General features: G+C 27.2%; 24 protein-coding genes and 2 long non-coding RNA genes across 36 annotated transcripts; 3 read left to right on the plus strand and 23 right to left on the minus strand.

Moving 5' to 3' along the window:
- Nucleotides 1–600: 600 nt before the first annotated feature.
- Nucleotides 601–1799, minus strand: LOC107067919 (uncharacterized). Its single transcript, XM_015323846.2, has 2 exons — nt 1535–1799; nt 601–1394 (listed from the first exon to the last, which is right to left on the minus strand). Exons 1-2 carry the CDS (start codon nt 1797–1799, stop codon nt 601–603), a joined length of 1059 nt encoding a protein of 352 aa, XP_015179332.2.
- Nucleotides 1800–19473: 17674 nt separating this feature from the next.
- On the minus strand, nt 19474–27209 carry SPG11 (spatacsin). The gene is given in 23 exon segments (XM_015324012.2): nt 19474–19890; nt 19968–20284; nt 20359–20652; nt 20727–20834; nt 20932–21080; nt 21165–21320; nt 21400–21759; nt 21859–22030; nt 22090–22408; nt 22478–22638; nt 22722–22945; nt 23045–23219; nt 23293–23412; nt 23491–23682; nt 23748–23978; nt 24067–24234; nt 24322–24596; nt 24673–24845; nt 24929–26086; nt 26160–26271; nt 26274–26325; nt 26422–26767; nt 26861–27209. Coding segments are annotated over 22 exon segments (5400 nt in total). The 5' UTR covers nt 26704–26767; nt 26861–27209; the 3' UTR covers nt 19474–19688.
- A 162-nt stretch (nt 27210–27371) lies between these two features.
- On the plus strand, nt 27372–35727 carry LOC149031561 (uncharacterized). 3 transcript variants are annotated; one of them, XR_016177602.1, is made up of 5 exons: nt 27372–27450; nt 30799–30866; nt 32798–33082; nt 34997–35165; nt 35287–35727. It is a non-coding gene; the product is annotated as an uncharacterized LOC149031561 (long non-coding RNA). The 3 variants fall into 3 exon arrangements; XR_016177601.1 differs by having other exon boundaries at nt 27386–27450; nt 30546–30866; XR_016177603.1 differs by lacking the exon at nt 30799–30866 and having other exon boundaries at nt 27386–27450.
- Nucleotides 27867–30324, minus strand: LOC107067918 (odorant receptor 13a). Its single transcript, XM_089175481.1, has 6 exons — nt 29521–30324; nt 28862–29307; nt 28686–28785; nt 28269–28379; nt 28044–28199; nt 27867–27961 (listed from the first exon to the last, which is right to left on the minus strand). Exons 1-6 carry the CDS (start codon nt 29887–29889, stop codon nt 27908–27910), a joined length of 1236 nt encoding a protein of 411 aa, XP_089031607.1. The 5' UTR covers nt 29890–30324; the 3' UTR covers nt 27867–27907.
- On the minus strand, nt 30860–32906 carry LOC107068018 (odorant receptor Or2-like). The gene is made up of 5 exons (XM_089175482.1): nt 32128–32906; nt 31850–31949; nt 31672–31782; nt 31136–31291; nt 30860–31053 (listed from the first exon to the last, which is right to left on the minus strand). Exons 1-5 carry the CDS (start codon nt 32904–32906, stop codon nt 31000–31002), a joined length of 1200 nt encoding a protein of 399 aa, XP_089031608.1. The 3' UTR covers nt 30860–30999.
- On the minus strand, nt 33464–35002 carry LOC107068019 (odorant receptor 10-like). The gene is made up of 4 exons (XM_089175473.1): nt 34500–35002; nt 34024–34123; nt 33849–33959; nt 33464–33777 (listed from the first exon to the last, which is right to left on the minus strand). The coding sequence occupies exons 1-4, from the start codon at nt 34931–34933 to the stop codon at nt 33553–33555; spliced, it is 870 nt and encodes a 289-aa protein (XP_089031599.1). The 5' UTR covers nt 34934–35002; the 3' UTR covers nt 33464–33552.
- Nucleotides 35728–35962: 235 nt separating the features above from the next.
- LOC107067916 (odorant receptor 10) lies at nt 35963–38675 on the minus strand. 2 transcript variants are annotated; one of them, XM_089175484.1, is made up of 4 exons: nt 37096–38675; nt 36762–36861; nt 36578–36688; nt 35963–36486 (listed from the first exon to the last, which is right to left on the minus strand). In XM_089175484.1, the coding sequence occupies exons 1-4, from the start codon at nt 37908–37910 to the stop codon at nt 36304–36306; spliced, it is 1209 nt and encodes a 402-aa protein (XP_089031610.1). In that variant the 5' UTR covers nt 37911–38675; the 3' UTR covers nt 35963–36303. The 2 variants fall into 2 exon arrangements, 1 of the variants encoding a protein (XP_089031610.1); XR_016177599.1 differs by lacking the exon at nt 37096–38675 and having other exon boundaries at nt 36310–36510; nt 36762–36931.
- Nucleotides 38676–38696: 21 nt separating this feature from the next.
- LOC107067915 (uncharacterized) lies at nt 38697–43480 on the minus strand. Its single transcript, XM_089175445.1, has 6 exons — nt 42300–43480; nt 42098–42227; nt 41970–42031; nt 39243–39342; nt 39032–39139; nt 38697–38869 (listed from the first exon to the last, which is right to left on the minus strand). The coding sequence occupies exons 1-6, from the start codon at nt 43112–43114 to the stop codon at nt 38705–38707; spliced, it is 1380 nt and encodes a 459-aa protein (XP_089031571.1). The 5' UTR covers nt 43115–43480; the 3' UTR covers nt 38697–38704.
- On the minus strand, nt 39458–40654 carry LOC149031562 (uncharacterized). The gene is given in 2 exon segments (XM_089175471.1): nt 39458–39985; nt 39988–40654. Coding segments are annotated over 2 exon segments (930 nt in total). The 5' UTR covers nt 40478–40654; the 3' UTR covers nt 39458–39545.
- Nucleotides 43481–43748: 268 nt separating the features above from the next.
- LOC107067913 (odorant receptor 10) lies at nt 43749–48757 on the minus strand. Of its 2 annotated transcripts, XM_089175470.1 has the most exons (5): nt 47967–48757; nt 47479–47578; nt 47239–47349; nt 46722–46877; nt 43749–43905 (listed from the first exon to the last, which is right to left on the minus strand). In XM_089175470.1, the coding sequence occupies exons 1-5, from the start codon at nt 48755–48757 to the stop codon at nt 43852–43854; spliced, it is 1212 nt and encodes a 403-aa protein (XP_089031596.1). In that variant the 3' UTR covers nt 43749–43851. The 2 variants fall into 2 exon arrangements, 1 of the variants encoding a protein (XP_089031596.1); XR_016177598.1 differs by lacking the exons at nt 46722–46877; nt 47239–47349; nt 47479–47578; nt 47967–48757 and adding an exon at nt 43986–44338 and having other exon boundaries at nt 43773–43905.
- Nucleotides 43816–45434, minus strand: LOC107067914 (odorant receptor 10-like). Its single transcript, XM_089175442.1, has 3 exons — nt 44645–45434; nt 44480–44579; nt 43816–44144 (listed from the first exon to the last, which is right to left on the minus strand). The coding sequence occupies exons 1-3, from the start codon at nt 45418–45420 to the stop codon at nt 43920–43922; spliced, it is 1101 nt and encodes a 366-aa protein (XP_089031568.1). The 5' UTR covers nt 45421–45434; the 3' UTR covers nt 43816–43919.
- LOC149031563 (odorant receptor 13a-like) lies at nt 48755–51355 on the minus strand. Its single transcript, XM_089175467.1, has 5 exons — nt 49988–51355; nt 49819–49918; nt 49624–49734; nt 49382–49537; nt 48755–49313 (listed from the first exon to the last, which is right to left on the minus strand). The coding sequence occupies exons 1-5, from the start codon at nt 50797–50799 to the stop codon at nt 49260–49262; spliced, it is 1233 nt and encodes a 410-aa protein (XP_089031593.1). The 5' UTR covers nt 50800–51355; the 3' UTR covers nt 48755–49259.
- Nucleotides 51356–51602: 247 nt separating this feature from the next.
- LOC149031564 (uncharacterized) lies at nt 51603–57227 on the plus strand. 3 transcript variants are annotated; one of them, XR_016177605.1, is made up of 4 exons: nt 51603–51730; nt 56477–56610; nt 56853–56922; nt 57012–57227. It is a non-coding gene; the product is annotated as an uncharacterized LOC149031564 (long non-coding RNA). The 3 variants fall into 3 exon arrangements; XR_016177604.1 differs by lacking the exon at nt 51603–51730 and adding an exon at nt 54488–54642; XR_016177606.1 differs by lacking the exon at nt 51603–51730 and adding an exon at nt 56133–56383.
- LOC107067912 (odorant receptor 13a) lies at nt 51926–54143 on the minus strand. The gene is made up of 5 exons (XM_015323837.2): nt 52980–54143; nt 52519–52618; nt 52318–52428; nt 52050–52205; nt 51926–51979 (listed from the first exon to the last, which is right to left on the minus strand). The coding sequence occupies exons 1-5, from the start codon at nt 53789–53791 to the stop codon at nt 51926–51928; spliced, it is 1233 nt and encodes a 410-aa protein (XP_015179323.2). The 5' UTR covers nt 53792–54143.
- LOC107067911 (odorant receptor 10) lies at nt 54208–56169 on the minus strand. The gene is made up of 5 exons (XM_015323836.2): nt 55313–56169; nt 55131–55230; nt 54887–54997; nt 54536–54691; nt 54208–54382 (listed from the first exon to the last, which is right to left on the minus strand). The coding sequence occupies exons 1-5, from the start codon at nt 56116–56118 to the stop codon at nt 54329–54331; spliced, it is 1227 nt and encodes a 408-aa protein (XP_015179322.1). The 5' UTR covers nt 56119–56169; the 3' UTR covers nt 54208–54328.
- A 196-nt stretch (nt 57228–57423) lies between the features above and the next one.
- On the minus strand, nt 57424–58739 carry LOC149031565 (uncharacterized). Its single transcript, XM_089175485.1, has 2 exons — nt 57904–58739; nt 57424–57823 (listed from the first exon to the last, which is right to left on the minus strand). The coding sequence occupies exons 1-2, from the start codon at nt 58737–58739 to the stop codon at nt 57604–57606; spliced, it is 1056 nt and encodes a 351-aa protein (XP_089031611.1). The 3' UTR covers nt 57424–57603.
- A 371-nt stretch (nt 58740–59110) lies between these two features.
- LOC107067910 (4-vinylanisole receptor) lies at nt 59111–61196 on the minus strand. Its single transcript, XM_015323835.2, has 5 exons — nt 60163–61196; nt 59990–60089; nt 59816–59926; nt 59511–59666; nt 59111–59213 (listed from the first exon to the last, which is right to left on the minus strand). Exons 1-5 carry the CDS (start codon nt 60984–60986, stop codon nt 59160–59162), a joined length of 1245 nt encoding a protein of 414 aa, XP_015179321.1. The 5' UTR covers nt 60987–61196; the 3' UTR covers nt 59111–59159.
- Nucleotides 61197–61389: 193 nt separating this feature from the next.
- On the minus strand, nt 61390–63621 carry LOC107067909 (odorant receptor 82a-like). Its single transcript, XM_015323834.2, has 5 exons — nt 62190–63621; nt 61998–62097; nt 61819–61929; nt 61593–61748; nt 61390–61511 (listed from the first exon to the last, which is right to left on the minus strand). Exons 1-5 carry the CDS (start codon nt 63002–63004, stop codon nt 61461–61463), a joined length of 1233 nt encoding a protein of 410 aa, XP_015179320.2. The 5' UTR covers nt 63005–63621; the 3' UTR covers nt 61390–61460.
- A 415-nt stretch (nt 63622–64036) lies between these two features.
- On the minus strand, nt 64037–68354 carry LOC107067957 (uncharacterized). Its single transcript, XM_089175446.1, has 7 exons — nt 67173–68354; nt 66944–67043; nt 66495–66635; nt 66203–66358; nt 66045–66095; nt 64460–65238; nt 64037–64382 (listed from the first exon to the last, which is right to left on the minus strand). Exons 1-7 carry the CDS (start codon nt 67967–67969, stop codon nt 64268–64270), a joined length of 2139 nt encoding a protein of 712 aa, XP_089031572.1. The 5' UTR covers nt 67970–68354; the 3' UTR covers nt 64037–64267.
- Nucleotides 68355–69195: 841 nt separating this feature from the next.
- On the minus strand, nt 69196–71498 carry LOC107067908 (odorant receptor 82a). Its single transcript, XM_089175480.1, has 5 exons — nt 70379–71498; nt 70022–70121; nt 69840–69950; nt 69615–69770; nt 69196–69536 (listed from the first exon to the last, which is right to left on the minus strand). Exons 1-5 carry the CDS (start codon nt 71197–71199, stop codon nt 69486–69488), a joined length of 1239 nt encoding a protein of 412 aa, XP_089031606.1. The 5' UTR covers nt 71200–71498; the 3' UTR covers nt 69196–69485.
- A 611-nt stretch (nt 71499–72109) lies between these two features.
- Nucleotides 72110–74078, minus strand: LOC107067907 (odorant receptor 4). Its single transcript, XM_089175479.1, has 5 exons — nt 73054–74078; nt 72668–72767; nt 72471–72581; nt 72250–72405; nt 72110–72173 (listed from the first exon to the last, which is right to left on the minus strand). The coding sequence occupies exons 1-5, from the start codon at nt 74076–74078 to the stop codon at nt 72123–72125; spliced, it is 1443 nt and encodes a 480-aa protein (XP_089031605.1). The 3' UTR covers nt 72110–72122.
- Nucleotides 74079–74385: 307 nt separating this feature from the next.
- Nucleotides 74386–76207, minus strand: LOC107067959 (4-vinylanisole receptor). Its single transcript, XM_015323910.2, has 5 exons — nt 75408–76207; nt 74993–75092; nt 74790–74900; nt 74549–74704; nt 74386–74461 (listed from the first exon to the last, which is right to left on the minus strand). The coding sequence occupies exons 1-5, from the start codon at nt 76205–76207 to the stop codon at nt 74408–74410; spliced, it is 1221 nt and encodes a 406-aa protein (XP_015179396.2). The 3' UTR covers nt 74386–74407.
- A 544-nt stretch (nt 76208–76751) lies between these two features.
- On the minus strand, nt 76752–81371 carry LOC107067906 (4-vinylanisole receptor). The gene is given in 8 exon segments (XM_089175447.1): nt 76752–76842; nt 77197–77352; nt 79727–79765; nt 79852–80007; nt 80083–80193; nt 80275–80374; nt 80470–80683; nt 80686–81371. Coding segments are annotated over 8 exon segments (1431 nt in total). The 5' UTR covers nt 81287–81371; the 3' UTR covers nt 76752–76788.
- Nucleotides 77538–78957, minus strand: LOC149031566 (uncharacterized). The gene is made up of 2 exons (XM_089175472.1): nt 78081–78957; nt 77538–77748 (listed from the first exon to the last, which is right to left on the minus strand). The coding sequence occupies exons 1-2, from the start codon at nt 78872–78874 to the stop codon at nt 77643–77645; spliced, it is 900 nt and encodes a 299-aa protein (XP_089031598.1). The 5' UTR covers nt 78875–78957; the 3' UTR covers nt 77538–77642.
- Nucleotides 81372–81867: 496 nt separating the features above from the next.
- LOC107068039 (aquaporin AQPAe.a) lies at nt 81868–88334 on the plus strand. Of its 3 annotated transcripts, none has more exons than XM_089175476.1 (7): nt 81868–81998; nt 82175–82341; nt 82623–82766; nt 82840–83073; nt 83152–83232; nt 83727–83887; nt 83962–88334. In XM_089175476.1, exons 1-6 carry the CDS (start codon nt 81974–81976, stop codon nt 83841–83843), a joined length of 768 nt encoding a protein of 255 aa, XP_089031602.1. In that variant the 5' UTR covers nt 81868–81973; the 3' UTR covers nt 83844–83887; nt 83962–88334. The 3 variants fall into 3 exon arrangements, with proteins under 3 accessions (XP_089031602.1, XP_089031601.1, XP_089031600.1); XM_089175475.1 differs by having other exon boundaries at nt 85562–88334; XM_089175474.1 differs by having other exon boundaries at nt 83727–88334.
- Nucleotides 88335–88811: 477 nt separating this feature from the next.
- On the minus strand, nt 88812–108864 carry LOC107067983 (protein lethal(2)essential for life). Of its 3 annotated transcripts, none has more exons than XM_015323959.2 (3): nt 98309–108864; nt 90782–91003; nt 88812–89055 (listed from the first exon to the last, which is right to left on the minus strand). In XM_015323959.2, the coding sequence occupies exons 1-3, from the start codon at nt 98651–98653 to the stop codon at nt 88924–88926; spliced, it is 699 nt and encodes a 232-aa protein (XP_015179445.1). In that variant the 5' UTR covers nt 98654–108864; the 3' UTR covers nt 88812–88923. The 3 variants fall into 3 exon arrangements, with proteins under 3 accessions (XP_015179445.1, XP_089031604.1, XP_089031603.1); XM_089175478.1 differs by lacking the exon at nt 88812–89055 and having other exon boundaries at nt 90282–91003; nt 98309–98573; nt 104274–108864; XM_089175477.1 differs by lacking the exon at nt 88812–89055 and having other exon boundaries at nt 90282–91003; nt 98309–108863.
- Between the last annotated feature and the right edge of the window lie 1115 nt (nt 108865–109979).

The following is a 109979-nucleotide window of genomic DNA, read 5'->3' on the forward strand; positions in this document are numbered from 1 at the left end:
GAGAAAGAGAAATTGAGTGAATTGTAAAATAGATGCGGGTTTTATTTCATCTAAAATTCGTTCATTTTCGACAAAATATGTGATTACTCTTATTTGTACAAAAATACAATATAAATATATATGTATATATATTTACAATTTGTACAAAGCATAATTTACGATGACGATATGTCTATTTGCTAGTTTCACATTTTTTTCTGTAGCAATTTTTTTTATACAAAAGAAAATTAATTCTTTATTTCTTAAATAATTTTCTTCCTATTTTTATTACCGAAAAATAAATATATAAATTATACATTAATCTATATACATATAAATATTTATCCGCTCTTATTATTAGAAATAAAAAATAATTTAATTTATTCATATGTTGTTAAAATTATTCGTACGAAAAATCTGATAGAAATCAATCTACGAATCTTCGATTTTACAGAACGTGACTGTGAATATAAAAAGACGCTTCTATACCGTTCAATATTTACAACAACAACAAATAACAAAATACGTTCTCTTTGTTTTCTTTTTTTACGAAAAATGTATTGTAAACATTTTGAAAGTTCAGAAAACACGTAGGAAACAGAAAAAGTGTAGATTTATTTTTTAAGAATTAACGATTCTGTCGACTGTATGTTTGTTTCGAGACAAGCTGTCAAAGACCGGTCTAGGAATGGAGTCCCTGTGTTCAGTAGTCTGATGCATGTTCAGTGGAAGGTCCATTTTTCTCCTCTTATCCGTCCTGTCATATTCATCCTCGGTATTTCTTTTGCAGCCAACGATAGCACGATGCTCGTTCATTTCCTCCATCATTTTGATTTTACGAAAATTCAATCTTTCATCGGGTTCACGAGAAAATATGGTATCTTCCGTTTGTCTCGAAGGCAAAGATATCTCAAAAGGTTCGATCTTACGAACAGGTGATTCATGTTCACTGGGAAGAACATGGATTTCATTCGAGCCACTAGAATCCTCACGTATTTGTGTATTTGTAGTAGTAGTTATAGCGTTTTCAAAGGACCTTCCATGTTCATCTTCTTGATCGCACCGTCGCGTTATCGAGTTATCCGTACAATCATCCTTCTTTCTACCACACGTACGTAAACAGCAACACTTTTGAGTTTGTCCCGACGGTAAATCTTCTTTCTTATATTTAACCCGACGATTTTGAAACCAAATTTTAACTTGTTTCTCAGATAATCTCAAATTCGTAGCAATTTCTATACGACGTAAACGTGATAGATACATATTAGATGCAAATTCACGTTCAAGTTCCAACAATTGTGTACTTGTGAATGCAGTTCGTATACGTTTCGAACTATTGCCAATGGAATTAGGTGATTTTGGTGGTGGTGTTGGTGTACTATTACGAGATGGTGACTCATTAGACGCCGAGACATCTGTAATGACATAGGTAACAGAGAAACGTGGATTAGTTTAGCTTTATTGTAACGCTTTGATCTTGGATTTACTATGATTACGTTTGTCTCCAGGTGTACAGGCGTTTAGCCTAGTTGATAAGCTTAGTGTAACAACCTACCTGAGAGTCTACTGGTTGAAACGTTTATAGGTGAAGGTGGGCTTTGTCCAGGAATTCCTAGAGTCACGTTTGCCGACGGACTGATAGGTACTGTTGGTACTGGTATTACTGGTGTTCTAGGAACTGGTCTGATTGGTTGATAACCTAATCCCAGGTTGAAGAAATTGAACATATAATTTGGCAACTGATTTCCGTAATATGGCAAAGGATAGGACGGTGGTGAATTGTTGCCAATTATAGAATCCATTAAAAAACTTCGAGACATTATTGTTGATAATTAATCTCACTGTTTAACGACACTTTTACACTGTGTTCTTATTTGTTTTCTATTTATTATATTACATAAGAATTAATTAAACAAAATACACAATTTATACTGTTTTAAGTTCGTAAGCACTTGAATTAGATTTACAAAACAAAAATTAGTCGACGTTGTTCACTGTGAGACGTTGCATTGAGTTCTGAACCCCCGGGCACCCCTGTTAGTGAATATATACCTATGGCTAACTCCTCCCAGGGGTTGGTTCTAACGAAGGGCCCGATAGAAAAAGGGCCCCGCCCCATTTTTTGAGAGGGTGCCCCTCTTTTAACTTTACCCTAACGAACTACGCCCGAACTATCATACCGAACAACGTTCCCCCCATGGGACGACAATGAGTAGGGTATTTTCTTCTTCTCTCTCTCTTTCTCCCCCCCTCTCTCTCAGTCTCTCTTCATTCTGTTACTTTCCCTTTCTCAAAAGCAGCACCAATTTGACGGGTGGTAGCTAATATTACTCGAAACTTTATACGACATAGGAGTGCATCGTTCTATTATTGTTAACCTCTGCCCATCTAATGCATTATTATTATTACTATTATTGTTATTATTATTACTTTAGTATTTAGTTGATCTTTTTATGGGTTTGAAATTATTCGAAAAATTCGATAATCCTTTCGTAGTTTTCAAAGAAAATTTCATATTCTACGTGGCTCATTTGTATTTTATTCTTCGTTTTCAAATATTCATCCATTTATACGTTCCCAATAATTTACCATCAATTTTACAGTTAAATTATTCCATTCGAATTTATTCAACCAATCTCGTATCTCGTAAAACGGAGTACGACGATCATCAAGGAATGTGGAAAGATTGTTTCTATATTTTTTGTTGTTGTTGTTGTTGTTGTGGTGAATGATAAATAAAAAGATTGAATAAATTTTCTTTGATTTGTTTATTTTGCTACAGCAATTTTCATTCTCGTCAACTGGGAGGACTGGAAGTTAAGTATCTAGGACACGAATGTTCAAGATATGCCCAATGAAAGGAGTACTCAAAGATTCTTTTTCAGTATTCCAATTATTATTTTTCCCTTCGTTAGTTTTAAATTAGGATCATTAGTAAAAACCACTATGATTTCATTTGTAAAAAAAACTCGAGAGGAAACAGGAAGATTCATTTATTATTATTATTAATATTAAATGAATTAAAAATGTGAAATATAATTTATATGAAGATTGAACAAATCACAAATCATTTTTTCTAATTGATCTGTTACATACTAAATGACACTTGCAACGATTGTATAATTTTGACATCAAAGTTTAATTCTTATTATTTTGTTTTTGAAAAAGAATTCAATTGAATGCAAAAAAATATCTTTATCTTAAATGGATCAAGAAAAGAATCGATATTCAAGAAAGATCCAAATCAACTCTGCCAAATCTTCAAGGAACTTCCGTACTCCTTTCGAAAGATTTCCATCTAACAGGAATATATATATATGGTTAGATAAGGTAAGATAAGGTAAGATAAGGTAAAGTAAGGTTAGGTAAGGTAAGGTAAAGTCATGAGAGCATGTACGTCATTTATGAGATTTCGTAGTTTGATTTAGCCGCAACGCCAGGACGGAAGGATCCGATAAGTCAATTTAACGTATACGGGATCAGTATAATAATACTCTTTCATTTCCCTTTTTAATACTAATCAAAATGTTCCCTTTTTCTTCATTATCTTTCCACTTTAATTCAATTAAAAAAAAAACAAAAAAACAAAAAAAAAACAAGAAAAAGTCATTCATCAATCGATTGTCCCATGAATTTTGTTTATTAAAATTGAAATGTATTTTCAACGAAGTATTAAATATAAATTTGATCACAAATTTTCTATGGGTTTAATTTATTAGTTTTAACAACTTATGAAGGTAATAATTCACACAGACACGTCTACACACGTATAACTTTATACAGAAATAAATATTATACTCGTTTGGGTTTCGTATCAAATGAAGTTTTCATCTAACTAAAAGTAACTCGATACACTTGTTTCAGGTAAACCAATTTAAGTGAGATCATGCATGGTATAACAATGCACGTGTGTGTATATGTATAGAACGAAAATGTAATTATGGATATCTTATGAGGGGACACGTGCGAATACCGAAACTGTCTTTGACAATTAGCAAGATAATTAACGCGTCAGATTAGTTGGTAACAAATTTGCGTGAAATACTACACGAACGCGTGAGTTCTAATACTAATTGTATATAAATATAGTTGATTATTTGTTTCATAATATTATCAATTAATTCATTTCTCTATTTTGATAATTTATCTACTCTATATTATTTTATATTAATAATAAACCGAAATATATTCTATTATCTCAGGTGTATTTGATTTCTACTATTAATTGCATATTTTTTAAGGAATATTTATATTTTAATTTATATTAAAATTTTTTTTTATAAATTTATATTCTTATTTTATAATAAAATATTACAAATTTTTTATAAATTATATATATATATATATATTTATAATATTTTAAATCTTACAAAAAAAAATTTCTATAAAAAATAAGATAAAATATTTATATCATAAAAATTTAAAATAAATATAATTAAATATTTATATATTAAAAAAAAAACCTAAAATATTTAAAAATTAAAAACTACTTTATGCAGAAGGAATTTTCCATTCGTACTGTAAAAAACCACCCACTACACATTAAAACTGTTGTGTTAATAACAAATTTCCTAATATCTTGCTTGTATTTGCTTGCAACCAATCAATCCAATAAATCAGTTTGATTTATTATCAAAAAAAAAAAAAAAATAGAAAAAAAGATGAACTAGTGCAATCTTTTCCTCTATTACTGTACGCGAATTTATGGGAAGTATAATAATAATAATAATAATAAAAAAAAAGGAGAATGAAATAAAAAGCGAGTAAAGAAAACACAACCGTGATTTGAAAGCCCTAATAACACGACTAATCCCATTACAATGTTACCAAAGCATACGGAAGGGCCGTACCAGTAGAGGAAGGCACCCTTCATCTTCCTTCGACTCATATTAAAAATCATGCTAGTGTTATCTTAGCAACGACTCGTGAATAATACAATCTCTCTCTTTTCTCCTTCCGTGCATATGTCCGGCATATTCAACCTAAAAGAGGGTTCATCATCGAACCCTTCGAAAGACGGATGAGACGGAACAAGGTGGGGGAAAGTTTCCGTAATAGGGGATGGAGGAGGGGGTTGTCGATATAGGACCACCCTGCTTTTTCTGACAAATACTAACTCACTATAATGTATCCTACTAAGCTTTACTCCTATCTCACGTCATTACTATAGAAGGATATTTTAATTTCAACCGGTACCCTTAGTTGTTTGTCTATTTTCTCATTGGTCAGATTTTTCCTAAGAGGCGTGGCTTTTTCATTACCATCGATATATACCTAACGATACTTCTACCATTTCCATTTTACTTATACCAATCATTATGTTAGTTATTTAACTAACTTATAAAGATTATTTGTATATTTTGTTAAATATAAATTCATTCGATTCTCCTAACTTCGTGTAATATCGTCGTTTATTCATTATTCATCTAATTCGCGAATAAAATAATCAAGGTAATAAATTAATTGTTCATCTTTATTTTTCATTTATTTCAATAATTTTCTTCTTTTTTTTTTGTAAACGTTAGTGTTTTTGTTAAATTATTTGATGTGTGTGTGTGTGTGTGTGTGTATGTGGTGTGTGTTGTTTATTTCTCTCGTATTAAATATGAAATTTATTTGTTAAAGGGTTGTTTCTTAAGTAAACGGAAATAAGAGAAACAATAAGGGAAACTGTTGGAATATATTCTCTGTTATATTTGCACATAACTTTTCGTTTGTGTGTGTGTGTGTGTGTACGAGAGTATGAGAAAACAGAGATGAAAAAGGGTTGAAATAAACGCGTATTGCAAAATGACACGAAAGTGTCAATGACTTTGAATAAGAAGGAAAGTAAAGAAGAAAGTTTGAAAAAGAAAGAGAATCAAGAAAAGAAATATGGAAAGGAAGGTGGACTTGCGGATTTGAAGAGACTTGTTTAAATATTTGTCGATAAATGGTAGTTCTATATTTATTTCACAATGCAAAAATAAAAAAAAAATGTTTCAACTACTAACTTTGTGCGAAGATATGACCCAGAGAAGAAAAAGTATAAGTGGAATGAAAAAAAAAGAAATAAAATAAAAGAAAACTTTTCAGCGTAGTTCTAAAGGTACACATACATATGTATTTATGTATATAACTCGCGCTCTCTCTCTCTCTCTCTCTCTCTCTCTGTCTCTCTTTTAAATATTTCACTTTGATTATTTATTTGAAAGAAACATTATGACGAAAAATCTTTTAAGAAAATTTTTGCAATGATATTCTTAACTATATGTCATTTATTTTGACGAATAATAAATTTAACTTTTTTCACGTTGGTGAAATAAAATAATAATTATATTATAAGATGTTAATAATTTTCAATAGTTAAATAAAATATTAAATGTTAAATAAAAAATATAAATATTAACTAAAATATTAAATTATACAACTATTAAATAAAATATTAAATTATATAAATACTAAATAAAATATGAAATTATACAAATATTAAATAAAATATTAAATAAAATATTAAATAAAATATTAAATAAAATATTAAATTATACAACTATTAAATAAAATATTAAATTATACAAATACTAAATAAAATATTAAATTATACAAATATTAAATAAAATATTAAATTATACAAATAATAAATTATTATTAACACATTTAAATATATTTATAAATAATTAATATTTTAATAAAGAAAATATTAATTATTTTCAAATGATTAATTTAAATAATTTTCTATTTTCCCATAAGATTTACAATTAATAATATTAACACAGATAGAAGATTTTCAACTATACACTGTATTCAAACTTTACCAATAATTTCTAATTAATATCTATAAATATATTTATTACAATAAAACTTCTCACAAATAAAACAATTTTTGGGATAATAACAATAATAACAAAATAATATATATAATTTTAATAATTGAAATTTAAAACAGAAAAAAAAATAAAAGTAATTAAATTCATTGCCTTGAACAAAACGTGTTCGATCGAAATAAAACGAAAAAGGATGAAAGGTAAAAGAATAAAACTAGATCGAAATAAAAAAAAAAAGAATAAAATAAAAGGATATAAAAAATATATATATATATAAAAAAAGGATGTATTGAATACAATAGTAGACATCTTTTATAATGTATCTCTCTTATTTTAGAAAGTATCGAAGGGTTCTATCAAGTACTTCAAAAGCAAAACCACTCTCTCAATACTTTAGGTTCAAGTAGTCCGTGGTAATACCAAGCATATATATATATATATATCGAACACTACATATATATATCATAGACGCGTAAAGTAAAAAAGGAAAACGCATCGTCCTTGATAAGTATACTACTCCTTCGACAGGGAATCGAATAAGATACCGAAGAGAGTACCTCAGGGGCTTGGTAAAAAGGATTCATGTGTACACTCTCACTTGATCGACGGTTCTTACGACAAACTTTTTACTTTTTCTTTTTTTTTTCTATTTTTTTCTTATTCCTACTATCTCTCTTTCTATCAAATCTCTATCCTCGCACAATTTTCTACTTTTTTTTCTTCTTTTTTTTTTTTTTTTTTATTTCTTTTCCTTTCTTCTCATTTTATCTTACAGTTCTCTATCCTCTTTTTTTTTTTTTTTTTTTTTAAATGTCGTTTAATCTAACTAGGCCGATTTTTTACTCCAGTTTGTCGTCGAAAGGTCGCATCTTCTCAAGGACTATTCCTTGTAGCCCTTTTCCTTTTTTTGTTTTTTTTTTTATTTATTTTACTAGAGCAAATAAAAAAAAAAAGTTACGGTTCATTTCACTGAACAACAGAAAAGGAAAAAGGGAAAATATATTTTTGGGTGTTTGTTGTTTGAATGCATTCTCTCACACGCACAAAAGGATTCCTCGCGACCCACGCTGCTAATAGTCAATTCATAAAAAGGGAAACTCTTAGGAAAAAAAAAAAAAAAAGAAAAAAATTTAAACTGGTGTATGTTGGTTACGGTGAAATAATAATCATGGGAATAGCAAATACGATTCGAAATCGAACCTTTTCGTGTTAGTTCGAGCAAATAATTTCGACGTTTTCTGAACAGAGATTATCGCGAAAATCCTTTATCCATGGTTATCCTTTTTAGTGCATGTATATATTACTATACCGATACACCATTTTATTATACATATACATATATATATATATATATATGATATTTCTATCTCAATCTCTCTACTATGTTCTTCTCTGTTTCTGTCTTTTTATTTAGATGGATATCATGTACAACGATCGATCACACAACTCTGTATTTCCTCACCCAGTATCCTTTCAAGTACACATGGTACCAATCCTTTCAATTTGAAACACGACGATCAAATCTTCGATTTTTCTTATTCCTTTTTACACACTCCTTCTTCTTTTTTTTTATTATTCCCCAACATCTATCTTTTTACAAGATCCCATCTCGTTTCATCCTTTAATTCCTTTTTCTCTTGAGGTAGATAAAAAAAAAAAAGAAAATAAGAAAAAAAAAAAGGAAGGCTTAACCTGATTTAAATTTATCGTTTTAATATTATTTATAAAGTAAACGTTCATTAAAACACGTTGATATGAATAATAATAATAATGAATTTGTAATGTTAGCTAAATTATATATATTTAAATAATATATTATAAAAAAAAATTAAATTATATAAGTCAAAGGACATACATATAATGTAATAAAATTTATTACGATGATAATTTATTTTTAATAAGCAATTTTTGTCCACATCCACCATACATTACAAAAAAATTTAATGAAATACATTTATTATATATAATATTATTAAATTAAATATATTAAATAATATACATATAAAGTAATAAAATTCATATTACAATATTAATTTATTTTTATTAAGCAATTTTTGTCTATTTACCATATATTAGAAGAAAATTGAATTAAATACATTTAACATATAATATTATTAAATAAAATACTTTAAATAATATGCATATAATGTAATAAATTTCATTACAATAATAATTTATTTTTAATAAGCAATTTTTGTCTATTCACCATATATTACAAAAAAAATTTAATTACATAGATTTATTATATTATTAAATTAAATATGTTAAATAATAAACATATAAAGTAATAACATTCATATTACAATATTAATTTATTTTTATTAAGCAATTTTTGTCTATTCACCATATATTACAAAAAAATTTAATTACATAGATTTATTATATTATTAAATTAAATATGTTAAATAATAAACATATAAAGTAATAACATTCATATTACAATATTAATTTATATTTAATAAGCAATTTTTATCTATCACCAATAAAATATTGCAAAAATGAAAAGGGTGATGCATCAAAGTGTTAAAAAAAAAATAATTATTATAACTATCATACTTATTCTAATTTCATATTATTGATTCAACTTAACGTTCTAACTATTTGAAATAATATTTAATAATAATTTAAACCCTGACTTTCAAGTTAGGGTTTTGCGTCAGAGTTATATCCAAATAAAAAGATACACTTATCTCAATATTATGAAATCAAAGCTAACAAACGTAGAAACAACTAAGGAAATAAAATCTGCCTAAGAAAAAAAAAACAATATTTATAACAAACATTTGGTTAATTCTAAACGAAACATTTCTGTAGGAAATTTCAGACGGTTAAAGCTCGGTTCGAATTAATTTCGCATCGATGATCTCCTATTGTTGTTAGAAGTATTGTTTCGCACAAGGTATTGTCAGGATCAACTTAGCGTAGATCATTCGATAATTTCATGTGCGAGTTACGCACACGTTGGCCCGTGGCAGTTTCAGCATACCAATTTTGGTTTTAGGTTCCTATGATCTCAACAATTTTCTCTATCTCTTTCATTCTAACTTATACTCACACTAGTAACACTACTCACAAACAAACAGAAAACCTTCATCATTCAGTTTTCCTTTTAGCGGTACGTTTCTCCTTTCATACATCACTCGTTTACTTTCATTCATACTTTTCTTGATTCTCAAGCTTAGTATTTCTGTTTTGACACGCGCTAAGGATACCGATATCTTTAGTAATGGTTTACAGTCATGGATACGAGAAGGAGGAGGAGGAGGATGAATAACTCACGGTTCGTTGATCACGATCAATTGAAACCGATCTTTTTTCTTCTAATCTTTTTCACTTTCTCTCTCCCTCTCTCTCTCTCTCTCTCTCTCCTTCTTTTCGTAGTCTCCTACGCGAGTATTGAACACTGCTGAAAGTATTATAAAAGCTATATGGCTACCGGTAAAAGGTAGAGGAGAAGAAAAAAAAAAGAAAATAAACGTAAGTACGAAGAGTCGGTCAATCGTGAATGAAAGATCGGTATAATCTTATTTACCATTTTACACAAATATAATAAGGTTGGATCATGGATTATTATTATTATTATTAAAATGAAAACCCTAAGTCGAATTTTTTCTCTTTCCTTTTTTTTTTTTCTTCAATTCCGCGTGGGAGTTCCTGCGAGATATATTTTACAAAAAAACATTATCATCATTGTCATGAATCATAATGATCCTTTTTATGGATCATTAATTTGCTTTCTGTTTTTTTTTTTTTTTTTTTTTTTTTTTATTAGATTGGTGCATTCTCTTTCACCTTTTCTGCTGGTTTTAGTTTCTTTTTTTTTTTTTCTTTTTTTTTTCTAGAATATTTTTCGTTGTAGAATCGAAGAAATGCAGGGGAATAAATATTTGATTCTTTTCTTTCGAGCGATAAACGTCAAGAAAATTAAATGAAAGATAGGAAGAGACATGAGTGGCGGAATGGACGATGATAATAGACAAAATAAAATGATCGTTGTTAAATAAAAGTAACATTTTTATTTTTGTTTTGCAAATTCACCGAGAAAGCCGATTATTTCTATTCGTAAGTTTTTATCATTGTTTCGTGTATTTATTTTTATTTTATTTGGCTAATTAAAAAAAAAAACATAATTAAAGAAAAAAAGAAAAAATTAACGAAAGGAATTTAATACAAAATTTGAAATAATAAAAAATATATAAGAATTAATTACATATATTTGCATAATTATAATAATAAATTAGGGTCAGAAAATTTTTAGTGTATCATTATATAATTAATTTATATATATATAGTTTTTATAATTGTATAATTATACTATATTATAAAATTTATATATTATATATATATATATATATATATATAGAATTATAAAAATTATATAAAATTATATTAAATATATATGTATATAGTTTTTATAATTGTATATATATAATTATATTATATTATAAAATTATATATATATATATATATATATATATATATATATATATAGAATTATAAAAATTATATAAAATTATATTAAATATATATGTATATAGTTTTTATAATTGTATATATATAATTATATTATATTATAAAATTTATATATATATATATATATAGAATTATAAAAATTATATAAAATTATATTAAATATATACGTATATAGTTTTTATAACTATATAATTATTTTTATATTAAATATTATATAATTAATTATATATTATATTATATATTATATATTATATATTTTATATATTATATTTTTTACTTATTTTATTTTACTTGTATACTTATATTATAAAATAAATAATAAAATAAATGATCTCTTCAACATTGTGACCCTATTTCATTGTCATAATATCCAATACAAATATATGTTATACATACAATAAAAAAGAAATTTATATATGTATATACATTTAGGAAAAAAATGTATAGTCATCGAAAAAGTAATCGATTAATCCTTAAATGATCCAATTTAACTGTCAAGATACCTACGTATCTATTTAATCCTCTCTAAAACTAGCCTAAACTTAGTCCAATTCATTCATGCATAAATTCGTGCGAATAAAAAAAAAAAAAAAAAAAAGAAAATGAATCCACAATGACGAAGCAATGGTTCTATTCTTTGGGTTAGAAATTTCAGTAGGCTTCCGGTATACGTTTGAAATTCATCATGGTCCATGGGAAAAGGGTGCTAAAAAGTATACCTTTATTATCCATCGTTATTCTTCGTTATTATTCGTTTCCTATCGATTTATGCTTTGTCAATGATATTGGAATGATGATCTTAACAAGTCATTCAAGTCTTGTAAATTTATTATTCAAATTTAATAATAATGTTTTTAATAAAATTCTTATTTCTATTGTACAATTAAATTTAAATAATATTCATAAAATAATTTTGATTTAAATAAATAATTTATAAATAAAATAAAATAAATTATTAGGGTAAAGATATTAATAAAATTTTAGAACTATCAATCATATTGAATAACCAAATGTGGTCAAATTAACACCCAACAAAACTATAATAAAAATAAAAACATGGTTTTGATTTTAATAATAAATAAAATAAAATAAAATAAAATAAAATAAAATAAAATAAATTATTAAGATAAAGCTGTTAATAAAATTTTAGAATATCAATCCTTTTGAACAACCAAATGTGGTGCAATTAAAGTCCAACAAAATGATAATAAAAATAAATAAAATATAAAAATCCTATCAAATGAAAATTAGTTTTAAAAATGTAGTATAAAATTCCGAACTTTGTACGTAAATTATTACAAAAAAGAAAGAAAAAAATAATAATAATAATCAAACGAAAGAAATAAAATACAAAAGAATTGTACGATTGAAATTCTGTTAAAACCATTCGAGGGTTTGAGAATAAAATTTGAGAATAAAATTTGAAAATAAAATTTGAGAATGAAGAGTTGCATTAGAAGTTAAAGTAATGACATTAGAGTACTGGATGCATCTTAACCAATAGATTTATATGACCATTGTCAAAAGCTTTTTAGCAACGACAACCAGAAGGAACGGATCTCCGACGGACAATGAAAGAAAATTATAAGGCAAGTTGTTAACATCCAGACTTCCCTTCAAACTTCCTGGACTCCCATAGACCACGTGCCAACGAACAATTCAATACACGCGTGCCACGATAATAACCAACCAAAGTGAGAAACACTTTTCTCTCGATTAAGAATACGTCGTCTGGTTTATCATTGTGTTTGATGAAAATCACATTATTTGAAACGTGAACAAAATTTCTAGTTAATTTTCTTTTCATACGAAATTTTATTATAAATCTATCCACGTGGACATATTTTTCTAGACTTGTGATGTGTGTAAACATTTGTGTTAATGAAAGTTAACAAACAAATAAATTCGAGTGTTTTATCCGAAAAAGATTTGTAATAACAATTAAATCTGGATGGTTCGTTCAATCAAAGATACTTAAATTGTTATGTCGTTTATATTTTGTATTTTGTTTTTGATTGCATAAAAATACGAAAGAAAAAGAAATAGAAAGAATTTATCATTTCTTCGAGAGATAATATTTTAAAAAATGATTGTTCATTTGAGCGTCCAGGTGTGGTTTTGGAGTGTCGTGTAAAGGATACTCTCTGAGTCTATAAAAGCTAAAATCTCGTAAACAGGAGGAAAAATGTGTAGCCGCGTGCAACCAAGAGGAATAAAATCAAGCTTTTTGTGGCAATTTTACGGTAATTTTCCGACTGACTGAAATCCAGGTGTCAGTTTGTATGACACTCGAGAAAGAAAAGGATACATGTATGTTTTTTTGTTCTCTTTCTATCCTTCTTTCTTGTTCGTGTTCTCCCCGTCGGCAAAATGTACAAGTATTAGTTAGGTAATAACCCAACAACAACGCCCAAAATTCAACGAGAATTTCTCTCACTTTCTCTCTCACTTCCTCTCTCTCTTTCTCTCTCTCTCTCTCTCCCTCTCGCGTGATTCTTAACAAAAAACAGGTACAACTAATACGACGGGCGACGAATGGTACGACTTTGAATCATTCTCTTTTGAATAGTCAATAGTTTGTAATCGTATTGATCGAATAATAGATAGAAAAAAAAAGAAAAAAAAATTAGAAGAATAACTTTGTGTCATACGATCGATCGATCGATCTTCAACTCATACATTTATTTCAATGACCGTAAATTTTCTTAAACGTTCAAATTTTCCGTATAACCATAATCGATTTATCGATGATGATATTCAATTCAAATGCACACCAACTATCTCTAATCTTTTTATTTATTATATATTATATATTTTAAATTATTATTATTATTATTATTATGATTATTATTATTATTATTATTAAATAATAAAACTTATTTAAAAAGAAAAGTATTTTTTTTAATATTTAATAATTTCATAATAAGAATTGGATAAAAATGGATGGAAATAATTACGTCAGAATTTTGACGAATTATAGTTCAATTATTTTTTTACGATTGAAAATAATTCGATAAATTAGTTCTATTTATAAACCAGTGCCATAATTTTCCCTTAGTTTCCCGTGGAATATTGAAAGGTGTATTATTACCTTCGCGATTCGGTTCAATACAAAGTTCAAATAACACTTGATTGGATTATTTGTTACAATACCGATATAGAAACCGTAAACTAACTTGGATAGAATTATTGACGGAGTTCACAAACAATTCGAACATTGTATTTCTTTCTTTTTTTTTTCTTTTTCTATTTTTTTTTTTTTTTTTTTTAACCCATCTCTCATAACTATTTGAAAAGTTAAAACCGATATTCTAAATGTTTCCAAAGCCTGAGGGCAAGTAATATATACGAAAATAAAGCGGTTTTCTCTTGACCAATGAGAAGAGAAGCAGATTTTAAATCGTTTTATCAATTTGCACAAGCTTCAAAGAACGACCTATGATAAAAAAAAAAAAAGAATTTTATTTCGTCTCAATCGTTTTCCAAATGGAAAAAACAAAATACAAAAATACGACTCTAATATGTCCATCATATGAAAATAAATCGACGAATTAAATAAAATAAAAACAATTGGACGATTAATTTATTAAAATGATATTTCTTAATCGATATAATATTTAATATCTAATAATAATTATTGTTATATTAATTGGTCAATGTTATTAAGAGTTTATTATTAAAGCTTAAACGCTAGGAAGGTGTTAAAAGATTTTCTTATCTATGACGCAACAAGGTGGCAAACCACTTATAACACGCGTATACACCGATCGTCAATATAATATCTCTTTTGCGTGGAAAGGTTAGATTATAAAAGGTCCGTCAATCCGTTTTTATTTATGGCAACCCTGACGTTTAAAACGTTTTCCCTTTTTTTCTTCCTTTTATAATAATATATGAGAATATGACGTCTTATTGTTGGATAAACTTTCAGACGATCTTATTAACTTTCTTCTATGTTCAATTATGAGAAGAAATATTTTCTTATAAATTTATCTATTAAAAAAAAAAAAAAAAAAAAAAAAAACAGATAAACGGATATACTGTTGAGAAAAATCAATTATCTTCATCCTTGTTATGTAATTCATGGGAACGAGAAACTTGGGAATTAGGATTAATCGATTTCAAAGTAGTTTAACTGATAATCGATTTATGGACAAGAAAAATGAATGAAAAAAAAAATGTAGATAAAAGTCCGATTATCGTAATTTTCATTGACAATACATAGAACTATTTTATGATTCTTAAAAACGATTCAACTTAGTCTAGGTTAGAAAGTGTCGGGCTTATTTTAGGTTAGAAAGTGTCGGATGGCTTTTAACGCGTCTCGAATCGTTTCGCACGTAACGTTGACAATATTCAAGCCCCTTTTATTAAACGCAAACTCGAATGACAGTAGAACATGGACCGACCATTCTACGGTGAAGAGCATCGTCGATATTGTGCTAGAGTGGAGTCGAGTATCACGCGAACCTCGTCTTTAGTCATGGTGTGTTAGTTACGCGATGCTTACTTCGCGATAAATTGTCATGCCTCGAAACCCCATAGGACGTGTTCACCTTTAGACCTCCCCCCGTCTCACCGTGCTGTCCCTATATTCTCTCTTATATTTTTCCCCATCATCTTTCACTTTATCCACGTCCACCAACGGGGAATAAAATGTCCGTTATTTGTTTGTTGTTTATCGTATCTGTATACACCGACCCTATATCTACCTTTTATATAATACATACTTAATTATATTTGCAATCAGTCGGGGAAAAAAAAACAAGAAACCACTTTCTTCATAATTTTTATGCAAGGGTAAAAAAACGTGATACTTGTTTATCAGTAACTAATGTTATAACAGTTAACTAACGAATTGAATAACATTTTACAATTCTTTGTCTGCAGATTTTATTAATTATTATGAGACACCAATTAAAAATGCATTAATCGATCCAAATAAAAAACATTTCCACGAGTTTTATAATATTTGTTTCTTCCTTTTTTTCTTTTTTTTCTTTCTTTTTTTTAAACTAGATTTCTTTCCTTTTTACGCATTCATTTGTTTTCGAGTTAAATGGCTGACTGTGAGATAAGAGATAATGCAGTTATTCGATCCATGAGAATAAACACATTATCGCGTTACACCCTCGATTATCTTGTTATACTTGAATACAAGTAGCTCAGGGACGACGAAACGGGATGCTGTGTATTTTTCCTATAATTTATTTTCTATCCTTTATTTTTATAACTTATTACAATTAAAATGATTATCAAGATATTGAAATATTAATGGAATAAAGCGTATAATAATGTTTATTGTCAAATTAAAATTTAACCCTCTTTGCACACTCGAGTGATATCGAATTATCGCTTGACAGATTTAAGTGACAACTCGAACGGCGCTGATACGGCGCCCGGCCGTATGATTTGAAGTCTTTTGTTACTTTATCAGCTTATTTAGGATGTGTGATAAGATATTTCTTTTAAAATATACTTAAAGATACACACATACAGTCACACACACACATACATGCTCATATATGCGCTTATATGGTTAGGAAAATGTATTATTACGATTATTAGTCTTTTACCGAAGGTTTTAGCTAACGGACGATCATCGTCATAAGGTATGTTGATATACCTTGTTTACTCAGGCCTCGTAGTTTTTCTTTCGATTGTATATGAACCGGGCTATAATCCTTGGATATATGAGTCTCATTTGTAAGCTAGTAGTAATCTCTTTCTTTGCTAATATATCTACGAACATAATTCAGAATTATATAATAAAGATATTTGCGACCATAGGATACTTTCATTTCGTACCTTTATTCCACGATTATACTTTTCATACTTCCGATCTAATATAAACTATATTTGTACATGCCTTACAAACGTTTCAAAACATCCGAAATTATACCGGGTGAAGCATTTAAAACAAACCATCTTAACAATTGAATTGCTGTTAACTATAAATAAACATATTTATGTTTCATGTCAAATGAAAAATTTTCAAATTCAAGTAAATTTGTTGATTGGTTTCTTTTTTTTCTATCATTAATACCAATCGAATATTATTCAGATGGCCTATTTGAAATAACTCACCCGGTATACTCATTGCTTAAACTTATTCGTTTTTGCTTTCATTTCCTATATAAATGTATCTATAGATATACATACATATATATATGTAGATAGTCGCTATTTACTATCAGTAATGGAATACTCGATCAGAATATGAAATATCTGTCACCAAGTATACGAAACTTTGATGTATTTTATCTATCACGTCTCAAATTTGTACGTCTTCTTATTTTAACTTAAGTTGGAAATTTTATCACAGTCTTTGAATATCTTTTTCAATTTATATATTTTGTTTTTTTTTGTCGACGAATATTAATAATCAAACAAATAATTTTTTTTTTTTTTTGTATATTTAAAGAATGGAAGTATAGACGAATGTAAAAAATAATTTTTCTACGATTAGAAAACATGATTTCAAATTTAATCGTGACAAATTTCATCGAGTATTTCGATGAGTAAAAAAAAAAAAAACAAAAGGGAAAAAACAAATCAGATTTGAAATTCTTATTTCATTTTTAGCTTATATATATATATATATATGTTAGGTTCTTGGGTGGTGTACTTTTGAAATCAATTATCACCCCATTTGCTGAGAAATTATTAACAATTTCTCTGTGCCTGCGTGCCTGTCGGATTAAACAGACAAGAGGATTTTCCAAAAAAGAGCAAAAATCTGTGTCCGTCATAGGTATCGTTATAAGCGGCTTAGAAACGCGTGCCTGTGTCTGTCAGCTGGCGTATCGATCTATCGAAAACCCATCTCACTGCATCGTATAAAGATTAATCCCATAAGTAGAGAAATTATCGAATAGGGGTTGGTTTTCTGAAAAGCGGTAAGGAAGGCGTAATGCGGTAAGCGGGTAGAAAATATAACCAGTGATACCTCCCTCCACCCCCTCCCCTCCCCTCCCCCTTTTTCTTTTTTTTCTACTTTTCCCTAAAAATACGAAACTTACGTTTACACGTCTAGGTGTGTGTATATTTATACGTGTATTTTACTATATATATATATATATATATTTTTTTTTTAGTAAATGTATTCAAATTTAGAGGATGACAAAAATATTCGTGATATTGATTTTGTTTCTTTTTTTTTTTTATTTTTATTTTTTTTATTTATTGAATCCTGTATATTAGTTCCTATATATTTTTCTTACGTTTCAAACTTTACTGTATTTATTGAAATACATTGGAAGCTGTATATTTTTCTTACGTATTTTATTTTCTAAGTATTCCTATCGCTTTTCAACTTTTGCTACGTTTATTTACGTATATCAACATTTAGAAATTGAGTAAAGTTATGATGCAGAAATAAAAACTACAGAAGTTAAAAAATCAATAAAAGATTATAAAAATATTTAATATACATAATTTATTTCTAATACTCGTAGCATAATTTAATTTGTTTTTATATTATAAATTTCAATTAAATTCATCGAATTGTTTAAACAGGTACACACTTTTAATTAGATTTGTTTTAAGACGATAATAATGTGGAAATAAATTAAAACACTTTAGGATCAATCTTTAAAAGTCTTTCGGTATTCAGATTATCCAATCTCTGAAATTCTACGTGTACGTTTTCTCGATTTATAGAATCTTGAAATTTAGAAATAGTTTTTTTCATGGTTTCATTCGATACTTTCAAAAATTCAAACGCTGCAATAAGAAACCAATATATCGAATTTTTTATTCCTATCCGATATTTCGTCTTCGTAAAAGAAATATGAAAAAAGAAAATGTATACTTACCTTCCTTTTTTTTAAATTCTTCCCTCTCTATAGCTTCGATTAAACGATCGATATATTTCAATAACCTGATTCGACATTTCAATAAATTGTTATTTTCAATTAATTGTTTGGTAGACGATTTTTCATTATCTTTAATATAATCATCCAAACTTTGCACATTCGAGTATAATTCCCTAACAAAGTAGAAACGTTTATTCAAATTATACTTGTGCATAAAAGGTTTGTAATTAAATCATGAAAAATTCTAAATAAATTTATTATTTGCAATATCGTACCAATATTCATTAATTACAAAACAATTGATTGAAAATTTCGATTATATCTGAAGTAGGTTTAATAAACTCATTTAGCAGGAATTGTAATCTTAATGGAATCCTAAAGAAAATATTCTAAAATGGTAATTATAATTTTATATAAAAAATACAGTTTATTAATTTCAATATTACATCAGGATCAGAGTGTAGTAAAATATATAGTTTTTACTGTATAAGGCTTGCACTTCTAATAACTTATCAGTGTTACTTTTTTATCTTACATACAATACAAATAACATATATAAAAAAAAAAAAATTAATTTCATTAAATACATTGTAAATGGAATGTAGAGTACTATCAATCACGACGACTTGTAACCCTTTTTCCATACTGTATCCTTGAGATAAGCAGCCGTTGCAGGACTATTTAGCATAACTTCAACGATTTCCTTAAATCCTAATTGACTCGCTAGCATATATTTACATTCAATATCCACCAATTCTGATATTAATGTTTTCATATTATTTTTCATCGAATTGGTAAGATTTTTTTCAGATCTATATCTATAAAATTAGATGAATTAAAAAATATGTTAATAGCAACAAATAGAAAACAATAATGCATTTATCATAGAACTTACCTACGTGCACAGTCTTCAGTTACATTGGAAGAAAGTTTGATTACCGTAATGAAATCTTTCAGGTACTTTATCTCTCCGTTAAGTATATAATGATTATAAATAATATTTGCCCAATCTGGATGATGATTATAAGCTCTGGCAACTATCAAAGCTTGTTGAAAATTTAACGTCTCGCTTAGGATTTTATCTATTTGATCAGTTTTTAAATTAAGAATGCATATAGTAGGTTGATTTGATGTAGCATTGAGTAATGCAATTTGCAAAGCAATTAGTTGCGCTTGTTGATAACATTTATTTGCTAGATGTAATTTATTGTCCTATAATAGAAACATTTACTTTAGAAAAGTGTCATACGATTTAAAATAATAGAAAAATATTTGTAATATATTACTTGTAAATAATATTGTGCAGCATGTGTAAAGTTCATAACTATTATTTGTAAATTTTGTTGAAGACTTTCGGTTTTAATTAATTTTAATTCAACACGAGAAGAACTCGCTTGTTTTCCTTGTTCTTTCATCAAATCGGACATAAGTTCTTTAGTTGTTTCCTTCGCTTCATTTTCCCACATTAAAGCTATTTCGTAATAAAGACGAAAATGTAACGCTACTAAAGTAAAGAGTTCTTTATTTTCAGGACAGTTACGTTTTAAAAATTCTAGTAATGCTGTTTTTAAACCTGGCACCTGTTAAAATCAAAATAATATAAAAAACAGTAAAAAAAAAAATTAGGAAATGTATACAAAGTATATTAGAATACCTTATCCAAACCTTTACCAAGTAAGAACTCGAATTGATCATTTTCTTTTAATATTTGAAAAATATAATTCATTTCCGTAAAACGACCAACACCGGTCACAAGACGAACCTGCAAAAAGATATGTAAAAATAATACTTATTAGATTTTATAATTTTTTTTGTTTTAAAGTAATGTTCAAGCACACAAATAAAATGAAAATATTTACCAATAACATCCAATTTTTACGAATTTGTAAAGTGTTAGCAATGTTTTGACATTTTCTTAATATAGATGCTATTCCTTCCATGTTACAACAGGCGGTGAAACAATCATGAGATCTTATCAACAATTCTACTATTGTTTTTAATGTTGAAACTGACAAATCAATGAAAAGTACATTAATTTAGGAAAAAAATAAATTATTGATAAGAAAATATACAACGTTACGATATGAATTACCATTTCTCTTTTCTCCTTGAGAATATCCCATTAACTTGTGCGCTGTTTCTAGAAGATTTAATCCCAAGATGGAAATATCACTGCACAATTCCATTATTAAATGAAAGCTTGCATCTAAAGGACATCCCCACATTATTATCGAGTCGTCTTGTTTATCTAAAAGAATTCATTTATCGTTATCGATGTAATGTAAAAAAATAGATCGAAGATCAAATATTTTCTTCATTTAACCTACCTTCGATCGCTTTGGTAATACTGTGTACTATATTTTTCGTTAAAAACGATGCTATCTCATTACTTTTTATTTTATATGCTATTATAATATCATTAGCGGTTTCAAATTTATTATCAATATTGCTATCCGTTACCTCTTGTAAAAGTTCAACTGGTTCGTCTAATTTGATTAAAGATTGATACGATTTTCCTAATCTTATTGCAAGTTTATAACATAAAAATATTCTAGAACCTGTATCGACACCATTACGAAGTGTTTTTATTAACTTTTCTAGAGTTGACATACATTCGATTTGATTTTGTCGAATTGGTGTACTTTTTACATCGATTGTTTTACCAGATTCCGTTCCAATCGTATTTACTGAAATAAGAAATAAAATATGCATTTACATTAGTTTATTTCAATTAGTGTACGTATATAAATTAAATCATATTAGAAAAAAAAAAATAGCATAATTACTTGACGAAGACGACGATGAAAACCTTTGAAGACCACGATTTTTGAGAATACTGTATTTTTGTGGTACACTTTTGTCACCTTCGATCAAAAAATCTTTTTGTTGCAATGTTAATTCTGTATACAATAATTCTCCCTCTGCTAAACTTAAACAGAGAAGTAACACTTGCAAATCCTGTAAAAATTACTCTTATGATTATTTTATAATTATAATTAATAATTAATAATACTTACTCTGTGTTTATAATTAAATATCGTACTAATTCTCAAAGCGACGTCAAGTTTTCCAGCATCGATTAATTTATTAATTAAATATTCAGCAGCACTCTCTTCATTAGCATCAGCTAAAGTACACGTAACTTGTAATTTATTTAATCCTGAGAGTAATTCAGTTTTTAATTTTTTTAAAATTTCGTCCTCATATTCTAATAATACATTATTAGGACCAATTAAAATACAAGATTTCCACATAGCCATTTCTAAGGTGTCAATCGTTTGCCGTTCTATTTGACTATCTTTTAATGTTTCAAAAGCAAACTTTAATATTTCGTATCTGTATTAAAATTAAATATTAATACAATATATTAAATTGTTTATATAAATAATTGTAATCGTAAAATACCTTTCTTTATGGGACAGAACTTTTTCAGCATGTTCGACTAAAAATTCTGCTGCTTTTTCAGATGGCACGTTGTATTTTTTAAAATCGTCCGTACATCGTTTCCAAAATGATTTTTTTAGTTTACTTTTGGTACTCGAGTCATGTTCAAATTCATTGCGATACTAGAAAGAATTGTTTTTTAATTCTAATTTTTATAAAAAAAATTAGAATTAAAATTGAAATTAATTTGTTAAACCTGATATACCTGAGCGATTATAATTTCTGACGTATCTAATGCAGCTATTTTGCATATTTGTAATGCATTAATGTAATCTTTACGTTCTACTAAACAATTAATACATCTTTTTATTTCTTCATTGTAATTATACACATTATCTGTAACAGTAAAAGCTGCAAAATTCAACATAATTTCAGTTTTTAACAAAACCTTCGTAATGTTTAAAAGGCTTTGAAAATCAGGTGTGTCGACTGGAAAAAACAAAACAAAACAAAACAAAACAGAAATTATTTTCAATCAGCAAATCTTATTTTATGTAGTATCAATAAAAATAATTATTATTTTATTACCTGGCAATCCGCAATGAAAATTGCACTTTACCAAAGCACTTAAAAAATGTATCTGTAATTGCGTACTTCGAAAATTATGAGCAAGTGCTACTACGATACATTTTATAACTAATATTGCAATCCAATAAAAATTTTTCAAATACGTGTTATCTACAGACTCCCAATTAACAATTTTCTAAAAATATCAAATATTATTAATCATTCAATCGTACTTTTAATATTAATAAAAATATAAAATATATGCGTACACTGCATATAAGCATCGATGATCGTGTTTGAAAGTCTTTCAAGTATTGTTGGCATTCTTTAAATTCGCCATAATTTGTACATCGTACAAGGAATTCGAAAAATGAATTTAATATGTTGTCCTAAAATATTTAATAATATTTTAATTATAATATTAAAAAAAAAATAATTATTATTATTAATAAAAAATGCGAGCTTACAGGCATGAAAATTTGGAATCCTCTGTTTAATGTACAAACATATCCAGATGATACTAATCTTGGTATCAATTCTAATACTTTGTTAGCTGGCCACATTACTTGATCTAAGCATTCTGCATAATCAAATAGAATACTTTTATTTGCCGTAGATATTACCATCCAGGAATAACAATAGGAAGTAGTTAACGATGGCTAAAATAAATTTCTTTAGCAAATTTATTTAATAAAGTAAAATATTCGAATGTTGTTTACTATACCTCATAGCAAGTTGCCAAAATAATTAATATAGGTCTTAAAGTTATACGAGATACATGTAATAATGCACTGGGTGGATCATGACTGTGATGACACTTTAAAATTGTCATCCACAAGTCATCGTCAGAAGAAAATATATTTTCAGGTAGAGACATTTTTTCTGAAGCCGACGAGTACGTGTCACTGCTGCTGCTTTCCGTTAACGAAGATGATGCACTGGAAGATGTTGATTCCTACACAAAAATATTGATTATATGTTATATTACAATATTATTTAATGATATATATTAAGTATTTTGAAATATTATTCAATTTGTTTACATTTTGTCTTAATCCAATCTTGCAATATAAAAATTGTCTTACATCCCTGGATTTCAATTTGATTTCATATTTGGGATGTGACAAAAGATTTGTAGATTCTGTATTAAAACAAGTTAACAAATGTTCACGTATATTAACATTTCGAAATTCTTTTGCAAGCATTAAAATCTGTAAAATTAAGAGGACAATTATTTATAGTAAATTCTTTGTTGATCACAAGGATAGGTTTAGTTTAAAGGTATTTGAAGTACATACTTGTGACGTAGGATAAGTAAAAATGTGTCCAACTAAAACAAACTCAAACCATAAATCTTTCTGAGCTAAGTACTTTAAAAGAGTATCTGGTAAAGATGAATCGTGAGTTCGTGCAAATTGTATTATAAATTCCCAGATTCTTAGTGCATCGAAGAAGAGAGTATCTTCGTTGATTGTATTGTCATTTAGATAGGATTGAAAACTTTTTTCTAAGTATACCATTATGGTTTCTAAGTTAACTTGATTTTTGAACATTATAGATTCTAATAAGGGACCTGCAACATTATAAAAATACTTTAGATTATAAAATTATTTATATAATTTTATTAAATAAAAGAAAAGTAGTATTACCAATAGATATATTAAGATGTTTCTGAACGTAATCAGCTGCAGTGATATGTAATCTTAAAATTTCTGAATTGATTCCTATCATTTCGAGGAAGGAAATACAACTACAGACTAGTTCAGAATTATGTAAATTTTTTAAAGCTAAACAATGAGCATAAAAAGCAGCTTTACACTTCCTGAAACAATTAAAACTCACTGTTAGATTAAATACAAATTTTGAAATATAATATTGAAATATTAAAGGACAAAAATAACTCACATTCTAGAAGAAATATTTTTAAAAGGTTTTCCTTGTGTATTTTGAAGTGTATAGAAAGCCATGTTAGGTCTTCCTTCTTTCAAATAATAAGCATATGTTAACGTTTCCTTGTATCCATATCTTTTAACTAAACTTTCATTTGAAAAATTTGGCATTGGTTCATTATTGTATCTCCATTTAAAAAATTGTTTAGCAGTAAATCTTTGATAACCATCTAACAGTTCATACACAGTTATATCATTTTTCTTTGATTCATTTAGAATAATGCGGTGTATTATTGGTATATTATTTAGCGTATTGCAAAGGATTTCATATGGCACGATATTAGCACCTATTTGTAATCCATGTTCATTATTAAACATATTTTTGAAATTGTCATTAAGTTCAACATTTTCATTTACAGAACATAATGCATTATCTATCTTGCAATATTGTAAAAATACTAATGCAAAAGTTATTAAATAATTGTCTTTTAAAAGGTCAGTAAAATTATCAGATATATAATGAATATTTTGAAATATTGCATCGGTCACTGTATCTAAAATATTACATTGCGGATCACGCATTTTAGTTAGAGTATTAAATAAATTCTTTCCTTTTGACATTATCTCTACGGAATGATTCTGTTGTGCGAGATAATAATTTATATTAATATTTTCCAAAAATTCATTTTTATTAATATTGCAACTTTCATAAGATAATATTTCTTCAAAATCTTTTAATGTCAATTGACTACTGAATATCCTTGCTAATGTTAACTTGAAATTATCTTGTTCAGTTTTAGTAAATATTCCATATTTGCACAAATGATTTTTTGTTAGTTCTTTTATAAGCTTATTAGCATCCGACAGATCAATTTGTTCGATCATTTCAGGAGTGATAGTCAAATTATCGACCAATTTTTGAAAATTTTCATTGATCTCATACGCTTCTGTAATTATTGCATTATTACTGTATCTTTTATCGATCCAATATTTAATAATATCAATTTTATTATATAACAACAAGCAATTCCAGACGACACTATTAATCGTATTTCTTATTAACTTTGGTTCGAATAATTGAATATACAATTCTGTACACAATGCTTGTTTAATATTGTCAGGTAAATTTATTATATCTTCTATGCATATCGTATTACTAAATACATTTTCAAGCCTATGAAAAATAAATATAATATTTCAATGAGCATAAATGTAATATGTTTCATTCAATAATTTGAAATACTTACATATTATTTTTTTCATACTGTAAAATACTTTGTATAATATCCCATGCTTCTTTCTGCGTCTCATTGAAACCATTAACATTAATCATATAATCACATAAATATTCTCTTAAAAGGGTTCCGCAGTTTTAATACAAACTTCAAATATATGTTGTGTAGGATCCTTTCCCTAAAAAATCATTGATGAACATTAAATTGTTTATCATTATGCGTTTGTTATCGGTGTTGCATATTTAAAAAGTATGTACAATAATTTAATACATACTATATTTTTTAAAATGTGAGAAGCTCGATGCACTTGACATTTGTTTATTAATTCTCTAATCCAGAGTTCTACTTCTTCGTTAAAATAAACTTTAGCTTTGTCGATGGTACAATTTTTCCTATACGCCAAATATTTGTAAGCTAAATTAATATAAGTCCCTTTAGCAGAAGCTTCTCTTACAACTTCTCGGTCACCCAGTATACGCCAACCAGACCATATAGCAGCAGATTCACCAGTCAAACATTGAACTGGTATTCCACCAACAGTTTGCTTTTCAGACATTATAGATTTGTTATATTTTTTACAAAGAACTTTAAATGTGATATTGTGACAAAATTTAAATCACCTGTAACAATGAAAATATAATCAATTAAATTAAGTTTTATAAATATATAATTTAACTTTAACAAAAATCTAGTTAAATAAAATAAATACTTACATGTTTAGAGGATGATAATAACCAAATTTGATGAGAATTGGTGGTGTCAAGGCACAACATGAAAGAAATGACAGCAAATGACCCATATGTTGGTGTAGAATAACAAATGAGATTAGGATAATAATCTCGACTTTGATTGTTTGTGTGTGGTTGTTTTATTAAACTAATATTTCACATACCTAAATAATGCGTAATAATGTTTCATAGTACAAACAGAGAACACGTATCTAACATAGAGAGAAATGCATACACTGTAATGGTGCGTTTTGTCATTATGAATGAGAAAAAAATTAACAGCTGATCTTTATATACAAAACTTTGACACATTCTTTACGTTTACTTGTTTTTCATTCATGATATATATCATATGATCATTTCATTCTTAGAATTAGTATAGTATTTTATAATTTCATAATTTTCTAACAGATGTCACATGTGTTCTTCGATAATCGAATCGAATATCTCGAAAGATTTCAACCACCAATCAGCGAAGAGTACCATTGGAATGTTACGTTATTCGTGTGTTTGTTGTTAAAGAAGAAAAATTAATTATTTATATTGTTTAATTATTGTTTTTAGTGTTTATTATTGTAAGTATTTGTTTATAATTGTCTTTTTATACAAATTTTGACGAGATTTTGTTTTATTATTTATTTGAAAATTTGGAAATAATTGTAAACAAATAAAATTAGTATTATACTTGTAATTATGTTAAACTAACCAACAAATTTAAGAAATTTCATAATTGTAATATATATCTTTAATTATATTTTAATAATTTGATTTATTCAATTATTATGTCAATTAATTTGCACAAAGAATATTATATTTCATAATTTGTTTATTTATATATAATGCAATTATTAATTTCATATTATTTATGAATTTATGAATATATATATATATATAGCTCATATATTTATATAAATTTATTTTCTAATTTTTAGTCTACATATAGTGTTTAATAATTTTTATAATATCTATAAATATGATCATACTAAAATAGTTTTTATTTTTTTAACAATTACTTTAATTGTTAACCCATATTTACATAATCAGCTTTCTTAAGAAATTTAGATATGCTATTGATGTTTTTAATATCTGAAAAAATAATTACATTTGATAAAAAGAATTTAATGAAATATATTTTTTTTAATTCTATTATTAATTATTAGATACTTACATTGCTGAAAGTAAGCAAAGATAAATCAGCCATTTTTCCTGCAGTTATCCTTACAGGATTATTAGATATAGCAATTATTAAAATTAATCCTGATGCTAGTTTTGGTGATAAACGATACCATTCAATTGTATAAAATCTTTCACCAACTTTACTTGTCTTTCATTAAATATAAAATACAAATATTAATGTATACAATGTATTTAATTACAATGATTAGTAATTTACCTTATTTGTTAAAGATTCTCCAATATAGCACAATATGAAAATATTAAAACTTAAGGAAATCAGTAATATGATATAAGTGAACAGACCAATCTTATTATTTTCTTCCCAATCCTGTATAAAAATAAAGAAAAATATCAATTTTAAATTTAAACATTTTAAAAGAATATTTGTATTTTATATTTTTGATGTACGTAAACTAAAAGGATTAAATTTATTAATTGTTAATGTGAATATAAAACTTGAACAGAAGACATGGATAAATTTTAGAACATTTTTCAATATAATCTAACATTTTCATTGCATAAATATAAACAGGGGAGAGGAAGAAAATCATTAAAATTTCTTCTTAAAAATATTATAAATTAAGTGAATGATTTAAAAAATTATGCAATCATAATTTTACATCAATTTGCTTACCATAATGCAGTAATATTCCAATAAGCATATTAAAAAAGTAGAACCAGCAAATTCGATCAGAAAAACTTCTTGCAAAAGTTTTTCCAAACTAGCAATAAATCTGTATTATACATATATTTCAATTTATTTTCTTTTCTAATTAAAATCTCAAGAGAAAATAATTTCTAAATAAATACCGTAATACATGTAAGTGTCGTTTGATAATATCAGTTAATCGTTGACCGATAGAAATCTTAGAAAAATTATATTTTTGTCCATCAACAAGATCGTCAATCAATGTTATTAAAATTTCAATTTGTCCGCAAATGTGCATTGCAAAAATTGCTGCTAAACCACAAGCACCAGTTGTTACTGAATAAATCATGTATCCACACATGCAATGAGCGAGATAAACAAATTCATAAATAGGACTTTTTTGTACATCGTAAAGTACACTGTAGCTTGGATAAACCAATGGTTTTAATGTACGATTAGATAAATCTATCATACGTGGACTTGCAAATGGTAAAATCGTATGATAAATGACACCTCCTGAATACATGAAAATGGCGCAGGTCATCGTAAGATTTCTTCCAATCTTTGCATATTTTAACATTAATTCACGATGTATCTGATGTTTTACCTATCGCAACGTCGTCCAATTTCCTAACTTGTCAAATATAATGCAATTGTTATCTTTAATATATTTTCATCAAATTTAAAATATTTTTTTTTTTTTTGTAGATAACGTGTCATTGTAATTGCAGATATATATTTCAGAACATTTACTATGTTATATTTAGATATTAAAAAAAAAAAAGTATTATATTAATAAATATAAAAATAATTGACTGACCTGATACCAATCAGTTTTTAAACATTCGATACATTGAACGATATCAGATCGGCGCATTGATAAAGCAAAATATTTGATCATCACACAAACGCAAAACATTAGAAGACCGAATAATTTTAATTTCGAATTAGTATCCTTTTCTTCGTAAATGATGTGCAAAGCGCAAGGTATTATTGCGAAACTTAATACAAGATTACCAGTAATTATACCAAAATTTAAAAGATAATTTTGAATTTTGTTTTCTCTATCAGGCCAAATTCCAATCGACGTGAGTACGAAACGACCATACTTTATCGCATATTCGATATCTTTGTCACGATTTTTTAACGATGTTATGCGTTTAGAAGATTTTTCCGAAGTATTTTTCATCCTTCTGATTGAAAGTTTAACGTTAGACTAATTTCAAATTGATTTGAAACTCTTACTTGTTGACGACGTACGATCGATTATTTTGATTCTCTTTTACTGCGCTTGCGTCTGCGTACGTTTGATATATAATTTTAAGTATGATTGCTTTTTCTTTTAGATTGAGTTATCTCTAATCACATGTCACATCGCTAATATATCTTATGGATTAGTTATGTGTGTGTGTTGTATATGTGAGAATTTATTTTGAATTGAATTCACACATTTATACTTGTTAATGATAATTATAGTAAGTAAATATAAATTAGATTAATAATAAATATTTAGTTAGATATATCGAGCAATAATTTTTTAATTTTTATTTCATAAAATTGATTATATTAATGAAATTATATTTTTCATAATAAATTCTTTTTGAATAATAATTATTAATATTACTTTTAATAATCATTTTCATGACGATATGGTATTTTTATAAATCTAATCATATTTATATGTTTAATGTTTTATAAATTATATAGAATTTTAATATTAACAATTTAGATTATTTATAATTTAAATATTTACAAAATAATTGCATTATAGATTAAATAAATTATTTCTTTATTCAATTTTCTTTCAGTTAAATATAATTATATATATAATATTATTCATTTTAGATATTATTATAAACAATATTTGTACAATTGAGATCAAGTATTATTGGGATCGCCATATTGTCGGAGTAGAGTAGTTGTATGTTACAGGTTACACATGCGCAACCATACGCGCATATAGGCGGAGTTTTAAAGAGTTCAACGAATGGATAGATTAGGTTTATCAAGCATAGTAGGATTATTTAAACAAATTTATATACATATATATACATTTGTTTAAACTTAATCATTTTAATCTATTTTTTTTTTTTTTTAGATAAAAACATCGAAATTCGGCTGACAATGTAATCAAGCAAACAATCTAATCACTCATCAGTTCTCGCAGTTAGTATTATTGTTAATTGATAAAAAAAAAAAATTTAATAAATTGCATATAAATTTGTTTATCTAGGAATATTTACATTTAAATATTTAAATACGAAATGCTACTTGTTTTTCCTATATATATATATATATTTTAATCTGTGATAGTCCGAATTAAGTTGAGATAAATTACGGACGTTTTAAGAACCTGAAGTATATAAAAAATTAATAAAATATTAACATTTTTGATAAAAAAAAAAAAAAAAAAAAAAAAAACTAAAAATACTTACTTTACCAAATGTAAAAAGAGATAATTCAAATAATTTTCCAGCGGTGATTTTTGGTGGATAATTTGAAATTGCTATTAATAAAATTAAACCAAGGCCAACGTTTTTAGGCAAACGATACCATTCCACATTGTATGTTGCTGCTCCAACTTTTTTGCACTGTTATTTTAAAATGTTCAATTTTTTTGATTGTTCGTCTCAAACAATTATTAATTATTAACTCCTTGGTATACAACAATATCTTGGATACACGTAATTATTTTTGTATACTTTTCAAAATTACTAAATTTTTATTTATAAAAATTCTACTTAATTAATTAATAATTTATTAATTTGTTAAATGATATTTACATATTTATATTATATTTAATAATTAAAATATTTCAATATTCTATTCTGTATTATAATTTTGAACAATTGTTTTTAGACAAATAAAATAATATTTGAAATATGTGTTACGAATTTCATTAAATTTGTATATCAAGGAGTTAAAAAAAAAAAAAAACCCTATAAAGGAATTTAAAATAAAAAAAACCAACCTGTTCGACGAGCAATTCACCGATATAACAAAATATAAATATATTAAAAGTAAAAGAAATTAACAGTATGAAATAAGTCAGTGTTGCAATAGGATCGTTATTTTCCCATTCCTAAAAGTATAAATTATTTTCAATATAATTTTTTTTTTATCATCCATACATCATTCATCATTTTTACCGTCATACAATAATATTCGAGCAAACATATGATCAATGTTGATGCTACTAATTCCAACAAGCATACTTCTCGAAGAACTTTTTCAACTTGTACGGAAAACCTGAAAAAAATTGTGAACCATTTTTTATAACAAAATGAAACAATTTATTTCACAAATTTGTTTAACGATGCATTAATAGTTGAATTCTTTTTACGTATCGTTCAAAAAGGTGCACAGATTTATTACAAATATTTTCGTGAATTTAAAATGACAAAATCATTTATACAAATCGATTTACCTTAAAGTTTTGACGTGATCCCGAACGATAATAACAAGTCGATCATTTAATTCAATACCACTGCTTTCCCTACCTTCGACAAGATCACTAAGCCTTGTCATAACGATTTGTATTTGTCCACAAGCATGAGTAACAAAAGTAGCAGCCAAACAACAAGCAGCTGTAGTGATACTGTACATGACCATTGCACAAACGCAATGTAGAAAGAAAACAATTTCGTAAGTTGGACTAGCCTGTACGTCAAAGTACCTGTCGTATCCAGGATAAGTGAGTGGTCTTATTGTAAATGTTTCATTAATTTTGGTACTAGATGATAAGGTCATAACAGTATGATAAGACATTCCACCACTGAAAAGAAAAAGTGCGCAAAGAACGGTAAGATTTCTACCGAGTGTAGCATATTCGATCATAATCGTTCGATGATTCCGATCGCGCACCATTTTCCAATCATTTTCAACATGTTCGATGCAACGTCCAATAGCTTGTCCTTTTAATCCAAGATAACAATATTTGATGGTTGACGTTAAACAAAAACCGACAGGTCCGAAAAGTTTTAATTTTGCATTTATATTGTGTTCGTATAAAATTGTATAAAGACCGGCTGGTAATAAGACGAAACAAACTGTCGAAAAACACGTGACAGCTAATACAACCGATAAAATTTTTTCAGCACGCGACACATGTCCATAAATCATCGACCAAAGTCCAATTGGCTTTAACACGAATCGACAAAGTCGTATCGCGTAACCTTTGTCATCCCTTTGCAAGCTTTTTTCCATTACCTTAGAAAACAAAAAACTATTCAACGATTACTCAGTCCTATTCAGATCGATAGGATTGAGTTTGAATGACAGCAAGGGTTCAACTGAACGCGAGAGGATGATAAGAAGGGTTGTTCGATTTTAATCAAATGCGCAAGCGCGTCCACCCTTCAATGTTTCGCATTATATCAAAGGTATGTTAGTTTCTATCGAACGTATTTCTATTGCATGTACATATGTGTGTGTGTGTGTGTGTGATCAAACCTGTCTTTTGTCAGTCATTTAAATCAAAACGAATGTGCGAGCAACATGAAGGATCGTGTTTGAAGAAGTTCGTTTAATTCGTGTTAGTTTCATTTTTTAGTTATTAAAATTATTTAAAAATATCACGTAAGTTATTTTATCTTTTTATATACCATAAAAATTTATCTTGTAACATTTTTATCATATAAATATATATATGTATATATATACATAAACAACTTTGAATTAATTTATAATTTATCATAGGATGAATACAAACTTGATGAATCGTATGTTAATTAAAAATGTGTATGATAAAAAATCGTATGTTGTCAAGTTGATTTTTTTCAGTTTTTTAATCTGTGATCGTTCGAATCAGGTTGAGATAAACGACGGAAGTTTTTAGTACCTGAAGATTCATTCATAAATAAAAAAAATAAGATATATTTTTGAATTGTTCGTACATTTTATGATTTGAATGTTTACTTACACTGCCAAATGTGAAAAGTGATAGTTCGAAGAATTTTCCAGCTGTTATCTTTGATGGACAATTCGAGATTGCTATTAATAGGATCAAATTTAGGCCAAGGTTTTTTGGTAAACGATACCATTCGATGTTGTACGATGCAACACCAACTTTTTTGCACTGTCGTTAAAATTTCAAGATTTCATTTTGTAAAATAATTTGTATAATTGAAAAATTATAAAAAGATATACCTGATCGACCAATAATTCACCAATATAACAAAATATAAATATGTTAAAAGTGAATGCAATTAACAGGATGACGTATGTTATAGTTGCAATCCGATCGTTGTTCTCCCATTCCTATAATAAGAAAATTGATGAAATATTGTTTATCTCTAATGTAAAATGTTTTATTATTGTTTACCGTTATACAATAATATTCCAGCAAGCAAATGATCAATGTGGATGCTACCACTTCTAACAAGCATACTTCACGAAGTACCTTTTCAACTTCTGCACAAAATCTGCAACAATTGTTTGTTTCCATGAACTAAACAATATAATAAATTTTTTTTTAATGTAAATATGAAGGAGAAAAAAAGAAAATAATAAATAGTATGTAAACACTTTCACGAATCTTGTAGAAATTGTTAATTGAGGACAATATTTTAATTTGAAAAACAATCACAAAGAATAATATAATTTCAAGTAGCAAATTGTGTAACAAAAATCATATATTAAATTAAAAAATTATTTTTAGATAGATAGATAGATAGATATGATAAAGTAATAATTTAAAAAATATTTGTAAACTTTAAATCCTCAGTTAAAAATTTCACTCATCAACATCGTCAGTAAGAAACAAGAACAATGTTAAAAAAAAATAAGATTGCAATTTACCTTAAAGTTCTGACATGATCTCTCACAAGTATAGCCATACGATCACTCAATCCGACATCACTTTCCTTTCCTTCAACAAGATCACTCAATCTAAACATGACAATTTGTATTTGACCACAAGCATGTGTAACAAAAGTAGCAGCAAGACTGCATCCAGCAGTTGTAATATTATGCATAACTATGGCACAAATGCAATGTAGAAAAAAAATAATCTCATAAGTTGGACTAGCTTGAACATCAAAGTAAATGTCGTATCCTGGATAAGTTAATGGTCTGATGGTGACAGTTTCATTGATTTTTTTAGTCATGGAAAGTGTCATGATCGTGTGATATGACATTCCACCACTGTGAAGAAATATCGCGCATAGTATAGTCAAATTTCTACCAATTGTAGCATACTTTTTCATGATAGTACGATTATTTTGATCAATCATTGTTTCCCAATCATTTTCAACATGAGCTATACAACGACTAATTGATTTTCTTTTAAATCCAAGGTAACAATATTTGATGGTTGACGTTAAACAAAAACCAAGTGGTCCGAATGATTTTAATTTGATGTTAATGTTGTTTTCATAATACAGTATGTAAATACTGAATGGTATTAAAACGAAACAAACAACTGATAAATTGATGACAGCTAAAATAGTTGATACAATTCTTTCAGTAAGTGATGCACGTCCATAAATCATTGGCCAAAGTCCGATTGGTTTTAATACATAACGACAAGTTGTTATAGCGTAATCCTTGTCGTCCACTTCTAACTTTTTCTCCATTCGTTTAATAGGGAACGAAAGGAAGGAAGAAAGAAAACAAAATTAAACAACACAAGAAGAAGAGAAGAAGTTATGTTACACACGATCGATATCAGACAGGAACGTTGTCAATACCGTTCGAGAGCTTAAGCTTGACTGACCGCTTACGTTGGAACTTTAGTTCGAGGAGATTGATTCAAAAAAAAGGAATTCATAGTTTTATATTCATGAGCTTAAGCGCAAGCGCGTGTTTTTTTTTACCACCCTTCCAGTATCAGATATATTTTGCTACGAGTTAGTTATTCGATCGGTAATGTTAACGCGTCACACAGTTGATTAATTTTATTTTCGATATTTTAACTAGTTACTGTGTGACGATTAATTTTGATTTTAATTTGTTCTCTCTTTAAGATTTTTGATTCGTGTATTTTAGATTGTAATGTAAGAAGAAAAAAGAAACGTTATTTTTGTAATTGTATTTTTCATTTCTTTTTTTTCACAAGTATATTCGGTGCGTGTTTAATTTGTGCATTTGATGTTGCAAGATATTAAAAAAATAATGTAAAAAAAAGAAATACAAAGTTGTTGCAATGGTTTCATTGTTTTTTTTTTTTTTGCTAATTAGAACCTTTGTGGTATTTCTTTTTTTTTTTTATATTCGGTGATCCTTTGAGGTATTTTTGTTAATATGTAAAAAAGGAGTTTAGAATTTGTAAAATGTTTGTATTATAATTGTTACAACAACCTTTTTTTTTACACATTTTATATCATACGCACGTTTTCGGATATTAAAAAAAAAACAAACAAAAAATTAAATACCAACATAATTTTTTTTTAATTATTATTTTTACAGATTAAAAACTACGACGTTTATTTTATATTTGGATGTTTGTAACATTCGTAATTTCATTCTGCTACCGCTTGAATCAAGTTCAGATAAACTACCGATGATTTTAAAACCTGCAACATTTTTATTCTTTTTTCTTTTATCCAATCAATAAACAAATTGTTTTAGAATAAACATGAGATATTTTTAATGGAAACATTTATTATTTATAATAAATTTGAGTACTCACACGACCGAATGTTGACAAAGATAACTCGAAAATCTTTCCAGCGGTAATTTTAGGTGGATAATTTGCAATAGCAATCAACAAAACAAGATCTAATCCTTTATTGTCAGATAAACGATACCATTCAACGTTGTAGGATGCTGCACCAATTTTTCTGCACTGTTAGCGTTCAACGCTTAGAACCTAAAGTTTTTATTACATAATAAAAAAAAAAAATATAAAGAAATGAATAAACTGCAGGTGAAAATACCTGATCAACTAGCAGCTCACCGATGTAACAGAATATAAAAATATTAAACGTGAAAGAAATTAAAAGTATAAGATACGTTAGAATTGCAACGGTGTCATTATTATTCCATTCCTAGAAAAAAAAAAAATCAATTTTTACAATTTTTAACAATATAATAAGTAAACAAAATTTTATTAATAATTACCGTCATGCAATAATATTGAAGAAGACAAATAATCAACGTCGATGCAACTAATTCCATCAGACAAACTTCTCGCAAAACTTTTTCAACTTGTTTAGAAAATCTATAAATATTATTTTGTTTCAATGAAAATTAATTTTCAAAAATTATTATTTTGTTCGTTGATAATTGCATTTATCAGAGTAGAAAAATATAAACATTAAATTTTTAGTATTCTAAGAAATAATAATTATTTAAAAATATATAATATTACTTTTTCTTTAACTTGCATTTATCAGATTAAGATATAATAAAAATTCAATATTTATTTGAAATATATAAATCACAAATATCTTACCTAAGTACTTTGACATGATCCCGAATAATAATAGCCATTCTATCAGCGACCAAAGTATTTTTACTTGTTTTACCATCAACGAGGTCATCCAATCTAGCTAAGATAATTTGTACTTGACCACAAATATGGCTAACAAAAGTGGCTGCCAAGCTACAGGTAGCTGTGGTAATATTGTAAGTGATCAAAGCATATACACAATGAGTAAAAAAAATGATCTCGTAAGTTGGACTAAGTTGGGATTCAACAAATTTATCGTATCCAGGATAAGTCAAAGGTCTTATCGTATGATTTTCATCAATCCTTTGACGCGAGAACAACGGCATTATTGTATGATAAGACATACCACCACTGTAGAGAAAAATGGCACATAGTATGGTAAGATTACGACCTACCGTAGCATGTTTCATCATAATCCTTCGATAATTTTGATCCTTAACGCATTTCCAATCTTTTTCCATATAATATATGCACCGACCAATGGCGATTCCTTTGATACCAAGATAACAATATTTGATAGTTGACGTTAGACAAAAACCAACCGGTCCGAATAATTTCAATTTAATATTAATATTTTGTTCGTAGATCAATGTATGCAATCCGGATGGTATCAGGACGAAACACAGACATGTAAAACATGTGATACCAAGAAAAATCGATACAATGATTTCTTTTTTCGTAGCACCTGGATATATCAATGGCCAAATACCGATTGGTTTAAGAGCCCAACGACAAAATTGTAACGCGTATTTAATATCCTTTTGATAATGAATATTTTCTATTTCTATTTCACGGTTGATGTTTAATCGATCGTGCATTATGACGGTTTGCGTGCACGAGACCGACTGAAAGTCACTTATGGGAAAAATGTCTCACATCTCTTTGCTACCACAACTTTGTTAAAAGACGCGCAAGCGCAATTATTGCATTTACCTTTTCACGTTCCTCACATTTTTTACTCGATCATGCGAATAGAGGAAGAACTATGTATGTATGTGTATGTGTATGTGGATAAGTTATTATCGTGTAAGTGGGTAAATGGGAGGATATAAAAGGGAAGAACTTTTCTATTGTGATGTGGGGGTTGAAAAGTGGAAATAACTTGTACCAGGGAATCATCCTGGATTACTTTCTAGAAATTTACTCGGTGAATGGAGTTTAAGTATTTGTATGCGTGTATGTAACTCTTCTATGGATTAAACTTTTTTTCTTTCTTTCCTTCTTTCAGATCTAAGTCATCGAATAGATGATGTCAGTTTGAAAGTTATGAATGAAAATACTTTCATATATATGTACCTTAGTAACGATTTATGTTTGTACTTTTTATGGAATAATGATTTATTGAAAATCATTTATTATTTTTCTTTTCTTTTTTTTTTTTTTGTATATGTGCAATCTATGAAATAATTAACAATTTTTAAATATAAGAATAATAATCTTATATTACAATAATAAAATATTCAGGATAACCGGGAAATGACTGTTCGTAGCATATTTAAATACGTGACCGATGCTTTGATCACCTGTAAGTAATTATAAAATTTTTTTTTATTTATAATATAATTAAATTTAATAGAATTGTATCGGGTTTATAATGATTTGGAATATTTGTTTAACTTACGTCACCAAAACTGGATAAAGATAATTCAATAAATTTTCCAGCAGAAAATCTTCCGGATGATGCGGCCATCGATATTATTAATTTCAAGGCCAAACCTTCCTTTCCAGGTAATCTGTACCAATTGATCATATAAGATGCCTCACCAACTTTTCTGCACTGTTATAAGATTACTTTTCATGATCATATAGATTATATTTACAATTTGTAAAACATATATTGCTCTCGGGATAGCTGCAAGAGTTTCGCAAGTGTTTTTTTTTTCGATTGCGACATTTTCTTTTTGCAAGATCGTGCAAAGAATTTGAATAATTTGATTACCTGTTCCGTAAGAAGTTCTCCTATATAACAAAATATAAAAATATTAAAGCCAAATGATATGAGCAGTGTAAACCATGCCATAGTTCGTAAAGGATCACTTATACCATCCTAAATAAATCATACAATTAACAATTAAATGATATTCAATCAAATGAAATAAATTAATTTCTTGATTTTTTTTTTTTAAATATAATAAATGATATATACATACGAGAAGAGTATAATAACCAAGAAGACACATATTTAAAGTACATCCAAATACTTCTACTATGGATATTTCATTTAACAAATTTTCTGTTAACGATATAAAACTGTAAAAAAAAAAAAGACCAAACATATAATTAACTAAATAAATATTTTCTGATTTATTTGTTTTAATAATTTAATAATGCAAGAGTATAATTGTGCCATACTAAAAATAATTGCAAGTTTCTAACAACACTTATGTGTATTAATTGTTTCAATATTTTTTTTGATTATACTTTGTTGAATACAAATTTAATTTCCATTGAAATTACCTTAACAATTGTACATGTTTCTTAACAATTTCAGCCAAACGTTCTTTCATATTTTCATTTTGATTGACACGTCCATCTATTAAATATTTTAACCAGGTAATCAACACCTCTAATTGACCACAGATATGCATAACGAAAACAGCAGCAATACCACAAGCACCAACAGTTATTGTATTAACAACCATTCCTAAGGAACCTTGAATAACGATCATAAGCTCGTTGATGGGACTTTGACGAGCGTCAAACATTATACTTGGTATAGGATAAACCAAACGTCTATACGTAATATTATCAGCAACTATTTTGGTTGAAATTGGTACGATAAAACGATACATTGATGAACCACCAAACATAAAAAGTGCACTAATTATAATCAATCTACGACCAAATGTAGCATAATCTAACATGATTTGACGATCCTCGTTATAACGAACTTTTTCCAATCCATTTTGATAAGATCTATACCACTTTTGGTATAAGTTTTTTTAATTAACAATGAAGTATATTTTATAAATCCCATAATGAAAAAACTTATTGAACCGGTCATTCTAATTCGCGATTTAAAATCGTGCAAATCTATGAACGTGTAAATACTGCATACGGTGATTAATAATAAAATGACACTGTAACAAAGTATATTTTTTAATATTGATAAATATTTATTGAATTTTTTCGTATCATTTGATTCGGGCCATACACCGAACGGTAATAATAACCAACGTATTAATTCGATACTGTAATTGTAATCTTGTTTGTAATATTTGTTTAAATGTTCGTTCGGATTTTGAAGGATGTCAGATGGATTTAGACTTGTCATCGCTAAGGATCGATTTGTACTGAAGGGCTTGGGAATATTTCTTCTTCTACTACTACTACTACTACTACTACTACTACTACTACTATTACTACTTTTAAAGTAGTGGAACATTTCTAAGCGCGTGCGCCACTCTGATTCTAAAAAAAATAGTTCAAAGGGGAGTTCAATGTAGGGTAAGGTTGATTACTTCGTATATGTTTTTGAAACTGAATGGTCAAGTTATGTGTACGTGTTTAGAATAATTGTTTACAATTGTGAGTAAAAAAATTTATTTTAAAGTATTTCCTATTGTTTTTTTTTTTTTTTTTTTTAATGTAATAAGTTAACAAATTTTGCTTGGATACTTTGCAGCCAAAGTTTTACAGTTCTAACGCAAAATTCCTTTTGCATAAAATAATTTTAATTTTTAAATATTATAGGTTTTGTTTTTATTAAATAAATATTTTATTATATTTATTGTAAATTTTTATAATATAAATATTTTATTTTATTTTTTAGATAAATTTTTTTTATATAAATTAAAAATATTTTTTATTTATATATATATATAAAAGTAATCCAATAAAAATGTCAAACACTTTAAATTAACACATTTTGCGTGGGTGGCTACTAAATTCGTTTTTTTATTTACTAAAAATATTATTTTATAATTTTATTAATATAAATATAAAAATAATATTTTTAGTAAATAAAAAAACGAATTTAGTAGCCACCCACGCAAAATGTGTTAATTTAAAGTGTTTGACATTTTTATTGGATTACTTTTATAGCAGAAAAGAAAAAAATAATGTAGTATATCAATAAAACAAAGTATTTTTGTTAACAGATATATTTATAATATAACTTTTATTTTTATATATTTTTAACTATGATAATATAAATGAATTTTCTTTCTAAATATTTTTTATGATGTAACAGCACGAAGCATGTTCAAGTAACCAACCGAAGTTTTTATAACCTGTGGCACACGTATTTGTTGTTTGTTTAGTAATAAAAATTATAATAATATAATTTGTAAAATACAAATTTTACAGGGTGGGAAATACTCACATCGCCAAAACTTCTCAAAGATAATTCGACGAATTTTCCTGCAGTGAGTCTGCTCGATGATATGGACATTGAAATGATTATAATTAAACTTAGAGCTTTTTTTCCTTTCAATTCGTACCAATTGATCATGTAAGCCGATTCTGCCATTCTCTTGCACTATTTTACATGATTAAGTTCGCACGTTACATTTCTTTTCTTCTTTTTTAATAATTTAAACAAACTTAGGTATCTTTTTCATTGCATCGTTCATACTCGTATTTTTTCTTTTTTTTTTCTTTGCTAACATTCAAATTTATTTTCTATCCATTTAATTCTCATATTTCACAATTTTATAATATAAATTAAATATTAAATTAACCAATAAATATATGTAATTATTTTGTTTAAAAAGATTCAACAAAAATTTGCACTAACTTATTGGTCAATTCGATAAAATAATAAGACAACAATTTGTAATTAATTGAAATGATTTAATCATTTTTATTTAGTATCATTTAATCGTACCTCTTCAGCAAGTAGTTCACCGATATAACAAATGATAAATATATTGAACATAAATGATGTCAGTAGTGTAACATAAGCGAATAAATTAATCGCATTAACATGATTCCATCCCTGAAATTAAATTGAAAATACCATAAATATCAAAAGCAACGTATTATAATTCAAATACAAAAAAAAAAAACACACAAACAAAAAAATACAATATACCATGATCATATAATATCCAACCATACAAATATTCAAAGTACATGCTAAGATTTCAACCAGAGATATTTCGTTCATCGAATCTTCCGTATAAGTGATAAAACTGCAAATAACAAAATCAGAAAGAGAGAGAAAAAAAAATAGAAAAAAAATATTAAATTAAACGATGTAATACTTTAACACTCGCACGTGTTTTTTAACAATATCGCTCAATCTGTTATCAACAGAATCATTTTCTTCGGGAAATCCATTGATCAAATGATTTAACCAACCCATTAAAATCTTCAATTGACCACAAGCGTGTAAAGAACAAATGGCAACGAAACTGCACGAACCAGCTGTTATTGCACTCGTGATAAAACCACAAATGCATTGAATTAAAAGCATTAACTCGTTGGCTGGACTTTGACGTGCATCGATGATAACTTTAGACACGGGATATGCCAATGGTCTGAACGTTAAGTTTCCTGATACCAATTTAGGTGAATTTAAAGGTACTACAACACGATACAAAAACAAAGCACCTAAACCAAATGATGCTGATATTACAACGATACGTCTACCAATTTGTGCACTTTCTAACATAATTTGACGATCCTCCTGACGTTTAACATCTTTCCAATCAACTTGAATATGATTCAAACAACGTTTGATTTCATTACCGTGTAATATCAATAACCAATATTTAATCAGGTTTCCTGTTGTAAACGTTACCGGTCCTATTTTGCTTAATTTAGCTTGTATATCTTTTACGTCCAATAATATATATAAAATTGTACTAATTAAAATGAAACCGATCAATGACGAATGAAATAAATTTAAAAATCTTGCCAATAGTATATCGAATAAACTAGCGTTTTCAGTTGTAGGCCAAATTCCTATTGCTTTTAACAACCAACGATTTAATTCCATGCTGTAATTTAAATCTTTTTTGTAATCCAAATTTTTAATTGATAAACAATTGCGATTCTTTGTGTTATCAGTTGCCATTATTCTCGATGATCGATATGTAAACTGATATAACAACAACCCTTCTTAGTCGTGAAGACATAACTGAACTCATCGAGCAATGTAACATCATGCACACACCCACAATGTTCAGGCGCGTGCGTGAGTTAGAGTTTCCTTTATTTTCTTTCTTTTACTTTTAAGAGAGGGGAGAAATTATAGGTAGAAAAGGTTTGTCCTTTCAGTATAACGCAGTTATACTTTATACGAGTGACTGTGTGTACGTACGTTGACGTGGTATTTATCGAGATCATGAAATAGTTCGATGACTTTTACCATAATCATTTAACTTTTGTTGTAACAGTGAATTTTTTCAACTCGTCGTCATTCGATAAACATTCTCGTACATTTTTTCAGATTTATTACGGTGGTAATAATTATATAAAATTATAAAATTTCATATTATTAAATTTATATCATATAAAATTATTTCATTTTATTATTTCATATTATTATAATTATATAATTTATATTATTATAATAATATAATTATTTTATATATATATTAAATTTTTATATTATACAATATACTATAAAATTATTAAATTTCAAATTATTAAATTGATATTAAAATTCAAATAGGACAAAAATCATTAATACCGTTGTTTCATGCAAATAGTAAAAAGAATTGTTTATTTAAACGATAGTTAATATTAATTAATTCATTTTGATATTTTTCTATGCATACTGAAGTTTAAATTTTATAATTGTGTATTTTTTTAGGAAGTCAACGTTCTAAGCATGTTCAAATATGCGAATGACGTCTTTACCAACTGTAAAAAAAATATTACGTGTTATCTTGTGTATTGAAAATTTCGATAAATGTTACAATGAAACAAAAAATACAACGTACTACACCAAAACTGCTTATAGATAATTCGATAAATTTTCCAGCTGTTAATCTGTGCGAAGATGAGGACGATACTGCGATGATTAATATTAAAATTAATCCTTTTCTTCCTTCAAATTGATACCAATCGATCATGTAAATTACTTCTGCTACTTTTCTACACTGGAATATATTTTCATTTGTTATTTTATTGTAAAGGTTTAAATCTCAGATTTTATATCTATTTGTAAAAAAAAAAAAGAAGAAAAATACAAATGATCAATCAAGTAAGTATTTATTGTAGCATCGTTATTGCTATTAATTTAAATCACTTTTAACATTACCTCATCGCTAAGTATTTCACCAACGTAACAAAATATAAAAACGTTGTATGCAAAAGATATAATTAATATCGTATAAGTAATCGTATGAAACAAACTATCATTTTTCAAACCCTTCAACACAAAAATAATTAATAATTAATAATAAAATAAAATAAAGAAATATCATTAACTCACCATGATCAAATAATATTCTAACATGCACATGTTTAACGTACATCCTAATACTTCGATGAGAGAAATGTTTTGTAAAAATTGTTGTATAAATGATACAAAACTGTAAACCACAAAATAATCATTTAAATCAATTAACATACACACACACTTACACATGAAACATACCTTAAAATTCGTACGTGTCGTTGTACCCAATAACTCAATCTTTCCTCAATATTATTATTTTCATCTGATCGTCCAGTAATCAAATAATTCAGATAAGACATTAAAATTTTCAGTTGACTACATGCATGCATAGTTGAAACAGTTAACATACTGCAACAACCAACCGTAATTGCACTCATGACCAAACCAACGAAACATTGCAAACAAATCATAATCTCATTGGTCGGACTTTGACGAGTATCCATGATTACCTTGGAAATTGGATAGGCTAATGGTTTGAATGATAAATTACCAACAACAATTTTTGGTGAGAACAATGGAATTGTTACACGATAAATGATAACACCACCGAATGCAAAAGCTGCAGAAACTAAGATCAAACGACGACTAAAATCAACGTATTCGATCATTATTTGTCTTTCCTCGATACGTTTAACATTTTTCCAATCATTTTCCATATAATTTAAACAATATTTAATATCTTTCTCGTGGATTATCAATAAAGTATATTTCGTTAACGTCATAACGCAAAATGTTAATGAACCAACTTTGCTCAATCTTACTTGTACGTCTTGCACGTCTACGATTAAATAAATAATCGCGGCAAAAAAGAAAAAACTGATAAATAAAATGCAAAATAAATTGATCATTCGTGATAATATTATTTCGATCAACGATGTTTCCACAGTTTTAGGCCAAATTCCAATTGGTTTTAATAACCAACGATTTAATTTAATCGCGTATTTCATATCTTCTTTGTAATTTTGATTATACATTTGTTTTATGCTAATTCTTTCTTTCTATATATATAACTTTGATAACAATGAACTACTCTCGTTATTGGTTGAGGTAGAACTGAAGACTTTATAGTTTTGCTTCCTTTTAATGATCTATTTAAAAGCCATTTATGGCGCGTGCGCGAATCAACATCGTTCGTTTTGTCTTCTCTCTATTTTTTTCTTTTTTCGAAAGAGTTTTACCCTCATTTCTATTCGTCTAAGCCGTATTATACTGATCGTAGATAAATCGTGAATTGTAATATTTATTTTTTAAATAATTCTTCAATGTTTGATTAAATTTTATTATTTTCTACTTTTGTTTAATTAACACATTGCATTATTTTTATTATTATATATTATTTGATTTAGTTTCGATTAAATGTGTGAACGTTTTTAATATTTTTATTCTCGATAAATTTATTTAATTAATCGTGTAATAAATATATTTTTTTTAAGTTTATGTTTAATTTAATTTATTGGAAAAATATTAAATTGTTTTCTTCTTCTTCAAATTGATTCATCAAGTAAGTTTATTTTTAATATATCGTTTTATATTTTTTATTAGTTAGTGAAAAAAGTTTATTATAGTTTGATTTTATTTTTCATAATTCAGTGATGTATTCTATCGCGTTTTTTTTTTAGAAATATTTTATTAAACAATTAAATTAATATTAGGTAATAATGGGAATAGAAATAAAAAAAATAAACGGATTAATATTGTAAATGTTTAATTTTATATTATGCTCATTTTATAACAATTTGATTGATTAATATCAACATGTTTTTAATTTATGATAAATAATCTTATAGAAATTATTAGATAAATTTTATTTAAAAACGTGTATGAAAATTTCTTTCATACAAGTGTTGTTCATAAATTTGTTTTTTTTTATAATATTTTATTTATCTTGTAATCACAGGTTTTTTTATATTTTATTTTTATCAAGAAAATGTAATTATGTCATTTAGATAAATTATCACATGAAAATAACTTGACTATGATTTTCTAGAAAAATTCTAATTTTCAATTACTAAGAAATTCCATACAACTATTTAATAATGTGTATGATCTCGATTACTCTTGTTTTATTCGTTTTCAAATATTTTCTGAAAATTTCTTTAAGTTGTCACAGTTCGTAGCATGTTTAAATAAGCAACCGATGCTTTGATCACCTACACGAATATAATAATAATAATAATTATTATTATTGTTGAAATATTTCTATGATTTTGAATACATTTCCAAAATTCGTAATAAAATTTATTTTATTTTATTATTTTGATTTTAAATTACTTACGTCACCGAAACTACTGATCGATAATTCGACAAACTTTCCAGCAGTTAATTTTATCGAGGACGACGACATTGCGATAATTAAAAGTAACGCAAGACTTTTTTTCCCTTGAATTCGATACCAATCGATCATATATGTTGCTTCTGCTACCCTTTTGCACTAATTGTATAATATTTTATCATTTAACCAGTTTTTTTTTCTTGCAATTTTTCTTTCATTTCAATTTATATTTAAGATAATTTTAAATAATTACGAATTGTTTTCTCAACAAAAATTATGCACAATAATTTTGAATGATTTTTTTTTATTATTAAACAAAAGTTAAAATAAATTACAATATTCCATTTATCAAAATTTAGACGAATTCCTTACTCCTCTTTCTTTAAAAAAATTTTTAATTAGAGTAAAAATTGAAAATTAGTTTTTGAGAAAACAATTTGTTATCTTTCGTTTCTTGTTTTTTTTTTCTTTTTTAATTACACTAACACGTAAAATTATATAAATTTGTATATAATTTTACCTCTTCAGCAAGAAGTTCACCAATATAACAAAATATAAATATATTATATGCAAAAGATATTATCAGTGCGATATATGTCAAATCAGAGACCATGTCTCCCTTATCCCAACCCTGTAAAAAATTGTTAAATAATTGTTACATTTTTGGTGGTTACTTTCAGAAATTGAAAGAAGAAAAATAATGAGAGAAAAAAAGGGGAATACAATTTAAAATAAATATAATAATAATCTACAAGCATACCGCAATAAGATTATAACCAAGCAAACATATGTTCAATGTGCATCCTAAAACTTCAACGAGGGAAATCTCTTGCAAAAGTTCTTCGGTAAATGCAACAAAACTGCAAGAAAAAAAAACAAAAAAATACGAAACGATCTACAGAATTTAAAATCACTGATAATTATTTTTTTTTCTCAAATTAAATTACAGGTGAAATATTGAATAAAATATTCGCATAATCGTAGAAGAAATTATTGTGGTACTTTAACATCAACTAATTCAATAATTTGTGGTCACTTTTTCTTCAATTTTTATGGTATAAAAAAAGATTTTCCTATTAGTTTATTCAATTTTAAACAACAATTTAACATAGTTGATATAATCAAATTTATTTTAATTTAACATCATTGAAATAGTCAAATATAAAAAAAATTGTTAACCCAAATTACCACAATATTTTCTTGTCCTTTTTTTTAATTAACAAATAAATATTTAAAAAAATATTTTACCTGAGAACACGTACGTGTTGTTGAATAATATCGGTTAATCTATCATTAATAGTATCATTTTCATCCGGTCTACCATCGACAAGATTATCCAAACAAGACATCATGATTTTCAATTGACCACATGCGTGTAATGCAAATACAGCAGCCAAACTGCAAGCCCCTACGGTTACTGCATTCATAACAAAACCACATAAACATTCTAATGGTATCATCAATTCATTTGCTGGACTTTGACGAGCATCAACAAAAATCTTTGACATGGGATAAGCTAACGGTTTGAAAGTATAATTTCCAATGACAACTTTGGCCGATGTTAGGGGTAACACAACTTGATAAAAAAAAACACCGCTGTAAGTGAATGCAGCTGATACAATGACGATACGTCGACCAAAAAGTGCACTTTCTATCATAATTTGTCGATCACTTTCTCGTTTGACATTTTTCCAATCGGTTTCCATATGATTTACGCAACGATTAATATTTTTCTCACGTATTACAAATAACCAATACTTTGCTAATACCATTAAACAAAAACTTATCGGTCCGATTGTTTTCAATTTCATTTCTATATTTTTTTCGTCCACCAAAATGTAAAGAGACGCGGATATTAATAAAAAACCAATCAAGGATGTACATATTATATTTATTATACGATACAATATTATTTCCATCCAAGATACGTTTATGGGTGCTGGCCAAACACCTATTTGTTTCAACAACAAACGATTCAATTCTATACTGTAATTCAAATCCTTTTTGTAATTTTGATTTTGAATTGATGCCCATTTCATGCTGACTATTCTCTATGATCAAAACGTTACATACTGAAACTTTATACAATTGAATTCTTATTATTATTTTTTTTTCCTTATAGTAACAGGTTGTTGTATTCGAATGGGGAATGAATGCGCAAACGCAATATAAAGGGGGCGGTGCTTTATGACAGGTGGTGATTGACTACAACTACGAGTAGGTGGATTTCTTGCTTTCTATCTCACATGACTTTCGTTAGTATAACTCGTAACTGTGCTCAATTACTTGCTACTGCATTGTACAGTCTTCCGGTAATTTGTAAGTTTTACTTGTCAATATTATTTCAAGTAAAGTCAAACCTATTATTTTTAAATATTTGTATTTTTTTTTATTTTATTACGTTACACAATAGAATATAATAAAAATGTTGAGTGGTCGTAAACAAAATATTTTGTTAATTGCAATGTTTGTATTTTTGTTTTTCTTTCTTTTTCTTTTTTTAAGTGATCAATAAATCACAGGTAATCCACGTCAAGTTGATTAATTAGTGAAAGTACGTAACATGTTTAAATAAGCTGCCGATGTTTTCATTACCTAAACATTGAACATAATAATTAATAGAAAATCATGTGGAAAAATATTTAATGGAAAATGTTACTTACGCTGCAAAAACAGACCAATGACAATTCGAAAAATTTACCAGCTGTCAATTTTAATGGGGCGTTTGAAACAGCTATGAGAAGTGTCAAATCGAGTGCTTTCTTTTTTGGCAAACGATACCACTTTATCATGTAAGAAGTAACACCAACATTTTTACACTGTACGAAATATTCAATGTATATGAAAAAGAAAATATTCACAAAATTTTATGTAACATAATAATCAAAAAAAAAAAAATGCATACCTGTTCGGCAAGAAGTTCACCTATGTAACAAAGTATAAAAATGTTAAATGTTAATGAGATCAAAAATGTACAATAAGTGACTGTTCCAATTGCTTCGCTGTGTTCCCATTCCTGAAAAAAAATTGCAAAACAATACGATTGTTTTTAAACAAATTCAGAGTATTTCAACTAACATTAAATTTGTCATTTTCGTACCGTCATCAAATAATATGACAAGAAGCAAATATTCATCGTACATCCAACCAATTCAACGAAACAAATTTCATTGAACAATTCTTCAATTCGAGCTATAAAACTAATTAAAATCGATTAACAAAATAATTCTAATTTCAGTTAATTCACGATATCCAAAAATTCAACTCACTGAAGTATTCTCAAATGATATTCAACGATATCTTTCAATCGTTCGTCAGAAGAATTACCATCAGTTTGTTTCTCACCGAAAACGAGATCATCCAATTTCATCTTGAGAATTTGAAATTGTCCACAAGCATGCATGACGAATATGCATAACAAACTGCAACCATTAATGGTAACGGAATAAATAACGTAACCAGCTAAGGATTGTAAAAATTGTACGATCTCAAAATAAGGACTGCTTCGTGGATCGATGAGTTTACGATAAATCGGAAATGATGGTACTCTTATCGTTTGATTATCAATAATTTCAGTTCTTTTAGAAAATAGTGGCATCACTGTACAATAAAATATTCCACCACCGTACATGAAAACAGCACAAATGATGACCAATGATCTACCAAATTCAGCATTTTCAATAACAATTTTACGATCGTCTTGAAAATTGGCAGCACGTTCCCAATCGGTACGAATATGATTGATACATTTGGCAATAGCAATTCCACGTGATGTCAAAATGTAATATTTGATTGCAGCCATTGAACAGAAACTAAGTGGTCCTATCATTTTGATTTTTGCATCTAAACTACCCAGGTGACCAAAAAACATTACCAGTGCACATGGTATCAATAAAAATCCTATCAAACAACTACTGATAGTTGTCAAACCAATTGAAATCATTTTTTCTTGGAAAGTAACGCTCAATGAAAGTGGCCAAGCACCGATTGATTTCAAAAACAAACGATTCAATTCGATACTGTAATTCCAATCTTTCGTAGTTAATTTGGTTTCAGGTAACGTGGTGGGTTCGTTCAACATGATGCGAATCGTACGGAAACAACGTACTCACTGACAAACCTTTTTCATGCTTAGTAAGATTGATTGATTCTTTAAGATTATACTCGCGCATGTGCAACCATACGATGAAAAGGATTGGGGAAGTTATTGTGTAGTTTTATAGAAATGTTTTGTCCTTCCGTTGGTTAGTTTACTCTTTTACTTCGGTAGGCGTATATATGCGTGACGAGGAAAGGTAACATTACAAATACTAATAGCACTTCTTTTTCGAAGGGCGTGTTACATGCGTGTTGATATAATTGTCTTTAAAAAACTTTGAATGTTCGTTGAAAATTTGGTACTAAGTTTTCTGACAAAAATATTCATTCGTGTGTAACATACTTCATTCATAGTACATTCGTACATTTTTTTTTAATACACTGAAGAAGAAAGGGTTCATTCGTGATGGGGTTAATTTAATTATACCTGTCGAATATTCGTTCCAATTTTTATTTAAAATTAATGGTGATAGATACTTGTATAATATTTTCTTAAATAAAGTACACACGCGTTTATTTATTCACTATCATTGCAATTTCATAATTATAATAATGTTCTGGTTTTGATTTTTTTTTACTTCAAATTTTACTTGTATTTTTAATTTTATGTCCGATTGTAGATTTTATTTGTATAATTTTTAGAGAACATTTTTACGTAACAAATTTAAATATGTGATTGATGTTTAGATGACTTAAAACAATAATCTTTTAAATATAATTTTATTATATTACTTATACTAATTTTTAAATTAACCATTATTTATGTTTGTAAATGTTGATATCTTAAAAATATATTTAGTATAAATTTAATTATATTTTACAGATGTTGTTGTACAAATTTTTTACATTGCTGAATGTTGCAATATCAAAGGAAATCATTTTTCCAGCAGTGAGTTCAGTGTCGTCTGACAATCGTAAGTTTTTTTTTTTAAATAATTAGACTTAAAAACAAACATAATTATTTTAATATTGCAGAACATTAATAAAAATAATTATTTATCGATTATTACAAATATCTTATGGGTAAAATTATGTTGCAAATAACTGTTTGTTTTTTGTTTGTTTAAATATGTAGATGACAAATTACAAATTGTTCATAATCAAATTATTTAATTAGTTAAAGTACGTAACAAATTTAAATAAGCTGTTGCTGACTTGATAACCTAAACATTAAATATTAACAATTAATAGAAAATTAGAAAATAACACGTTTAAAACAATTGTATTACTCACGCTGCAAAAACTGGCCAATGACAATTCGAATAATTTTCCAGCTGTCAGTTTTAACGGGGAATTTGACACAGCAATTAAAAGTGTCAAGTCCAGTGCTTTTCTTTTTGGCAAACAATACCATTTTATCATGTAAGAAGTCATACCAACATTTTCACACTGTCAAATGAAATGAACAGCTCAGCTGTGCATTATGTTCGTAAAAGATTACTCAAGTAACGAAATGCACGTCATAATTAAATATAAAAATTTATAAAAAAAATATGCATACCTGTTCAGCAAGAAGTTCACCGATGTAACAAAGTATGAAAATGTTGAAAGTAAATGATATTAACAATGTACAATAAGTCAAAGTTCCAATTGTTTCGTTATGTTCCCATTCCTGAAAGAAATTGAACGTTGCAAAGTTTGACGATTGTTTTTAAACAAATTTAAAGTATTTTAACAAACATTAAATTTGTCATTTTCGTACCGTTATCAAATAATATCCCAAAAAGCAAATATTCATCGTACATCCAACCAATTCAACGAAACAAATTTCATTGAACAATTCTTCGATCCGAGATATAAAACTAATATAAATTATGACTGAAATTATATTCATAAATAATTTTTATCAAGACTATGCAATCGTCATTAACACTTCAATGGCCACGCAACTACGCAGTCAAATGTTGGCAATATTTTTGAAGAATTAATTGAAATAAATTTGTTCAAAATTCACGAAATAATACAACATATGCGAACTTACACATAAAACAAACAAAAAATAATACCAATTTAATAACAAATTTAATATTTTTCTTTTGTGTGGTAATTATTAAAATATTCAACAACGTGTAATGGTACTTAACAATTGTTACAAATTAATTAATTCATCATACAAATGTTGTGTGAGCGATCATTAAAGTGTTCAAACAAAGTTTAACTCACTTGAGTATTCGTAAATGATATTCAACGATGTTTCCCAATAATTTATTGGACGAATGAAAATTATTTAGTTTCTCGCAAGCAACGAGATCGTCCAATTTCGTTTTGAGTATTTTGAATTGTCCACAAGCATGCATGACGAATATGCATAACAAACTGCAAGCACTTATGGTAACGGAATAAATAACGTAACCAGCTAAACATTGTAGAAATTGTACGATCTCAAAATAAGGACTGCTTCGTGGATCGATGAGTTTACGATAAATCGGAAATGATGGTACTCTTATCGTTTGATTATCAATAATTTCAGTTCTCTTAGCACAAAGTGGCATAACTGTACAATAAAATATTCCACCACCGTACATGAAAACTGCACAAGAGATGACCAATGATCTACCAAATTCTGCATTCTTAATAACAATTTTACGATCGTCTTGAAAATTTGCAGCACGTTCCCAATCAGAACGAATATGTTTGATACAGTTTGCTATAGTTATTCCACGTGACGTTAAAATGTAATATTTGATAGCTGCCATAACGCAGAAACTAAGTGGACCTATCATCTTAATTTTAGCATCTAAGCTACTCTCACGACCAAGAAACGTGACCAGTGCACATGGTATCAATAAAAATCCTATCAAACAACTACTAATAGTTGTCAAACCAATTGAAATCATTTTTTCTATGAAAGTAACGCTTAACGAAAGTGGCCAAGCACCGATTGATTTTAAAAACAAACGATTCAATTGAATACTATAATTCCAATCTTTCGTAGTTATTTTGTTTTCAGATAATTTTATGGGTTTGTTCATCATGATGTTAATCGTACGGAAACAACGTACTTACTGACAAACCTTTTTTATGTTTAGATTGATTGATTCCCTTAGGATTCTACTCGCGCATGTGCAATTATTACGATGAAAGGATTGTGGGGAAGTTATTGTGTAGTTTTGTCCTTCCGTTGATTAGTTTACTTTTTCCCTTCGAAGGGCTTGTATATATGCGTGTTAAAGTAATTTTCTTCAAGAAAGTAAAAATATTGAAAAGAAATTTCCTTTTAAAACGTATCACGTACTTTTTATGGTGTTTACATTTTATTACAAATATACTGAAGATTAAAGGGATAATTTTAATTGTACCTGTAAAAAATTTGTTTGTAATTTTTGTTTGCAATTTAAAGGTAATAAGTGTATTTGTATAATATTGTTTTAATTAGTGTACACATTTTTATTCGAACACACTATTGATTTTATTTTATAATTTAAATATGTATTAACATTTACATCTAATTTTGTTTTTTATGTTTTTATTTGTTAATAATTATACGTGAGTATCTTTTCTATTTTTTTTTTTTAGACCACAACCTTACGTAAAATATTTAAATATGCAAATGATGTTTGGACGACCTGAAACAATAATTGTTTTTAATACAATTTTCATGACATTTTGTTATATTATTTTATAATAATTTTTTGTCACAATTTAACATTTTTAAAAAATGTTTTTTAGGATAAATTTGATTGAGTTATACATAATATTTTATTATACAAATTACTTACGTTGCTAAATGTTTCCATACACAAGGGAATAATTTTTCCAGCAGTGAGATTTGTTACTCGAGATGATCTTAATATGATCAGTGCTATACCTAATGGTGATTTTCCAGGTAAACTGTACCAATTAATTAAATAAGCTTTTATACCAATCAGTCTGCACTGTTAAATTCAATAGAAATTAAATTAAACATTTTAATAGAAAAATTATGTCAGAAGTGTGCAGAATAAATTTTATGTTTTTAAAAACGTGCGTTGTACTTTTAAGTAGTTTGCATAATCCTTATTGAAATAATGTTCAAAAAAATTTTAATAATAATAATAATAATAATAATAATAATAAAATGATATTTTTACCTGTTCCGACAGAATATCACCGATGTAACAAAATATAAAAATATTGTAAGCTACGGATACAAATATTGTACCATAAATAGCAGTCGTTCCAAATTCGTTTTCATTAAATTGCTGTTAAAGAATTAAAAAAAACTATTCTAACGAAAGAAAGTCAAACAATTTGCTAAAATTACATTTAAAATATTACATGGAAGAATTATTTATTTGACAAAAAATAAAAAACAATTAATAATTATTTACCTACTTTTATGCAATAATATCCTAAAAAACACATATTGAACACCGAGCCAAATATTTCAACGAGACATATAAAACTTAATGTTTTTTCTATCCATGTGACAAAACTGTAATTAAAAAAACAAAAAAAAATTAATAATTATTTTTCAAATTTCCATTTTACAGCAAACATATTTTTTAAATAAATACTTGAGTACGCGTAAATGATGAACAACGATGACACCAATTTTCCTTTGAGTTGACTCATATTTGTAATCAATGTCATCTACCAATGATTCCAACCATAATTTCATGATATTTAATTGACCACAAGCGTGCATGACAAACATAGCTGCAATAGCAACAGCTCCAACACTGACAGAATTAACAATAAACGTAACAATAAATTGTAACAAAAGTATAACTCGATGTGCCATTGTATAACTGGTATCCCAAATTTCATTATAAAATGGATAAGGTAATCGATAAATGGATACACTGACGTTACCAACTAATTCGATTACAGGTGTAATACCTTTGAAAATGTTAAATGCAAATATACCACCGTGCATAAAAACTGCACTGAAGCATACGATGAAACGTCCAGTTTTGACGCAATTTAACATCGTTTCACGTTCCTCGATTTTATTGATCATTTGCCAATCTATTTCTATGCGATCAACGCATCTACGAATATCATTGGATCTTATCAAAAGTGTGCAATATCTGATTAACGATAATGACCAATAACTTAAAGGTGCAATTGTTTTTAATTTGACTTCTGGATCTTCTTCCTCGAATAAAATATTCAATACGCACGATATTATTGAAAATATTAAAATTCCAATACACGTTAGGAATAAAATTAATGAAAATAGTTTAATTCTGATTGATGCTGTCCTAGGATATGGCCAAATACCAATTGGTTTTAATAACCAACGATTAACTTGCAAACTATAATTAATGTCAGCTTTATAATTATGATTTAGGTGAATTTTATCGATAGTAGTCGTCATGATCGAGTTATGAAAACCTTCGTAATACTGAAACTTAAGTTTTATCAGCAGGACTTACTTATAGGTATCTCTTACTTCGATTATTATTATTATTATTATTATTATCATTGTCTATGGTTATAGCGCTTGCGCAAGTTTTAATGTATGTTGTAGTGGTATTAGTAATCGGTTATTTTCTTATGGACAACCATACGTGCTTTGACCATACAAAGAGAACAATAATCTTTCAATTGACTGATTTGTTTTTATTTCAAATGATATGTCTGTGAGTGTAATCTTTTTAGTGTTTAACTAAACTGAAAATTTGATTTATTTTTTTTTTTTTTTTAATAAAATATTTTTGTTATATTTGTTACAGATTGCAAAATTTGTTGGTGGTAATTTAATAAAATAAAATTGATGGGATTTAATTAGGTATTAATTTTAAATCGAGTGTATTCAAAGTATTGCAAATTTGTTAAAAACAAAGTTTCAATATAATACACCGTATGTGTGAGTATAATTTTATTGTATATAAGTTTTTTAATTTTTAATTGATATAAAAAAAAAAGAAAAACATGAAAATAACTTTATTAAAACTTTATTACATAAAAAAAATATGTTTAAATTGCGTTTATGATTTATAGAAATTTTTGTCATAACGTCAATACCTAATTTATTCTAATAATTTTGTTTTTGGTGTGTATAAAGTTAATATGAAATTACGTTAACAATTTTTACGTCATTTTTTGTAGCATATTGAAGTAAACAGCAGATGATTTAATTACCTAAAACATTTAAGGAACATATATTATCAGATTAATTGTAAGCCACATATTATTTATTTATTATTGTTTAATTATTACTCACATCGCCAAAAGTGATAATGGATAATTTCATAAATTTTCCTGCAGTTAATCGTACCACGGAATTGGATCTAAGTATAATTAAAATAAATCCCCGTGCAGTATTGACAGGAAGTAGTTGCCAATCGCAATCATAAGCGACTTCACCTACTCGAAGGCACTATCAACAAATCTAATTTTGATATATTCAATCAAAAATAATCAAATTTATCCTAAATTAGGACAACTCAATGAAAAAAAAAAAAAATTAAAAGGAATTTAATTACATAATGAAAAAAAAATGGAAAGAAAATAAAAAACAAAAATAATCAAACTCTATTACTACCTGTTCCGAAAGTTTTTCACTAAGAAAACAAAACACGAAAATATTGAAAACCATGGAAACAAATACAAGAAAATATCCTATGGTATTTTTTGTATCGTTATTCTCCCATTCCTGCAAAAAAAAAAATTGACGAAACATATTCTTAAAAACGTAAAGTGATAAAATTTTTTTTTTTATAAAATCCGTGCTTATAGTTTTTTCTTATTGTGAAATATCATTGACAAAATTGACATATATATATATACATATATTATATTTAAAAGTGTTTTTTAATGTTACAACACGTAGTTGTAAATTAATATTCTTTACTATGAATCATATAAAAAAAAAATAACGATGATAATTACGTGACGAAATTTTTTTCAGTGAAACAACATGGAATAAAGTTGACATAAGAATCGTGTAAAGAATTATTACATCAAATTGATGGCATACCGTGATACAAAAATATCCCAACAAGCACATATTCAAAGTGCAACCCAAAAGTTCGACCAAACATATACGATTAATCACATTTTCGATATAATCGATAAAACTGTAACGAACAAATGAATTTCCTCGTGTATCACGTTTAATTCTAATATAAATGTTAATAATTAAAGTGTACTTTGGTACCTCAATGTTCTAACATGTAGTCTAACGATATCCGTTAATTGATAATTACTTGAACGAATGGTATCAACGAAAGAATCTTTGATCCATGCCATGATTATGGTTAATTGACCGCAAGCGTGCATTACGAAAACGGCAGCTAAACTGCAAGCGCATACGACGATTGAACTGGTAATAATAGCGGAAAACAATTGTAATGTATAAACAATTTCATATGTAGGATGAAATCTGGTGTCGGCTAATTTACTGTAACATGGACAGGGCAAGGGATGTAAAAATATCGTACGATTTTCAATAACAACGGGAATAAGTGTCATTCCTCGTACGAGTGAATACATCATGACACCACCATATGTGAAACTCGTACAAATAAGAATAAAGTAACGTGCTTTGTTAGCATGTGTTAACATAATATCACGATCTTTAGATCTTGTAATAATACGCCAATCATTTTCAATATGATCCAAACATCTTTGCACGTTATCACGATGATACAAAATATAACTGTATTTTATTGTACTCATTAGCCAATAGCTCACTTGTCCAAGTGCTTTCATTTTAGTTTGCAAATTATCTTCCTCTATGATTGCATACAACGTACATGGTATCAATGTAAAGCATATTAAAAAATATGAAGTTATGATTATAATCATAGAACGTAATTTTTGTAAGAAATTTTGTTTTTTCAACGATTGCCAAGCACCCATTGACGTTAATAACCAACGTATCAATTGAACACTATACTCGTTGTCATTGATGTAACTAACATTCATTTTGTTAACTGCTTCATGAGAATCTGTTGTCAATTCATTCATGATTCTTCTTCTACGGAAGCACATAGGCTACTGACTGACAATTATCTTTTATGTTTCTACCCTCTCTTCTATGTTCACCACCACCCTCCTTCTACAACCACCCTTAATGCCTAATCTATACGCTTGCGCTTTACGATACTTTTTTTTCGTAGCTGGACAGAATTAATAAGAATAAAAAGTAGTTTTAGTCACGCTGATCGATATTCGCGATTTCGTTGCTTACGGATTTAAGACAATCAAGTTTTTTTTTCTATTACTTTTAGATTTACTATGGTTATAGTAGTATATCAGGATGAACATTGTTTTTTAATTTGTGTCGAATGAGATACTTCAATGATTTTTCTAGTTTTTTTTTTCTAATATTATTTTACATTTTTATTTTACCATTAAGAAAATTTGTCTTTAAATCTGATCTTGAAATAATTATCTTTTAATTTCATTTTATTATTCGGTCAACGTTCTCAACATGTTCAAGTATGCGAGTGACGACTTGATAACCTGTAAAACAAAAATATATAAAATATATATTTGATAAGGTGCAAAATATGAATTGTTGAATCAGTGATAAAGTTTTCTTCGTATTTTAATGTAAAAGTGTAAAATTTTTTAGATTGTATTGTTATGTGAAATTAAAAATTATTTATCGTTGAAATACGAAGAAACTTTTTCCCCATAGATATGATGTATTACATTGTTCAATAAATTTGTGAAATTTGTTGTTTTTTTGGGAGGGGGGGTGAGGGGGAACATAGATTTATTAAACAAAATAATATTGATTTATAATTTTATACTTACATCACCAAAACTAGTTAAAGATAATTCAATGAGATATCCTGCGGTTAGATTTTTCGATGAATTGGAGGTTGCAATGATCAAAACAAGGCTACGAATATTTTTCCATGGTAATCGGTACCAGTCAATCATGTAGGAACATTCTCCTACTTTTTGGCACTGTTACAGGATTTCTTTTGACTATTCTGTGATATAGATCGATTACTATCTTAATTTTATAAATAAAAAGAAAAAGTAAAAAAAAAAAAAAAACTAATCTTGAACTGAAGTATTTTAATATAATTCAAAGGATAAGATTGTAATTTTACCTGTTCGGCAAGTAGTTCACCTATGTAACAGAATATAAAAATATTAAAAGTAACTGATATGAATAGTATGATGTACGTTACACGACCCATAGTTTCGTTGTATTGCCAACCCTGTAAAAAATTATTTTTAATACGCTTACAAATAATAAATTAATTTATTATTAAATTATTTACAGTGATGCAGTAATATCCAAGTAGACAAATATTCAAAGTACAACCAACAACTTCGACCAGTGATATTTCATTCAACACTTCTTCTGTAAGCGAAATAAAACTGAAAAAAAAAATAAATCAAAATTATTTAAATAAGTTTTGTTAAATAAATTTTTCATTTTAGTTTGACTTACTTCAATGCACGAACATGACGTTGAATAATATCAGCAAGCCTTTGTTCAACGGTATCAAAAGAATCCTGACGACCGTCAATCAAATTTTTCAAACAAATCGTAATGACTTGCAATTGTCCGCAAGCGTGCATGGCAAATGTTGCAGCAAGTCCGCAAGCACCTGCCGTAATCGAATGAGCGATAAATCCTGAAACACATTGTATGCCAAAGAATATTTGATTGATTGGTGTACGACGTGCGTCAACGATGATCCTTGCAACTGGATAAACGAGTGGCCTGTAAGTTAGATTGGTGTCATCTTCAATAACTAAACCTTTTGCAAAAGGTACAGCTATGTAATAAAATGCAGCACTGCTGTACATAAAAATTGCACAAATGATTACAATACGACGACCGATATTTGCATTATTTTTCATAATTTTAATATCTTCCAGATGTCGAACTTGTTTCCAATCCAATTCTATGTAATCCAAGCAACGACGAATATCATTTTCTCTTAACGTCAATGCACAATATTTGATTATTGCCATTAAACAAAAGCTCAATGGTCCGGTTAAACGTATTTTGTCGTAAGTATCTTTAACTTCAAACGATAAATATAATCCACATGGTATCATCAAAAATATAATCAGACCATAACAAATAACGTTACTTAATCTGTGCAAAAAAATTTGTTTATACGAAATGTTGAATGATTTAGGCCATGCACCGATCGATTTTAATATCCAACGATTCAATTGAACGTTCAAATTCATCTCTTCTCGATTATTATTATCTTCTTTCACGATAACGTTGTTGTTCATGGACGTTGTTACATTAGACATGATCGATTATATCTAAACGACCACTCGATCGCAACTAACTTACCATTCACCACATTCAATCGTACAAAGCTTACCTGTCTCTTCTTACCTTACATGAATTCAACTCACTGCGCAAGCGTTTTTCAGTCGGGTTGTTTCCCTCGTCCAGGACTCAAAGGGTTGTAAGCTTGTCGTCAGTGTAAATAATAACCTTCTAGGGTATACTTTACGTTCTAGGATTTATCAGATTTCTCTCCGTATGTATTATAAAATTATTTAAATAATTTTTACAATAATAATACATTAATAATAAAATGTTAGGTAGTTTTTTATTATTTTGGTCATGTTATTAGATTGGTTTAAAGGTAAAACACGAAAAAAAAAGAAATTTATTGCATTTAATCAATTGTTTCTTTTTTGTTTATATTAATATAAAATAATATTGTTATTTAATTATTTTCATTTGGGTATTTTGAGTTTGTTGGGTACATTTTATTACGTCATTGCACGTAACATATTCAAATATGCGACCGATGATTTGATAATCTGTTTTGAACGAATTAATGTTAATGTTTTATATGATTGTTTGTTTTGTTTATTTAATATATATTTTATATTCATATTTACGTCACTGAAACTGCTCAAAGAGAGGTCCATAAAATTTCCTGCGGTTAATTTTGTCGTTGTTCTTGACATTGCAATTAAAAGGATCAATGATCGTGCTGTTTTACCTGGCAAACGATACCAATCAATCCCGTAGGATCGTTCACTTAATTCGTTCACCTAATAAATAAAAAATATTAAATAAAATTGATAAGTCAATTAATGGTTCGTTCTTAAATTATTGGATTACCTGTTCCATTAGAAGTTCGCCAATGTAACAAAATATAAAAATATTAAAAGTTATAGACGTTAGTATAATAGTGTAAGTTAGGCATCCCAATATTTCAGTGATGTCCCATTCCTGTAATAAAATATTTCATTTTTATTCTTTTATTCATTATCAATACAACAATATTATTGTCTATTCACCATAATGCAATAATAGCCAAGTAAACATATGTTCAATGTACACCCAACAACTTCAATCAAAGAAACTTCGTGTAACAAATTTTCAGTTATCGATATAAATCTGTAAAACAATAAATATTTTTGCAGGTAAAACACTGCACACTTTTTCAGGTAAAACAACTATTTTGAACGAAACAAGTAAGGATGATTTACTTTAAAATTTGAACATGTTGTCGAATGATACTCGCCATTCTGCCGTCCACATTACAACACAAATCTTCCCTGCCATCCAACAAATGTTCCAACCAATTGATGAGAACTCTCAATTGACCGCAAACATGCATCGTAAAAATTGCAACTAAACTGCAAGTACCGGCTGCTATCGAATGTGCGGCAAATCCGTAAAGACATTGAATGAGTATAACTATTTCATTTGCAGGACTGTAACGAATGTCTACGAGAAATTTAGTAACCGGAAATGGTGCTGGTCTGTAAGTGACATTAACGTCAGGTAGAAAAATTTTGTTACTCATGACAGGTAAAATGATATAATAAAATCCAGCAGCACCGAATGTGAATACATTGCAAATGTTAACTAAACGACGACCCGAGTAAACTTTGTCGATCATTATTTGTTCGTCCTTGAAATTTTTAACACTTTTCCAATCCATTTCGATAAACCCGATACACGATTGAATTTCTTTTTCATGTAATGTCAAAAAGACATATTTAAGAATTGCCATAATGCAAAAACTCAATGGTCCAGTAAGTCTCAATTTGTCATAGGTACTTTCAACTTCAAAAATCATGTAAGGACAGCAGCATGCAAAGACAAAGATCATGAGGAAATAAAAAATGATACTTTTCAAACGACGTAAACACTTGTCTTTCCAAGATACTTCAATGGAACCTTTGTCCAGTGGCCAGATACCCAGTGGCTCTAAAATCCAACGATTTACTTCAGTGGTCAAATTCACGTATTTTTGGTAATCCTCGTAATCGTGCACGTAAGTTTTTTTATCAATCATAGTTAATGTGACCTTATCATTCGGCTGTTACTAATCTTACTAAACATCTTTTCTTACATGAATCGTTTATACAAATGTTCTGCGCTTGCGTCAAGCTTTATGCTAATCTTTTTCCTTATATTCTCTTACCCTTCTTCAAGAAGGGGAAATAATATAGTAATCACGACTATCAAACTTTCCGATAGTTTACGAGAATTTTATTCGATGACTATACGATTTCCGGGATGGGGAATGAATGATCACTTTTTTTATTCTTTACGATAACGCAGGATATTGTTTTCCCCTCGGTTATGCGTTTACATTTATATTCATAGACAGACGTATTTTTTATACACGCACGCATTTATCGATTACCAATCATCCTATCTAAACGATAACCACTAAGTATAACGATACTCACGATAACGATTAATCAAAATGCAATTGCGTGCATATGTGGAAATTCTTAAATGCAAAGAAAAAAAAATGATTTAGGTGTAAAGTGCACAAACGGTAAGGTTATTTTTTAAGATGAATTTGTTTTATTCACATGTAATTGTAAAGTGAATGAAGTGTAAATGAATGTTGCTACAATATAAAAGTTATGTTAATTGAAAATTTCGTAATACTTTGCTAAATTTTTTTATTCACCCACTACTTTTTTCTCCTTCTTTATTTTTTATTCGTTTAAATCAATATAAAATAATATTGTTAATTAATTATTTTCATTTATGTATTTTTCATTTTGTTAGATGCCTTATTTTACGTTACTGTTCGTAACATATTTAAATAGACGACAGATGATTTGATAATCTGATATGAAAAATGAAATAATGTTAATGTTACAAATGTTTTTTTTGTTTGATTTATTTAATATAATTTTTAGATTCATACTTACGTCACTGAAACTACTCAAAGAAAGGTCCATAAAATTTCCTGCTGTTAATTTTGTCGTTGTTCTTGACATTGCAATTAAAAGGATCAATGAACGTGCAGTTTTACATGGCAAACGATACCAGTCAATCCCATAGCAACGTTCACTTAATTCGTTCACCTAATAATTAAACAATTCTAAATAAAATTAACAATTAAATGGATTATAATAAATAATTGAAGATACCTGTTCCATCAGAAGTTCACCTATATAACAAAATATAAAAATATTGAAAGCTATAGAAGTTAATACAATGGCACAAGTTAGGCTTGCTAATATTTCAGTGATGTCCCATTCCTGTAATCAAATATTTCATTTAAATCATAATCTTCATTATAATTAGAACAATATTAATTTCTATTCACCATAATGCAATAATATCCAAGCAAACACATGTTCAATGTACACCCGACAACTTCGATCAAAGAAATTTCGTTCAACAAATCTTCAGTTATCGATATAAAACTGTAAAAACAATGAACATATATTTTACCAGGTAAAAACAATTTTGATTTTCACTTAAATAAACAAATATAACTAACTTTAAAATTTGTACGTGTTGTTGAATGATATTAGCCATTCTACCGTCAACGTTGGAACACAAATCTTCCCTGCCGTCCAACAAATGTTCCAACCAATTGATGAGAACTCTAATTTGACCGCAAACGTGCATCGTAAAAATTGCAACTAAACTGCATGTACCGGCTGCTATCGAATGTGCAGCAAATCCGGAGAGACATAAAATGAGACTAACTATTTCGTTGGCAGGACTATAACGAATGTCTATGAAATATTTAGTAACGGGATATGGTGTTGGTCTGTAAGTAATATTAACGTCAGGTAGAACAATTTTTTTACTCATAAGTGGTAAAATGATGTAATAAAATCCAGCAGCACCGAATGTGAATACATTGCAAATGTTAACTAAACGACGACCCGAGTAAACTTTGTTGATCATTATTTGTTCGTCCTTGAAATTTTTAACACTTTTCCAATCCATTTCGATATACTCGATGCATGAACGAATTTTTTCTTCGTGTAACGTCAAAAATATATATTTAAGAATTGCCATAACGCAGAAACTCAATGGTCCAGTAAGTCTTAATCTGTCATAGGTACCATCAACCTCAAAAATGATGTAAGGACCACAACATGTGAATACGAAGAACATGAGGAAATAAAAAATGCTACTTTTGAATCGACGAAAACATTTTTCTTTCCAAGTTACTTCAATGGAATCCTTGTTGAATGGCCAAATACCCAATGTATCTAAAATCCAACGATTTATCTCTGTGGTCAAATTAACGTACTTTTCATAATCCTGGTAATAGTTCACGTAAGTATTTTTATCAATCATAGTTAATGTGACCTTATCATCCGGCTGTTACTAATCTTACTAAACAACATCTTCCTTGCATCGAATCGTATATGCAATTGTACTGCGCCTGCGCCAGATTCTATGCTGATATTTTTTCTTACGATCTCTTCCCCTTCTTCAAAAAGGGGAAATAATATAGTAATCACGACTATTCAACTTTCTGATAGTTTACTAGAATGTTATTCGATTCATAATACCATTTCCGGGATAGGGATTGACCCTTTTTCTTATTCTATACAATAACGCAGGATATTATTTTCCTGTTTGTTCGTTCACATTTATATTCATAAACTGTTTATCGGTTTCTTTTTATACACGCACGCATTTATCGATTACCAATCATCCATTCGAAACGATAACTATCTTACAATTTGCTTTTATTATTCATAATGCAGTTGCGTGTAATGTGTGGAAATTGTTAATGGTAATAAAAAATATGATTTATGTGTAGATTTATGGTTACGCTTATATTTTTAATTTTTAATAAATTAAATAATTAATAATAATTTAATAAAGTAATAAAGTTAATATTTTTTAGATGGAACTTATTTTATTCACATGCAATTTCAAAGTGAGTTGGTGGAAATGAATGTTGGTATAAAAATGGTATTAATTAAAAGTCTGGTAATATAGTTTTGTTTTAATTATTTCATTGTCTTTTTTTTTTTGTTAGTGAGTTTTCTTTTGAAAGATAAACAATCTAGCTATAATTAAAATCTAATTTGTACTATGATCGGTAATTTATTTTAAATTGTAAAAGTGCGAAGCATATTCAAGTAGGCACCAGCTGACTTGATCACCTGTATTTTAACGATACAATATTGTTTGTAAGAAAACAATTTTCCAAATTCGTGTTAATTAACAAATTTGTATTTTTTATTTGTTCGTTTTTTGTTTATATACTTACGTCGCAAAAACTGCTTATTGATAAATCGATCAAATTTCCAGCAGTTAATTTGGTTGTTGAATTGGACATCATAATTATTAACACAATTGCAAGATTTTTTCTGTCTGGTATACGATACCAATCAATCATGTAAGATCTTTCGCCAACTTTCAAGGTCTGTTACAACATCTTTTACATTAGAATTCAAGATTATATTTATTTTTGTTTTACGTTGAAACATTTTATACTCAAACAAACAAAATTCGTGCATCTCTCACTTATCATAAAACAGTGTATAATCTTTTTATAATTTAGAAAAAATGATTGGGAAAAAAAAATTTACCCTCTCGGCAAGAACTTCCCCAATGTAACAAAAAATGAAGATATTGAAGGTCACCGAAGTGAGTAATATCAAATAAGTAACACTACCGAGTGGTTTTTTAATATCCCATTCCTGAAATATTTAAACAACAAAACAGAAATTTCTATCGAACAAATTATATTAGAAAAATTCGTGCAGTTTGTTTCTATTTTTATCAACAAATGAACATTAAAAACCGCGTGAACTTATTGACCACAAAACTCGAAAATCAGCAAAAAGAAAAATAATCAGATGTTAAAGGAAACCAAAGGAAAAGTAATAGAAGAAATTAGAAATAAATAGAAAAATAAGAAAAAAAAAATAATAAAAAAGATACACAATTGTTCAAAGTGCAAGAACAATTTATTATTTATAAAATATATATATATATATATGCGTACCATCATACAATGATATCCAAGACAACAAATGTTCAATGTGCATCCGACGATTTCAACCAAAGATATTTCACTTATAACTTCTTCTGTACGTTTAATAAAACTAAAATGTAAAAATTGTTTATAACCAATGATAGAAACGATTTATAATAATAAGTATATTGTTAAACTACAAAATTTTCTATTACAAAAAATTTATTTAAAAAATAAAAACCATAGAAAATAAACTGACCTAAATGCACGTACGTGTTGTTCAACAATATCAGCCAATCGTTCGTCAAGCGTATCGGAAACATTTTCCCTTCCGTCTACCAAATATTCGAGCCAGGAAACGAGAATTTCTAATTGACCGCATGCGTGCATTGCAAGAAGGGCAACCAAACCGCAAGCTGCAACTGTTATGTTGTGTGCAACCAAACCGGAACACAATTGTATCAAATAAAATATTTCATTTGTCGGACTTATTTGTGCATCGGCTATTATCTTTGGTACAGGATAAACCAATGGTCTATATGTTATATTTCTATCCTCGTCTAATGCACGTCCATGTGTCATTGGTAATGCAATGTAATAAAAAACAACACCACCGTACATAAAAAAACCACAAATTATGATCAACTTTCTACCAAAGTTAGCATTATCTATCATTATCTTTTTATCTTCCAAATATTTAACATCCTTCCAATCCATTTCAATGGAATCTATGCAACTTTTAATATCATTTTCGCGAATTATTAAAAAGAAATATTTCATGGCTGCCATTAAGAAAAAACTCAATGCGCTTCCTATTTTTAATGAATTGTAAAAATCTTCCAATTCGAGAATGATAAACATACTTCCGAGTATTAAAACAAAACACAATAATATGTAACAGATTAGGATTGCTAATTTTTTCAAAAAATAATCTAATCGTTTTGTTTTAGATACTTTCAACGAAGGCCACGTTCCTATTGGTTTTAATATCCATCGATTTAATGATATACTCAGATCAACGTCCCCTTCCAAATTATCCTTTTTTATATTTTCCATTTAATATATCGATATTATTTTAACAATTATGTTATCGATGCTTCAAACGTCACACTGAATCATTTGAACTATTCAAATGTAGTCTGAAGTATAATCGAACGAATATATTCTGCGCTTGCGCTAATTTATTCCTCCCCCTATCATCTCATTTTTTTTTTTCTAATAAACTTTACTAAACTCTCTGATTTGTTATTCGCTAGCTATTTTTTCTTCTTCTTCTTCTTTTTTTTTTTTTTTATTAATTCTTTCCAGGATCAAAACCAACCAACAGTTTTCTATGCAACAATGTTAATCGTGTTTTACGTAAAAATGTGTTAGTTCGTTGTTAAATTACAAAATTTTATAAATACGAATGCAATTCTATTGTTCAACGTCATTTTGACAAATCTCAGCAAAATACAATCATAATTGTTTTGTTTACAAAAAAATGGTGAGTAATAAAAATACTTTGTTGGTAAATTATTTTCTTTATAGCATTACAGTGAATGGTCTGTTTTTAATGAATGTTTTTTTGGTTTCAGAAAACACGAAACAATTAAATTAAAAATATAATTGTTAGTTACTTATTTAAAATTGTTTACTACAGTGACTACAATCAATTCAAAAGTGAAATAAGATGTGTAATATTTGTATTATTAAAAATGATTACAATTTTAACTTATATTTGTTAACTCTTTGTATTTTTTAATCGTTTCTTGTTAATTAATTCTTTTTTGGTTTTAGAAAACACGGAATAATTAAATTAAAAATATAATTGTTCGTTACTCATTTAAAATTCTTCTCAACGACTATAATTTTCATATAACTTTCTACTCACCTACTGAAATAAGATGAGTAATATTTGTATTATTAAAAATTATTCTTCACAATTTTATCTTATATTTGTTAACTCTTTTTATTTTTTCTTTGCAGTCAAAAAAAGAAAACAACGAGTAATAAAACCTTCAGGTAATTACCCGAGCGAAACTTTAGTTTTGCGTGCGATTAAAAGTAAATTGTTACTTTATTAGAAGGGTAACAAAGGTTACCCTTTCCTTTTCTCAGGTATACTCAGTAAAAAAAAAAAAAATGATAATTTCACTCTTGCGCAGTGGAAGTTATTAAACTGTACGATCGAAGGAAGAAGAATTTAAAGTTGAAACATTATAGTCGTACTTCGTACGTCAATATAGTCAGACTATTCGTCGTTCAGTATAGTCGAACAGACGTTCAGGACAGGATACGATATCTAAGGTGAACTTTTTTTATACTTCTTTTTTTTTTCAAAGTTGACTATACCAATAGAATTTTTTACTTGAAAGTTGATGGTACACATGGTACGAGGTTTACTCCTTTTCTTTTTTCTTTACTTTATTTGAAAATCAATTATTGTTTCTATTACTTTTTATTTGATTTGATTTGATTTTTCTTTTTATTTCAAACTATCGTCAGATTTTAACTAATATTTTACAAAACTCGAATAAACTCGTATTAATACATAAACATTGCTAATTATGATTTGTTTAATTTATTTTTATTAGACGCTACTTCGTAATATGTTGAAATATCCAACTGCAGTTTTAATTATCTATAAAAATATTCACCTTTTTACTTTTGTCAAACTTAGTGTTTATTTTTTTTTAAATATCATTGTGTAATTACTTACATTGTTAAAATTACTCAACGACATGTCCATCAATTTACCGGCAACGATTTTAATTGGATGATTAGATGCGAGTATTATCAATACCAAACTTCGTGCACTTTTCGTTGGAAGACGATTCCAATTAAGTGTACATGAAGTTACTCCAACTTTCATACCCTGAAAAAAGAAAAATAATATATAATACATATTTTGAATTATTTAATAAAAAGATCATTTGTGTGTCACCTGTTCTGATAGAAGTTCACCGATGTAACAAAAAATGAACATGTTAAAGGCAAACGATAAAAGAAAAATAAAATAGGTGACCAATCCGGTCGTGTCACTGTTTTCCCATTCCTATAAATTTATTAATTACATTTTATATTATATTTAATATAATAATTTCAAATAAATAAATATTATATTACCATGATTAGATAATACAAAACTAGACAAACGAGACTAGTACAACCCAATATTTCAACCATGCACATATATTGCAAGATTTCTTCCACATCCTTTACAAAACTGAAAAGAAAATTTTATTTAAACATACATACATTCAAATATATTTTATAAAAAAAAAAAAAAAAAAAACATACAGTCCCCACAGAACTCTTTCAATTTATTTTAATTTTAATATTACAAGCGTATAAAAAAAAAAACAGAAACAATTAAATCAAAAATTATTTCTACCTTCTATCATTGCACAACAAAAAAGAAATATAAAATAGTATAAGATAAAAATAAAAAATAAAATAAAAATAAAATTAAACAATACTTACTTCCTTGCACGAATTTGGTGTCGAATTACTTCGGCAATACGTTTATCAGGATCAGAATCATTGTCATTCTTTTCATCAACAATATCTCTCATCATTCTCATGAGAATTTCAAGTTGACCGCATACGTGCATGATCAAAAATGTTGCCAAACCACAGACCCCACATGCAACCGAATAAACGGCAAAACCGGCAAGAAATTGTCCAAAAAATACCAACTCGTAAGCAGGTGTTTCTTGTTCGTTGAATATTACGAAATAACTTGGACAAGCTAAAGGTCTTATAGTTAAATTTCCAATAATCATTTTACCTTTTGATAATGGTAAAATCGTACGATAAGACATTCCAGCACCATAAATAAACGAAGCTGACATTACTGCCAATGTTCTACCAACTTTAGCATGTGACATCATAGATTCATAATCTTTTTCCAATACAACCTTTTTCCAATCATCTTTGACATGTTTCATACACTCTTTGATCTTTTTACCACGAGTCATTAAAATACTATACTTTGTTGCATTAATTGAACACGTGCATAATGGTCCAAATATTTTCAATCTAATTCTAACATTTTGTTCGATTACAAATATTCTTAACAAACCGGGTAATAAAATAAATGTAAATAAAAAATAACAAAATGCGTTCGCGAAATAACTGTAAATCTTTTCTACGATTGATGTTTCATCGTCAAGTGGCCAACCACCGATTATTCGTAAAATTCCACGACCAATTTTAACCGAATAATTTAATGCTAATTCATTTCTATTTTTATTCATGACGATGGGAATTTTTGGATCTTCTAATTCAATAGTTTCTGACATAGTTTACAGGGACTGTTCTTTTCTAAATCTCAGGGATAACTGAACGGGATAAAGGGATGTTATGCTGATACAAATCAAAAGGGGGTTTCTACGCTTGCGTAGAAACACAATCATGTAAGGTATAGAAATTATTTCGATTAGATAATTGCATTCTATGTAAGTAAACAATTGATATTTGAAACTTGAAAATCTTTGACGATAAAGTTGAAATATAATACGAATTTATTCTTACGCCTTTTGCAAATGAACTTTTTCATTTTTTTTTATTCCCTTTGACACTCGTTTACTTTGATTAATTTTTTTTTTTTTAGTATTTAAAATTGTCCTCATAAATTTCAATTAACAATTGTTATATTGAATAATACAATTTTATTTTATTTTGTTTTTATTTTTTTAGTTTCAGTCAACTACGAGTAACACAACGACAGGCAACTCAAATGCAACTTTGTTGCGACGATTATAAAAATAAATAATTATTATATGAAATAATTAGAATTAAGGTTGCTTTTAAAGGGAATTGTAAGTAAACGAGAAAAATGTTATTTTTACGCTTGCGTAGTGGTAAAAGTTAGTAAATTGTACGATCGAAGGAAGAAGATAAGTTGAAACACAACAGTCGTACTTCGTGCGTGAATACAGTCGGACTGTTCAGGATACGATATCTAAAGTGAACTTTGTTATACTTACTTTTTTTTTTATTTTCAAAGTGCACTGTACTAATAGAATATTTTATTTCAAAGTTGGTGATACTGCACGAGGTTTTAAAAACAATTATTGTTTTTTTCATTTCTTTGTATTTTATTTCATTTTTTGTTCAAACTATCGTCAGATTTTTAGCTAATATTTTTCAAAAACTTGAATTTAGAATAAATACATACATAAAAATTACTAATTATGGTTTTTTTTTTTTTTTTTTAATTTTATTAGACGCTACTTCGTAAAATGTTGAAATAACCAACGGCAGTTTTAATTATCTAAAAATATTCACCTTCTTACTTTTATTAAAACGTAAGTATTGTATATTTTAAATATTATTGTAATATAGCTTACGTTGTTAAAATTACTCAATGACATGTCCATCAATTTACCAGCTACGATTTTTAATGGATAGTTTGACATAAGTATGACTGGTATCAAACATTTTGTATCCTTTACCGATAAACAATTCCAATTTAAGGTACAAGAGGTTACGCTTACTTTTGAACCCTGTTTTAATTAATTTCAATTTTTAAAATTTGTGCCAATTTTTCTAAATGTAATTATTATTTTACCTGTTCCGATAGAAGTTCTCCGATGTAACAAAATATGAACATGTTGAAGGTGAAAGATACGAGAAGTAAAATAAAAGTTACGAGACCGGTTGCATCGCTATTTTCCCATTCCTTTAAATAAACACAAAAATTATGATTATTGTTGAAAAAAGATATAATGAAACTTATTATAGATTTTTTCATAGAAATTTACTTACCATTACTAAATAATATAAAACTAGACAAACGAGACTAGTGCAGCCCATAATTTCTGCTAAACAAGGATACTGCAAAATTTCTTCTACATCTTTAACAAAACTATTAAAAAAAAAAATAATAATTAAACATATTCACAAAAGTCAAAAAGTTATAATTAGTAAGCTTTACTTTTAAACATTTTTTTTGTTTATAATTGTAATACCGAAACTTAATTTTCATGGATTAAAAACTTATATTATTTGATTTTATTTTAATTAATTTATCAAATACTGTACTGTTAATACCATGAAATTGTCTTTACTTATAATTAAAATTATAATTACAATCAGATAATTAAATATTAAATAAAACAAAAATGTTTATAATTTCAGATAATAACAATTACTTTCTTGCTCTGATTTGATGTCGGATGACTTCGTCGATACGTTTTTTGGGATTAATTTCATCAGAATAATGTCCATCAACGATGTCATTCATTTTTCTCATCAGTATACGTAATTGACCACAAACGTGCATAATCAAAAAAGCAGCCAATCCACAAACTCCACTACCAACGGTATAAACGGTAAAACCACCAAGAAATTGACCGATAAATACGAGTTCGTATGCTGGTGTTATTTGCTCATCGAATATTACAAAGTAACTTGGACAAGCAAGGGGTCTTATAGTAATATTACCAACAACTACAGAACCTTTGGAAAGTGGTAAGAAAGTACGATAAAATATTCCAGCACCGTATATAAAAGAAATCGACATTGTTGCAAGTATTCTTCCTATTCTAGCCTGAGACATCATAAATTCGTGATCCTCAGGAAGAATAATATTTTCCCAGTCTTCTTTAATATGTTTCAAACATTTATTAATTTTTTCCCTATGTATCAATAATATACTATATTTCATAGCATTTGTTGAACACGTACAAAGTGGTCCGAATATTTTCAATTTTTGTTTCGTACTTTTTTCAATTAAAAATATACGCAAAAATCCTGGTATCAATATGAATGCAAAGAAAAAATAACAAATGCACTTCATTATGAAACTAATGAATTTTTCAATGAACGATGCGTCATTTAAAATTGGCCAAACACCGATAGCTCGTAAAATACTGTATGGTATTTTCATGGAATAATTTAAGCTTTTTTCGTTTCTAACGATGATACTTTCTTCTTCTTTTTCTGCTTCTTTTTTCTTCAAGTTAGTTTTGTTGAATTCGATCGACGACATGATCGTTGTCAAGAGAACAACGATAGTAATTGCAAAGTTGAAACTTAACTTAGGAAACAATGAAGACTGTAGAAAAAAAAAGCAAGCAATGTAGAAAATAAAAAACCTAATCGTTCGAGTATTATTGTGGTGGGGTAATATAATTGCATTTATGAAGTAGGGTTCTACGCTTGCGTACGATATCATCGTAAGGGTTGAGTTCGACCTTTCAAACTGTTACTTTATCTCTCTCTCTCTCTCTCTCTCTCTGTTTTCTTTTTCTTTTTTATTGTAACTTTGTTTTTAAATCCTATTTTAATATCATTAATAGTTTTCACGAATCAAATCATTCATTTTACTTGTTAATATCTTTCAACGAATTTATTTGTACCAATAAAAAAAAAAAAAATAACAAAAGACAAAGTGTGATATAACAAATGTTTGTTATATTCTTTGGGTTCGAATTGTGAATGAAGTTTAAGGATTTTGATGCATTTTACAATAAGTGAATAATGTGCTAATAAAAAAAAAATATATTAAATGCTGGTAGTACGAAGCATGTTCAAATACGCCACCGATGTTCTAACGATCTAAAAATGAAACAAACAAATTATTGTACTTTATTACATTGTATTTTTTGTGATGGGGTTGAAGTGAAAGGGTAATCTTTGACTTACCGCACCAAAACTGTTCAGTGATAAATCTAAAAATTTGCCTGCAGTTATTTTGATTGGTCTATTAGACATTGCCATAATCAAAATCAAACATCGTGATGTTTTTTCTGGCAAATGGAACCATTCCAATGTGCAGGACGTTCTTGCAACTTTCATAGCCTAATTCAAAAATATAAAATAAAATAGTTAAGTATCATAGAGGATGAATAGAGAATTGTATTTTCTAAAATAGAAATTATTTTACCTGATCGGTCAAAAGTTCACCAATGAAACAATATATAAAAATGTTGAACGTAAAAGTTACAAGTAATATCGCATAAGTTAACATTGCTACAGCATCGTTGTTTTCCCATTCCTGTAAACAAAAAATGAAAATAGATTAAAAAAAAAAAAAAAGATAATTATAAAATGTAAGGGTGAAATATAATTATTTGAAAATTATTTTACCATGATGATATAATATCCCAAAAGACATAAAATCAATGTACAACCAACCACTTCCACTAAACATATATGTTGCATAGCTTCTTCGATATTTTTTAAAAATCTAAACAATATTGTACAAAAATTAGTAATAATTATTAAAAAATATTTTTAAAGTAAGTACAATTGATTTAACCCAGTGTAATGGTTTAAAAAAAAAAAAAACCAAAATTATGGTAATAATAGTATCAATAAATTTGTGTGATTGAATATTACACAAGTTATTTTGTAAATAATTATAATTGATATTATTTATATTATTTTATTATTATTATTATTTTTATTATATTTATATTATTATCTATAATAATTCTTATTGATTAACATTTTTATTGTATTTAACAAAGTTCAGATCATTCGTAAAAAGAATATTTCTTACCCACTGACATTAATATGATGTCTCACCAAAGCAGCTAATTTTTCATCCAACGAAATGATACTCGTTTTAGTATCGTCAACCAATTCTTCCAATCTTCTGATTAAAATTTCTAATTGTCCGCATGCGTGTAAAACGTAAAGTGCTGCCAAACTGCAAGCCCCGCTTGTCACGGAATACGTCACAAATCCGGCAATAGTTTGCAATGTAAAAACAATCTCGTAAGCTGGACTTTTTTGTGGATCGAAAAATATAAAATAACAAGCGAATGCCAATGGTCTTATGGTAATGTTTTTAGCATTAACTATGGTTCCTCTTGACAAGGGTACAATTATGCGATAGGAAAAACCACTGATGTAAACGAATGCAACGCAAAGTATGGCAATGCTACGACCTATTCTAGCCTTTTCTAACATAGTTCGACGATCTTTCAAATTGACAACATATTTCCAATCATTTTCCAGACGTAACACGCAATCTTCCAACTTTTTACTACGACATAAAAATATGGTGTATTTCAATACGGCCATTGAACAATTGCACATTGGACCAACTGCTTTTAATCTACGTCGTGGATCCTTTTCTTTCAAAAATGTATTCAACAATCCAGGTATCAATATGAAACATAACAACGAATGACATATTATTTTTAACAATTTCATACTAATTTCTTTGATTATGTTATCACGTGTTTTTTCACGATGGGGCCAAATGCCGATCAATTTCAATACACCACGACTAACGTGTACAGTAAGTTCAACGTCATTTTCATAATTATCGTTTTCCCATTTTGATGTTTCCATTGAGAATCAAAATACAATGGGGATTTTCTTCTTTTCGATTTCAACTAGTTTCTTACTAAACAACTTTACTAGAAATGTTGCCTTACTGACGTATAAGAAAAATCTAACTCGCTGGGACGGGAAAGGGTGTTCATAAATTATGCGCATTGAAATTACACGATTACTCTTTAAAAAAAAAAAAAAAAAAAACTTTGCCAGGTAATCCATAACTTTTTCTATTCTCTTAGATTTGCGTAATCGGTGAAAATACGAAAAACTTTATTTCTACTTTGTTTTCTTCTTTTATTTTCTTGTTCTTTTTCTTCTTATAGAAATTAGAAGGGTTTAAAGTTAACGTTTGCTTTACCATAGACCGTATTACATTAAATAAAATAAAAATAATAAAACTAAGTTTAATTACAATTATAATTTCAATTAGAAAGGTTTAATGTTAACGTTGTTGATTTTACCATAGACCGTAATAAAAACGTAAGTTTAAAGACAATTATTTTCAATTAGTTAATAACAATTTAATATTGAATTTTAACATCGTATTTAGTATCATCTTCTTTCCTACGAATGGTTGAGAGTGTATCCAAAATTTACGTTGTAACTGCACGTAACATGTTGCAATATGTTGCAGCAGTTTTGATAACCTGCAATCCAAATATTTTTCATTCTGTAAACTTTGATAAAAAAAAAAAAAAAAAAAATACAAACTGTCGATTGTGAAATGAACGAAAGAAAAAAAGACTTGTCTCTTATTTTTTTCTCTCTATTGGAATAATAAATGATCCTGCAGGAGAAACAGGGTAAGTGCGTTCCAATCAACTTTTATATAAACTTTTGATTATCCTTGCGTGAGTAAGAATAAATCGATTATACCAACAACGAAGTTAGTATAATTGTCTTTAAAAAAAAAAATAAATAAATAAATAAAGAAGAAAGAAAAAAATAAAAAATAAAAGAAAAAACAATAACAATAACAACAATAACAAAGTTATACTCACGTTACCAAAAGTTTGCAGGGAAAGTCCGACTATGTTACCAGCTGTGATTCTCATTGGACGATTCGATATTGCTGTCATCAATATAACACCTGCTGATTTATTTTTAGGTAAATTATACCAATCCAACGTACGACACGTTTTTGCTACATTTTCCGCCTATCTTCCGTCAATGAACATTTCGATCTGTAAGTATTTTACTTTATCTTCTTATCAATGTTAATAACAAAATTTTATCATCAAATTAATAATACCTGAAACGTCAGTTGTTCACCGATATAACAAAACATAAATATGTTACATATGATCGATGATAATGCAATACTGTACATGAAAACTATTACAAGATTATGGCTCGTCCATTCCTTGAAAATAAATATTCTAATTGTTTTGTATTATTTTATTTTATTAATACTGCATTTAAATATCTCGTTAGACATTTCAAAAAATTATACCATCATAATGTTATAGGATAAACAACATAAGATCAATGTACATCCTGTTAATTCGATCAAACATAATTTTTGTAGCATATGTTCCACCATACGTAAAAAACTGTAAATTATTTTTATGGTTATTATAAACTTTCAAAAATAATAATCATTTTGTAACTAACACATTTAGAAAATAATAAATTAAATTAATATAATATAATTATATATATATAAAAGTAAAGTAAATTATTTTAAATATAATATTAATTTAATTATATTTAATAAAAAATATAATATATATTATTTTAAAATAATATTATATTAAATTTATAATATTATTAAAAATAAATCATTTCAAATATAATAAATATAATATTAATATAATATAATGAATTTATAGGATTCGTATAAGAATTCAAATATTTACAATAAAATTAAATTTTCTATACAAACTTTCGAACTCTAATTTGATGTTCAACAGTTGTAGCAATCTTTGCATCGATGTTAACACCTGGTACATCAGTTTTTTCTACCATTCTCTTCATCAACATTGTCAAAATCTCAAGTTGTCCACAAATATGAAGTACGAAGAGTGCTGCTAATCCACAAACAGCAGTCGTGATGGAATACGTTATGATACCGGACAAACATTGAAGAAAATAAACAATCTCGTAAACTGGACTAATTTGTGGATCGAAAAATAAATAATAACAGGGACAAGGTAATGGTCTTATCGTTATATTTTCATTAATTATTATTTTTCCTCTTGTCAATGGTATAATACCACGAAAAAGTATTCCACTACCGTACATCAATGCGCCACAGATAAAAAAAAATCTTCTTCCAACGATTGCTTTTTTTTTCATCATTTCACGTGTACAATTTTCCATGGTATTTTTCCAATCGTCTTTGACGTGTTTCAAACACAAATTAATTTCGTCTATGCAGAAAAATAATACAATGTATTTGGCTAAACTCATAGATGAATACATGATCGGTACGATTACGCGAATTTTTCCATAAGTACTCGTTTCTATCAAACAAATGTGCAAAATACCAGGTATCACTACGTAAAGTATTACTACGAAATTAAACAATATCAATATTAATCTTAAACTTTTGTGAAAACGTGATTCACTCATTTTCGATTGCAAATATATTATGCGAATTCCTAAAGATAATAATACATTTCGATTAGGTTCTATCACGTAACGTAAATCATCTTTGTAATTTTTGTTTATTAACATTTTTTTTTTTTTAATTTTCGTTTTGTTTCTATCACTTCTTATATCTTTGTCTAAGATCCACTATTGTAAATTTGCTTGTAGCAAATGTTACTGAACGTTAATACAATATGACTGATGATGAAGATGATGATGATTCGTCTGAGCAAGTTGTTGTAAATTGCGCTTGCGTGTTTGAATCTTTAACTTACTGTTATCAACCTTGGGTAGGGTTAGATAAGTACAGGTTTTACCTCTTTTAAAACTTCGACTTTTACATTTATTACGATAACTTTCTTTCTTATTCTAAGAATATATAAGTTTCTTCTATCCTGGTAAAACAATCGTGAACCCTTTAGAAAACAAAACAAAACAAAAAAAAACATAAAAAAAAGTACGTATTGTACAAATTGAAAAAGTAAACGTAGAAATGATATTAAAAATTATAACATTCACAAGGGGGTAAGTTTAAATTGTGTACGATTCATCCCTCGTTCTTGTTTTATTATTATTATTTTGTTAAAAAGTATTATCGTGTTTTAAAACAAACGTAAAGATTGTTCGTAAAGAAAGTATTCCGTTCAAGTGAATTATTTTATTTTATTTTCTTATCGAAATTGTCAAATAAGTGGCTTATTTGTTGAAACGTTGACTTTTTTTTTGTTTCTTTATCAAATTAATTTGAAACTTTAAAGTGTGCGTGAAAAAAGTGACTAACAATTATTCGAAGATATTTTTAATAACTAATTTTTATTAATTTAACATGACCAATAATTATACTGCAATGTATCAGAAATCGCGAGTAAAATGAAATCTTACTAAAAAATACTATACTCACAAATAGATTATGGTAATTAAAAATAATTAAATCATCGTTCGCATAATATTACAATAAGCTACGGTCGTTTTAATTACCTAAAATATGAAAATAAATTTTTTAATAATTAATCATTCGAATGACAACCACAAAATTGGTTAATATTACTAAAAAATGTACTTACTTGTCCGAAAGTTTGTAAAGAAAGTTCGATTACGGTTCCAGCAGTGATTTTCATTCGACGATTTGATAACATAACGATCAGTATAATATTTTTAGCTTTTTTATATGGAATCCGATTCCATTCCAATATGCAAGATTTTACGCTTACTTTTTCGTCCTAGCATTTTTTGTTATAAAAAAAAAATAAAATAAAATAAAATAAAATAGAAAAACAAAGATAATAAAATTGTACCTGTAGCATAAGTTGTTCACCAACCAAACAAAATACAAACATTTGAACTGTAACAGACAATAACGCAATAATAATCGATATTAGAGTTTTCGTATCTTGTTTACCCCAATCCTGTAAGGAAAAAAAATGTATCAAATTTAAAAAGAATATTAATTAAAAAAAAAATTAAATAAATAAATAAATAAATCATACCATCGTTAAAGAATAACCCAAAAAACATTGGGTCATGCTGCAACCAAAAATATCCATAAAATATAATGGATTCATGGTATTCTCGATCATTTGTATAAAACTAAAACAACAAACACAATTTTATCGAAATACAATTGTGAAGAAAAATAAAATGTAATTAAATAAAAAACAAAAAAAACAAAAACAAAGTCATACTTTCGTACTCTTATGTGATGTTTAATTGCAATAGTTAATTTCTTATCGATGTTGAATTTTTCGTTAGAATCAACATTGCTGACAATATCGTCGAGAAGATTGATAAATATTTCAAGTTGGCTGCATGCATGAACGACGAAGATAACAGCTAGTGTGCATATAGTAATATTGGTATAAATCGTAACACAACCTTGAGCACATTGTAGAAAAAAACTATTTCGTAAAAAGGACTGATCTGATCGTCGAAAAGATTAAAATAATAACCAGCACTGGGTAATGGTCTTATGGTAATATTTTCCGAAATTTTCATATTTCCTTTCATTAATGGTAAAATCAAACGCATGTAAATTACGGTTGAATGTAAAAATACGCAGATTATGGTGAAAAAACGTTTACCATATTTCATTCTATTCAAAATAATTTCTCGATGATACGAATTTGAAATATTGTTCAAATCTTCTTCCACATATTTCATACAACGTATTATATCCTTTTGTCTTATTATCAAACAATTATATTTTGTTAATAATAATACGTTGTAAAGTAATATTGGCATTTTTCTTAATTTAACTTGTATCCTTTTTTCTATCAATATTACGTGTAATATCGTTGTCGTTAGAAAAAATATGGTCAATCCGTAACAAATTAAATTGGATAAGAATTTTTTGATTTTACCGATGATTGTTGAAGATGTTGAAGTAAAAGTATCTTCAAAATGATCGAGCACACCTAATATTCTAAGCAATTTATCACAGACACGATTTAAATATTTCACTTCTATCTCATATTCTTTCTTATTTCTTATCGTTCTTGTCATTTCTCTGACAAACCTTTTTATCCTATATCGATTCTTCTTTTACCCCTTTTGAATAGAAATAATAAAGAAAATAATCCCCCCCAAGTTTTACCTCGCTTTATTGAACTTGCTTTAAAATTCTTCATTTGTTCAACAAACTTGTGTCTCAGAATAAATTATTATTATGGTTTCGTGATACGCATGCGTTGATAATAAATTATTTATTTATTTTTTTTCTTTTCCTATCTAGTGATCAGTAAGTTATACAGAGAAAATTGTTTCTTTCCTTTATTTTACTTTTTATGGGAAGAATCATTGTTTTATCGTTTTACGCATATGTTGGAAGTTTAAATGAATATATTTCTTTTTATTAATAAAAATAAAAATAAAAATAAAAATAAAAATAAAAATAAAAATAAAAATGAAAAGACAAGTTGTTTAGGAAAATAACTACGTTTAACACACACTTATAAAGTGGATTAAAAGTATAAGATTTAAAAAATACAATTGAAGTATGCGAAGCATTGATTTACAAGATAAAGATTCGATAAGGCAATACACATATTTTTATTTTATGATAATATTTATCAATTACACGATAACGGTTGTGTGCAGTCGTATGATTAAAGTAATTCCATAAACTATTAAATGATCAAACCGAACGATAGAATCAATCCCACTTACAAAGTATTCTAATCGATCATTGTGATGTCTAATCAAGAAGAATCTAAAGGTTAGCAGAGTATTAAACAAATTCCAAATTTTATATTTTTAATTAACATAAACATTTGAAATATAATTTCAATCTTTATAACTTAATATATAATGTTTCAAGTAATGATTTTGATTGTCATTTAAGTGTGCGTCTGATTTATATAAAGTATATTTTGTTTTTATTGTTTTATACAGTTGCATTATGGAAATTGCAAGAGGGAACGTGGACTATGTTTATTGCAGAAATAGTTGGTACAGCAATATTAATTTTTATTGGTTGTATGGCATGTATCGGTTCCTTGTTACCTACACCACTGCAATCGTCTATTGCATTTGGTATGACAGTAAATCTTATAATTATGGTAAGTTTTAATATATAAACAAATAATTATAAAATTAATCAGTGAATGCTAAATTAAATGTGTATAAAATTACATTCTTGTTAAACTGTAAAAAAAAAAAAAAGAAAAAAAGTAAGAAAATTAGAATTTATTGTCTTACGATTGCGGAAGTAACAATTACAGTATTAAACATTTTTTAATTGATTCAGTAATATAATGTATAAATATTTGAAAATAATTTCAAATATATGATTGAATGAAATTTAATTTTAAATAAAATAAATTCTATTTCATTTGATTAGATGTTGGGTCACGTTAGTGGAGCTCATTTAAATCCAGCAGTTACAATTGGTGCAGTAATCGTAGGTTTAAAAAGTATTCCAACAGGTATCTTATACGTAATTGCACAATTTATAGGTGCAACTCTTGGATACGGTGCATTACAGGTTATTTGATTTTAATTTTTATAATACTAATGTATATTAATTAAATTAAATATATTTGTTAAATATTAAACAGGTAGTAATACCAGGTGATTTATTTAACAATGGTAATTCAAATTCGATGGTTGGCGTTTGCATGACTGTTATTCATCCTAGTGTCAGCATTTCTCAAGCTATTCTTATCGAAGCATTATGCACTGCTTGCATACTTCTCGGTGCATGTGCAACATGGGATTCCAGATGTGCTCATACCACAGATTCAACTGCTATCAGATTTGGTTTTTCCGTTGTTGCTATCTCACTTGCTGCGGTAACATTTTTTAAATTATATTTTTTCTTATTTGTATTTAATTTATGTTGATGATAAGAATGAAAGGGTTGTTTTCAGGGACCATACACGGGTTGTAGTATGAATCCTGCTCGTTCTTTTGGTCCTGCATTATGGAACAGTGATTGGACTAATCAATGGGTAAATTTTTAATTAAATTATTTATTGTATAGTATATAATTATATATTACAATATATATTTATTTATTTATTATTATTGGGTTAGTAATTAAATCATTGTTGAGTTTGAAAAGCCACCTGTCGACAAAATCTGCAACCATTCACTTGTCCCCCAAAACCCAATGTATATATTACGTATTTAATATTTATTTGTTATAATATATTACAATATATAAATAATATACAATATATAATTATATTATATATTAAATTACTATAGTAAGATATTTTTATTAATTTATTACAATGCTCTTTTAGGGGTTACGATTTTTTTTTTGTCTAAAACATAAATTATCTCTTTTCCCAGATAATAATATTGTTAACAAATTAACTTAAATTAGTCTTCCCTTTTCTTCTGAAAGTTCGATTTATGGTTTCCCATAAATAAACAATTTTAAAATTTAGTTATTGGTTAATCAAATACTTGATATTAGCTAATCGAATTTTATTTTTAGGTTTATTGGTTCGGACCAACAATTGGTGCATTATTAGGATCATACGTTTATCAATTATTCTTTTTAAACAAACCACGAATAAAATATTATAATGAATCAACGATCGTCAAAATGTAGGATGGAAATAATTGAACATAATTTTTGATCGTGTCAAAATAAAGGTAAATATTTTTCTATATTATCTACGATTAGTACAATTTCTATGCATTAAATACACGAAACAATTTTATCTCAGATAATTATTGTACGTTGGTATAGTCATTTTCAAGATGAAATTTCAACGTAGTATTGGTTTCTTATACTAGATGGCATTGTTACACACAAGGCTTCAAATCATTGATTATTTTTTTTTATATAAATAATAATAATAAATAATATATAAATTAATATATATTTTTTTGTATATTTATATAAATTATTATTGATGATTATTAAAAGTATATTAAATATTTTTTATTTGTTATAAGTTTAAAGACTACGTCGCATTTACATTTCAAATTGGTCAACTTCATCGAACACCCTTTCATATAGAAAATAAACCCATTTGGAAAAAATCATAAGTTATAGGAGAAAAAAAGTTTACAGTTGTGAAAACTCAAAGAACGATTAGTATACCTGTCATTATTCATAGAAATGAAGGGTTGTAGTTAGAATGAAAAAGAGTCAGTAGTTTACGTTTGTTTTATCATAAGTTTTAACCCCTTTCGTATGAAACTTTATCGTGGGATACATAATTATTGTTGTTTTTAAATTTATACAGAAACAAAGATAATAATAATCGAAAGAATTATTATTATTATTATTATATCATACTCGAATGATAATTATTATATTTGAAGTTAATATTCATATCAATGAAATTTGATGAAAATTTTCTGTACATGTCTTATAATAATTTATATGGGGATAAATTTATTAGACATAATTGCGCATTTTCAATAAATGTATATATAGAAATAGAAATATATAGACAATTTCTTCTCACGTTGTATTTATCGATTAGTCGTAGAACGTTCTGGAACATCGAGAAGCGCCCAAACGGCTGCGACCCGAAGATCATAAACTTTTTTTTTCCTCTTTTTTTTATTTACGATACGTTATGTAAGAGATTTATTTCGTTTTTTTTTTTTTTTTTTTTTTTATTATTTATCATTAATCATTTCGGTCTACTCAATTTATAATTTTCGTATAATATTTTATCAGATAATTTCTTTGAAAATTTTATTACATTTATCTAATAGATTATTAATATTATTATATTTTAAAAATTTATTTATCTTTAATAAAAAATTCCTTTAATTTGTCTTCAACCATTATAATTTTTTAATTGAAAAATATACTTCGATAATAAACGAAGTGAAAAATGAAAAGAGGGTTTATTTTACACGAAATACTTGAACATTGTATTTTAAATACAATGCTAGTTTATAATTGCATATAATTGCAAGACTTAAACGTGGCTTATTAAAAATAATAATTATATTGTTAATAATAATATTATTCTATATAATATTTTTTATTTTAAATTTATTACTATATTGACAATATAGACAATATTTGTTTGACTAATCTTTTTACTTCAAATTAAAATTGTTACATCCACCTTTGCAAATTTTATTTTACAATAATTCTTATTAAACATTAGCCTTTATTTTATTATCGAATTGTTGTACAATTATTTGCAATTGATATTAAAAAAAAAATAAATAAATAAATAAATAAATTTTCAAAGACAGTTAGTTCGATCAATAACGAAACAAACATTCGTGAACTAACCGTGTGTGTTCTTGAATGTAATATAAATGAAAAATAATAAATTAAATCATTTTTTCTAGGTTACCTTTTGAATAAGATGATTGAAAATAATTCGACCGGTTCTTTCAATTATGTTTCTATGAAGTTGATTCTTCATGCATAAACCGTTGAAACTCACATGCAGTTAAAACATGTAAGACACACGCAACGATACTTCTCTCTATCCTAGATTCTATATTTAGGCAAACTTTGCGGTGTTCTACAAACGTGTCTGCTTCTTTACGTGTTATCGTAATCTACTACAAAAATATATTATTTTTCTTTCAATTTTTGTATGCTCATAATCTTAATCTTCAAAGATTTATAATCTCTGTTTGCATAACTTATCGTCAACAGTTTAAATCATTTGATTGAAACAGAAAATAAATGGTAAATGTATGATCCACAAAACGTGAAAATAAAAATACTCTGATAAATAATATTTTATCATCCTTTCAGTTAAAATTGTGTATACACTTAACCCGACATTATACATTCCCTTTTCGTGAGAATATTTTGTTGTTGTTAAATCTTTAGAATCTTTTCATATACAAACGAGTACTATGAACTCTTACATCTTATTATGCATAACAATAAGAATATGAGAATAATATTACACTTGGTTACTCTTTTATTCCCACACCAACAAAATTGCAATTCATTTATTCACCATACATCAATTTAATCATAAACTTATATATTACTATATTATTTTTTGTAAATAAATTTCGCAAATATGTACAAGGCAAAATTATTGATCAACCTGTGACGAATTATTATATATCTACCATGCTAAATAAAAATAATATATTCAAAAAAAAAAAATAAAATAAAAAATAGAATGTAGATACACTTCAAAAGGAAAAGATAAAAAAAATAATATGATTAGAACGTAGTAAACATGGTGGGCCTTGAACAAGGCGCCTATGTTATTCGAGATACCTAAAAATAACGTTTGCATTACTGATTCTGTTTAAAAAACAACGTGCGATAAAAAGGTCGCGTGTGGTATGGCAAGAGGAAAATTTTTTGTTTTTTTCTACGCATCCATCGAAGGTCATTTTAGGATGCTACGCAGTTTTGAATTCAGTGTTACGGTTTAACATTCGTTGTGAAGGGAAAGGGTATACGAATTCCCTCCCTTCTTTCTCTTCTCTCATCCTGTTTATCCTCTCAGGTCATTCTTTACGGTTTTGAAAGTATGTGTGTGTAGATATATCGATGTAAAAGCAGCTGTGCGTAGCTGTGTGTGTTTGTTTGTATGTGTTGTTTGTTGCGTTGTATTATGCTGTTGTGTGAACTCAACCTTCTTTCTTTCTTATATCAAATAGAACTCGTTTTTTTTTTTTTTCTATTCTAACGTATCGTACGGTATTTCTATTTTCTATATTTGTTCGTATTATATTTTAAACAAATTTTAACGTTTTAAAATGTCGTACATACAAACGGGTCATTTAGAAATAAAATAAAAATATAGGAAACAAAAATTGAACATTATCGTGATGCAATACTTATTGTTTAATTATTTCTTATTAGAATATTCGTACATTATGAAAGATTTTTTACATGAAATCTCGAATTTTCTAGAAACTTTTCTAGAAAAACATCAATTTTATTTATTTACCATTAGAACAATTTATACCATTTAATGTTATACAATGTATTCAATGTGGAAAATTTTAAATCGCGTTTTAGTGAAAGTGAATTTTGGAATGTTTATTTTCGAAATTTCGATAAATGTTTATCATTTTTAACTTATCTATTAGAAGATACATTAAATAACAATAAAAGGAAACATTAGTTTTGTATTTATCGATCAAACGGTATATTACGAAAAAAGGAAAAGAGAAATTAATAAATCGAAGACTATTCTAGAAACGTCGTAGTAAAACGTCCTTCGAGAAAGGGAATTGCGTCGTAGTACTGGGTTTCGCCCTTTTTTAGGCTACGTGGAAACTACGCATCGGTTTCTGGCCCTGGTCACGTGAACAACCGAAAGAAAAGTATGAGAAAGAAAATGAATAAGAGAGAGAGAGAGAGAGAAACAGATAAAGAGAAAGAGAAAGAAACAGATAAAGAGAAAGAGAGAGAGAGAGAGAGGAAGGTTACAGAAAGCAAGACGCAAAATATTATCTCACGAACCAAGTTGGTTATATATATATATGTTTGATTGTGTTTCATATATATATATGTATCTATCTTTCTCTCTCAGTTCTCACTCAACCAGTTTTATACTACACGGTCAAACCATATTTGTCGGTGTGAGTTCACATATAAACCGGTTTCAATAATGTATTAGTAACGTATATATATACATTCCATCGAACAAAGTGTGAGATACGGTTTATGGTGGGGTTCACAAGTAGAGAACGTGCCAGAAATTCTGTCTACGTTCGACCGATCAATACTACATATTTCCTTGTTTTTTATTAAACCAAGATAATATGAACAATTTTGATAACCCAAATCGTTTAGTTTTGAATTAATCTTGGTCTGGGTTAACATTTAATGTCATAATTTATTGATTATATGCAAGATATTTGTAATAATATGATATTGCGCGTTAGGAATAAAACCGGACAAACAAAGTGTTCGGTGTACAGCGCCATGCAGCGGTTGAATTTTCTCGAATGTTCGATGCCCGGGACACGTCAGCTATATAAACCCGATGGGTTCCACCGACCAGGCGCATTCGTTAACAGACCTTCGTTCAGTTAGGATACTGAATACTTCAGGAAACCTTCCCAAACCTCCCTCCGGACCTCACCCATCGAGGGACGAGTAGGGAACCTTCACCGGCTAATCAACCTTTTCGCTTTTTATTTTTTTTTTCGTGATCGTCCAAGGGCCTACGGGACAACACCAATCGTTACAATGTAGACGAGCCGGGCATCGCTGCGGAGCGCGACAGTAAACCGTAAGTTTTTAGATTTTTTTATTATTTTAATTATTATTTAATTTTACATTTTCTTAGGTTTATTTTATTTAAATATTCTATAAGTTATATATGGAATAATTATATTTCTGGTCATTGGAAGAAAATATTTTTACTTTGAGTGTATCTGTGTGTTTCTATTGTGAAATATTTTTATGTGAGAATGGGTGAATGATCTTTAATAGTGTAAGAATGTTTTTATAATTAAACAATAATAATGTGATTATAATTAAACATGTTGAGAATGAGGATACATTCATTGGTTGATTGTTAATCGTATCATTTGATTTTATTCTTGTACGCATATAACAATCTGTGTCATCGTTTTCACAGTGATCTTATGGATTGAACTCTAGTAACAATTTGAAATATTTTTATTACATACACACATACATATATATATAAATTTAATATATAAAATTATTATACATAAATCAAATGTATTGATTGATAATTATCGTTTACGTTTTATTCCGTTTCGTTTTTCTTTTCGGTTTCAATTTGAGTTTCGATTTTGGTTTCAACCGGCAACGTTTTTTCAGCAGGCAAACCGGTTTTAACGATGTTTATAATCCTTTCGGTTCCAGTGGGTTCGGGCTTCTGTAAAACAAAAAAAAAACAGATGGAAAAGGGGAAAAAAGAATAATAAATAATTAAAATGTGCAATATTAGTTTTGATTTCATCTTCTTATTTGTATGAGTTATCACAAATGTTTCTTTTTTTAGTGAACCCTACGGGGTCTCGGTGCTTGAACAATCCGTACGCAACGAAAACTGGTCCGATTAAGCTATGAAATACTCAAATTTCATGAAGAATAATACCTCCGAATAATAATAGGTAAGCGGTTGATTGTACCGAGAATTTACAGATAAATATTTTTATATATATATATTTTTTTTTAATGAAACATATAATAAACTCATATTACCAATCGGTGTCGCTACTAACTAATTCGGAGGTGCGCAAATTTTTTCGAGATTAAAACAAATCAATTTTGTCATAAAATCCATCGATTCGTTCGATTCGAGCACGTAAACAAAGTGTTTCGAAACAATCGAATAGTAGGATAATTTATAAATTATGTTAATGTATAAAAAAAAAAGAACAATTGAAAAAAACAAGCAAGAAAAGTAAAAAAATATATTTGAGCTCTTTCAACGTTTGTTACGTAGCGTCACTTCAAATAAAAAAAAAATTCGTATTAACAATATTATTTATAATTAGTGTTTACCGGTCGTATATATTATTTATTAAACAAAATTAAAGTCACAAATTAATAATGATACGAGAAGAGACACTCGCGAATCGGTTGCTCTTCGTTTATAAAATTAATTCAATCAATTTGTGGTAAAAACAAAATCCCACTGTAACTATGATAATATTCTGTATAAAATAATTTCGATTAAATAAAAATAAAATTAAAAAAAAAAGAGAAATAAAAAAAAAAGAAACGAAGCGCTAAGATTTAACGAGCGTTTCACTCAAAATCTCGAGAAAATTCATTAAATTTGAATAGACCGATAGCAAAACACGAATAACAAAATTAAACTTAAAATTCTTTCAAACCTGTATAAAACATACACACACACGCACACACGCACAATTCATTCGTTTGATCGAAGTTCAAAAACTACGTAGTTATTATAATAAGTTGTATATTCTTTTTTATCGTGTTTAGCTGTGTCGGTAAAATTAGAGATCCGCGTGGGCATCACATACAACACCATCAGTAAGAGTGTAACTTCACAATAGCCTAGCAGGAAAGAGCAGAAAGAAAAGAGAAGCCCACGGGAGAGACACGGTTGGAAAAACGCGGGGGTGTTGGATTTACAATAAAAAAAAAACAAAACAAAACAATAAATATACAGAAACAAAGAAAGTAAGTTGAAGCACAAAAAAAGAAACAAACAGAAAAAGGAAACAACAAACCGAAAAAAGAAAGAATAAATAAAAATCGAGAGGGACAGAGAAAAGGTGGTGGAGGTGGTGTGGTGGTAGGTGGTAGATTTGGGTGGGTGGGTGGAGAATATGGTGGTGCGTTGTCCCTCTCGTTGCGTTCCATCATAATTTTACTAGTAGAACAACGGTGTGGAAAAATAATCATTCCACACATACACACACACACACACACATGGTATTATTTATACTGATCAACGAGTTCGAGCATATTTAAAAACAAAGCAAACACAATTTTTCATTCGAATTCGTTTTAAACGATAGGAAGGAAGGGAAATACGGTAGAAAGGGAGGGGGAAGAACCGAATAATAGGAAAGGATAAAAAATAAAAAAAGAAAAGGAGAAACAGCAGGTGTGGTTTTTCTTACCTTTCTTGGTGCCGTTATAGTTAAAACACCATCAGAGGAAAGCGTCGAGGTTACGTTGATCGCATCGTAATCATTTGGCAGGATATATCTTCGTACAAATTGTCTGCTGATAAATCCATGCTCGTCTTGTCTTTCCTCGTGTTTGGCTTCTACAACCACGTTTTTATCAACCGTCTTCACCGTAATCTCGTCAGGTGAAAATTGCTGAACGTCCAGTATTACCTGCAAAACATCTCTTGTTTATTTTTTAAACGATCCACAATCAATCGTTTAAACATACTAAAAGGTCCAGAATTAATTCTGATATATATATATATATGATTTTTTTCAAGTTATTTCCGATATAAATAACACCATAGAGAAAGGAGAGGAACGTACGTAAACACCATATGGTGGTGTTTGATTTGTAAACACCTTTTTAATGGTGTTTTACTCAGAGTAAGAGAAGACACGACACACATGAATTTCTACGTCCGCAAAAGTTTTATTTTTTTTATTTCTATCTTCGATATATTGTTTGAAATAGAAACGAGAAAATATATATGAAACAATAAAAAACAAAAAAAAAACAAAAAAAAAACAAAAGAAAAGAATAAGATATAAAGGGGGAGTACATTTCTCTTGAATTTTTTTTCTTTTTCCTTTCTTTCTTTATCCAAGGATATTCGTGAACGGTGTAGTTCCGTTTTTTTTTTTTTTTTTTTTTTTTTAAATGAAATCGATCAAAGTGTTCCTAAATGTTTTAAAATCTTGTTGGAGTTAATAATTTTTAACTCAAAGATTTATCTTCGTTTGATAATATCAAATCTTGATCATGTAGAAAAGTTATTCAAATTGTCTGTAATAAAAACACAGAAACAAAGAAGTAAAAAATAAAATAAATAAAATAAAGCCCATTACGGAGATTTAAGAATCGGACGGAATTTTCATGTAAAGAAAATAAAAAACAACTTCTTTTTTTTTTACCCTCTTACTTTTTTTTTTTCTCTCTGACATAAAATCCTGGATAGTTTCGTATAAAATCGTACAACAAAAGATAACCGGGAAGATGTAGTTACCAGGTTCACCTACTTGTTTTGTGGAATTGTTCTTTTCTCATAATATTAACAAATGCCCACGTAAAGAGAGAGCACACATACAAGTAGGTGGTGATTCATTCGAATAAGTGAAAAGAGTAATATAAAAAAAACAATACGCGTACAGTGCGATCCGAGCTTTCTTTTTTCTTACATTTAGAGCTTTAGAAAAAGAAAAGAAAAAAAAAAGAACAAAAGTATGCATTCTTATAATTAATGAATTAAATTGAAATTAAATGTATCATTAAAAATAGCACAGAATAAAATTGTGATTGAAAACAAAGAATACGAGACACACAAAAATAACCATAAGTGCAGTTTTTTTTTTTTTTTTTTAATCGGCCCGCTCTAAGAGCGTGGACCGAAAAGAGCAACAACAACAACAACCCTAATTAACATCAAACGTATCGTCATAATTAATAATAATAATTATCCTTAACGCGATCGTACTTTTCGTGAAAACTCTTTTTTCGCAAACGGTAAGAGAATAAACAAAATAAAATAAAACGGAAAAACGAAATATTATTTATGAGAGAGGATTCGGTATTTTGTGGTACGATTCCCCCGTATAACTCGTTGATTCATTCAAAGTCTTTATTTTTGTAAAAAAAAAAAAAAAAAAAAAACAAATGAAACTTTATAAGCAGAATAAACCGTGAACTTAGGAAAACAAAAGAGAAGAAGAAGAAGAAGAAATAGAAAAGAGGATAACAGATCGTTTATATTAAAAAAAAAAAAAAAAGAACACATTTTAACGAAAATCCAAGTCTCACCCCCCGTTTTAGGGTGGTGAGTGGTGCCCCTTTTAGGGGGGGTGACACGTTTCTTCGTCTCCGTAATTAAATCCAGAATTGCATTTCCAGTTTCGGTTTTATTCTCCAACAAGACTGATACCTGAATTTATATACATATATAAATATATATAAACGTTTTCTTTCTTTTTTCTTTTTTTTTCTTCTCTTTTTCTTTTTCATAACATCGTTGTATTTGTTTAATCGCATTAAACGCAAACGTAATAAACTGATAAAAATTAAAAATACAAACAGGATTATTGCGTTCTACGTTAGAACATTTTGAAATTTTTAACAACAAATCGTAATGCGATAAAAAAATCATTTCAAATACGTCGAATTGTGGTGGAAAATTCATACGCGAGAATAAAATAGTTTTAAAAAGAAAGAAAGAAAGAAAGAAAGAAAGAAAGAAAAAAAGAAAAAAAAAATAGAAGAGAGATCATTGCGACTCTTTTAATATCTGTGATGATTACGCGATTAAATACAAACAAACAAACAAAGAGAATTAAATAAATAAATAAATAAAAAAGGAATCGTAAGAGTTGAGAACCGCTGTGGTGTATATCCAACGATTATTTGTCGCATATTATTGTCTTCTTGATAAATACATAAACATTTTCCCCATTTTATCCAGCCCAAGTACACCCCCATACAAACATATTTAAATATATGTATTATACATAACAAAAATACATACACACACTCATATATATAAATATATATATATATATACATATAAATATCGTTTCGTCTCAGGAACACTTTAGATACCTGTCTCGTTTTTATCTAAAATCGAGTTACCTTTCACCCCTCCCCCCTCCCCAACTCATTAATGGGAGGGGGTTGGTCTCGATAGTTTAAGGGTGAGAAATTTGAAACCACCAATTATTGATCGAACTATGAATTCTTCGGATAAATCATAAAGGATAAAGATTGTACGTGTGATGATAATGATGATAATGATAATGATGATAATGATAATGATGATGATGATGATACAGATTTGATTATTCACATCTTGTTGAGGAAAAAAAAAAGGAAAAATAAACGCTGCTTTTTTTTCTTTTTTCTCTCATTCTTTTGGTTTCTATTACCAACCTAATTTCTTTATTCGCTATTGAACATCAGATTTCAGCGTAGTATTCTTTTTATAACTCGCTGTAAAAATGTTAACGATTGAGATTTAACAGATCGTGTCGTTGATTAATTTGCGAATATAAGAATAATGGAAGTTTCATATTATTGAAAGAAAAAGAAATAACAACGATTATGATGATGATGATGATGATGATGAGAAAGGGTAGTAAAAGAAACGTGAAAGATTACGTTAGTAGTTGTAGTAATGGTGGTTTTAGTTGTAGCAGCAGCAGCAACAACATAAGCAGATGTTTTAACGATGGTAGAAAAGAAAGAATTAATAGTTTCGGTTGTAATAATAACAGAAAAGAACAATTTTCGGGTGTTCTGATGTTCCAACAGATATTTCCTACCTTTCGTTAACCCATCATCCATATCAATCAATCAATCCATCCATCAATCATCCAATTATTATTTTCCCCATATCGTCATATTTCACTTTATAATATTTTACATGATTAATTCTAATTATTCAGTTTTTTTTTTGTAAAACATTATATATATATATATATATATATATATAATATCATATTTCTTAAAATAAGAGTCAAATATTTTTTCCTCGTGTGTGATTATTTAAATAATTATTAAATATTTATCATATATAAATCATATTTCTTTGCAAATCGTAGATTTGAAGTTTGATAACAATTTTCATCACCCGGTGAAGGTTTTCGTCTCCTCTCCTATTTTTTTTTTTTATTCTTTTCTTTTTACCCCATCCCCCTTCCTTTTCCTTCCTCTTCTTCCTTTCCTTCCTTTCTATAAATTTTCCTATCCTAACTTTTCTATTCTTAAAATCTATCTATTCAATTATATTTAATTTTTCATTTAGTGTTTAAGAAAAAACCCTTACGAATGCGACAACTTTGAACCCTTCCTCCCGTTTCCCTTTGAACCCTTTTTAAAACGCGATTCCGATTTTGCAAAAAAAAAAAACAAAAACAAAAACTAATCTGATTCCTAGAAATATTTATAAAAGTCTCTACATATTCTATGTATATTTAAATACGATTTATATCAATAATAATATATACACCGTTGTTCTTTCTTTTTTCAGAATATTAAATATTAATTGTATAAAAAAAAAAAAAAGAAAAAAACAAACACGATAAAAAAAAAAAGAAAGAAAAAGAAAAAGAAAAAGATAATATAAAACCTGAGGATATTATTATATACTCCATAGTTTCTATACCTTTTTTTATACTTCAGATAACAAAACGAGAAAGAATAAATTCACTTTAATCTGTAAATCTCAGTCCAGAAATTTTTTGATAGAAAAAGAAGAAGAAGAAGAAAAAAGTTAAACAAAACAAAACAAAATAAAACAACGAACGCACAAAAGAAAAGAAAAGAAAAGAAAAGAAAGAAAAAAAGCAGCTACAATATTAATTGATCTTTTTTTTAATTTTTTTTTGTTTTGTTTTAATTTTCTATAATTAATCTTCGCATATTGTAATCTACTTTCGTTTAATTTTCTATAATAATAATAATTATTATTATTATTGTATTATTATAATTGACACACACACATTATAGAATAATTAAGGGGGCGTATATATATATATTTAATATATAGATAATAATTTGCGTTTATAATCGATTATAATAAAAAAAAATTAAAATTAAAGTATAACCAATACATATATACAAGATAAAACAAAAATAATAACGAAATACTAATATCTGGGAACATTGAAAATAATAATCATTTAATTTGAATATTTTAATTGTAGTGTATACTCTACGCAATTTATATGCTATCTGTAGGATGATGTATATCTCCCAAGCCATTTGATATTTTTCAATATTATTTTAAACAAATGTGCGTCGTCGTATGTACGTGTGGGTAACATTATGTGGTATAAGAGCTTCGAGTAGTAGCAACAAACATAATCTTCTCTACTATCTTTGCTTCTTAGAATTAACGATATTTATTAATTAAATGTCGATAAGATAGTGGTTACAACAATCAATTCCAACTCGATTTAACAACATTAACAACAACAACAACAACAACAACAACAACAACAACAACATCTTACGAGAGTAATAATATATAATTAAATTATTATATAAAAATAATATAGCATACTAAACAAAGTTGCAATTTTTAACAAGAACCGAATACGTGAACCGCGTTTAGTTAAGCGGTTAATAATTTCATTTTAATTAACAGAACGGGGTGAGAGGGGGAGTGGGTTGGTGGGTGATTTCGATCACTGATAAAACCTTCTTTCTTATCAGCTTATTTCAAAATAATAAAACTACGAGTACGTTTATTCTGCTTGCAGTAAAAATACATAAACAAATATAGAACTTTCCAATTCTGTGCAGAATTAATCGACTCGTTTTAGATAAAGAACATCGTTTCATAACGGGTGTGTTAAAAAAAAAAAAAACAACACAGGGACATCATTTAAATAAAAAGAACAAAAAAAAAATAACGTTTTATCCAGTGTCAATAACATCGACATATTAAATCAACGAGACAGACGATATTTTGAATATAAATTGAATAACAATTATCGAGAATAATTTGTTGTTTAAACTTTGAGCATAGTTTTCGTAAAATACGATATTATTTCGAGTAGAAAATAAAACAGATAATTGAGTTAGATCAAATATAAATTTCAAATAGAAAAGTAAGAAGTTTGAGGAACGCGGGTTCTTTTTTTTTTGTTGAAATATCGATTTTCTTTTTTTTTTTTTGTTTAATTGATTATTCATTCTAATCAGAAAGAGAGTGTAAATTAAGAAATTAGTTGTCCCGGCTGTCCCACGACTTTCAAATTATTATGAAAGTCGTGGGATAGTCGTCGACGTATTTATACGATTGCCTTCCATTACTAAAATTTATTAATAAACTTAGTTTCAATCTAAAATTAAAACTATGAATAAAATCAAAAAATAGCCAAAAACATAATATTGGAAATGAGTCAAAAATAAAAATAAAACATCGAAAATTTGATTCGACGTTTTCAATAAGACTTCTTTTTGCATAAACGCGAACTGCGGTAATTAATTATAATAATAATAATTAAAAAAAAAGGAGAGGATATTAAAAATAAAAAAAAAATAAAAATCAACATAGGTCCAACGTGCATCTTACACTAATGAAAGTGTCGTAGAATATATGTGGTGATAGAAAGATCCAAAATTGATTAAGTGCTTTCCGATGCTACTCAAATTTTTGTAACATATATTCATATATATATATATATATAGTGTTTGTAAATTTTTTTTTTCCTTTTTCTTTTTTTTTTCTATTTTCATCTTTACGAACTAATTTTCTCATAGATTAGTTCGTAAGATTGACCAATGTCAGCATAAAGCCACATTTATTAAGATAGAACTTTACGATACGTGTGTATCATTTATGAAAATTATATTATAAAAGGGTTGGAAAAAAATAAAAAAAAAAAAGCAGAAGACTTATTTGTGTGTTATTTTTGTCTGTAATTTAAAAATTAAATAAGACAATTTAAAAGATCTATATTATTGATAGGGTTTAATTTAAATCATTTTTCTTCGTTTAAATCCTCATCCTTTACAGAATCCTATATACATCTAAAAGAACAAAAATTAGATGTAAATAGGGTTTTGTAAAGGAAGAGGATAGATAATAAAACGGTTGTGATCAGAGTACTCCCATTTTAATTGAATTATTAGCTTTTACGAAAGTGCTACATGGAGATGAAAACAAAGTTTAAAAAATGTTCATTAAAAAAGGGATTGTGTTAAGGGAGAAATTAAAATGAAGAAAGAAGAAGAACATCGTTTCGTAGGAGTTTACAGAATGATTCGAATACAAATAATTAATAATAATAATAATAATAATAATGAGACACAATGAATAACAATGAATCGAATTTTCGCAATTCAAATCTTGCATTGCTTTAAGAAAACCATGTGATTATCTTTTCTAATTTTATTTAATTTTTTTTCTTTATGTGTCTTCGTGTTAAATTATTTTCCACAAACTTTTTTCAACAGTCGTGTAATTTAAAATGAATTTAAAATATAATATCATGTGATAGAAGAAGAAGAAGAAGAAAAATAAGAAAGAAAAATAGTAACATCGTGAAATAGTAAGATCTGTGAGAAATTATTATTAAAAAAATTAAAAGCAAACAGAGAGAAATGTGTTGTAATGAAATTGACTATAACAAATGGATAAGAATTGAATTAAAAATTCATATGACTGAATATTCGTATTAATTAAAAATAAATAAAAAATAACCTAACATTAACTAATAAAATCAATGAACAACGTAATTTTCAATTATGAGAAATGGAATAGTAGAATGAATCTCAAACATCATTAAAATCTACGAAATTATTGATAACAACACCGTATAGATAACAACTGTGCTTAAGATTTGAAACACAAGATTTAAACAAAAGCAAAAATGAATTGCGAATATATAAAACAAAAAAAAAAACAAAAACCGAAAATACGTGCGACAACATGTGTCAGAATAAAATAATCACATTGAAATATCACATAAACGTCATACCTGAAAGTTATCTTTCTCCATTTTGATAGTACTCGAGCCACCAGAATTTTGTCGTGTCACTGTCCTCCATGGTCGGTAGTAGGTACTGTTGTTTCCCAGTAATGATCTTAATGGTCTATTTATACCGAAATCGGAAAATCCTGTGACCAAATCGTTTCTATGCAATCCTCTACCAAAATATTGATCCCAAATCCTTGAAACGGGACGATCCATATCTTCCCACCAATCATGAAACACGAGTGGTACTATAGACATTTTCTTTTTTCTGTAAACATAAACGATTTGATATATTAATAATATATATATAAATAGAAAAATTAATATTCCAATTCTGTAATCAACCATCAATTTTAATGTAAAAACACCCTTTAATTAAATAACATTTAACTATAGTACATTTAAGGATTAATGCATACGAATAGGTTTGGTTTCAGAATACTTCAAAAATTATTAAAGGTATGCTCTTAATGGTATATAGGTATGGATTTATGGCCAAATAATAAGTAAAAAAAAACAAAAAAATAAAAAAAAATAAAAAAAAAATAAAAAAATAAAAAAGATAGAGCGATAAAAATATAATTAGAAAATGAGGCAAAAAATCAGTCAATGAATGTGAAGGAATACAATGCGAAGTACTGTAAAGTCGAAAAAAAATGAGAAACAAAAAAAAACAAAAAAAAAACAAAAAAGAATAAAAAATCTATAAAAAAAAAATTGAAACTTAGCCAGTTATTATATTATGGTAATCATTATTATTATTATTACTATTATTGAAAATACGAAGAAAAGAGATAAAATAAAATAAAAAAGAAGCATGACCCACAGAATTTAGATCGTAATGAATTCAATGTTATATTCACTCAAGTTTATACAAACAATTGCTTGCAAAAGACACGTATATATATATATTAAATTACTCTCACACGTGCATCGATATTCAAAAGAATTTTTTGAAAGAAAATTGACATGATAGGAAAATGAAAAAGAAAAAAAAAACAGGTTCAAGAAATAGAATAATTGAAAGAGATTTTTTGAAATAGTCGAAAGGATAATAAGGACACACTTTTATTTCATACTATGAAACAGAAATAAAAAATCAAGTCACAGATCAAATTAGAAATGTTTCGATAAACAACTGAAGCCAGGAACAAATATTTATTAAAAAAAAAAAATAACAAGATAAAGGCTGAGTATTGAAAAACCCTTATATGGGGGGTGATGTGAATTAAACATTCGTGTTGTTGAAAACGTTGCCATATGCAATTTGTGCCCCTTTATCAAAATTTGTTGTATTATATATAACCAGAAAAAATTAAATGAAAAGAAAAAAATTTATATATATATATATATAAACAGCAACTAATTAAATTTTAGAAAACACGACTCTTCTACTTCATGAATTTTAATATAAATCTCTGAGCATGAAACTGAACATGAATTTTTATATATCTAAATTAGATTTATTTAATTAGAATTTGTCACAGTGCGTAACATTAGTATTAAGAAAATTTTGCGTACAATTATTGTAATAAGAAAAAGCAGTGTCCTAATTAGGCTAGTACTTGTACACAAAAAATGATAAACTACAGAAACAAACAAAGCCAACCCAACAAGAAATGTCAAATGCGAGGGCAAATATATATTATGTTTTTTTTTTTTTTTTTTTTCAAATTCTAATAAGGACGTATTTGACATCGTAAAAAAAAAAAAAACATAATTTATTGAATAACGTGAATGTTCAATGAGAATCTTATTGTTTTAAATAATTATGGCTTAATTGATAATCTATGCTGTGACTGTGAAGTTACTGAAAAATCAGAGTCAAATATGGGAAAGTAAGAAAAAAAAATTAGAAAGTCATTAAAAGGCGAAAAAAAGAAAAAAAAAAAAAGAAAAAAAAGAAAAAAAGAAAAAAAAGAAAAAAAAAAGATACTCTTGCAAAGACAGGTCAACTATTAGTGTAGGAATCAAACAGCTGGAAAAAGAGCCATGAAAAATATAAATAATAATTCGATTATTGGTCAAATTATTATTATATTACATTGCATAATATTATATGGTACTACTATGGGAAATGAGAGGCTCATAGAATTTGGGATCGCAGGAATGCTAACTTCGTTAAACGTTAAAAAAAAAAAAAAAAAAAAAGAATGCATCAAAACTATCCAAAACTATATTATTATGATTAATTATAATATAAAGCATGATATAGTTTTAACAAAATTAGAAAACATAATTAGGTTATTTATTGAGCATGAAAGAAATGAAATGATGTGCCCTAAATCTTAGTATAAATGGACGTGAGAGATATTTCTAAAATACACGAGTCTACAGCCTATTCGCAAAATAAAAAAGAAATTAACAAATTTACCTAAGGAACGCCCTACACTTAAATTTAATTTTTAATCGATGGAAATTTATTAATCGGCGACTGATGTAAGCTGTATCATATTATTAAATTTAAAAGAGCAAAACATTTATTAGACTTACTATAATATTTCACATGCATACATGGCATTCAGATTTATAAATTGTATTAATATGTGGATGGAAATTAATTAAATTAAAATCATAAAAGCTCAGGCTAAAATGATTTTTCTCTAAATTAGGCAATTATTAAAATATATTATATGAAACATAAAAGAAAAATAGGAGAAAAACGTGAAAATATATATTATGTTTTTCTTTTTTTTTTTTTTTTTTAAATTCTAATCAACGGGTCATACACTATATATAAATATATATATATAATTAAATATATATATATATATATATATAATTAGGATTTATGAAAAATAAACGATTGGGCTAAAAGAGTAAAAGTTTTTGATAATAATAAAAATCGTTATTATTAAAAATTATTGCTCACCCCAAAAAAAGTCTGCTAATCATTACTATAAACATTAAGAGAAACACATTTATTATTAGGTATAATTAGAATAATTTCATTTGTTAAATCTCTTAATTATCATTGTTAGGATCGAGTGTGTAAAAAAGATCATTTAACGGGTTATTTCTTGTGTCCAATGGTATTGAAATGATACAATTGGGGGGATAAAAAATATTTAAAGAAATAAAAAAAAAAATAAAAAAAATACGTGGATGCCTCTGTAACATGAAAAAAAAAAATGATGCCGGTGATTGTGTCACGCGAATGATCTCGATAACAACGACAAAAACGGATTATGGCTAATAGAATTAGGTTTAAGGAAAAAAAAATAATAAGGTTCCTTTTTTTTTTATTGTCATCTTTCAAATTAAATCAATCAACCTCGATTGTAATCATTTTATTACTAACAAACTTTGACCCGTAAATGATTCTTTTTTTTTTAATCACACGACGTCTCTTACAATGATAATAAAATTTAACAATGATGAATACGGACAATGTTTAGCTAATGACATAATTAAGATCGCGCACAGCGCACAACATTATTATATATCTATCCCTGGGCATTTGAGAGTTTGAGAGTTGTAATTTTTAACCATATTTGATGCTAATATTAACTCCTAATATATTATGATTGATATATTCACTAAATCAAATGACATTGTTAATATTAACTTAATAATATATAATATGACCATTCAATGTGACTAACATGATGAACAAATTTGAAACTCTGTGCAGAAATGAGCGCGATAAAAGTATCGAAATTTTATTATATTCCACATATATTTGTAAAATTTTTGAAATGCTACTTTTTAAAAATAATATTGATTACTATTAGAAAAAAACAATGTCAGTGTGGGGTCTACAAATTAACGTTTAAAAGAACATTATGGGGTACTCGACTCAAATATAATTAGGTGATAAGTCGATTGAACTGTAACTTAACTATATTATTATATATCTATATTATTATATAAGGTTAAATTTTAAATAATTGAGTGTAAATAATAGATTTAAGGAATCCTGTCAGAAGATAAATCGATTAAAATCTTTCTTATTCGAGCATTTTTCGATGAACTGATATTTTAAATTATAAATTTGAAATGGGAAGGTAAAATATGTTTGAGTAGTATAATATATACATATAATATATCAATGGACCTATAATGACCTCAATACGCATAGTAAAGTTAAAGTTACACCATTCAAGCGCCCACAATTGCTACGATTAGAGTGCTAAGAAAGGAATAAAAATTAAAAAAAAAAAAAAAAAAAAATACTAGAATAATAAAGGGACTATTTACGCAAGGTCATTTTTTTAAACATCAATGTCGTTGTTAAATACTCCTTGGGAGGGGAAAAAAGTAGCAGGAAAGTTTGTTCAATCGTGAAACGCGTGTAGGAGGTGTTAGGTCAATGAAAATGACTATCATTATATTTTTAGAATCATCATTCAGCCGAAAAGTAACACGACAAACATTTCCAGTTTCTTTCAATTTTGAACAAACTTTATCCTCCTCCTCCTCCTCCTCCTCCACCTTCTCTTCTTCTTCTATTATTATTAATGAAATTTTGAATTCGTCGCGAAATTGTTTTTATCGTCGTTTTTATAATTATCTTCTTCCTTCTAATTAATAATTAATATTACTTGCACGTGCGTGTACTTGCCGGTCGGACGCTAAACGACAAAATACGATTGAAGGGTGCATTGAAGATGATTATGTAAATTATTGTAAATTATTTCTCCTAAATCTTTGTAAATTTGATGTAATTAGTAATTGGCTAAATGTGTCATATTACTAAATACATGATATTATACATGATACGGTCAAATTAATTGTTTTGATTGAGATGCTATTTATAGTACTACATTAGAAATTAAGAATTAATAATTAGGTAAAATTACATGCCAATCGACACGCTATGAAAAATATCGTAAATTTAAGTTTTAGTTGTTATTTAAAAAAAAAAAAAAAATTTCGATTTACATTGACCTATTATATATACCCTTTATATATATATCTGTTCATAAAAACTTGCTCGAGAATGATAGAATGATTTTAATTTGCATAACTTCTGACAATAAATACTACGCATATGAAGGGATTAACAAAAATAACTCTTAAGAGAGTAATTTATTAAGCATACAATTACTTAAGAAATAATATTAAGCATTTGAAAATTATTTATTGCGCAAGGTGCATTGGTGAAACATAGATACAGATTCCGAGTGTGTTTATAAGTTAGATTGGATAAGTAATTAAACGAGGAATTAACCATTACGCTATATTGATAATTAAGGATGGAAATTGGGCATTAGGTAGAAATTGACTTTGGAAATTAGGATCTTAAGTTTTCTGTCTTTTCTTTTTATTTATTTATTTATTTTTTTTTTCAAAAAGAAATATCTGTAACTTTCTCCATTTTATAAAAATAACCCTCACGTAAGACTTTCTATTTTTTTTTTTACAGCTGAATTTTCATATTTTTTTTTTTTTTTTTTTATATTTGAAAGTACATATATTTACAATTGGCTGAAATTTTCACATGATTCCTTTAATATACACTTTAGTGCTTTCATTTATGGCCATGCGTACACATCGTAAAAATAAGAATTAGTCTACCTGATAGGAATTTATAAAATTTACGTTCTTAAGGACTACAGATTTGTTAGTAGTATATATTTTTGATGTAATACGTTTTATTAGGACATAGGTTCAACGCGAAAGGTATAAAACATTCAAAAAACAAAAAAAACAAAAAAAGAAAAAAAAGAAAAAAAAAGATAAAAAAAAGAACTGAAGGAGAAAGAAAGGCATGACTAGAGACTTCAAAAGCTTGGTACGTAAATATTAACTAAAGCTTGTGTACTTTAAAATTAACGAGAACGCCCAGGTATCGATAAAAAATAAGAACAAAAAATTTACAAAATGTTGAAAAAAAGTTAAAAAAAAAAAAATAAAAAAATTAAAAAAAAAAAATAAAATTAAAGAGGAAAGCTTATTATTAGATTAAAGATGGGAAACAACAATAACAACAACAACATTTAAACACGAATAACCACTACCGTACCTATTGGTTGACAGGACACGCAAATTGAAAATCCCTTTAAAAAATCCCTTAAAATGATAATATGGTGGCACAGTAAAAAAAAAACTAACAAGAGGAGAGAAACGATTCCTTCACTTTCTTATTCGAATCAACATAAAACTCTTAGAACATCGCGAACTTAAATAGTTCGAAAATCAAGAAGAGTAGGGGGGTCTTTTTCTGACGTTTTCACGAAAATGTCTGAGATCACGTGACGTGTACTTGTTAGATATATAACGAAATGAGTTACCTTTCTAAAAATAACACAACCGAGTCAAATGTTCGTACTAAAAACAGGACACCTCTAACACCGCGTCATCTTTTAACCTCACCAACAACAACAATAACATTGTGTGTGTTGCTTTAATATTGAACGCACACTACCTCACCCCCACTAAAATTCCGAATTCTATCAACAACGAACGGATGATACATTTTCAATGTTTCTCAGTGTGTTCCATTTTAGAAACGTCGAACATTTCTTTGAGCTTAGTGTTGTATAGAAAATAATCTTGGAAGAAAGGGTGGGTGGTGAGTGGGTAGAATAAAATCTACAGATTTACAGATCGAATATGAAACACACTTAAGCCCTGTAAACATTATTATCTAGTCTTTCAATATCATCGTTTAAATTTAGTAGAAACTCATGTTCTTATAGTGTTAGGAATTTTCATGACCAAATATATTCGTCTTGCAGTAATATGCACAACATAGACACTGGGTATAACAATTAATAAATTGATCATTACACAGTAAAGAATGATCAATTGAAATCGTAAAGACACAAATATATACAACGTGTGATAAAATATCGCATGTTTTAGATACTTTCAGGTATTACCACAATTTGCAAAAAGGTAACAGTCAGGTAAAAACTCTAATAACGTGTGACACTATAAACGACAGTCTAAGCAATAATTAATGAATTAATTAGTTAGAAGTGAAGAACTGTCGTTGAAGATACTGATAATCATATTAAATTCATCTCAAATGAAAAAGATAAGGTCCTGTCCCCCCCTTCCCAGGTCTTGTAATAAAATCACTTTAGATTGATCAGGTGTTATAATAAAAATAATTGACGATCAAAGAGTTTTCCCAATCGTCCTCCCAATCGTATTAATTCATCTTTATTATATGGATAATCGATACCAACATATAGGAATCGAGAATGATAATTAATAATTGAAAAAAAAAAGAAACCTGATACGACCGTAGCCTTGGATTTCCTATGAACGAAATACTATGTGTTACTATGTTTTATCTAGTATCGATAAAAATTAGTTAATAAGTGAGGGAATAAACAACAACAACAAAAATAAAACGAGAGTATGATAACTGTAAGTTGTATTTTAAAATACAAATAATACCAAATTTTTGATTACTTACCTGCCTTCGTTAGATCAAAAAAATTTAAATCACTTAAAGGGCATAATTAAAACGTGAGAATAATTATATCTATATAAAGGGACACTTAAACTTTCACAAATTTTTCCAACAAATTAGTTGTAAAAGATCTTAAACCTGCAGTTCTAACGTAGCTTTCTATTTTTTGTGTGTTTTCTATTTAAAAGTAAACTTTTCAAGCTCCTCTTTGTAAACTAACATACCAGGGAAGGGAGTGGGGGTGGGGGAGAAGGTAGAACTGTAAAAAACTGTAAAAAACTTAAAAAAGGTGCGCGAGGTAATTTGTCTTTCATAATTTTAAAATGTCGTTCAGGTTAATTGCAACCTCTTCCCTCTCCCTTCCTATCCCTTCTACTCTCTTTTTTTATTCTATGTACAATTCGTTGAAACATTTATTAATTTTTTATTTTTTTATTTTCGCCTGATAGTATTCGTCTAAATAATATTTAATATCTTTTCAAAAATAGTTTAGGTTAATTCTAAAAAAAAAAAAAAAAAAAAAAAAATTTGACTCTTATTATTTAGGGATCAATTGTCTATTAAATAATAATAATATTTTAATAACTCTGCAGGTTAATACGCTAAAGATTTATAAAGGAGTACACGTTTTGAAATAAACACTTAGGATCAGTTTATTGTTAAGAAACGACAATTACGTCATTTATTATTAATTAAGAGCAAATACGAACGAGAGCTTTCATTGTCATAAAGTAATTATTATTATTATTATTATTGACGTAACATGTATACTTTCAACTAGTTGCTTTTCTTATTTTCTCGTTACAATGGTGACCTTAAACCAACAAATAATAATAAAAAAATAAAAAAAAATAAAAAAATATAAAAAATAATAAAAAGTGACGAGCAATCGTCGCAACAAAAAAAAAAAAAACAAAAGAAAATATGAAATATAAATAATTTTGAGTGTTCCTGAGTGCTAACGAATATTGTTAATTTAAGAATGCAAATAGGGATCCGAATGAAAAATTTTATTTGTTAAGTAATACATACAAGTAGAGTTATTTAAGTATGTATGGAAAGATGGTTAACACTTCACAGAAATATGCTAATGTAGATAAAATAATATCAATTTCTTATTTATATATATATATATATATATATATATATATAAATAAATAAATCTACATTTTAGGACAAGTGAAAAAACAACACAAAAAAAAAACAAATTTAAATAACCAACTGCACATACATTTTTAAAACAATGAAGAAAATAGTCCGAAAAGTTTAACTGATTACAAGAAATCAATATTTCCTTTATTAGGAACTTGAAAAAAAAAAAAAAAAGGAGAAAATACAGCACACAATAAACAAAACAGGTTCACAAAACCATGGAAAATTAATAATCCGTGTACTTGTCGGATAAAATAAAAAATAACACACGACCCAATTGATGAAACAATTGAATTAAAAAAAAAAAAGACCCAAAAAGAGAAATGGTGAAAAAGTTGCACCATCAACGCTTTGACTCATGCGTATTAATTAAAAGATAAGAAAAAAGTGCATCGATATTAGATTAATAAATTAGCTTTTACGTTAATGTTTCATACTTATTAAAAAATACACGTTAATTGAACGTCCAACGCTATATTATTCTTATGAAAATCATTAATAGTAGTATTTTAAAAATAGAATATATTACAAATATTCCTTTAAATTAGGTGGTAGTTGTAATCATTATGAAACAAGCCCTTTTACCTACATATTAGTTTTTAATATTTAAATCATAAAAATCTATAAGGTTCATTGAACAACTTATGGCAAAATCTTACCACCAACTTTTTCCATACATGCCATTGAAGTCGCGAATAAAGTCTCGTAGAAAACTTATGAGAAATCTTCACTCAAAACTTTGAACTATGTCTCGTTGAATTTACTGGATAAAACGAAAAATGAAATGAAACGAAATGAAACGAAATGAAATGAAATGAAATGAAAGAAAGTAAGAAAGAATATAATTTAAAAAAAATTATATATATATATACGATAGAGTGTTAGTTGTTAATTAAACAACAAAACAACTGCGTGACACACATTCATAATATTTATATACATTAAAATATATGCATACGTATATATATTTATTAATACTTATATATACTTATGTATAGATAATTAGATGTGTATAATATCTTCTATCTCTATCTGTATCTTTTGTCAACAAAAGGGGAAGTAATTAGAATAATAATAATAATAATAATAATATGATACATGTCGTTCGTTAATGACAACTGCGTGACGCGCTATATTTAATACATACATACATATATATAAGTAATTTTATATATTAAATATAAATACTTATATGTATATATCTATATATTATTATATAATAATTACACGAATCATACAATGAACTTCACATTTACACATACTACTACAACTACTACTACTACTACTACTACATGAGAATATAATTAAAACTACGAGCTATAAAAAATATAAGAAAAAACTTAAAAAAATAAAAAAAAAAAACAAAAAAAAATACAATAAAAAAGATAATGGTTTGGGATAATAATTAAAACAATTTATTATACTGTATAACTCGATGGCTTGAAGGTAGTATATACATCATTTTGCTTATGTTTAGAATACGATATTAATAAAAACACGTTTATTTATGATTAATTTTTATTATAAACTATGGGATTGGTATTTAAACGTTTGTACGATGTGTTTTGTATAACCAGGGTTATAAATCGCTATAGATACAGTGTTATCAACTTAGGTATAGAAAACGCGTAGATTATGTATCAACTACAATGTGTGTTTTATAATACTACTGGTTCTTTATCTATTTAAATAACAAATAACACAAGCGAATGCAATAACGAATTACAAATTACAAAATTTTACTATACTTATTGTACGCTCCTGAAAGAAATATTTTACAAAATGACATTTTTAATTCTAATAGATAAATTTTATCTGTGGCTATGTTTATATCATAAAACTTATATTATATTATATATATATATATATACACATAAATAATATATCAATGTGCTACGTTAAAAAGAAAACATAAAAAACGAACAAACAAAATAACAGAATTCATAAAATCTTTTACTGGCTGAGAAAAAACAATAAAGTGAAATCAGATATTAAAAAAAAAAAAAAAAAAAAAAAAAAAAAACCATTGAGTATTTCTATTTTTTTTTATTCATTTTTATTTATTATATAATAACCAATTATTATCGTCCTTCCTATATTTAATATTTAATATTTAAACTTTACGCTCCCATATTTCATGGTATTTTTATTTTTATCAACCTTATTGGTGTATCATTGAAGCTTGTACACTAATCAAAATCATTTTGGGATCCGGAAGAAGATATTATTTGTTAAAATGGGTCTTACTAAGGTATGAAATATTTTTTATATTTATTTAATTAATAATATATTATATATAACATATGACTATTTAATAATATTTTATTCAATTTATTTAAATAATATTTATTACATTTTTAATGAAATAAAGTAGTACTATATAATAATATTGAAATATTCAAAATGTTCCAATAATTTTTTTTAAATTATTAAATTATAAAATTTAACTATCATATTCTATGAATAAAAATATGAGAATATTTTTTAATAATAATTTATTTAATAAATAAAATTTGATCATTCATTTATTGAGATAGAAGGATTATGAACAGCTGAAAGAATTATTAATGATGTATTATATATATTTTTATTTACAATAATTTTTTAAAAACAATCATAACAGACATTAGATGAACATTATTATAAGAAGCTTTTATAATAACATTTGTGTTATTTTTGTCGTCTTTTGTTAATTGGTGGATTGGCTTTCTTAAATTTTGTTATCGTAGCTTGCAGCTTACACCTTTCTCTAGAAAAAAAAAAATAAATAAAAATAAAGTATTTATATGAAGATTAAACTAAAAACTGAATATTTTGTTGTTAACATCAAAATTCGTGTTCTTCCATATTTTATAATTAATACTACTACAGTTTTAGATAAATGTTAAAAAAAAAAGAACAAATATCGTAGATCGTGTTGTAAAAAACAATTTTTCCATTTAATGCAACGTGTGTTTATCAATTATGCTTTTTACCTTGTGTGTGTACTTTTTCTAAATTAAATCTTACAAAATCAATTGAATAATAAATAAATAAATCAATATAATTATAATAATAATAAAATAATATATTATATAAAATAGATTAATATGATGAAACATAATGGTGCTATATATAATAAAATATTAAAATTAAATTTATAATAAAATTCGT

This window comes from Polistes dominula, unplaced genomic scaffold, assembly GCF_049000335.1.
Source record: "Polistes dominula isolate Pdom_NZ unplaced genomic scaffold, Pdom_raw_medaka contig_17, whole genome shotgun sequence".
Lineage (NCBI taxonomy): Eukaryota > Metazoa > Arthropoda > Insecta > Hymenoptera > Vespidae > Polistes > Polistes dominula.

What these genes read in the sequence shown, in the direction of transcription:
- LOC107067919 (XM_015323846.2), bottom strand. Translation starts at nt 1,799, where the DNA reads ATGTCTCGAAGTTTTTTAATGGATTCTATAATTGGCAACAATTCACCA. An exon ending in TTCAACCAGTAGACTCTCAG is followed by an intron (nt 1,395 to 1,534) that starts GTAGGTTGTTAC and finishes ATGTCATTACAG; the next exon opens with ATGTCTCGGCGTCTAATGAG.
- LOC107067918 (XM_089175481.1), bottom strand. Translation starts at nt 29,889, where the DNA reads ATGAAAAATACTTCGGAAAAATCTTCTAAACGCATAACATCGTTAAAA. An exon ending in CGACACTTACATGTATTACG is followed by an intron (nt 28,786 to 28,861) that starts GTATTTATTTAG and finishes TGTATAATACAG; the next exon opens with ATTTATTGCTAGTTTGGAAA. An exon ending in CTTTGCTTACTTTCAGCAAT is followed by an intron (nt 27,962 to 28,043) that starts GTAAGTATCTAA and finishes TTATTTTTTCAG; the next exon opens with ATATTAAAAACATCAATAGC.
- LOC107068018 (XM_089175482.1), bottom strand. Translation starts at nt 32,906, where the DNA reads ATGGAAAAAAGCTTGCAAAGGGATGACAAAGGTTACGCGATACGACTT. An exon ending in TCGAATATTATTGTATGACG is followed by an intron (nt 31,783 to 31,849) that starts GTAAAAATGATG and finishes TTATACTTTTAG; the next exon opens with GAATGGGAAAATAACGATCC. An exon ending in CTCTTTTTACATTTGGTAAA is followed by an intron (nt 31,054 to 31,135) that starts GTAAGTATTTTT and finishes TATATACTTCAG; the next exon opens with GTTCTTAAAACGTCCGTAAT.
- LOC107068019 (XM_089175473.1), bottom strand. Translation starts at nt 34,933, where the DNA reads ATGATTGATCAAAATAATCGTACTATCATGAAAAAGTATGCTACAATT. An exon ending in GATCATGTCAGAACTTTAAG is followed by an intron (nt 34,124 to 34,499) that starts GTAAATTGCAAT and finishes CAATTGTTGCAG; the next exon opens with ATTTTGTGCAGAAGTTGAAA. An exon ending in TGGAATATTATTGTATAACG is followed by an intron (nt 33,960 to 34,023) that starts GTAAACAATAAT and finishes TTCTTATTATAG; the next exon opens with GAATGGGAGAACAACGATCG.
- LOC107067916 (XM_089175484.1), bottom strand. Translation starts at nt 37,910, where the DNA reads ATGCACGATCGATTAAACATCAACCGTGAAATAGAAATAGAAAATATT. An exon ending in TTCAATATTATTGCATGACG is followed by an intron (nt 36,689 to 36,761) that starts GTAATTATTAAT and finishes TTTTTTTTCTAG; the next exon opens with GAATGGAATAATAATGACAC. An exon ending in GTGAGCTGCTAGTTGATCAG is followed by an intron (nt 36,487 to 36,577) that starts GTATTTTCACCT and finishes GAACGCTAACAG; the next exon opens with TGCAGAAAAATTGGTGCAGC.
- LOC107067915 (XM_089175445.1), bottom strand. Translation starts at nt 43,114, where the DNA reads ATGGCAACTGATAACACAAAGAATCGCAATTGTTTATCAATTAAAAAT. An exon ending in ACACTACTGACATCATTTAT is followed by an intron (nt 39,343 to 41,969) that starts GTTCAATATATT and finishes TTTTTTTTACAG; the next exon opens with TTTTATATCGTTAACAGAAA. An exon ending in TTGGTTATTATACTCTTCTC is followed by an intron (nt 39,140 to 39,242) that starts GTATGTATATAT and finishes TGATTTATTTAG; the next exon opens with GATGGTATAAGTGATCCTTT.
- LOC107067914 (XM_089175442.1), bottom strand. Translation starts at nt 45,420, where the DNA reads ATGTATAATCAAAATTACAAAGAAGATATGAAATACGCGATTAAATTA. An exon ending in CGACACGTACGAATTTTAAG is followed by an intron (nt 44,580 to 44,644) that starts GTATGTTTCATG and finishes TGTGGTTTACAG; the next exon opens with TTTTGTATCATTTATACAAC. An exon ending in TAGAATATTATTTGATCATG is followed by an intron (nt 44,145 to 44,479) that starts GTGAGTTAATGA and finishes AATATATTCCAG; the next exon opens with TGTAGAAAAGTAGCAGAAGT.
- LOC107067913 (XM_089175470.1), bottom strand. Translation starts at nt 48,757, where the DNA reads ATGAAATGGGCATCAATTCAAAATCAAAATTACAAAAAGGATTTGAAT. An exon ending in CAACACGTACGTGTTCTCAG is followed by an intron (nt 47,579 to 47,966) that starts GTAAAATATTTT and finishes TTTTTCTTGCAG; the next exon opens with TTTTGTTGCATTTACCGAAG. An exon ending in CGATCAGTAGTTTCGGTGAC is followed by an intron (nt 43,906 to 46,721) that starts GTAAGTAATTTA and finishes TTTTTTTTACAG; the next exon opens with TTGGTAAAGACGTCATTCGC.
- LOC149031563 (XM_089175467.1), bottom strand. Translation starts at nt 50,799, where the DNA reads ATGTTGAACGAACCCACCACGTTACCTGAAACCAAATTAACTACGAAA. An exon ending in TATCATTTGAGAATACTTCA is followed by an intron (nt 49,919 to 49,987) that starts GTGAGTTGAATT and finishes GATTTTAATTAG; the next exon opens with TTTTATAGCTCGAATTGAAG. An exon ending in TGTCATATTATTTGATGACG is followed by an intron (nt 49,735 to 49,818) that starts GTACGAAAATGA and finishes ATTTTTTTTCAG; the next exon opens with GAATGGGAACACAGCGAAGC.
- LOC107067912 (XM_015323837.2), bottom strand. Translation starts at nt 53,791, where the DNA reads ATGATGAACAAACCCATAAAATTATCTGAAAACAAAATAACTACGAAA. An exon ending in TGGGATATTATTTGATAACG is followed by an intron (nt 52,429 to 52,518) that starts GTACGAAAATGA and finishes AATTTCTTTCAG; the next exon opens with GAATGGGAACATAACGAAAC. An exon ending in GTGAACTTCTTGCTGAACAG is followed by an intron (nt 52,206 to 52,317) that starts GTATGCATATTT and finishes TTCATTTGACAG; the next exon opens with TGTGAAAATGTTGGTATGAC.
- LOC107067911 (XM_015323836.2), bottom strand. Translation starts at nt 56,118, where the DNA reads ATGACGACTACTATCGATAAAATTCACCTAAATCATAATTATAAAGCT. An exon ending in CATCATTTACGCGTACTCAA is followed by an intron (nt 55,231 to 55,312) that starts GTATTTATTTAA and finishes TTTTAATTACAG; the next exon opens with TTTTGTCACATGGATAGAAA. An exon ending in TAGGATATTATTGCATAAAA is followed by an intron (nt 54,998 to 55,130) that starts GTAGGTAAATAA and finishes ATTCTTTAACAG; the next exon opens with CAATTTAATGAAAACGAATT.
- LOC149031565 (XM_089175485.1), bottom strand. Translation starts at nt 58,739, where the DNA reads ATGTGCTTCCGTAGAAGAAGAATCATGAATGAATTGACAACAGATTCT. An exon ending in CTACATGTTAGAACATTGAG is followed by an intron (nt 57,824 to 57,903) that starts GTACCAAAGTAC and finishes TGTTCGTTACAG; the next exon opens with TTTTATCGATTATATCGAAA.
- LOC107067910 (XM_015323835.2), bottom strand. Translation starts at nt 60,986, where the DNA reads ATGTCTAATGTAACAACGTCCATGAACAACAACGTTATCGTGAAAGAA. An exon ending in GTGAACTACTTGCCGAACAG is followed by an intron (nt 59,667 to 59,815) that starts GTAAAATTACAA and finishes ATCCTGTAACAG; the next exon opens with TGCCAAAAAGTAGGAGAATG. An exon ending in CTTTAACTAGTTTTGGTGAT is followed by an intron (nt 59,214 to 59,510) that starts GTAAGTATAAAA and finishes TTTGTTTTACAG; the next exon opens with GTTATCAAGTCGTCACTCGC.
- LOC107067909 (XM_015323834.2), bottom strand. Translation starts at nt 63,004, where the DNA reads ATGATTGATAAAAAAACTTACGTGCACGATTACGAGGATTACCAAAAA. An exon ending in TTGGCTATTATTGCATTATG is followed by an intron (nt 61,930 to 61,997) that starts GTGAATAGACAA and finishes ATTTTATTACAG; the next exon opens with GAATGGGACATCACTGAAAT. An exon ending in CTTTGAGCAGTTTCAGTGAC is followed by an intron (nt 61,512 to 61,592) that starts GTAAATATGAAT and finishes CGTTCAAAACAG; the next exon opens with ATTATCAAATCATCGGTCGC.
- LOC107067957 (XM_089175446.1), bottom strand. Translation starts at nt 67,969, where the DNA reads ATGGAAAATATAAAAAAGGATAATTTGGAAGGGGACGTTGATCTGAGT. An exon ending in TTGGATATCATTGTATGATG is followed by an intron (nt 66,636 to 66,943) that starts GTACGCATATAT and finishes TAAATATTTCAG; the next exon opens with GAATGGGATATTAAAAAACC. An exon ending in CAATAAGCAGTTTTTGCGAC is followed by an intron (nt 66,096 to 66,202) that starts GTAAGTATATAA and finishes GTTAAAATACAG; the next exon opens with GTGATCAAGTCAGCTGGTGC.
- LOC107067908 (XM_089175480.1), bottom strand. Translation starts at nt 71,199, where the DNA reads ATGTCAGAAACTATTGAATTAGAAGATCCAAAAATTCCCATCGTCATG. An exon ending in TTTTGTATTATCTAATCATG is followed by an intron (nt 69,951 to 70,021) that starts GTAATATAATAT and finishes ATAAATTTATAG; the next exon opens with GAATGGGAAAACAGTGACAC. An exon ending in CGTTGAGTAATTTTAACAAT is followed by an intron (nt 69,537 to 69,614) that starts GTAAGTAATTAC and finishes ATATTTTTATAG; the next exon opens with ATAATTAAAACTGCAGTTGG.
- LOC107067907 (XM_089175479.1), bottom strand. Translation starts at nt 74,078, where the DNA reads ATGATATCGTACGCAAGCGTAGAACCCTACTTCATAAATGCAATTATA. An exon ending in CATCAAATCAGAGCAAGAAA is followed by an intron (nt 72,768 to 73,053) that starts GTAATTGTTATT and finishes TTTTTTTAATAG; the next exon opens with TTTTGTTAAAGATGTAGAAG. An exon ending in CATTGAGTAATTTTAACAAC is followed by an intron (nt 72,174 to 72,249) that starts GTAAGCTATATT and finishes GAATATTTTTAG; the next exon opens with ATAATTAAAACTGCCGTTGG.
- LOC107067959 (XM_015323910.2), bottom strand. Translation starts at nt 76,207, where the DNA reads ATGGAAACATCAAAATGGGAAAACGATAATTATGAAAATGACGTTGAA. An exon ending in CATCATATTAATGTCAGTGG is followed by an intron (nt 75,093 to 75,407) that starts GTAAGAAATATT and finishes AATATTGTTTAG; the next exon opens with ATTTTTAAAAAATATCGAAG. An exon ending in TGGGATATTATATCATCATG is followed by an intron (nt 74,901 to 74,992) that starts GTAAAATAATTT and finishes TTTTGTTTACAG; the next exon opens with GAATGGGAAAACAACGATGC.
- LOC149031566 (XM_089175472.1), bottom strand. Translation starts at nt 78,874, where the DNA reads ATGTTAATAAACAAAAATTACAAAGATGATTTACGTTACGTGATAGAA. An exon ending in CATCAAATTAGAGTTCGAAA is followed by an intron (nt 77,749 to 78,080) that starts GTTTGTATAGAA and finishes AATAATTTACAG; the next exon opens with TTTTTTACGTATGGTGGAAC.
- LOC107068039 (XM_089175474.1), top strand. Translation starts at nt 81,974, where the DNA reads ATGTCTAATCAAGAAGAATCTAAAG. An exon ending in TAATCAAGAAGAATCTAAAG is followed by an intron (nt 81,999 to 82,174) that starts GTTAGCAGAGTA and finishes TGTTTTATACAG; the next exon opens with TTGCATTATGGAAATTGCAA. An exon ending in CAGTAAATCTTATAATTATG is followed by an intron (nt 82,342 to 82,622) that starts GTAAGTTTTAAT and finishes TCATTTGATTAG; the next exon opens with ATGTTGGGTCACGTTAGTGG.
- LOC107067983 (XM_089175477.1), bottom strand. Translation starts at nt 98,653, where the DNA reads ATGGTTGATTACAGAATTGGAATATTAATTTTTCTATTTATATATATA. An exon ending in TGGAGAAAGATAACTTTCAG is followed by an intron (nt 91,004 to 98,308) that starts GTATGACGTTTA and finishes GATGTTTTGCAG; the next exon opens with GTAATACTGGACGTTCAGCA.